Source organism: Leguminivora glycinivorella, chromosome 5, assembly GCF_023078275.1.
Source record: "Leguminivora glycinivorella isolate SPB_JAAS2020 chromosome 5, LegGlyc_1.1, whole genome shotgun sequence".
Taxonomy (NCBI): domain Eukaryota; kingdom Metazoa; phylum Arthropoda; class Insecta; order Lepidoptera; family Tortricidae; genus Leguminivora; species Leguminivora glycinivorella.
In genome coordinates, this window is record NC_062975.1 from 10956878 (window position 1) to 11101056 (window position 144179).

General features: G+C 36.9%; 1 protein-coding gene and 1 long non-coding RNA gene across 2 annotated transcripts; both read right to left on the bottom strand.

Annotated features, from left to right (window-relative positions):
- Window positions 1-31020: 31020 nt before the first annotated feature.
- Window positions 31021-34576, bottom strand: LOC125226347. Its single transcript, XR_007177076.1, has 3 exons — window positions 34531-34576; window positions 33269-33335; window positions 31021-31274 (listed from the first exon to the last, which is right to left on the bottom strand). It is a non-coding gene; the product is annotated as an uncharacterized LOC125226347 (long non-coding RNA).
- A 129-nt stretch (window positions 34577-34705) lies between these two features.
- On the bottom strand, window positions 34706-90997 carry LOC125226506. The gene is made up of 7 exons (XM_048130489.1): window positions 90844-90997; window positions 70191-70421; window positions 53586-53794; window positions 47643-47778; window positions 40017-40150; window positions 39342-39677; window positions 34706-34810 (listed from the first exon to the last, which is right to left on the bottom strand). Exons 2-7 carry the CDS (start codon window positions 70231-70233, stop codon window positions 34706-34708), a joined length of 963 nt encoding a protein of 320 aa, XP_047986446.1. The 5' UTR covers window positions 70234-70421; window positions 90844-90997.
- Window positions 90998-144179: the final 53182 nt, after the last annotated feature.

Here is a 144179-nt window from a genome sequence, read left to right on the forward strand (position 1 = left end):
GGAGCTGGACGCCTCCCCCTTAAGGTAGGTTGTCCTGCTATTTTGTTCAGTCACTAAAGACCCAATAAAGGTAACAATGCAGTATAATGATTTAGATTGTGTATTTGGGGTCATAACCTACTAGCGGTAAGAGCGTGCGACTTTCGATCCAGAGGTCGCGGGTTCGAACCCGGCTCGTACCAATGAGTTTTTCTGACCTTATGTGCGAAATGTCATTTGATATTTGCCTGAATTCCAATAAGGCCTGGTTACCCGTTGGGTTGGAAGGTCAGATGGCAGTCGCTTTCGTAAAAACTAGTGCCTGCGCCAAATCTTGGTATTAGTCGTCAAAGCGGACCCCAGGCTCCCATGAGCCGTGGCAAATGCCGGATAACGCAAGGAGGATGATAATCCTACTTACATCATCGTCATCAGGCCCCGTAGCCGAATGGCATTTCTCCGACGCCAAACGAAAGCGATACGCCGCTGGCTCTGTCGCGCCAATACGCAAGCGCGATAGAGATAGATATCTACTAGCGCTTCGTTTCGTGAGCGTTTCGTGAGCGATTGTGCCATTCGGCTAGCCACCCTGGGATGATAAATTTATTTTATTTTTAATATTTTTAATTTTTATTGACGATTTTTAATGTTTAAATTCTGTTGCTTTTATTGTATTTAATTGTATTCTTTTACTATGGGTTTTACCTGAACTAAAATTTTTGAATTGAATTGAATTGAATTGAAAAACGCTGCTAAATTGCGCCGAGATAAAACTCAGCTGGATAGAACTTTCGTCCAAAAAATCCCCTAAAGGCAAATTTCATTGAAAGCCTTTCTCGGAATACCCATAATATGTTATTATAGTACATTACGATAAAAGTGCGTAAAAAAGGAAGTTCGAAACGAGTGGCGATAAATTAAAACACGACCGAAGGGAGTGTTTTAAATCGACACGAGTTACGAATTTCATTTTTGCACGTGTATCGTACGACGTTTTTCAGTACAGATGAGCCTTCAAAGTTTCGACCTGGCATATAATGAACCACTTCTTGCACTAGTGCGTATAAAAAACACCATCTGTACTGAAAAATATATTATTATAATTATACAAAGATAAATTACATAAACCACAGAACCGGATAATACTCTATTTATTACCAATGCGAAAATTATTTTGAGTGCAAAAAAAGACACAAAATGTAGAATACTGATTGATAACTTAATTACTTTTTTTAATTAATGTAGAGAACCAACAGCTGTCATATTGAACATAAAAGTAAACATTGAAACGAAAGTTACAGTAAGTAATGACATCGGCAATAACATCGGACACAAATAAGGATGCAAAAATATCTGATATACCTACCTAATATTATTGTATCCATAAGAGCGTGTCAGATATTTATGCAGCCTCCTTTTTGTACGATGTTACCTATTGCCGGTGACTGTATACTCAAGGATATTAATTGTTGAGCCATATAGAGGCCACAATAATTTTGATATTTCATAGTTAAGCTATGACGTGTCCAGTATAAAATGAGCTACAAGTGGATCAACAATTAAAGTCTGTGACCGTACCTAAAAATTACGAGATACAAGCCATACAAGTACAAGGTAAAAAGTAGTACTAAGACAAAGTACTGTTTATCATACTCACTGTTAGCTGCCGCCAGTTATGTCGCTTCAGCTACTTAAGAACTTAGCTCCAGCTCTATAGAAGCAGGCTTCACAAACTTCGAGATTTAGTTGCAAGATTAAGACGATACGGTAGAGGTCAATTCTCTATATAAACGCTCTCGACTATTTCCTCCCTGGTTTTTAGGGTTCCGTAGTCAACTAGGAACCCTTATATTTCGCCATGTCTGTCTGTCCGTCCGTCCGTCCGTCCGCGGATAATCTCAGTAACCGTTAGCACTAGAAAGCTGAAATTTGGTACCAATATGTATATCAATCACGCCAACAAAGTGCAAAAATAAAAAGTGTAAAAAAATGTTTTATTAGGGTACCCCCCCTACATGTAAAGTGGGGGCTGATATTTTTTTTCATTCCAACCCCAACGTGTGATATATTGTTGGATAGGTATTTAAAAATGAATACGGGTTTAGATCGTTTTAAGGCTGCTTTCAAAAAAAACGTCAAAAGAATGTAAAATTGATAGTTTTAGTCGGTGAAATACTACACTTTCCGTTATACAATAGATTTATTTAATTCAAGTTCCAGTTAGAGCATCTTATTATCTTGATTTTTATAAGACTGGATTTTTGAAAACTAACTTACTAAATTAATTATGATTTTTTCTCTAATGCACGTTTAGAAAAACGCACGTATAGAGCTGAATCAGTCGATCTTATTTGTAAAATTTGGACAATTTTGAATATTAAAACGGGTAAATTTATAATTCGTATATCCTGTACCACAATCATTTCAGACTAGATTTTTATTTTAAGTTTTTGAAAAAGAGTAAACTAGCCTAAGGCGAATTCAATTTTTTTCAGAAATTACCTAAAATTAAGTGACAATTTCTTTGAAAATCTATATCACATCGAAGTAAGTTTTGTACTAAATTAATCTGCAACGTTTACTTAAATTGCTGTTATGCCTTAGTGATTATAAATTGCTATTATTGATTTTTGCCAATTTTTTGAAAACGAGCCTTCACCGGTACAATTATTACCACTTTTGGACATTTTCTCATATTTTGTTAGATCAAGTAGAAAAAGTCGATATATATTTATAAACTACTCGCAAAGCCCTTTAATTTGATACCACACACGGTATGATCAAGCGCTCGGTTGCGATTTCACTATTTTTAACACGAAAGCCCTCTTAATATTAATATTTTCGGAAATAATCGCTCCTAAAGGAAAAAAAAGTGCGTCCCCCCCTCTAACTTTTGAACCATATGTTTAAAAAATATGAAAAAAATCAAAAGAGTAGAACTTTTTTATAAAGACTTTCTAGGAAAATTGTTTTGAACTTGATAGGTTCAGTAGTTTTTGAGAAAAATACGGAAAACTACGGAACCCTACACTGAGCGTGGCCCGACACGCTCTTGGCCGGTTTTTGAAGATAGAGCAATGATTTTTTCAACACAGATTGTTATTATTTTTATCTGTGTCGGACCGTTTTGATTTTTTTTTTGATATTCTGCTTTTTAAAGACTTTAGAGCCAATCAAAAATTTCCAAAAACGGCCTTTTTCATTGTGGTTCAAATAAAGGTGTGATACTCAAGATTGGTAACAATGAACCAAAAAAGCTAAACGGTCCAACATAGATTATTTCATTGTTATTCAGTTTCTCAAATTTCGTTCCGATTGATTAAGTTTTGAAGGAGGAAAGAATCGAGAGCGGAACCTCGATTTTAAAGATTTTTTGATTTATCTTTTGACTGACTTGTTCTTAATGGACAATTTTTTTTCGATAAATCTAATTAATAACACTTGTATATTTAATTAAAATTCCCAAGTTGAAAGGGGGGCTCCTTTCCATTTTAGCATTTTCGCTATCGTATCCTCTTAACACCTACCTCGCGCTATTATGCAAATGCAAATCTACGTAATCAAATTGAAATCTGAGACCTGGATCTAGGTAAAATCTAAGAAGTGTTTGGTAGGGCAATCACGTAAGTTTGAAACTGTCTGTCTACTTTTGAATGATGTTCGATCCAATACAACCGATGGAATAACCGTGAACAAAAAAGAACAGTAATCGAACATTTTATTTCTGATAGAAACCATTATATAGTTCAACCTTAATAGAGAATGGGTTAAAGTGTGGCGTAGGCGAGAGGCTGGCAACCTGTCACTGCAATGTCACACTTTCGTTTTCTATCGACCCCTTATTTGCCAAAAGTGGCACTGAAACTTGAGTAGTTTCATGTGCTCTGCCTACCCCTTCATGGGATACAGGCGTGATTGTATGTATGTTAATAGAGAAGGGGATACATATTTACCTGACAAAATAGTTTTTTTTTTTTGCTTTATTAAGGGTTATAAATGTGTGGAACTTATCTCGAAACGGGTAACTTCCTGTAAAAATGATCCCAACAACTTCTTAATTTACATATTATATGTGTTAGTCAGTTGCGCGACAATTCAAATTAAATATAGACTACTATTGTAGAGCACCTTCAGGCTGGCGGCAGGAGGTGGTCATTCTAACTCTACAATAATATCGCAATGGACGTGCGAATGATATCGATTAAATTAGGACAGCGATTAAAGCTTGAATTAATATGAGACTGTATTGGCTCTCTGTAAAACTTCATACATATGATGGTACAAGCGAGACGGATCACTTCAACTTTATGGTATCTCAAACATCAAATTGATATTATTTTGTTGCACTGATAGTTACTTTTTTGTATCTTATCCAATCCTTTACAGTATAGTGTCGTAACATTATTATCTGAAAGTTTGAATCGGGCAGAGAATCGTGCGTATCAGCATGAGCGTTTCCATGGCCTTTCATTCCACTTTGACAGCAAAAGAGCTGTAATTAAAATAACAACCTGCGGTTAATTAAAGTGACCGCAGTTCTTTGCCAATGTTCTCGGGAAAAAACCGGGATTTAATTTTCAAGTGGCCTGAAAAATGCTGTTGGATTTACGTTTTGATATTAATATCTTTATAGCTTCGCGGAAGGAACTAAGCTAGTACCTAGATAACGTCCAATTAAGGGACTTGCATAATCGCATTAATGGCGCAGCGAAGTCGATCGCCTTCTTTTGATGCATGAATGGCTACTGCGAGATGATCAAAATAGGTACTTAGATTAAGAATATAAGATTTTCATCACAGAACTATATTTATATACAAGAAATAAATTAATCTGTTTGTATGTGTACCTGTTGTAGGAGCCGTGCCTGGAATATTCTTACTTACCTGCTTGTTATAGGAAATTTGCAATGTCTCTGGCTTTTGAGTGTTCATACTTTTGTGCTGCGTATGCCACCCTAAGATGTATAAGAATTGAGAGAAGGGATGAAAAAATCTGTGCGATGGAAAGCAGGACCCCGTGGCTCAGTAGATCGAAGGTGCGATTCCTGCCGGAGTTATGAATTAAAAAAAATATATATTGTTAAAAATATATAACGAACTTACCATCACTTCCACCGACATTACCTACATCAGATCACATATCTTCCAAACGCCACATGCATGTTGAAATAATCTGCAAATTATACAATAACAACTAACTGCAACAAAAATGTGAGCAAAGACAAACAGTCACGCAAGCTGAGCTCTCGAGCCAATCGAGCACGTTTCTCCAAAGCAGTGTAGTTTTGAAGTCTGCGAGATAACAGCTGCAAGGCGCGGCAACTTCTACTTGAAGTCTCCTCGAGAAACGCTTACAGGCCTCCCCGACGCGTCCGACTTGCGACCCGTGTTCACAATTTTTCTTTAAAATATTTTGCGTCGCTAAATACTGATATTTGGCACGTGTTAAACTGTTATGGAATATTGATGAGTTTTCTTGTAGTTTAAATGATTTATTATTTAAAGGATATCTTCTAAACGTTAATAAGACATGTTTTGTAGACAGTAAACTATTAATCGTAAATTCCTTTGGTAATCCGCGAATTGAACATCCGTGAATTAACATGGATTTCCACAAAGTAACGCCTGATTCCCTCGATTAGTAAACTATTAGTAAATTAAGAGATGTAGTGCGAAAAAGTTTTCCCGTATTTTTATGTAAACATACGAACGAGTCATGCTATTTCAGTCAGTCTCAGTACAATACATACTGACACTGTCTGAACTAGCAGACAAATACGAACGTTTCCGGAAAAATACGAAGGAAAACCTTTTCGCATTACATCTGTGTATATCGAGGAGGATTGAAAATATAACTAACAATAGACACACCAAAATCTGATTACGCCTGCTTGTGTCTCTAGAATTAACATTTTTTTTTCATATAACATTATAATCGTTGACTATTGAATGGGATTGCCAGTCAGTCTTGATCACTTATATTTTTTCACTTTACGTGAGAAATTTAAAACACTAAATGTGACCAAAAAGTCTGTCCATTAATATTACCGGCTGGATTACCTTATATTATTTAGTTTCGAATAATATCAGTTTCTGCGCTACTAGCCCTGCGCGCACCGATTAACGTCATCTTCACAATGTTCAGCAAAGTCCTCCAGCTTAACTCTGAAATAGGCAAATGAATTCGGAACTGAACTATAGAAACCCACTAACGGCGAACAACAGACAGAAAATTTACATATCCGTTCAGTAAACTTATAAGTTATGCCACTGGCAAACAAAATGTCTTCATCCGATGAACTTCGGTATCTGTAAGTAGTTTTACAACTGTATTAAGATTTGAGAATTATGATATGAACATTTAGATATTTCTTAATGAGTAAGAATATCCGTGAACATTTATTAATAAGATCGGCTGTGTCTGCCACATGCAAGCACATCAGAGACAGCAATGGACTTGCAAGCAGTCGTCGTGGCCGTATCGGCCGTGGAGTTATTATTTCATATAATCAAATCATACCATTCATACCCCACTTTTTTACTCATCTGTAAAATTTTCTGCTATTGTTTGCGTTATTACTTTTATGACTTGGCAAATACTAAAGTCATTTTCATGGAAGAATGGACCTTTTTGTATCTTAAAGAAGGGGACTTTGATTTATTCGGGCACGATTATGTCAAAACCAGTGGATACTAAGGACAATATCATAGCGAAAGAGACTCGTATTCTGAAACTTTTTATGCTTTTTGTTTGAGTCAAAAGATAGGTAATGGAACGTTAATTTTCCTTTTACTGACGTTGGCAGTAACAATATATTTCGCAGTAGAATTAGTAACAGTGGAGTGGAAGCTAATTATGTTAGCTATGCAGGTAGACTTTTGCAATTTTAAACAACATATTTGCAAATTTTCCAGGAAGCGACATTCCTAATTCGTGATTTATGCCGTTTACCGGAGCTGCGCTTACGTGAGACAATTTAAATTCTTTCCGAACGAGAAAGTAGGTCAACAATAATGTTTTGAATAGTTGATCCTGGCGAAGTCCGATAGTGTCTGTAAAGGTTAGTCTATTGGGAGGGGGTGAGTAAAGACAGACTGTTTCAATGGGAATAACCCATTTCTCTGCTTATTAGAACCTTCATTAATTAAAAATTTAATTTGAGTTGGCGGTAGTCGGTAATAGTGGTCGTGATTCTGTGCAAGGCGCTCTCGCGAGACTGCCCTTTGTGCGACCCTCGTTAACGTCGCCGTTCAAAGCCATTCACAAAGCGCCCTTCAACTACTCGCAGGTACCTACTTCCTGCGCCCAACCCTTTATTGTTCTTTATCTTTATTAAGTGATAAATAACTTGAGTAGCAGTCGTGGACGTTTTATCCTCAAAGCCGTTACAATTTTGTTGTGTTGATTCTTCTTTTAACTCAACGTGACACGATTGCATTGCTAATTGTGAGCAATGTTAATTAACTTTTTCATTTCTGTCATCTACAATATCTACAGAAATTCAGTATTGGTACAAATCTGGTTTAGCTGGTATGATGTGTACCTATTTAAGCTAAATCCGTAAGTTTTACTGGTATAAAAAGTCTTCTGACATTAAAGTTTCTACAATAGCGTTCGTCCGTTTTCGATTCGATATCGGATGTCGGAAGGACTTCAATGGAAAAAATCCAAGATGGCGCCATGTATGGGTTATCGGTCCTACATCCGATATCAGATCGGATAATATGAAACGGCACTTCGGCGCCATCAAATTTAAAGAGTCGAGGAAAGCCTGACGCAAGCGGTACAAAGTCGGTTCAATAATTTAAAAAATAGGTACCTATGTTCCTCTCTCGAGTTAATCAAATTTACTTGTGTAAAAAAGATAAATTATTCAATATTCGTATTTGCGGTAATTTGGTACATGCACGGGTATATACTTACTTGTTGAGCGGAAACATGAAACTAACCACATGCTACATATTTGCTCACTGATCATTTAGACGTTGTGTATAGTCTCTTTACGTTTGAAAAGCCTAATTATCTCATTTTGAATCATCTTTTATTTAAAACGTAATATAAATAAATAAATTTTATAGGACATTTTTACACAGATTGACTGAGTCCCACGGTAAGCTCAAGAAGGCTTGTGTTGTGGGTTGTGGGTACTCAGACAACGATATATTTAATATACAAATACTTATACAGAGTGGGGCCTGTAACAAAGGCGAAGAATTGAACTATAGGCTATTCTCCTTATACTGATCAACATTTGTTCGGCGACTTTTAAAAATAACTTGTATTTTGATTTTTATCACCCTTGAAAGTTTTTTCTAAGAGGTAATGTATTGCGAATTCTGTTAAGTCTAAAGTGTGACAGACAACGTCAATGATAACAATAATGGCGTACATTGAAGCTAATATTTATTTTGTATGAAAAATTAAAAATTTGACGACATCATAATTTTTAAAAGTCACTGAACAAATGTTGATCAGTATAAGGAGAATAGCCTACAGTTCAATTCTTGGCCTTTGTTACAGGCCCCACTCTGTATACCTACATAGAAAACATCCATGACTGAGGAACAATGTGCTCATCACACAAATAAATGCCCTTACCGGGATTCGAACCCGGGATCGCGGCTTAGCACGCAGGGTCACTACCAGTCATTACATTATAGCTAGTATACATATGGTAAGCTTAGGGTCCTATATATCTATATTTATTAACGGAAAACATACCTGATCGTTGGTACTGGCAACACAATAAAAATGTTATATAGGCAGTTCAAGGAATTTTATCCTTGGATTTTATTTCAAAGTGCCAACTAGTGAACTCCCTCACAAAAGTTAACAGCGCGATTTTGTAGCTCTTTGATGTGAAAAATATTTAATATGTATATTGTTAACATGACAAATACCCGCGGCCTTTGTTTTACAAACACAAGAAGCGACTGTCTAAATTTTCTAGAAAATGAGTCCAACCATTAACTTGTATAAGCGGAACAAACAAGCGAACTCACCTCCGCATTTGCGATATTAGTAGGTAACGGGTAAGGATTTAATATATGTGAAACTAAAATGTCATAACTGTATATGCTGCGAGTGATATTAAAGTTCCATTTTGTTGGAAGTATCTAACAATTCAGTTTGAAACGAAAACGCCCTCGGTATCCGGCGTGGGGCTCTAGCCAATAGTAATAGTTGACGTTTCGTGGAAAACGGTACTCTAACGGCTTTGTCGCACTAATACGGAGGAGCGATATTGAAAGATAACTATTACGAGTATATACGATACAGTTTTAGGGATGGGAAAAGGCTACCCAAGCTACTCAAAACCAGTATCAATGGAGGAAATATGATTCGAGCCCAGCCGAGAAAGATAGATTAACAGAATTTAAAGAAGAATGAGATCGTCCTTTTATTCTTCTTTATAGCCTCCGCCACACATAAAGCGTTTTGATAGCGTAGCATTAGCGGAGCGGAATGCGCGTTGAATACGCTCGCGTTCCGCTCGCAATCCGCGCGCATTCTGCTCGCAATCCGCGCTCGTTAGTTCCCGCCGGCGTCTGCTGGGCGCAACGCCAGCGTTCGTCCGGCGCACCGCTATCATTGCGCTCCGCTAACGCTCCGCCTACGCTCTCAAAACGCGCATGTGTGACCGAGCTTTAAATCCTGTGTGTACCGTCGTACATAGCGACAATGGGTGTAGGTCTCTAAGGCCTGATTTAGACGGCGTCCGAACTCGCATGCGATTTTAGTTACATTGCGGGCTGTTGAGGTTACATAAAATTTTGTACAGCCATCAAATAACGCAATGTAATAAAACTCGTATGCGAGTTCTCGTACCGTCTAAATGGGCCCTAAGTCTAAGGCTCTTGGCTACAGTCCCTGTCTTTGCCTTTTCTCTCTCAGTGCGAGGAAAATTATAATATTTTTATAAAACGCTGTTTGCATCGGTCTCCGAGAACGGAGCTTAGTTTTTGCATCAGGGACGGCGCTTCCTTTGCGGCTTTAATAATAGTGTTCTTAATCTTCCAGAATAACTTCCAACGGCTTTAATGCTTTTAGAGTGTTTAATCCGTTGAAAAGCAAATAGGCAAGAACGATACCTGACATAAGCCGTTTCTTGTGAAACTTATCTACTACATACAGGGTGGGTCGTTCAAATCGGTCAGTATGGGAAAGTCTGAAACTATAAGACATACTAAAATCTGTTCCTAGGAACCGTGTCACCGATATTAAGAAAAAGAAAAACAGCATTCATACATTTGAAAAACAAAACTGCACCAACTTGTTGAATACTGTAACGGTGATCACCGAACATCTACTAAAATGAATTATGTGAAAACAATGCATTTTATTCATTTTAGACATCATGTTTCATAGAGACATTTACAGCTTAGGTCTACACAATCGATAGTTGAAAAGAAAAACGGTAAGTTTATTTTTTCCAAACAACCGGGTTCGATTCCCCAGCTGGGTACAGTATTTTTTTTTCAAATGTATGAATGTAGATTTTCTTTTTATTAAAATCGTTCCTAAGAACAGATCTTCGTATGATTTATAGTTTCAGACTTTCCCATACTGACCTATTTGAATGAGCCACCATGTACGGTCAACCAATCGGAACCTGTAGAACTATGTCATAGTGACCTTATAAATCAGATTGTAAGAAATCTCTTACTGCTTGTCAATTTTGACATGGTTGTTGAGTGGCCTAGTGTTCCAATTGGTTGACTGTACAAGTGTACATAGTTATACGAAAAATAATAGGTCTATTGTTGTTCCGGTTTTGAAAATAATTATGTGCGTGCTTGACAGCAATTTAATGATGTGGATGAAATCTAGATAGAAAACTAGCGGATCAACGTAAGAAAGTCGGTGTAAAAAGCGTTTCTTCTTCATATAGATGTTTTTCATTCAAGTTCTTCAATGAAATAAATACGCGTGTAACGCACGTGTGCTTAAAAAGCCTCATTAAAATTTTATATATGTGCTTGTGCACGGGAAAACGTCCCACTTTGTCGATATGGAGTTACGACTAGTTCCTAATACTACGGAACATAAGCTATCTTTTGGTGTAAAAAACATGGTTTTAGGTGCTATAGTTATTTTTTGAAAATTCTTCAAGTTTGCAAAAGCGAAAAACCGACAATTGAGAAAACGTTGGTTAAAGTATGGGATGGTAAAAAACACACTTGTAGTGTGAAGTTATGGAGTGGTGGGTATCAAATTAATCGTCATACTTTAGGGATTTCGAATAAGTCTAAATCATGCATGTAATCATAGTAGTTTTAATGTTACGGAGACTTAAACATAAAAACAGAACAAAAATATCGCAACGTGAATATGTCTATTTTTTCCAAATTTACAGCACAACATGCAGTTTTATCATTAAAATTATATTTATAAATGTATTCTTATGCCAAAAAAAGTAGAAATAATTCTATGGATGCCCTAAGTTAGTCATTATAATATTAAAAAGTTAATAAAAATATAATTAAATATTATACTATTAAAAAAATACAAATTACCTATGTATATCAATTTATAACATATGATTACCTCAAAACACTCTGATCAAGCATAAAAAATCTGAAAAAAGTCTGAAAACATCAAATATTAAGTACTTTTTTATGCAAATAAGTTTAGTGATTTTCTGTAGGGAGCGTCCCGCTTTGTCGGTTTACTAAACTTTAGTACTTGTTCAATGAAATACATATGTGTGGTATATTAAACACATTTTATCTATGAGATAAAGGTTTGTTATTATTAAAATAATAGTCATTGATACTAATGACGTTTGTTTGATCTATTTTTACGGAATTTGAATTGAATTTATTTTCGACTCAAGTTTAGTTAACCCACTTTGTCGGTCTAGTAGTCCACACGCTGAAAATAGAGTACAAGTATAAAATCAGCTTTTAAATCATAGCTGTCATGTTTTTCGAATTAGAATCCATGAACATGTTTGTGATAATAATATATTTTTAATTAATAAGAGTTTAAAATAAAAGTCTATAATCTATAATAGGTATTAGGTACTAATCATAGGTCATATCGAAATAGAAGAAACATACATTTTTAATAACTGTTTATTATTCTGTATTTATTTTCATGAGATTTTGTGACCAGATCCTATCATAAAGTAGTGTTATTGTCGAGCCACTTTTTGGATTTTTTCATAAAGGACTTAAGAGCCAATAGCGTGTATGGCGCTAAAGACTAACGTGACTTGCCTGTGATTCTTCTTCTTGCCCTAAACCTTATCCCGTCATCTGGGGTCGGCTCTCCTTAACTAACTGACTTGACTATGATAATTGGCCTAAAAGAACTAAGTGTTTTTCACTTTTGCGTTTTCTAATAATATCGCGAAGGTCTACGGGGGACGTAAGTAGATTTATTACAATTATTTACCCCCCTCCCCCTCTCCCCTTCCTCCAACACCCTAGTCAGCAAAAGAAAGCATAGCTCTTACCCCATCCCCATGCTTATACGTAAACATATTACGTAATTTATTTATTTTATTTATTTAACCATCTAATCATCATCTAGACCCCTCCCCCTACCTCCCATGTCATTAAAAATAAGCAAAGCAAAAAAAAACCTACCCCTCTATGCTTACGTGATACTTGACCTTGACGGACCCACAGCTCAGCCCAGAGCCACTAGAATGTAATAAATTATATTTTTGACTGAAGGGATCCATAGAACTATTTCTGTCTTTTTAGCTTCAGAATACTTTTATATTAAAACTGTCAAGGTCACATACATGATTTTGACTAATTTGAAATCCTTCAAGTGTGGGGATTTATTTGATACCCATCACTCCATAACTTCAGAGTACAAGTGTGTTTTTTGCCGTCCCAAAGTATAACAGTTGTCGCTTTTTCACTTTGCAATATTTGAATACATTAAAAAAAAACTACTGGACATACAGACATAATTCTTTCACCACAAGATAGCTTAAGTTTTGTTATATTACAACTTCTCATTGAAAAAGTAAGAAGTTTCCCCTAAAACAGCCACAAGTAGGATATCCACGGTTTCATATGTAACCGACAGAGTGGGACGGTCGACACTAAACTTTGAGGCCCTGAAAAGGTGCTTAAATTTGACATTTATGCACCGGCATCAAAATAATAGCTTTATTAGTCTTATTAATCAGTTTTTTTTTCGGTAAGTTAATCGATTTTCGGTAAGTTTTGCCATATTCACTAAACAGCCCATAGCTCCGTAACTAGAACCGACAAAGTGGGACGTTTTACTAAACTCACTCACATATTTTCCTTATAATATAATTCATTTGCATATTTTTATCGCAATTCCAAATAGGTACACCTCTTCAATAGTTAGGTACTTTACTCGTATTTTGGAATTCACCACATGAAACCTTTTTTAATTTAAAGTACCTACCTATTTTCGATCATTTAGGTACATAAATTATTAAAAAATATTACGATGCGGAGTTTTGACGACACGAAGTAGAAAGTGCTAGAAACCTTCTTGTTCGACGGTAATTTAAAAGACGTCCACCTGCTAGACTGAGTACTGGAGTTTGCTCATTAAAAGTTCGCAAGTTTATTTGAAAAATTGTTCGACACTCTTACATTATATATTCACTTTGTAGTTTTACCGCGCGTAACAAACTGTTAACGCAACTTTTTAAACTTTTGGTTGATGGAACTGTATAAAATATGTAGGTATAGGTATACTGCGAGCGTATAGCCGAATGCACAAACGCTCACGAAACGCTTGTAGATATCTATCTCCATCCCTCTTGCGTATTGGCGCGACAGAGCCGTGGCGTTTCGTTTTCGTTTGGCGTCGCGAAAGGTAGTCTGGCTCTGACTACCTTTCGCGGCATTTCGTTTCGTGTCGCAGAAATGCCATTCGGCTACGGCACCAGTAGAATACAACAACGTATTCTCAGAAATTGTTATTTTGCTTACACATGAAATGGATTTAGATATTTTGTACAATATTATATTCATTTTTTTCTTCACAATACGAATATCTTCATCTGAGATTTTCAGCATATTTTCATTTGGGAATAAGACTTACTAGCTGATATATTATAACTAGCTACGTTTGTTATAACTATGTAATTATGTAACGTAGGGTTAAAATATTCTTTTTTATAATGAGTACGAAATACTTAAAACTTAACTTAGAGTCTCTGAAACTTGCAGAATAACCTATATATATATATATATATATATATTTATATTTAAAATATTAACCACTGTTTATACTGTGCCACTGTTGTCAGTACACTGTGTCATTTAATATTTAAAGCAAAGAAAATATATTTTCCACAATTGCAACACGTTCCTTATTATTGTTTGCAAACAAGTTTTTGTAATATAAATATTCTTTGCAAGCAAAGAAATTAAATTTACCAACAATTTCAACAAACTGCCTTGAAAAGAATTTCATTTGTAGCGCTTTGATAAAACGAACGAGCAATAATAATATTTTATTATGATGTCGGTGCCAGATATAAGTATAAGTGACTATTTTTCCTATCTTAGCAACCGATCATTGATCGACCTAAACCTTTGAATGATTTTTGACGGTTAATAATACGATATACGATACTCGATTCGTAAAATGTTGTCCTGCCATAGTATTTTTCATCACACTCGCACACTAAATTTGCTATTGCACGCAGGCGGAGCGTGAGTTATAGAAAAATCGTACTCCCTAGGGAGTTAAGAAATTTCTAGTACTGTATTTAATTCTTTTTTAGCTCTTTGCATATTTTTTATAATGCAAGTGTGATGAAAAACATTGTGTGTAACTCGGGAAGTATGAATATTACTAACTCGAGTCTTTAAAACGCTCCGGCAAGCCGTCGCGATTTAACTTACTCTCGTTAGTAATATTCAACTTCCTCCCCTTGTTGCACAATGTATTATTATGCAACAGGCGTTTAAAGGAGATCAAAAAAGACGAATGGCGTAGGTAACAATTTCGGCTTCGCCTCAAATTGTTAATAAAGTCGCCACGAGTATTTTTTTACTCAGTTAAACACCGTTTTATACAATACTTTTTCTACGACCATGCACTTAGTTTTCAATAGTTTTTTAGAATATCTTTAGTGAAATTCACACTGTTTCTTGTATTTTGCACTGCCAGCGCAGCTGCCCAAAGCCATCCCCCGCCGGCTTACCGCGCACGCGCGCAGTATCGTTATAGGTCATTTCTCAAAATTTTGCCACCTCCACCTGTCAATACGTTTATGTTAGAACTTTTTTTTTTGTATACAATATCTTCATAAATAAATTACCAATACATATTAAAAGACAGTTTTTACATAGAGGCCTGATGCTTTGAAATCGATTAATTTTATATTAATGAAATAAATAATAATTGTAACTAAGTTTTGTCGTTCACCTTCCGTGTCCCAACCCAACGCGGAGTACTCATGTTTCGAGTTGTTAAAAGTACACAAATTATTAACTTTACTTACCTTTATTGCTGTATTTTATTTGCATATATCCTTAACTTTTAAAACTAGACTATCTGATAATAATATTACACTTATGTTCCAAGTTATTTGGCTTTAAAGTTTGTCCACGGCCGTTTTTGTCGTTGACCTGTCGAGACAAACTCGCAAGCACTGTGCGATCCCTACTCCACCTCTGCCACCCCACCCCGCATGAATCGCAGCCGCCAGTATCGGCCATCACCTGCAAGCAACGGCACGTGCTCACTACGCCTTGATTAGAAAATAGAAAATTTTAATTACCTCGAACGGGAGTTTGTAACGGGTAAGTAGTCGTTATTCTGTCAATCATAATTTCGTTATTGTTTGAGATACTGCATTAACTGTCACATATGTTTCGTATTTTGTAGCTCAGTTTTAGGCACCTAAATATTTAGTTCGTTCGGCAAATACTTTTTGAGTTTTGGCGAAATAACTGGCATTTTGTCGGTCACCTGTGCATCGTTCACCTGGCTAAAATAGGCAAGTGAACGACATTTTTGGACAGGGTGACGACAATAATGATAAATTTACCAATCGTAATAATACTTTTTTACACCTTCAATATTTGTTTTGTGCGTTAAATGAGAAAAGTATTACTGTTATATCGGTTTCGGCTGCATTTCTCAAAGGATTGTTGCTTTTTTGCGGTGTGTGTCCTTCACCTGTGCGATAAAGCCAGGTGAACGACTCAGTGACAGGAAACCGACACGTCGATCACTTGTCATTAAGCCAGATGAACCATTACGAGGGGCGATCAATCGGATCAATAAGTAATGATAATGGGTATTAAAACATAATCTAGAATATGAGTATCCTTATATTTTTATAATTAAAAGTAACTCTTTTGTGATTTATTTACATATTTTAATTTTTTCATTTGTTTTTGCCCCCTTTAAAAAATGAAATCTTAATTATAGTCTAAATACCATGTCAGTAAGCAAGTGCTTGCTTGAAGTGAAGTCACTTCATTATACTTCAGAGTAGCTATTATATTACAATTTTATTTAAAGGTCGGGTATAAAATATTAATGGCCCTTATATTGCCTTCAATATGAGGTATGTCACTTGTAGCTTTAAATACACCAATTAAGCAGCACCCTCGGCAATTTGAGGGTTCGGCCAATTTTTATTTGATTATTTTAACTAACCAATTTTTTTATAAAAAAAAAATATATTCTTCTTTAATACTAACGTAATTTTGTTTCCAATATATATCCTCAATTTTCTGTAAAATCTGTAAAAATGGTGAAATAAAAAAAATTAAAATGTATAAAAAAATAAAAATCATTATATAGCCTATATAGTATAGCCTTCAAGATTTGAGGAGATTTCCCTTTTCAGAAGCCCATCAGAACTGGGTTCTGATAAAAATGGGACCAATCTGTATATATGTACATATGGGCCTGAATAGTCGATATATATATAGTTATGGTGTTTTTTTGACGTGCATAATAAATATTAATTTTTATAAATATAAAATATACATTCAATAAAAACAAAATATTCAAAATCGGTCCAGTAACGACGGAGATATCGAGTAACAAACATAAAAAATAATAATAATAAAATACTGACGAATTGAGAACCCCCTTCCTTGAGATTTGGGAGGCGGTTAAAAACTATTATAATTCTGATGGGCAGGTGAATGACATCCATATCAGGTGAATGACCACCTAACTACAGGTGATCGACTACGGACGCAGGTTAGCGACGCTTGTCGTTAACTTGTCAAATGTGTCATACAAATTTGTACCAATTTGTCGTTAACCTGCTGCTGTTGTCGATAACCTGTGTATATTTATCCTTCACCTGATCATGATGTCGTTCACCTGAATTTTAATCGATCATAACTTCTAAAATAATTAATTGATATCGGTGCCTTTGACATTTTTGAAATGTTTGAGACGCATTCAAACGATACCTACAAAAAAAAAAAATTAAAAATGCGACATTTAAAAAAACACAAATCTTTCACCTGTCGGTGCCAAAATTTTGAGAAATGGCCTATAACACAATGCGTTGCCATAGAGCCAAACAATGCGTTTTCAATTTTTTCGTCACTGCGCACGTGCGCGGGAAGCCGGTGGGCGCTTTCTTTGGAGAATAGACTTTTATGTAGGGTTTTAAAGATCTATGCACGACTCTGTAAATGACGAATTACAGGTCGGGAGTAGAAAAAATATATTTCCTGTCACACTTAGGTAGGTATCCTCTGGCCGTCCACACTTCAAAAACGTGCCAACAAAATGGTAATTTTTGTTTGTCAAAATAAATAAACAAAGTAAAATGAAATCCTTTTAATGGGCCTCTTAGCAGCAAGAAGATAAGTAAACCAATACTGAGTAGGTATAGCACCCTTTATAATTACAAAACGTTTTCGTCTCATCATCTCCATATTTTGTTTTGCTATCATTCGTAGACAGCGCCGATGGAGTGCGCATCAATTTTCTTCAGACCTTGGTATCTTGCGAATGTCACAATCGCCTTCGAAAGCATATCGTAATAGCTAGTTCTCCCTGTCGCTCTCCGATAGTGGTGTGACAGAGATCGACTGCTTTCAGTGGCCACGTAGCGTCAAAGATTCTCACTTCGACTAGGCCGGCAGTTGCGATGAATATTCAGCAGGCTCGATTCACTTAGCGGACTAAGCTTATAAAAGGCCATGTTTCAAGTACTTATCTATTATTTCGAAACCAATTATGTACAGGGTGCGGTTATCACATACGTACTCGCAGCTAATGCAGAGATGAGCGGGTGCGTTAAATTACTCGACACGTCTGTGCCGAATAATTTATGTGTGTAATAATTAGGTGAGTGTGGCACTTGTTGAGAGAAGTCATATTTATAAAAATGTAAAATAAAAGATGATTTTAGGTTACATACATTGCAGATTTAGTGGTCAGTTTAAAGAACTAGTCAGTTATGTATCTACCTACTTAACTATTTATAGGATTTATAGAAACATCGGTCTGCGCAGGGAGTTGTGGAATTTCTAGAACCTTATTTAACTATTTTTAATCTTTTTACCTATCTTTTAAATTGCAATAGGGATGACGACTACATAAAAAAATGACATTCGCGAATTTCTGTTTGGCCCTATGGTTGACTGGTAGAGAATGCCTCAAGGCATTAAGTCCGCCATTTGTACTTTTTTTTTCAATTGTGCAATAAAGTTTAAATAAATAAATAAATTTCTGTTTAGTCCGTCAGTTATATCGTCCAAAATTACTGAACACATATTTTTCGCTTTTTCTAATCAATGAAAAATACAGTGATATAGAGCATCAAAGTTCCGGAGGGGGGCTTATGACGTCACTTCTAAGTAAAAATTGTACCTAGGCGTGACGTCACGCGAAACTTCAACGCACTGTACCGTCGTCATTTTTCGTTTACGAGAAAAAGAAAAAATACGTGTCTAAAATTCTTTGATAATCTAACTGACGGACTAAGTAATAAGTTTTTTTAGTCGTCTCGCGAGTATACCTACGAGTCAACATAATTATTTTAATATTTGACGGAATTTTTCGTTCGAATTGTCCTGAGTTCCTTATCGATAAATTACATATTAATTTATTTATTACAATTTTAGTAGTTGTAAATTTCCAACTGATTAGTAGCCTTTGACAGCAATATTGGTCCAATAGAACTAATAATCTAGCTGAAACAAACGAAACCGTCGCCAAAACAGATACCGATATCTAAGAGAAAATGAGGTGTGGGTGTAAAAAAGATAGCCTTAAGTATATGATTTGAGTGCGAAAGGGAGAGAAGCTAGCCATAATCCTCGCCGACACAACTCACTGGCAGACTTAGGAAATGAAAGCCAGGCGAACCCAAATTCATTAATGTTATCGTGCTCCCCATCCTAACACTGCACAGAGCAACGGGAGCTGCAGATTATTCTTATATAAGAGGCTTTTACCTCGAAATTCGCACGTAAGTTATGGACTTTATAGGAAATTGGATAATATGGTGTAGCATGTGGATTACACTTGTACTGCTTGGTTTTTAACACGTTAGTTGCAGGAAAATATACTTACTGGCGGCTTGTTGTTGTTATGCAGCAGCTGTTATGCATGGAATAGCAGCGGTGACACATACATTCAACTATTTTATCTTAAAAATCTACACTCATTACTTATACTTATAAAAGAACATGTGTCACTTGAAATAAATGTGTGTTTTAAATATATCTTCTAAGCGTAATACTGAACTTAGCATCTCTCTATGCCTGAAGTATGATCATGAAACATTAAAGTTTAAACTTTTAAAGTCAGTTAAAATAGTTACGTTGCGTTTCGATGATTGCTAGCCTCTCGTCTACGTCGCAATTGAACTCATAAATCCTATATCTATATAGTGAGAGGTACAGTATGTACTATGATACAAAAGCGATAGAATTTTTGCGACAGTTTTCCATAGATGACAGACCTGTCGCTGGAAAATTACAATTTCGGGATAAAAGTCATGATGACCGCTATTAAAATCTTAACTGGTAAATACTTACTTACTATACATAATTCTTTATTCAAATATTAATCAACAGCCCAATACATCTGGATTTTGAGCGACTGCCGGCATCAGCAGCGCAGTCCCGTCTAAAATATCGTGTTCCCGTTATCGGCATTAATGAGACCAGGCCCCGTAGCCGAATGGCATTTCTCCGACGCCAAACGAAAGCGATACGCCGCTGGCTCTGTCGCGCCAATACGCAAGCGCGATAGAGATAAATATCTACTATCGCTTCGTTTCGTGAGCGTTTCGTGAGCGATTGTGCCATTCGGCTAGATATCTATCTCTATCGCGCTTGCGTATTGGCGCGACAGAGCCAGCGGCGTATCGCTTTCGTTTGGCGTCGGAGAAATGCCATTCGGCTACGGGGCCTGGCCCAATAGCCGAATAGCATTTATGAGACGCGAAACGAAAACGAAACGCCGCAGAAAGGTAGTCTAGCTCTGTCGCGCCAATACGCAGGAGCGATAGAGATAGATAGCTACGAAAAAGATATTATCGTGAGCGTTTCGTGAGCGTTTGTGCATTCGGCTACGCATACTGAGGGCGTACCGCGAACCACGTTCGGTGCGGTGCCTCCTGTTACTTACGTTACGAATTTACAAGAATGACAGGGTACGTAATTAAATGCACAAATGTTTACGATAATAATATATTGGGGACACCTTAGGTACACAGATCAACTTAGCCCCAAACTAAGCAAAGCCTGTACTATGAGTGCTAAGCGACGATATACATACTTAAATAGATAAATACATACTTATATACATAGAAAATATCCATGACTCAGGAACAAATGTCTGTGCTCATCACACAAATAAATGCCTTTACCGGGATTCGAACCCAGGACCGCGGCTTAGCAGGCAGGGTCACTAACTCACTACCGACTGAGCCAGACCGGTCGTCGGATCGGATAATATCGATATCGTAGCAAGTAGTCGTAGCGTAGTCAGGTAGAGCCAGGTCGCGTTTCGATTGGCAACTGGTCGTCTAAAATAACACGTAAAACTGTGGACTATTTGCTAAACGCAACAGGAGGGGTCAATTCTTCATACAAACGCTCTCGACTATTTCCTCCCTGTGTGCGTAGCCGAATGCACAAACGCTCACGAAACGCTCGCGATAATATCTCTTTCGTAGCTATCTATCTCTATCACTCTTGCATATTGGTGCGACAGAGCCAAACTACATTTCTGCGGCGTTTCGGTGGCGTTTCGCGTTGCAGAAAAACCATTTGGCTACGCCCCCTGTGTACGTGTACGATTTCTATTAGTTTTATCAGTGTTTTATATTTTTATTTTTAAAGACGCTAGAGTCCATTAAAATTTTCCAAAAACGGCCGAGAGCGGAACCTCGTATTTAAAGATTTTTTACGTAATGCTTTTAACTCAGTTGCCCTTAATGGACAATTTTTTTTCTATAAATGTAGTTAATAACACGAGTAGGTATATTTAATTAAAATTCCCAAAATGAAAGAGGGGCTCCTTTCTATTTTAGAATTTTCGCTCCTGTTGCCTCTTAATTCTTTGTATTTGTAACGTTGTTCGTGGTAGTCCCTCTGGCTGGTGAGGAACCATCCAGACAGCCACATTTCCAGTTGAATTAAATTCGTAAACCGGCGCTCCTCACAAAATGTAATAAAGGACTATTAAAATTCTATTAAAAGCCAACTTGCCAACGGCTTGCATTAAAATAATGGAAATGGCTTGAAAAGGAAGTTTGTAAAAATATTAACCTCATTTCTATGCCGCAAAATGTATAATGTAATGTGAATTTTTAATAGTAATTAAAAGTGAGTTTGTTTGTTACCTTTTTTTACAGTTGACGTTTATATGCAGACGCTGTATGCAGCTGAAAGAGATAATTCCTCAGGATATGTTAGCCTTTGTACTATTTAGGGCCAGTTGCATCAACCACATTATTTTGACAGACACATCATCGTCACGCAGCAGACGTCTATGGAACTTATCATATAAGTACAATAAAATTTAACGAACGCTTTAACGGTGACAGACGGTTTGGTGCAACCGCCCCTTAATCGATTATTTCTGTTGTAAGTACCTAATGTTTTTATTGTTAATGATAGAATCAGGTTTTTACTTAAAAAGTCGTAGGTATAATCAACATATTTATTATCCCATCAGAAGCACAGTTCAAAAGGAATCATCAGTAGTAACTAGAGTGATCGCATTAAGTTTCGGTTCGTTAGACGCAGACTGATCCAACTTAGACGTCAGACGTCTCTGTGCAATTAACAGTACTTTACTTCTTTTGTAGCTGTTCGCGTTACAAATAGTGCTTGTATATCTTAAGAATTGCATACAACGCTTCTTATTTCTATGTTTACAAAACGTTCAATCAATAATACCTACCTCAAATAATTGACATAATATACAGACTAGTGTTCAGATTTTGTAAATTCTATCTGGATTAGCTGATAATCTGATCTCCATGTCAAAACATGCAGTCGACTCTTAAACTAAAAACTTTTTTCAAGGATTTTTTTTTTAGATTTTTATGAACATTTTGTCTATTACAAATGTATTGTTGACTAGTGCCTAAGAAACTGAAGAAAAAAAAAACTTAATAAGAAATGCTTAATAATTTTTAAGAAAAAAAAAACCGCCTTCCTTTGGGGTTCTGGTGATAAATACTTTCAAATGTTGGATTATGTTATCAATTCGTCTGTATATTTTTTAATGTTTGTTATTCGATATCTCCGTCATTTCTAAACCAATTTTGAAATCTGGATGATTCTGAAGTACTTACAGATGACAATGATTATCAGAACGGAACTCTAATCAGGGGCGGCTCACTCTTCATCAGCAGTTCCACTGCACCAAATGTCACTGTTCTGGACGTAAGTGCATGCTGTTCTTATAAAAATACCAAAGTCACTATAAGTGTGCCGTTCAGATTTGAGGAGTTCCGTTCTGACCATCATCAGCAATTCCACTGCACCAAATATCACTGTTCTGGACGTAAGTGCATGCTGTTCTTATAAAAATAACAAAGTCACTATAAGTGTGCCGTTCAGATTTGAGGAGTTCCATTCTGACCATCATCAGGAGTTCCACTGCACCAAATGTCACTGTTCCGTACGTAAATGCATGCTGTTCCTTTAAAAACACAAAAATCACCATATGTATGCCTTTCAGATTTGAGGAGTTCCCTCGATTTCTCCAGGATCCCATCATCAGAACTGGGTTCTGAGAAAAATGGGACCAATCTGTATGCATATACATTCAATCAAAAAAAAAATTTCAAAATCGGTCTAGTAACGACGGAGATATCGAGGAACAAACAGACGACTTGATAACCCCTTCCTTTGAGATTTGGAAGGCGGTTAAAAAATAAAATTAAAACAGTCGATTCGATGGAGGAATGTTGCAATTAAATGACAGGAGAAGATTGGCGGCTGACCCAATTAATGTGACACAAAAGCACACTTTGGGTACAGTTTGAAAATTCTTATTCAATAAAAGCAAAAGTGGACTTGCCCCACATCACAGTCAATGCCAATTAAATCTGAAGCGTCTGAAAAATAAATTTTCTCCCATGTTTTCGCTATAGAGTAACGTATGATTTTAAAACGTCAAAAGTCCGTAGAGGCTTCTGGTTACAAACTGTCAACGACACCCAGTGGGGACCTTCACTTAATGTTAATCTTTTGCCCTCAAAGGGCCTTTTTTATATTACGAAATGCAAATAAACAGCCCGCTTGACGGTAATCCGACATAAGCTACGCTTTCACGTGCTCGTTTTAAACTCTTTGCAACGTGACATTACACATACACATCTATTCTTACCTGTGGCGTGATTTAGTCACGTTATTAGCATTTATAATCGTTATATTTATTATTGGGATTTGGGTCAATTTAGTTTGTACCAAATGTAATAGGCTAGTTTCCTACTAGTCAAATCAGCTTCTTTTTAAGAACTGTAAAAACGATTTTCTAATATGGAATTACTATGAAATACTGAGGAGTCACGGTCAATTCATTAACTTTATATCTTTCTCTTTGACTTATTAAATAAAATATGTTTAAACATAACTACTGTTCATAATTTTCTTCTAATTATGTGGCGCTTTATGTCGTGCCCTGCATACAATATTTTATTTTAAGTATATATAGGAAACTAGCCTATTGTTGACCGCGTAGGTACACAGGCGACACGGTTTAACTCGATTTGCTTTTCATATGTCCGGATGTTCTCTTCTACAAGTCACAATTCTCAACCGATTCTCGTGAAATTTTGTAATCGGATTCTATTATTAACCACCTTTTTTATCAATCCAGTTTTGGGAAAATTTGTAATGTGTAAATTGCTTTAAAGGGCTGAAGTGCCAATAGCGTACATGGCGCTTAAGACTCTCGTGATCGAATCATTTAATGACTTTAAGAACCAAGTATTTATTTATTCTTCTTTTGCGTTTTCTAAACATGTCGCAAAAGTATACAGCTCGCAGAACCACTAGTTCTACTTGATTTGATTTAAAACTATATCTGCATAATCTACTTTCTTAACCCTTAAGCATACCAACAAAACCGTAGTTTGTAATGCGTACCTTTCCGGGCATTATGGATATACGGACAACCTGACGTCCCTACATAATATTAGTTAAGGCGGGTCGAGGCGCCGTCGAAATCCTAGTTAATTGCAACCTTACAAATTACGGGTACGTCGGATTAAGAGGATAGGGGAAGATCGGCTGTCCATACAAAGGTTGTCCTGTTTTTCCTCCCTACAGGATCAGCACATGATTGGCGCGAGAGTACGTCGCCGCGAGATAGACTTACCGCTAACCGTCCTTACGTCATTAATACAATTAGAAGAAGACGTGTGATCTATCTCGCGGCGACATATTATCGCGGAAATCATTTTTTACGGGTTTAATTTTACGGATTTTACTAAATTCGATGTATTTTAATATTTTCATTCTTTCCTTATGTTTATTTAATATATTTAACACTTATATAAACATAAAACACAATAAATATCATTACAAATCTTAAACATTAAGAATATGTATATGTATGGAGGGCTTTTAAGGCATAGTGCCTAAGATGCCGTCAAAATTATTGCGTTTTATCATTTTGAATTTTCTTCTATTAGATGTAGGAGCGCATACAATTTATATGAAATCAGTTTTATAGCTCTTTATTTTTTACATTAATTTAAAAAATATTGTATGACTAAAATACCATTGTGTAAACATACTTCCAATGCCCTCAAAACTCAGGGAGGAAAATGAGTACTATGTTTGTATGACAAACTGGCTTCTTACGATCGCCTTCCGTCTTAAGATCTGAAGCACCTTATCAGCCGTAATAAGAATTTACGAGCTTGCCTCACATGACGGCATATTATAATTTGCGCACGTCAACTGAACTAGACAGGCCTTTGATGGGGGGGAGTGTGATGTGTAGTTGAAATTTGGGAAATTTCATAGGTTTCAATTGATGAAATTATATGGCTTAAGCGGGGTTTTTACGCTACATGGGCTTATTGAGGATGGTGGTCTGTATTTATATGAAGCATATACATATAAGCTTTAAATTAATTCATAATACACCTTAATAAGGAGGACCCTTCTGCGAGCAATTACAGGGTGGCTAGCCGAATGGCACAATCGCTCACGAAACGCTCACGAAACGAAGCGCTAGTAGATATCTATCTCTATCGCGCTTGCGTATTGGCGCGACAGAGCCAGCGGCGTATCGCTTTCGTTTGGCGTCGGAGAAATGCCATTCGGCTACGGCGCCAGGCCCCGTAGCCGAATGGCGCCAGGCCCCGTAGCCGAATGGCATTTCTCCGACGCCAAACGAAAGCGATACGCCGCTGGCTCTGTCGCGCCAATACGCAAGCGCGATAGAGATAGATATCTACTAGCGCTTCGTTTCGTGAGCGTTTCGTGAGCGATTGTGCCATTCGGCTAGCCACCCTGGAAATAGTAGAAAGCAAATGTGGTGGTATTCTCTTTATTTGTGTCCTTTTGTTTGTGTTTCCTTTCCTTTTTTATGTTGCCGTGTGGTGACGAGTTAAGAATTTCACCACCCCCTTTCTTCCCGTGGGTGTCGTAGAAGGCGTCTGTGGGATATGGGGTAAATTGTGGCGTAGGCGAAAGGCTGGCAACCTGTCACTGCAATGTCACAGTTTCGTTTTCTTTCAACCCCTTATTTGCCAAGAGTGACACTGTAACTTTAGCAGTTTCATGTGCTCTGCCTACCCCTTTATGGGAAACAGGCGTGATTGTATGTATTGTATTGTTTGTGTTTTTTTTGTGTCGACCGGTCTGGCCTAGCGCGTAGTGGCCCTGCCTGCTAAGCCGCGGTCCCGGGTTCGAATCCCGGTAAGGGCATTTATTTGTGTGATGAACACACAATGAAGATATGAGAATGATGAAAAGTTGACTGTGGGATATGGGTTAAATTGTGGCGTAGGCGAGAGGCTGGCAACCTGTCACTGCAATGTCATAATTTGGATTTCTTTCAACCCCTTTTTGCCAAGAGTGGCACTGAAACTTAGTAGTTCTTGTGCTCTGCCTACCCCTTTATGTTATGGGATACAGGCGTGATTATATGTTGTTATGTTATGAACACAGATATTTGTTCCTGAGTCATGGATGTTTTCTATCTATATAAGTATGTATTTATCTATACAAGTAAGTATATCGTCGCCTAGCTCCCATAGTACAGCTAAGCATAGTAAGCATAGTAGCATAGTAAGTAGGTAAGCTTTGCTTAGTTTGGGGCTAGGTTGATATGTGTAAGGTGTCCCCCAAATATTTATATTTATTTATAACTGTCATATTTCATGAAATCGTAGAAAATAAACGAAGTAGCTTTCAACTTTCTGTGTAACAACCACATTTTTGACGTAAAATGCTTAGATAATACATTTTAATTTAATTGTACTATTTGACGCCCCACTGTTATACATCTTGCTAATACATCGCTAGATTGTAAATGAATAAACATGCCAAGAACATTTTTAGAAAACAGAGTTTAATATATTATTACCTCCAATTTTCTATCTATAAATCTCAAGAGAAAAAGTGATTGATGAGTGCTCATTAACAGTTTCGCGAATTTGTCTATGAAAATCGAGAGTTATTCTGAATCCCAAGATAAATTATGTTTCTTTTTTAATCCCTAAAATGTTCTAAATTTCCAGTTAGATAAGTACTTATATTTTACATACTTTACAAATATTGGTTTTATAAAATTTTGTAAAAAAAGATTGGTGGTTTTTTCCGCACTAGTTTTAGATAGATTTCTTTTAAGTACCTATTCATTTGTCTGCAAAATAGTACATGTCTTCTCAGGTAGAAACGTTCTTCAAAGGGCCATACGTACTGAAAAACTTCCTACTATACTACACGTGCGAAGAGGAAATTCGTAACTCGTGTCCATTATTTGAAGTCGTTTTTTCTATTAATGACTAAGTATTTTGTAAAAGATTGCGAGTTGCTGTTTACTCCCGCTAAAAGTCGTACAAATAAGTTTCTGGTTTGCAGACAACCCGCATGAGTGAAATTCTGTACCGCACGAATCCTAGATAAACATTTCCTATCGGTAGCTCCTACAACTCTCCAAGGATTAAAAATATACGGAAAGACGCTTACCTGGAAAAATACGGACATGTACAATCCAAATGAACGATGTTTTAATGATAACACGTGAGCTATTTCAATGACATCCCTACACCTTACAAAATAAAGTCCTGGGGCCCATTTCTCGAAGCTACAAAGTTACAATTTACAAGTGGTAGTCAATGTCTAATATGACAAGTTGGAAAGAGACTTCCGATTTTTGAATCTCGAACGCACAATTTTTCCATTCGGCAGTCTGTGGAAACGTTGAAATAGTTATTTGTTATACAAGGGGAAGTTGTATTTTAACGCCGAGTGTGGAATTGAAAAACGAGCAAGTGAAAGGATTCTATAGTTGAACCACGAGTGAAGCGAGTGGTTCGAGAATAGAATCCTGAACTTGCGAGTTTTTTAACACACGAGAAGTAAAATACATTTGCACCCGAGTGTAACACAATACTTTTCCCCTCATTATAGCGAGGAAACTACAACGCAAAAAAAATGCGTTTATCATTGCTTCCAGTAGTTCCACAGGTGGTAAATCATCTTTATTACTAGATTTACCTACTTTTATCAATTTTAAAGCAGTTAATTTGACTTTATTCAAGGTCAAATTACTTTACCCACTAGTGGATAAAATGCGTTTTTACCCGCTGGTATTAAAGGACACACGTGTTTCCGAGCTAGTGAGTGAAAAAACTATTTTTTACATTAATTAAAACCCGGCCTCGTATCCCTATCCGGCCTCGCTCGCACGCTCGCTCGGCCGTATATACCCACTTGGCCGGAAATCCTCATTTTCCCGGCCTCTGATGTAATGTACTATTACATGTCATTTTCTTAATTCTAGGTACATATGCTAACAAATATGTATCATAGGTTTATCAGTCGTTTGGTTAACCAACCAGTTGATCAAACATTGCTAAGAACACTCCCAATGATTTTTTTTTTATTTTATGAAATAGGCAGCAAACGAGCAGACGAGCCGCCTGATGGGAACCAGTCATCGCCGCCCATGGACATAAGCAACATCAGGGGAGTCACCTATGCGTTGCCGACCTCTATTCTGCAAGAGCTTAATGTCAAGACTCGCCTCTCTGCTATTATATCTGATTTATAGGCTTCTTTGGCTATTTGGCCAGACAAAATCCTGACATTTGTTTTTAGGGTTCCGTACCAAAAAGGTACAACAGGAACCCTTATGGTGCGACTCTGTCCGTCTGTCCGTCTGTCACATTCCTAAATATCTCGAGAACTACTAATGCTATCAACTTGAAATTTGGAATACTTGTGAACATTGTAAACCTCTACAAATAGAAAGTATAAATTTTTTTAATATATTAATTTTAATCGTAGAAAAAGGCCAAAATGAAAGGGGGGCAAACTGTAAATTTCAAGTTACTAGGTCAAGTGGGGTATCGTTGGAAAGAGCTCAAATTGAACGTAAATAAGCTATTTTTTATAATTTTTTTGTTGTGGAAAAAAAAAGAATTTTGAAGGAAAATGTAAAAAAAAATACCGTTCCCCCCCCCCCTTATCTCCGAAGTTTACCAACGAAAAATTATGAAAATTCAAGTGAACATTGGTTTTATGCTATATATTACAGGAAAAATATAATCGTGTTTGTATTTTGAATACTTTTTTTTTAATTCACAAAAAACTTTTCAGATTTTTACTTTCAATTTACCCACCCTTGCGGATGTATATCGTACTTCAAATTAATACGAGATGTTACGTAAACCATCTTCTGTCCAATCAAGTAAAAACTGTTTAAATCGGTTAACATTATAAAGAATTATCCCTGAAAAACCAGGTCGCGCAAATTAGTTAGCAAATTGACCGGGAGATGGCGCTATACACTATAATACTCATTAGTGCCTATACTTTTGTCTTCTAGTCAAGTCATTAGAGTTATATGAAAATATGAGATTATTTTTACTAGGTAGTTTGAAAGAAAGTTTGTACGGAACCCTCGGTGGGCGAGTCCGACTCGCACTTGGCCGGTTTTTTTTATCATGCAGAAAGGTCTGCGAGCGATACTACATATTTTTAAATTAAAGGAAAAATTTAAAAATTCACACCTCCGGCAGGACTCGAACCTGCGACCTTTGGCCTTGCCGGGGCCATCGCGCTTACCAACTACGCATCGGAGGCCTGCTGGATGTGTGCGAATTTATCCATGCCTTCCATTAATTCTCAACCACCCTAATAACGCCACCCTAAGGCGGTTAAAAAGGCACCCTGTGATAAATTGGTCATGTTTCTGCATATTTCACGAATTGCTTCCTAGCTGGCAGAAAACATGAAAATCGAAAAATAAAGCTGCAATCCTAGGATTCAATTTGACCGTAGCTCACAGAAAGGCAACACATGACAACAGTGTAATAAAGCATTTTGATACATGGGGTTGATTCGCAGTCCTGCCAGCCTAGCCACAGAGACAATTGTTGACGCTTTGTTACGATCCAAAACGCAACTGGCTTTGTCGCGCCAATATGAAAGAGCGACAATGAGAACTAGCTATGATACGCTACAGAGTGTAAGCGATTGTAACCTTGGCTAGATACCCTGTGCAGTTTTTGACAACTATAAATAAATTGTTTTTGATAGGAATGGGGATGAAAAAGTAACATGGTTAAATGATGAAGGCATTTTAAAATCATTTTTTTATTATTTTACGCTGTACATCAACAAGCCTAATACGGCCTCAATTTAGAAAGACGCCCTATGTTTTAAATTGGTTATGTTTCTGCAATGGTGTAATAAAGCATTTTGATATATGTGATTGATTCTGAGTCCTGTGTAGTTTTTGACGACAATATTTTTTTGATAGCAGCAGTTATAAAATAGGAAATTGTTGAAGTGGAGCTCTACGGCAAGGTCGTATCAAACCTGGCCCCGTAACCGAATGGCATTTCTGCGACGCGAAACGAAATCGAAACGCCGCAGAAAGGTAGTCTGGCTCTGTCGCGCCAATACGCAAGAGCGATAGAGATAGATAGCTACGAAAGAGCTGACATTATCGTGAGCGTTTCGTGAGCGTTTGTGCATTCCGCTACGCACACTGAGCGTAATGAGGGATTCAAGTGTTTACACTTACACCCACGACATGATTCGCAAGTAACGCATACTGCTTTTCAAGTCACGTACGAGAAAATTATTACCTGCCAAAAGATAACTTTACCTTAAATTGTTTCTAATAGAACAAAAATCATAGCCTCGAAACAAAAAGTGCCTCTTTGAGCGGGGAAAACCTGTTTTCGAATAGGCGATGTAAAGAATTGGAAACGGTAACGCCGTGGCTTGCGTGGGCGACGGTCGCGCGATGGTCGCGCGACGGCGATGCGACGCATACGAAATCAAACCTTATCGATATGGAAGTATGAGACGTGACGGCGACGGTCGCGCGACCGTCGCCCACGAAGACACGGCGTAAGGAAATCAAAAGCATTTTACAAAACACTTGTTTATTTTACGCTGTAATAACGGTTACTTACCTACATAAAGTTCGTCAAGCAAAACATCACTATTTTCTTAGAAGACATTTCGTTAAAACTATTTATTTACAAGTATAAAATTCACTACAAACTTTCGACTCCCTTTACCTGCTTTGATTTCGATCGTTTAAATGTTTTTTATGCTAACACTGATTTTAGATTTGAAAAATGTAGACAAGTTATAGAATTTAACCCCCTCATCATCGGATAGTCCTGCAACAAAAAATTGTGTTAAGTAGGTACTTATCAAGTTTCCAAGCTTGGAAGGCCGACTTCGTAAGGATACTAACAAAGCATATAAAAAGTTGGGAATTGGTTTAAGAATTTCAAGTTGCTTTTCACTTTTCAAGAGAAAACTATGAAATAGGATTTTAAACTGGAAACAACTAAGTAAGTTGCATAACTAGATAGCTGAAGAAATTAGGATCACACCTTAGAATGAAATGAAGATGTGATTAAGAATGTGCACCGGGGGCCTGAATAACTCGAAAGATTTTAACCACGCATTGTTGATGTAAAAACAAATAATAATTTAGTAATTTTTGGAAAAATATATATTTTTTTTTACGGCACGTATTTAACCGGTCGACAAAATATTAAAATATCGGCAGTTCAAAAAAATTAAAAAGGGCGCTGGCAACTTCGTCCATACAATGAATTTAACTTTTAATGACGTTTACTCTATCGAATCTAAGGCCGACCTTACACAGTCTTATCATCAATCTGTAAAATTCAATTTTATTGACATACAAATAACATTTGGCAGAAAAACCTTACTCAGATCATACTTTGGCATAAATCATCCCGCAGATTTTTATGCTGGCATAATGTTGATTAGCAAAATAATCTTTTAAATTAAGAGTAGATACAACACTATTTTTGTTTGCATAATATTTAGGTGGTATAAACTTGTCCATCTTCTTCCTAATTCTGTTTGATAGCGAGTCATGTGTGTTGGGGATGCAAGATGCAACACTCCTCCTCGCTTCGCTCGTTGTCGTACCCAACGGTGCCTCTGGGACTGTATTTCATTTCCTTTTTGCTATCGTTATTTTGGTTGCAAAGTACCTAAGAATGCCATAATTATGCCATAGCAAAGGACTATTATTCTACAAAAAAATTACCAAATCCTTTTTCTGTTAGGAGAAAATAACCCTGCTCTTTTAATATTATACTATACGATTATCATTGTATTTTTTTATATCACGTCGGTGGCAAACAAGTATACGATCCGCCTGCTGAAAAGCGGTCACCGTAATTATTTTTTTAGTTGCCTTCGCAATTTGAATACTACTTTAAACGATGAGCTAAGTATAATTATTTAGGTGCTAACATCTATATGACTACAAATATTAAAAATCTTACGCTTTACAATATTTAGGTGCCAATTATTATTTTAGTCACCAAAGTATTGTTTAAAGTTCCTCAGGAAAAATTTTGGTCGCTTGAATTTGCTGCCGTTTTTTCAATAATATGATGCTTAATATTTGAGGCTCATATATTTTTTTTGTCGCCACAATATTAATACACAACCAAATTATATTAATGTATGCCCGACTTAACTTCCCGTTTAATATTTTAGTTGCCTGGTTAATTATAATTATGCCTTTTTTACTATTTTTGAATGTATTTTTACATAAAAAGTAAATGTTATTGATAAAACTGGCACTTAAAATGAGTTTTAACGTTTTTTTCTAAAAAACTCATTTTGAAAGGTTTTACTTCTCACTGTTTGACATCTATATCATTCATAATGGCATCAACGCCGTTAAAAAGGCATTCTGTACTGAGTAACAATAAGATTTTTTTTTCAATTGGTAATAACTCTGAAACTAAGCTATATCCAGAAAAGTTTATATATGATGACATTATAGTCTCTAAATGTGGTCAAAAATACACTGTTAAAATCTTCAGGCCCACGGTGTATAAATTCGTTATTTACAAATTTGATCAATATGGGTCAACGTATGGGTTAATTAAAAAAAGATTCTACCTCAACTGCCCTGCGATTACGTTGATCGCTAGAACAAATTACAAAAAGCCGCACCAAATCTTTATTACGCTGCCTTTATCTACCCTTAAATGGACCGGCCGCTAGCTTTTTAGACACGATTTGAACTTTATCTAAATGAGATAAAGTTCGTAATACAAAATGTATTAATAGACCCAATTTAGGGTTATATGGATTAAATAAGTTATATTCTTACCAGTGTCTATATATAAAACAGTTGAGCATCGCTACGACTCCCACGTGCGATGTGGAACGCCGTAGACCTGTGAAAGACAAATAAATATACAATTTTACTTATACATACTAAGTATCCCATTTTTAGGGTTCCGTAGTCAACTAGGAACCCTTATAGTTTCGCCATGTCTGTCTGTCCGTCCGTCCGTCCGTCCGCGGATAATCTCAGTAACCGTAAGCACTAGAAAGCTGAAATTTGGTACCAATATGTATATCAATCACGCCAACAAAGTGCAAAAATAAAAAAATTAAAAAAAATGTTTTATTAGGGTACCCCCCCTACATGTAAAGTGGGGGCTGAGATTTTTTTTCATTCCAACCCCAACGTGTGATATATTGTTGGATAGGTATTTAAAAATGAAAAAGGGTTTACTAAGATCATTTTTTGATAACATTAATAGTTTCGGAAATAATCGCTTGTAAAGGAAAAAAATGTGCGTCCCCCCCCTCTAACTTTTGAACCCTACGTTCAAAAAATATGAAAAAAATCACAATAGTAGAACTTTATAAAAACTTTCTAGGAAAATTGTTTTGAACTTGATAGGTTCAGTAGTTTTTGAGAAAAATACGGAAAACTACGGAACCCTACACTGAGCGTGACCCGACACGCTCTTGGCCGGTTTTTTAAACATACCTCACTTTAAAAATGAGTTGTGAATATATAAGCAAGTATGATTATTTTTGTGATCTGCCGGCCCAACCAACATAACAATCATTAACGATAGACGGAGACCGAAACGCAGCGCGGTCAGGATCTGTCGCGCCAATACGGAAAAGCGGTAGGGATAGTGCGGTAACTGTTTTACCTGAGTTGGAGTACCAGCTGTCCATGACAGGCGCGGTCTGTGGTCTCTCCTCATCCAGTAGCAGCGCATCGCTCATCGCCCATACGGTCCATACAGATAAGCAATAACACTAACGTCACATTCATTAGCAGTGTTACTACGATACCTGAGTTGGAATCCCAGCTGCCCATGACGGGTGCTGTGGCCTCTCCTCATCCCATCCGCATCGCTCATCGCCTACACAGACAGCACATGCCAGTAACGTCATATTAATTATCAGTGTAATCGCTTTACCTAAATTGGAGTCCCTGTTGACCATCACAGGCGCGATCTGTGAACGATCTTCGTCCAGTAAGTGGCAATTACACAACGCAGTATAATTGCCACTGTATGGGCGGACAGCACTTCACTTCCAGTAGCAGTACTATAGCCACGTTACCTGAGTTGGAGTCCCGGCTGCCCATGCCGGGTGCTGTGGCCTCTCCTCATCCCATCCGCATTGCTCATCGCTTATAAAGCACATGACAGTAACGTCATATGTGTAAACTCTTTAACTTAATTGGAGTCCCTGTTGACCAACATAGGCGCGATCGCGCAGTGTAAGCATAAGTACGTTACCTGAGTTGGAGTCTCTGTGGTCTCTCCTCATCCAGTAGTAGTGCGTCGCTCGTCGCCCATACAGACAGCACACGCGCCACACACGTCACGTTCAGCCGACCCTGTTTCAACAAAGTATCAACTGCTTTTTATTTTGTTTTTAAATATGTAATATATGTTACGAGGTGATCTGTGAATATTGATTACGTAAGATGTGTAAATATATATGAAAATATATGCCATCGAATTTATTACCTACATAGTGGTAAGCTACCTACAGATATAAATTCGAACTATGTGTCATTTCTGCAACGTTCTTATTTTAATGAAAAATAATTTCTTTTTATCGGGTTTGATCACTCATTCCCCGAATTCCGTTCTTTCAAAATATATTTCATAACTATTAAACTCGGGGCACAATTCCCTTATATCCTCTACAAATCTTATTGAACCCGATACTTCGCTTCAATATCGACAGCTAGTAATTCCAGCACAAAAATCAAAATACCTCCTCAAAATCATTGTCACTTAATTGTTGCTTAGTTATAGGAGACAAAAAAAAGGTTTCCAAGAAAAACGTGCATGTAAAATTTAATTGACGTTCATATGCGCATTGTAATATGCCTACTTGGAAATAAAATATTTCATTTCATTTCATTATTTATTAAAAAAATCTTTACTTGCTCCAACATCGATAACAGGTTAGCTGTTATGAACTTCTGAATTTACAAACGGAATAGTTTACCGGCATTTTTTGGCAAGCTAAAGGGTACCAGCTACACGTCAGCTACACTAGCTACAGTCACTAGTTAGCCAAAAGGCCCGGCCCGAACGGCTGTCTATTAACGCTTGCAAACCAGAACAACTTTTTACTTTTCTTTGAAAAACACAATTTCGACGGCGGCCACAAAATGGAATTCATTTTCGGAACAGCAGTCGCGGGCAAATTTACACGAGGAGTTGTTTAATATTTGGACTTGAATAGTCAGTAAAGTATAAGTACTGGTCGTTTGAGTAAAATTAATACTCTACGTTTAATAAATTAATTTTCTTTATCTCTAATATTACCTATTGCAATAGGTACTTTAATACTATGAAAGAAGAGGTTTTGTACTAATTGTTCGGGGAGAAGGCCTCATCATCCTCCTTGCGTTATCCTGGTATTTGCCACGGCGCACGGCACGGAGCCTGGGATCCGCTTTGACAACTAATCCCAAGATTTGGCGTATGAACTAGTTTTACGAAAGCGACTGCCATCTGACCTTCCAACCCGAAGGGTAACTAGACCTTATTGGAATTAGTCCGGTTTCCTCACGAGAGAGAAGGCCAAAATCCAAAATCTTTTATGAACTTGTACGTGAATGGCAAGAATGTATATAATGTATAGGTAGCGTTACAAAAATAATTACAGCGCTCTTATCCCTTATTCAATTATGATACGTAGCTAATATAGCATTTTTACTCGAAACATTATGTCACAGAACGTAGAAAAGGTTTACTGTAATCAAAGGAAAAACGCGTTTTATCTTGCGAGACTGGCGGAAAATTAAACTCGTGAAAACCTGTGGGTACATTTTGTGGAACCCTTATTCAATATGGATAAAAGTAACGTTTTATTTCGAAATAGTTTCAAAGCTTATTTTCGGTTGTGCTCGTAAATACTATTTTCATGCTGAATTCCAAGAAAAAGATACACCATATGATATTGAATCTAGCTTTGTAATTCTTCAAGCGTAGCGCAATTTCTGTATTTTTTGTTATGAGTCCCGCCATTGTAAAAGTATGAAGCGGATTGCTCAAATGCAGATTTTATTAGCGTCAAATTAAATTGAATCTCATTAGCCTCTCGCGGTCGCAGAGAGCTATGCGCGGATTGTTAGTGCTTATTATGCGCATTTTTATATTTTCCTCTCCATAATAAGCTTTGACACATTTCGTGTCAAAAAGAATTCAGTTAAAAATAGGAACGCGGGAAAGCTGGATTCGACGAGCGGTGGAATCGATTTCCTGATTGGTACGATTTTGATACTAATTTAATTAGTGTTTACAAAACACAGCTTCATACGATATCCCATATAACCATAATCGGTCGCCGTTCCTACGCAAATCCTCCTATTTTGTGTACACACAGGTCTTCGGGTCTCAATGCTTAGTCGCAGTACGGTCGACGTTTAGTCGCGGCGACCCAAATGGGGACGATTGGTAACAGGCACAAATGGTCACAGAAGTGACAGAAGTGTGCACTACGCGTGCACACATTGTTACCGTTTGGCGACTACTTTCCCAAAATCATTCGTTCATTTCATTCTTTTCAAATGGCGACTGTCAGAGACGTCAAAGTAAAAAAGAAATAAAATCATTTGACATTAAAATGTAATGGCGTAAGAATTTGTTAAAGATAAATATTGTTTGCATTTGTAATGTAATGTGGGCTAATTACCATGGCCAATTAAATTGCTCGAGTGATTTCATAAAATAAGTCTAAATTTATCAACGCGCCATCAATTTACCTCAGTTTAACCAGTAGTAATATTATTGACTACTCGGTGTTTGCGTGTTATGTATATTGATTGGTGAAGTTTTAGTGCTCTGGTGCATATACCATACTGAAATAATAAAAATAATGCCTAGAAAACCAATAAAGTTGTTAAAATATGGATTAAGACGGTAATATTCCATGTAAAAAACAGTCGCCATACGGTCACCAAACGGTCGACAAACGGTCGCAAAATGGTCGCAGCGTACACGCGTGACCGAAAGCAGTGAATATTTATTATATTTTCAAAATGGCTTCTTGTATTAATTTTTTCCAGGTATCCTCAAACTTTATAAACAATTAAATATGCCGTCGTACTCAGTTGCCCTCACTAAAGAAGATTAAAAAAAATTGTAACGTGCGTATCGAGCTGCTGGGTTGTAAAGGATCGGGGATCATATTATTATGGTCTTCTATAGAGCAACTAGTATTTTGCGGCATTTCACAATTGACACTTGTTGAAGTAGTCGTCATTAATATTACTATCAACATTAATTTCAGCGATCTGTACTTCTTTTGTCAAGATTTTTGTATAGATAAGTGTCTACAAATTTGTAATGTTAAAGAGACATAAATAAAACGTAGTAGAGTAAATAATGTGTTTTTTTTTGTAACCCAAACAAAATACTTGTAGATACGAGTGCGAAAAAGAGGAAAATCGATACGAGTAGCGATAAATTAATACACGAACGAAGAGAGTGTTTTAAATCGACACGAGTTGTGAATGTCCTTTTCGCACGTGTATCGTACGACGATTTTCAGTACCTAAATCTAAGCTAAGAGTTTCGACCAGACAAGAAATGAATCATTGCTTGATTTGCTCGCACTACTGCGTTAAAAAAAGCAGCATCTGTACTGAAAAAAACTATCATTGCGCAACAGAAATTCTATTAATTTCACAGTAAATATTCTATTTCATTTGATTCCTACTTTTATTGTGTAAAGCAACACTACACTTCATTTTTATCAATAAGAATTAAAAATTATATATTTAATACATTAAGTAACTATAAAGTGCTTATCTATTTGTATTATCATTCTGCACTTTTCTTTACTTTCCCACATTTCTATAAAATGTCGAAAAGTGCTTAAATGGTCGTCGTCGTTTATTATTATTTAATTCGCTCATATTTAAATGATTCAAAGCAACCAGTCCACAACTTCACAAGACAGTTTGAGAAACCTTCGTATTTCAGATTGTCATTTGCGGATACAGTGGTTTAGGAGCAGTTCGGTAATCAGACCTACACATGTGTGTACAAATTCTGTCAATGTCACTGTCAGAAACCGTTCTGACAGTGACAATGACAGCCACAAATTCGTCCACATGTTGTTACCGTTATGTGTGCAAACGTCGACTAATAAAGTGTCGTTAAAAGTCATTCTGACAGTGACATTGACAGCCACAAATTCGTACACATTTTGTTACCGTAACGAGTGCACACGACGACTACATTTTGTTATTGTATCAATACTGTCGGATTGTTTGCACGACGTTACCACGCGTTATGTCACATTTGACAGTTAGTTACTGATTTGAAGATTTTGCGACTGAAATGGTTGTATGGGATGTAATTTCAAATCCAAATCCAATTGACGATTGTGATTGCCGCTTGTTTTTAATTATAGTCGAATACCAATTAATTTCTATTGTAGACACTCCGGATGTTATAGAAGCTACATAACTTCTTACCTTTATATATGGAGTCATAGATGCTTGTAATTATACTCTTGTAAGAGTAATAATGTTTCACCTACTCAGCATAATTATTTAAAAAACCTGTTAGGTACTTAGCCTGTATAGTTTTATTCATTTAGGTATCCATTTTTTATGTAATCTATTATGTATGTATTTAAATCTTTCAGTATTTTTTCGTCTTTCTAGGTATTGATTGTTCAGGCCTATCACCTTTGATGACCTAATGATTTCTCCCAAAGCTCCAGTAAACAGGTAACAAACAGACTTACAAACTGATACCTACACTTTCGCATTTTAAAGTAGGTAACCAGGTATACATGCTACGGATAACTTTATTAAAGAATTATACAAAATATAAAGAGTAAAATTAAATAAAATTGAACTGTCTAAAATTATTGGAACGGAGTCAAAATTTTACCTTATGAAAATGTGCAGACTGTACTCTCATAACGAGTTGGCTGAACGAACTCGACTTATTAGATTTCTCCTCTTCCACGGTGCTGTTCAATTTGTTGGTTATTTGTTCAGTCCGAGGTTGGCGCGTGGTCTCTGCTTTTCGGTTATCAGTGGGGCCGATCATGTCGATGTTTCCTGGGATGTCTATCACGTTATCGGTGACCGCTTCTTCGTAGCCGGAGATTGCGTCCCACGGGCTGAATATGATTCTGTTAGCATCTTCGAGCGACGCGTCGGTTATCACAGGGTTCCTCCGCAACGAGTATGGGTCGTGCGGCGGAATATCGAGGCCTTTTACCTACGGAAAATAATTCTATTATAAACAGCAGCGAATATTAATGGAGCGTTATTTATCCCAATTTCCGCTTCCACGTAAAGCAAATTGAATGTACAGATACCATGTTAACTGTAAACCAAGGTAAAATTAGGTGTATGTAATCGTGTTCAAACTTTGTTTTCAAATAGATAATACTTTTATAAATTAAAATGGCATTCACATCATTTTCAAGAGTGAATTAAGATAAGCGTAATTGCGTCTCTTTAATGGCCGACATCCTGTATTATACGGCATTTAAAGCTTAATATTCAACCCTTACATTTCACTTTAAAAAATTCTTAGATTTTACGGATGTCTTACCTCTACACCATTAAGGAGCCACGTAATATTAGCGGGCGGGTCTGCGGGCGGCGCCGAACAGTTGGCTCGCAGCATGTCGCCCGCTGAGTACCAGCTCTTCTGCGCTCGGACCCGCGGCCCGGACGGGGGCAGCTCTGTCAAACACAAACGACAGTCACACAATGCTCTGTTGCAAAATCATTGGCCAAATGGCCTATATTATAAGGCCGGATAATATCGCCGGCCAAGTAAGAGTTGTTTTCTGCTCGGACCCGCGGCCCGGACGGGGGCAGCTCTGTCAAACACAAACGACAGTCACACAATGCTCTGTTGCAAAATCATTGGCCAAATGGCCTATATTATAAGGCCGGATAATATCGCCGGCCAAGTAAGAGTTGTTTTCTGCTCGGACCCGCGGCCCGGACGGGGGCAGCTCTGTCAAACACAAACGACAGTCACACAATGCTCTGTTGCAAAATCACTGGCCAAAAGGCCTACATTATAAGGCAGGATAATATCGCCGGCCAAGTAAGAGTTGTTCTCTGCTCGGATCCTCGGCCTGGACGCGGGCAGCACTGTCTAACACCAACGTCAGTTACACAGTGCTGAAAAATCAGCGCTGACCAGAAAGTCCAAAAGACCTGCACTATAACTGTGTGTTTCCGGCTGCTATAAAAATATCAAGCACACATGAGTATGACGGAAAAGCTAATAGGCTAGCGTCAGGTTGCTGAGGCGGTACCGTTTTGGTGGCTACAGACGTGATTATCTTTAAGTACTAGTACTTGTGTTTGTGACCAGCGCCAGCGCTAATTCCAATAGAATTACACATCTTTCCAACGTAAGATTGTTGCTGGACACTAGGCCAAAACGCTATGATGAAACTTCTTTGTTATGTGTTCGTATGTTGTATGATGATATGCAATTAATGAGTGCTTTACCTTTGTTATATTCTGTTATATTCTAAATGCTCCGGCTCTAACACTGTCCGTAGACTGATAGACTTTCCACTACCTTTGCACTATTGTCAAACTATAAATTGCTTCTGTCTGTCCGGGCAATACCAATTACATATCAATAACGGACGGTTGAACCAACAACAATTTGGCAACATATCATGACAGCTATTGGCAGATAGTATCATATAAATAAAACAAATATAGGTACAATTTATGTGAGCATGCCGGCCATTTTAAAGGATTAGATCTAAACGACCAATGCAAGTTCAGCGCACAAATACAAAAGTTACCCAACACACAATGGCTACAGCCGCGGTGAAACCGCAAGCCGCCTCTGTGAGCTTTAATCTTTACGGAACTACTAAAGCCTAATTAAATTACGGGCCCAGCATGCAAGCGGAATAGAATTGTTCGTGTGCCCGGCCAACTGGATCGTATAAACAAAGTTGTGGGCCACTAAGGAAGGAAAAATACTGATCGCAATAAATTACACGAGTTGAGTCCACACCGGCTGGGTTCAGAGCGCGATGTCGGCGTCGACGTTGCATATTCATCTTTCATACGCGCTCGTTCCATTTTAGTTTACCGCAGAATTTTGCAGAGCGCGGTTTAAACGCCGAACAGAGAAAATGGCGCCCGAACTAAAACTCTGCTTGCTTTTGTTTGCCAGCAGCGCCCTCTATTATGACGCAGCGGCGGAACTCGGCGCCGAGCAAAGTTTTAAGTGTTTACATTCCTGTTCTGTCGCTTTTTGCCAATTCTACTTAATGGGAACGCAGGGAGTTCTCAGCACCTCGTTTAATTTGGCCGTCGTGGGTATATTTTAGTGTTTATTTAATCCGTCAAGATTTGCTAAAGCCTTCCTTACTTTATTAGGAAAACAACTGTGTTTTGTTTCGAAAGATGTTTGAGCTTCAAATTATGATAAGACGCGAAGCAAAGCAGCCGGCGCTAATTGTGTAAACACGACACGTTAATTAATTGTTATTTTAGGACAATTATTGCCGCAAATTTTAAATAAGTAGGTGGTTTACTTTATATCATTGTGTATTTCTTCGCGATCGACCTTGAATGTTTTAGGTATAACTTCTTACTCAGTGATGAAAGGGGAATATTCTGAGATAATGTAGTAAGAGACATAATTAGTACGTGGTCCCAGAATCCCTTGAGTTGAGGTGTCGTCGCGGCGGGAACTATATTCAGACGGCACGAGCATGTAATGCTAGATCGTCCTAATTTAAAGTTATATTGCAATTAGAAGCGCGTTTCGAGAAACACGTTCAAGTGTACCACTTCTAAACTTAATTATTCAGTCTAACGCGGTAGTATTATACAGTATGTGACAAATGGGTAATAACGTCATGTCACTGAGGACCGCGGCAGCGGCAGCGTCACGCCGCGCACCTCCCGGGCCTCTACAATAACCGTAAATTAACCAAGATAAACCTTAATCAAACATCCCTTGTGTTCGATTCCCCACATTTATTGCCCAACAATAGTTCTGATTTACGATTTAGGATTGCACGAGGCCGCCGCGGGATCTTCCGTATTATTTATACTTACGATTGTTACTTGCTAATGCCCAGTTTAGTATTGAACAGAGCCGATAACGGCAACTATCGCTGTGGACAGCTACTGTAGCGAATTTAATTTCCTGCCTGCGAAATCAAACGGTTAATCTAATGGCAGATGTAAGTTAGTTACCTAGTCTGTTATCTGTTTCAATAGTTTTGTTAGATCAACTTGCCTAATACATAAACTGCTGCTATCTGCTATTTAGTTTTGCAAGTTTGCCTTGCTTTAAGACTGATTACAACATTAATTGGTTAAGATTTAAATTAATGCTCGTGTTAAGATCCGGATTGCCAATGTTATAAGTTATAATTAGTTATGTGCTTTATACTGCTTTATAAAATAATTTTATTTAGTCGTATGGCAAAGAACAGAAACATTCATAGGTTAAAATTAAGTCCAATCAGTCATTTATTGGCCTCGTCGCTAAGGGTGATCAGGTCTTCTGGAGGTCCATTGGCATAGCGCGACACAGGGCAATCCTCTATTATGTGCTGGATTGTTTGTACAGTATCGCCACAATTGTTGCAAGCCATTGTTGTATAAATAATAAGAGCCACTATTTGCTTGCCTTAGCAATGTAAAACTGGTATCTGTGTAACTTAAATTTTATATATTTTGCTGGCACTAATAGACCGTACGGAAGCGAACGAGATGCAAAGAAAGTAAGTTACCTACACGCTCGCTTATATGCCAATGTGGAACTGGTTCGTAAAAAAAAAGAAATACTTCACAACGTTCACCTCTTTTTTCCGGTTGTGATTAAGAATTCAATCCGCACATATTGCCAAGCTTGCACTTTTGGCGGAGCCTTGCAATATCAAGGCAATAACCCATCGCGAACGTAATCACGTGTTCTGCAGTTAGGTTTATATTGCATTGCCTTTCCGCTCTGTCTGCCTAGCCGAAGTGACGATCGTTGGCGGTAGGTGCCTATCGAAACGCAGTCTAGCTCTGTCCCGCCACTATAAAAGAGCGATAGGATGAACTAGCTACGATACGCTTACGAAGCGTAAGTGATTCCGACGTTGGCTAGGTGCCGTGCACGCCGTCCCATTTAGAGTTGCTCCCAAATTTAAACCCATTTGAACATAATTTAAACACTGTCGAAACGGGATGCAATTTGATAATAAAAGCCTAAATGTTGCGCTCGAGTGACTCTAATTACAATCACCAAGCGTATTGAGGTGATAATAAAATGGAGGTAGAACTTGATTGCCAAATAATGATTGATTGTGGCACTTATGCCGTTATTGCATATTTAGTGAGGAATATAACTGATTGCGTTATTGTCAATGTGAAGGCCTATTATATGCTTATTCGGGCATGGTGCTTTCCCGACAATAGGAATGACAGTACCTACAGTTTGCTACAGTCAAAGACGATCGAGTATATAGAAAATTACTGTCAAAAATGTTTGCACTGAGACGAGATTATCTAAAATGGCATCTTCGTGAGTTTTTGTGAAAATGTGATGGTACGATTATAAACTACCCCTGTATACCTATTGCTAATTTTACAACTTCGCTTAGGCATTGGTCCCACCGCGAGCTAGTAAGCTATGAACTACCGGCTGTAAAAACGAACAAAAGATAATCACTCCCGTGTAAATAAAAGAGACACGGCGATGTTTATAGCTACTCGCCCAGCGGTGAGCTATCAATATCGCCGTGTCTCTTTTATTTACACGGGAGTGATTATCTTTTGTTCGTTTTTACAGCCGGTAGTTCATAGCTTACTAGCTCGCGGTGGGACCAGTGCCTTAAGTATATTGAATTAACACAATTTTGATGTTCCGAACCCTTAACATAACAGCATTCGTGGTCAACAGGTGACTCGTCAACATCGAGATGTGTTGTGAGTTCATTCATCATTCTCGTTGCGTTATTCTGGCTGTCCGCTCACCGCTGTGACTACTAATCTTAAAATTTGGCGTAGGCACTAATTACACTACAATACAATACAGTACGAATACTCTTTATTGCTCACCAATATAACAAGATAACATTAAAAAAATAAGCACATAACTTAATTAACTATGGTAGCCAACAGGCGGTCTTATCGCTAAAGAGCGATCTCTTCCAGACAACCTTTGGGTAGTGGAGACAAGACACAAAAAACAACTGATTTGAGTAGGTGATGCAGTGAGCGATAGAAAACGTCACATAATCTTAATACTAACAAACATACATAAATAGGAAATAAAATAAACCTAAACATACCGTACATATATAAATACTATAACAACACAGCTACGAATGTACATAAATCAAAAGCAATGGCCAATAGCGATAAAGGAAAATGAAACAGGACCATCAATAAATATTATATTATCGAATAGGTAAATAATGTTCTTTTACTTGACTTTTAAAAATGTGAAGAGACTTAGCATGCCTTATGTCAATAGTTAATGAGTTCCACAATACAATCATTTATGTCAATAGGTAATGAGTTCTACATAATTTATTTAGTTTTGTAAATTGATTATACGCGATATAATCCGTTTCCGTAGTTACTTATGAAAACAATATTAACTTTCAAATAGCTAATACTTTTTTAATAAAACGTCCAGTTTCGTGATGTCTATTGGCTTATTGACATGCCTCATGGGAGTCCGCTTGACAAGTAATCCCAGAAATCGGAGTAGTACTTTTTACGAAAGCGACTGCCATCTAATCTTCCAACCCAGGAGGGGAAAAAGGCGTTATTGAGATTATTTCTGTTTTTTACAAGGTTTTCTTCAAATGAAAGCCATTTGCTAAAATATAAAACAATGTTTTGTATATAATATTTTCCTTTAGTTTCAAAATTTGTAGTACGGTCACGGACTTTATAATTATTGATCTACTTCTAGCTCCTTTTATATTGGACATTTCATAGTTAAGCATAGTTAAGCTATGCCGTTCCAGTATAAAATGAGCTAGAAGTGGATCAACAATTAAAGTTCGTGACTGTATCTACAATCGCTCACAGTTACTTCTTCAGCTTTTTCATTAAAAAAATGTTTCGTATTATTTACATAAGCTCATTCAATCACATTGAGTTTTAACCGTAAGGATCACTTTATCAGAAATTCATTTGAAAGGTATGGAAACCCACTAATGATAATACAGTTTCCAATTCAAATCGGAACTGAATCATTTCCTAAAAGCCTCATTAATTCGATGCCCGCTATGACTGCTCAAATTGTACACTTGCACGGGGGAAACCTCTATTAGTACACCCTGAAACCCAGAGGCATTTTTTGTTTTTGAATTTAGAACCTTTTATAAAACCATAGAAGTTCAAAATACAGTTGATATATGTTATGTACTAAATTTGTACGCGGGGTCTGAGGAGGACAGGAGCGTGGGTGAGGTGTGCATGAGAGCCAAAGGCGTGTCTCTTAAGAAAATTCAGCCACGGTCTTCTTAAGACGTAAGTGCAAAATCGCCTTTTCATAGAAAAGTAGATCCTCGTTTTCCTTTCAGGATGCAGTTTGTTGCATATTTTGGATTTTTGGTTGCTTCATTAAAATCTAAAAACTTATAATTTTAAATTCCAAAGATAAAATGAAGACTTAGTGTAAGGATGCTCGGAGCGGACCGTTTAGCGTGAGCGTGCATACATTCTATGCAGCGTCGACTCAGGACACCTGTATGAACTTCAATAGGCTACTAGACTCATATCGAATTGGCACAATAAATGATTGTCTTCTGTAGTATTTGACATAAAAAAGCAATATTTATAGATTTTGGGTATTAAAAGTGTATGATGACTACGTATTTTCGATTACAAAATGTGTGTAATTTTTTATTCATTTTGGCCAACGAAAACGCTGTCATCAGCGATGTAGTGACGTCATCGAATTCGAACCTTACTGCATGTCAAAACAATGCCCAGATAATTCATAGATAAAATTAGCATGACTGTGTTGTTTTCGCCTGATTACGTAAAGTATACTTTAAAAATATTGTTCGCTGGTTTTAAGTCATAATAAAATATGGTAATATTTTATTGGATAGTACTTTATCATATAATACATACATACAATCACGTCTGTTTCCCAGAGGGGTAGGCAGAGATCACGGATTTCCATTTACTACGATCCTGACAAATCACTTTCGCTTCACACAGTTTCATAACGTTTCTCATACACGCTCGTCGGTTTCGAGTACTTCTGACCTGGCCTTTTTGCAATATTTCCCCGATTTGAACAAGAAAAGTTCGCCTAGGTCTTCCACTTCCAACTGACCCTTCCACTCTTTTTTCATATACTTTCTTCGTTACTCTCCTCTCATCCATCCATATAATACTGACTTTAAAAAAGTGTCAAGTAGCCTATTGTTTGACATGCACGCCGAACGCCCCGCCCCGCCACATACACTCCACGTGAACGTGCACTCAGACCTTAAACTATATTCCTATTTTGAATTAGCCAGAATTATTGTAAACAAAGGTGTGGCCGGTGCTATAAAAATTTGCACCATTCGAGGTATTAAAATTAGCGATATTTTACAAGTTTACATATCTTTACATATTTCATTACACAAATAATGACTCTGTTTAAACGAAAATAAATTTCAACACAAAACGTTTTGGTATATTTATTGAAATTAAAAAGCCGTTTTTGTCAGATAGTTTGTTTATTGCACTGGTATCACATCACTGTGTAAAATGTACCTAGGCGACCAAGTAGCGGGCTTCCAAACATTATTTTTCAGCAACTTTCGAGATCTTATGGTAGTGAATTTTAATGGCTAATCAAAACCGTCTTGAAATACGATGGTGCACAATAAGGTGGTTATAAATTTAATTTTTGGTTTTGTAAGTGTTATGACAGGACTTTGTCAATTTTGGACCGATTTTTATTTTGACTTGCATGTCATGGGATCATAACATAATATAACAGTCATCGTATTCGATCGATTCACGATTGAAGTGTGTAATAGAGTAATCGTTAATAACTGGTTAAAAGTTATTTGTTTTTCTATCGGCCCTTACTTTAAGAACCCCTGACGAGCTGCACGTGTTACTTTGACAGTGACAGCAGTTTGTTTACGTTTATTTCGTTCAATTCGTAATAGGAATATAAGTATGTATGTATGAATAAGCGTACTCTCATAATGTTTCTCACCTACTACCCGCATGTAGGAGCTCTTGTAGACGGTATGGAAGTATGGCGCATCGGCGGAGACTTCGCAGCGGTACCGCCCGCTGAGCGCGCGCGTGGCGTCGCGTAGCACCACTTGATGAGCACCCGAGTGGTATACCTGTGAAACATTTTTTTTTTCAAAAACAAATTACACAGTATTACAGTGAGACACTAAGGCACTGTGCAATGCATAAAACAACATACTATATTGTGAAAATGACAATATGTTAATGTTTTAGGGACAGTATCAATCACAGAATTCACAGATTATCAAACACATCAACGTCACGCACCAGACACTTCTGGTGCAACAAATGCCCTTACTGAGATTCGAACCCGGGAAAAAGGGTCACTACGCGCTAGGCCAGATCGTCATGACATACCTAAGTTACGAATTCCCTATTCCCGAAGAGGGAATTCGTAACTTAGGTATGTCGATTTTGACGACCGGTCTGGCCTAGCGCGTAGTGACCCTGCCTGCTAAGCCGCGGTCCCGGGTTCGAATCTCAGTAAGGGCATTTGTTTGTGTGATGAACACAGATATTTGTTCCTGAGTCATGGATGTTTTCTATGTATATAAGTATGTATTTATCTATATAAGTAAGTATATCGTCGCCTAGCACCCATAGTACAAGCTTTAAAATAATCGCTCCTAAAGTAAAAAAAAATGTCCCCCCCTCTAACTTTTAAACCATAAGTTTAAAAAATATGAAAAAATCACAAAAGTAGATCTTTATAAATGAATAAATAAATAATAAATAAATATTGTAGGACATTCTTACACAGATTGACTGAGTCCCAACGGTAAGCTCAAGAAGGCTTGTGTTGCGGGTACTCAGACAACGATATATATAATATAAAAATACTTATATACAAACAAATAGCTGTGCTCATCACACAAATAAATGCCCTTACCGGGATTCGAACCCGGAAAAAAAACTATTAAAATCTATCTTTTATTCTATTATCTAGGAAAATTATTTTGAACTTGATAGGTTGAACAGTTTTTAAAGAAAATACGGGAAACTACGGAACCCTGCACTGAGCGTGGCCGACGCTCTTGGCCGGTTTTTGTTTTTTGCAATTGTGTAACTATCGTACTACATCCTCAATCCCACATCCCAATCCTAACCTCTATTGCAATGTTCTTCATTTCAATTAACACCATTTTCACTCATAATTTCAAAAACGAAACTGGACTTAAACGTGCAACATGTTTACATCTATTTCGTTATTTCAAACATTTTGTTCATGGTCTTTGGCACGTGGCAAACTGGCGAAAATTTATATCGAACATCTTCTACGACCTTTTGCGACCTTATAATGTATTTTGAGATAAAAACTGTACTTTTTTTTAATATATTGCATAAACCCACAGATGTCATATATACCATAGATCAAGCAAACGTATCTACTTAGCGTGTCAAATGAACTCAGTGAAATCCACTAAGTTGTCCGTCTTTACTCGCAGCTTGCAGCTTTCGGGCGTCAATTTTTGTAAGTTGAAGTCAACCAAAACATAAAAAATGCCTCGTTACGTGATATTCAATTGCAACAACACAAAAATTATGAACAATCAAGAGCCTGAGACATATTTAAAATTACAGGCAAGAATCAACTTCAGTACAAAATTTGACACGCTCGGCCCCTATACAAATATATGAATTTGTTTCTTCTATCTAAATTAAGTTCTGTGCATAAACCCGACTGTTATTGATAAAAACGTATGGTATATATTATAAAGGTTTTACTACACAACATTATACATTACGTTATTTTATTATTACTTATATTAAATTAAATTAAATTAAAACAAAATTATTTATTTATTTATTTATTCTCCATAACATAAATAAATAAATAAACAAAATTAAAACTAAACCTTAACTAAATATTCCTAATTATGCTAGTCAAATAGCCCGCCCCGAATCACTCCCGACACAAAAGTACCCATCAAGCTTGCTGCGTTTCCGCACTGAACCGCGATGGATAACCTAACCTATAACCTATTTTGAGATTAATTTTACAAACCTACATAAGTATTTTCGTACATTTATTGTTGAATAAGCCGGTGTTATCCGATTCAAGTTATTGGCACGACCTACAAAAGAACTGGAATTGTTTTACCTTTCTGTTTGATCTGCGAGTTTCCGTTATAGAATATTTTCTTTAGATTTATCTTTCTGAACTCGTAATAAGGTAAATAGATAAGTCTTCTTCCTGTAAGTCATGATAAGAGGCACACAATCTCTCGCAGAGACAGGAAATAGCGCGTTGATACACAAATGACGTGAACTGACGACTTTGTGTTACCATAGTAACGTGCGATGTGAGCTTATTCTGAGAAAAAGATTTACCTACTAGAATACGAGGTTTGCTGAATACATATTCCTGTTATAACATAATATAATATGAAGATACATTCTTGTGATATTGATAAATTGACATTTTTGTTAGGTTATTTTGTACTATAATATAGAAGTTAAGTACAAAACCACTTGCAAAACAATATAAAAACCTATAATTACACACTATAAAAATCCTAATCCAGAGTACCGCCAGTAGCGGGGCCTGAGCCCAAATTGCTGGTGGTCAGAGCTGCAGAGAGAGGAACCGACGGACCATCCGCGCTGTGTCCAAGATCACCGCCTCAACATTACTATAACATTACTTGACTGATTGCGAACTTCCTAGCTTAACAAGTTTCAATTAGGTATTTACCAAGGAATATTTTGACGACCGGTCTGGCGCAGTCGGTAGTGACCCTGCCTGCTACGCCGCGGTCCCGGGTTCGAATCCCGGTAAGGGCATTTATTTGTGTGATGAGCACAGATATTTATTCCACACAGACAATGGATGTTTTCTATGTATATAAGTATTTATATATTATATATATATCGTTGTCTGAGTACCCACAACACAAGCCTTCTTGAGCTTACCGTGGGCCTCAGTCAATCTGTGTAAGAATGTCCTAAAATATTTATTTATTTATTTTATTTTTTATATTATTATGTAAAAAATACAACAGAGACGTTAGACAAAGTGACAATAATTTCAAGTATTACTGTTATATTTTCTGAGTTAATGTTAGTAGCATATTAGAGAGAAAATTTAAAAATAATAATTTGGGTAAAATTTATTTCGTGACTTATATTTTAATTTTGTTACAGAGTAAATAGCTGAGGTTAAAACTGAGGCTAATATAATATCTATACCAGCTTTTAGACTACGCAAGAAAGTTCCCAACTTTGGGGATTATACCAAACTTTGAGACAGAGTTTACGGATCTTACGAACCGAGCAAGAAATATCAGAAATTCAATGCATTCTTAAACATGTGTTAAATTCATTTACATTTAAACGAACGTTACTAAGTGGTTCTGCGAAAGCAACTAAAGCAAGCAAATTGCCAGCTCGCTAGTTGGATACGGATGAATCCAAGTCAGGGTCTAGAGGGGGTGATTAGCTTTAAAATAGTTTAAATACCGCGTAACTAATACCAGAGATTGGACGCTGCTCCAGCGAACTATCCGCTAAGTCGAGAAATGCCGATCAAGGATTCAATTAAGGCTTTGAATGCATTACATATACTTAAAAAGCATTTGATTCCGGTATAAAATGAGTTATAATATTTCGGCCTGTTTAATCCTATTCTAGAGATAGAGTAAGGTCAAATAGTTGTCTCTGATAGAGAGACCAAGCATTCATTTTTCTACTCACACCATTTAAGTAGTCATGTTACTTTGCTTACCTTAGCTGGAGAACGCCTTTTGTTACTATATTGTGTTAAAATAAAATTTTCAATAAATATAAGTTATTTTACTTATGAAACTACAAATTTGTTATTGATATCAACTTGTGTATGCCGCAAGTGCCGTAAGGCCGTGACGTATGAATAACCTAGCATTATTAACGCAATAAGTACGTCTTATCTTCTGGCTCGATGACCTCAATATATCTCTATTTTCCATCTATTAGTTTGCAACCGGGATACATTGGACATCTTGTTGCTACCGCAAAGCTATTTTCTGGTACGCCGCACTATAAAATAAGATAAATTGGACGTAGAAAGTATGGGGCGGTAATACTTTAAAATGTGTTTCATCCTTTATAACGGCCAGACTTCTAGCAAATTTGCTAAATTCGCCTTTTTATTTACAATGACTTGGAGGTAAAGCTTACACAATCAATACTGGCTCTTTATCAAAAACACGACATTATTAACAAACCAGCAGCTACCTAAACGGAATCAAATTATCCGTGTGCTTGACGTGAGTGGCCCCTAGCCACTTCCTTATTAGTGGCATTAACCTTACAGTACCTACCTACTCGTACCTACGCGTAATTCATACACGAGTCAACGGTTCGGCCATTACGGCCTGTGTGCACTTTAGCGTACGCAGCTGGTAGCCGAATAGAGTTAAAAGCTTCGATCCATCTTACGGAAAGTCGTCCACTTTGAGCAACCGCCGAACTAAATCATGCCCGTCCCGCGTTCGAGATCTCTGACCCGATTTCCAAGGGCTGGACTGCGTCACATAACGTCTTAAGCTGAGTATTGTACGCCTTAGATGTGCAGCCGGCGAGCAGTGGACTGTGAGACCGCTGTGTTCGTCTCCCCGGTACCCTCCGCAAATAGCCCGATCTGCTTCACTACAGGGCCGCCGACCGTCATGCATCTCAATATGCAAGCGAGGCGCTCTCAATCGATGCATGTAAGAACTCCGTCACGTGTACCGAGATCGTTTGAACGTTCATTGCTCCATACGCGATTCCGATGCAAAGTTAAAGTATTTGCTCTCCAAAAGGGTTTTTAATGTATTATTTTGGCACAATGTTATATCTCCGCAGTGGCATCGTGCCAACAGCTAAAGGTTTAACGTGCCCACTGCTCCGCGAGATTCTTAAGTGATTTTTTGCATCGCACTCGCCGGCGGCAGTTTAACGAACTAGCAAGATGTCGCAGAACCATTGACCCATATATAATCACGGTTATGATGTTGTTTATCGCGTGCCGTAAGCAAAGCTACTCTAGCACTTTGCAAAAGGCAGTTTGATTTGATTTATGTTAACTTTATTCAAGATTCTTTTAACACTAAGTGTGACTCAGTGTCGTTTTACTCGTGCATATAGTGTTATATCCCCAACGGAGACAAATATGTAGTTACAATACATGGTTTGTGGTACAAGTATGTCTTATGTAAGGTGACATTATAGGTAGGATGTTTTGCATAACGTTTGCAGTAGTAGGTACTACTGTAGCGACATTACTGATCGATGTATCGTTGATGCGAACATAATGTAGCAGTAACGATTCAATAGTAACCCTACTATGGTTCGATTCGAATGACGCTATTAGAGCGTTAACGCTGACGCGACGCAGCGTTATTTGCAGCATCATAAACAATATTGAAATGTCGATTTATTGACTCAAATGGGAATAATTGCGACTGAGTGCGAACTGTGAAGTGCACTCGGTCGTGTTCAATAAACAGTGTAAACACCAACATCATGATTTTTCTAATGAGTAGGTACTTATAGGTCCAATAACTTCTTCATTTGTAATTTTGTCAGAATATGATAATGAGTGAGGATCAAATGGTCAACGCAGATAATGGTGTAGGTATATTCATAGAGTAAATAATGATCACCGTTCAAACATCACACTTGCTACAAAACTCGGTTTCAAAATTTTTTGCTGTTTAAGGTCAGCTGGATGACCAGGGACGACCGGCTTAGTCGGTAGTGATACTATAATAGCTATCCTGCCTGCTAAAACCATGGTCCTGGGTTTGACATCACATATTGGTTCATCAGTCATGGATGATCTCTTTGTATATTAGTATGTAAGTATATGCCTAGCAACCATAGTAAAAAGATTTGCTTTGTTACCTTCTGGATCTAGAGGCAAAGGAGAGACACTTACATCAACGCTGATCCCAGTCTGTGAGAAAACCCTCGTATTTGGCAGCTCCTTGGGTACAAAGCGGAAGAATTCTTGGGCCCCGTGGTACCACTTGACCGTATACAGCTGCTCGCCAGGATCCAGCGTCCAACGGCAGCCTAGCGTGGTGCCGGCGCCAATACCGATGGCTTCTGGCACGCTCAGGTGAATGTCGCGGAGGCATAGCACACCTGGATGGAAAAAGAACAAAACTAAATTATTAATATGAAAAAAAAATCAGTACGCGTAGCCCGGATAAAATGTAATAGCTATAGATTCTTTCGTCCGAAATGCTCCTACTATTTTTAAGATTATAAGAGTCTAATCTAAGGCTGAGTTTAGACCAGCAAGTTATTGCTGCAAGTTTTGAGACAGAAGTATATGCAAGAAAGGGATGCAGATATATGCCACTCACTCTTACCTATAGTTGCGTCTCTAAACTTGCAGCAATAACTTGCTGGTCAAACTCAGCTTAAAAAAAATTGTAAAGAAAACCTCCGACATAGTGGACCGGTTTTTATCAAACATGGCTAAGATCACTCCCGACTAATTCAGCTTTTTAACAAAAAAAAACCTAACCTAAATCAGTTCATCCGTTCGAGAGCTACGATGACACAGAGACAAAAAGACAGGCACGTCAAACTTATTTATAACAGCCCGTTAATTTTACGCAGTGGGTTAAAAATATATTGTAATACATAGTTTGATAATAATTTTAAAATCGGCTAAAGCCATTACCAAATCTGGAGCAGACCTAAAAATTCCGGCACCTAAACCTCAGGCTAAAAAGCCTAATCCCAGTACAAATAAAAATTTAAACTGGAAGCCGGGTCCAGCGCGCAGGCAGCCAGGACCGTCACGAGCGAAGGAGCCTGCGACCTCGACGAGTCATCGGCCCAGGCACACCTCGAGGCCATCGAGCACTACAGGACGAGCTACAGACATCGTTAGCCACGGTAATACCAGGAGGTAGACTAGCTAAATTTTATACTCAATGGCAAATGCTTACAAATGATCCTCTGGTATTATCATATATTATCGAGGGTTATAAAATTCCATTTTTCAAACCAGTTTCTCAATTAGTACCACCAAGTACAAGAAACTACTCCTGTCAAGAAAACCCCGACGCGTATGCAATAAATGCATTTACAGTCTCCTGGTCCAAATATTACTTCTATTGCCTTTCCTCCTTTTAGTATGATATTAAAATCGTTAAGAAAGATTATTAATGATAAAGCCAGAGGCATAATGGTGGTACCACAATGGCCCACGCAACCGTGGTACCCTCTTTTCAAAAGTTTACTGGTTTCAAAACTTTTAGTACTAGAAGCAAATAATAATCTAATTTTATCTGCCACTTCCAGCCGACGGCAGGTGCGCTCACAGACTACCCTGGTGGCCGGAATATTATCCGCGAAGCGATGATAAGAAGAGGTGTCCCACCATCTTCCACACACATACTGTTGGATTCATTATCTAATAACTCATACAAACAGTATGAAGGGTGTTATAAAAAGTGGTTCATTTATTGTATAGAAAATAAATTGAACATTTATGATGTATCAATTCCAGAAATCATAAGATTTTTAACAATAATGTTTAATAACGGTGCCCAATACGGAACATTGAATTCTTATAGATCCGCGCTTTCGTTGATTGCTAATGAAAAACTTTCCGATAATGATGACTTGAAAAGATTTTTTAAAGGAGTGTTTCGTTCTAGACCTCCACTTCCTAAATACACCGAAACCTGGGATCCGTCAGTCGTTTTAGATTATTTGGGAAAATGGTATCCCAATGAAGATTTATCTCAAGAACAGATATCTAAAAAATTAATAACACTTTTGGCTCTCGTAACATCACATAGAGCACAAACACTAGCTAATATTAAAATATGTAACATCGAAAATTGCTCCGATAAAATTAAAATTAAAATCCCAGACCTCATTAAGACGTCGCGAATTGGTTCTACACAACCAGTACTGATCTTGCCCTTTTTTAATGAGAAACCAGAGATTTGCCCGGCAAGAACAATCAACTCTTATTTACAAAAGACTAAAAATATTAGAAATCAGGCGGAATGTCTTTTTATTAGTTTTAAAAAACCTCATAAGCAAGTAGGCACGCAAACATTAAGTAGATGGATTAAAAATGTTTTAACCTTAAGCGGAATTGATACGTCATCGTTCACTGCGCATAGCACTCGGCATGCTGCTGTGAAATGGCATGCGCTCACAATAAATAATGAACTAAAAAAAAGCAATATTCGCTCAGTTCCCCTTATAGATGGTACTCAATTTGTAACAACCGGTAACGACATAGGAGAAGGGAACAACGTATCTTAATAGAATTTAATTAGTCGACCCTTCTAATATTATTGTTGATTTGTTGATCTTCATTATTGGAACACTCGCGAAAGGCAATTCCAGCTGGTTTTAATGGATGTCGTGACATGGCAACACAATAAACACTTAGGTGAATTAAGTAATTAATACCTAAATGATAAAGCGATAAAAAAAAGTTATGTTCTTCCCGTGGGTGTTTCTTCCCGTGGGTGTCGTAGAAGGCGACTATGGGATATGGGTTGAATTGTGGCGTAGGCGAGAGGCTGGCAACCTGTCACTGCAATGTCACAGTTTCGTTTTCTTTCAACCCCTTATATGCCAAGAGTGGCACTGAAACTTCAGTAGTTTCATGTGTTCTGCCTACCCCTTTATGGGATACAGGCGTGATCGTATGTATGTATGTATGATCTGACTGTGTAAGTAAACCTTTGTATGGTTTATTAAGTTTTCTTGTAGGTATTTACGCATCATTTTTTTTTTTTTGTGTTTTTAACCCCCGACGCAAAAACGACGGAGTGTTTGTTACGTGGTTTGTTATAAGTTTGACGTGTCTGTCTGTCTGTTTGTTTGTTTGACTGTGTGTGTCTGTCTGTGGCATTGTAGCTCCCTAACGGCTGATCCGATTATATTTAGTTTTCTTTTTGTTTGAAAGCTGGATTAGTCGGAAGTTTTCTTAGCCATGTTTCATGAAAAGTGGTCCACTATGTCGGTGGTTTTTACAAAAATTTAATTTTGTGGTAATTGCACATTGTAGTCCTTCCTCAGTCACCCGTTGGCCACGAAAGCTATAAAGAGTTCGAAATGCTACGAAGTTTTATACGCGATACAATCCATTTCAATACTCTAATTCAATATATTTATCAAAATCATCATTCGCCTGCCCTTATCCCAGTCATTTGGGGTCGGCGCAGCATGTCTTCCTCTTACATACACATTTCATCATTCACTTACTTTCGTTTCATATCATCTTTCACATAATCCATCCACTTCCTTGGTTTTCCTTTCCCGTTACTTCCTTCGCCATTCATTCGTAATACCTTTCGCATCACATATATTTATCAAAACAAATATTACAACCGACCACTTCACGTCACAAACCGTCAAAAACAATATGCACGCTTACGAAGCATCAAACGAGGTTATACATACAAATATATCGATAGAATTAATTGTTCGAGCCTCGTGAATAGTGTAGTGTTGATTTGTTGATCCATGGTATTGGGACACGGGCGGATAATTGAAATGCTAATAATGTAGGGTACATCGCGTCATTTCGGTTCGGACCATAGATTGTACAAACATCTAGATGACGGGTATGTGACGTCATCACGGCACCGCCTTCCATTACGACAATAGGGTAATTCCATGTAACAGAGTAATGTAAGTGACCAATTATTATTCATGGTGCTAATTTAAATATCAATATATCTAAGGATTAAAAGTAGGCTTATCTAGAGATAAATTAAGACTTCAATTTGCATCATAAATAAAAAAACATGCAATGAAGTGGTCACTTACATTACAGTTACGTGGAATTGCCCAATATGTGACTGGTTAGGTAGCCAGTTGCTCACCAAAAATTCTTTTAATTTTCATAAAGTTGGAGAGAAAAAGCGGTACCACGGTACTGATTGAAGATAAAATAAGGAACAATTCTTTAGAGTTTTGTAGCTAGCAATGATTTTAAAAAGTCTTTATAGATTTATGAAAGTTATTAAAAATTACCCGTTGTAAAATAATATTTATTATTAACATATACTACCCGTCATTATGTCCTAAAAATATGGTTTAGGTTTATAACAGAGACTAACTCATGTTAAAGTGTTAGTTAACCTTAAAAAAAAAGTGGAATCCCCAAAAAAACATATTAAGGTGGTGACAATACGGATGGAATACCATAAGTAATCGAATATCTGTCTCTTTTAAGCCTCCGCCACACATAAAGCGTTTTGATAGCGTAGCGTTAGCGGAGCTCTGCTAACGCTCCGCCTACGCTCCCAAAACGCGCATGTGTGGCTGAGCTTTAAGTATATAGTACGCTAGTGTACAGGATGACATAAGATTATTTAGATTCTGCTTAAAACCTTCTGTCTAAATATTTTTCTATGTCCATGTTTCGAACGCGATCACTCGCCGCTCGGAGATGCGCGTCACGCGCCGCAGACCCTAAACTTTAGTAAACGTTTCGGCTTTTGCGAAGTGAAACGTAGACGTCAGCAAAAGTTTGTTTTGATGGTAGGGATATGAATTTCGTTGCGGTCGGAGGATTTATATGTATGTCGCAGGGAAATGGCCAAAACAGAGATTTCATCAAATCACTAAGGGATATGATCAAATCACGTAGGATGTCAAAATGGCGAATCCATTTTATCACTTCTCTAGAAAATTTCAGTTATTAGACTAAATCCCTGACTCTGTTTAGTGAAATCACAAAATCGACCAATAGACACGCCACGTTTTGTCATTTCACTAGATTTGTTTAGGGATTTGATAAAATCTCTGAACCACGTCAGTAAGTTGACGAAACGAGCTTATAAAGTCAACTAGCTCTATCATTTCGCTAAACAAGTTCAGTGTAAAGACAAAATGTTTTAATAAATATGAAAATAATCTAAAATGAAACATTTTTAGCTTTGTTTCATCACTTATTCTATTTTTTTTCTTATTTATAGAAAACCAAAAACTCTTAAAAACGAATTCAATTTTACCATTTCACTAATCTAGTTAAGGATTCAATCAAATCAAGTGACAAAGGCAAGAGTCTAATAAATCTAATTGGATATATTAGATTCTTGGCTTTGTCATTTCACGAAACCTGTTCAGACATTTGATCAAATCACCAGTTGAGACTTTATCATTTCCCTAAATTTGTTTAGGGAAATGTTAAAACTAGTTGACTTTTTGAGTTCGTTTCGTCAACTCACTGTCGCGGTTCAGGGATTTTATCAAATCCCTAAACAAATCTAGTGAAATGACGAAACGTGGCGTGTCTATTGGCCGATTTTGTGATCTCACTAAACAGAGTCAGGGATTTAGTCAAATGACTGAAATTTTCTAGAGAAATGATGAAATCGATTCGCCATTTTGACATCCTGCGTGATTTGATCAAATCCCTTAGAGATTTGATCAAATCTCTGTTTTGGCCATTTCCCTGCGACATGTATATCAGGCACGAGGCAATATTAATTACTTTAGCCGTGATTTTGTGGAATAGTAATTTCACGGATTAATTTTGCAAATACCTATAACAATCTTCGACAAAAGGTAGGTAAAGTATAAAAAATATTGATGTAAGGTACAGCGGGGCAAATCTCGACTGGGGGGCAATTGTAACTGATCCATTTTTTCCATTATTACACTATGATGTTGAGTTCTACATGTATCCAAACACGCCTACCATATATAACTGGACACTCTACTTAAAAATGCAAACATTGTAAAACATGGAAAAAATGGACCAGTTACATTTGGCCCCCAGTCGAGATTTGCCCCGCTGTACCTTATACATATATCAGCATCCTCCAGGAAATTAGAAATCAGGTATTATTGAAAAGGATGAAAACAGTTATATACATAGTTTATTCTTATTACTTACCTAATATGTAAATAACTCGTCTATAAGTAAATGCTACAGGCTGGAGGAAAGACTGTTATTTTTATTTTCGAATTAAGTATATAATGTACTTGTCTTATGTACAGTAAAATGTTTACATATACATACATACATAATTTTTAAATTTACAATATCTGAGCTAGTGCTGATTAGACAGACACGCAAATGTTAAATAACTATTTAGGTTATTTACTGAAATCTAATAAAAGCATTTCCTATGACCTCCCGCCCAAAAGGCGAGCGGACTGAAAGCACGTACCGTTTCGCACATATAAATTCAGTGAACCTTGTTTTTACCTCACGAATAGAAAACCATTATTGTAAATAAGGTGGAACCTCGCTGTTGATCCGTTAGCCGTCCCGACTAGAATTTCACGTAAGTAATCAAATCCTGGCCTTCATCTGTGGGTACCAAAGGTGGTCGGAATACATAAATCCAGAGATACGTGATCGAATTCAAGATCGACTCGATACACAATCCTGTCGGCATGAACTCATTATACTGTAACCAAATTCAATTTACTGTTCTGACCACATCATATCAAATATTTCATTGCGAGAGCCAGTTTCACGTATGACGAGCATTTATTTGATCGCTATATTATGTGCAAATAAAAATATATGCGCTATTCGAGTTGGGCATATTATCTTTATGAATATGTCCCTCGCGGTAGGTATATGAAGTATCGATATGTTCTGCAGTAAATGTACTGGACATTTGGGTAGGCTTTACATCGTTTTAATGTTTAACAATCAGGCATGTACTCCTATAATATACGTCTACTAAGTACCTATAAGTATGCGTGTAGAAAAAGTAAGAGCGAATCGATTGGCGTGGTATGAACATGTAATGCGAAGGGATGAAAGTCATGTGACGAGAAAGGTAAATTATGAATGAATGGAAGGAAGTAACGAGAGATAAAACCCGAGGACATAGTAGATGGACTGTGTGAGAGATGTATAGATGATATAAAACGAAAGTAAGTTAATGATGAGATGACTGGTGAGAGAGTTGTATGGAATTGGAAGACATGCTGCTCCGACACCAAGTAACTGGGATAAGCGAATCATGATATAGTTACCATTATTTAATTAGGTACGAGGGTCATGCCAAAAGAAATCAGATACTCAAAATTTACATACTTTATTCTTTATTACAGCTATCTATTTTTTCGAAGTATTCACCGTGAACACGTATACACGTTTTCATCCGTCTAAACCACTTAGAAAATACCGATGACCACTCTTCTTTAGACACCTCAGAAATTTCGTAATTATACGCAGCCAACGCATCTTCTTTGTTCTCAAATCGCCTTCCTTTTAATTTTTCTTTAATTTTAGGAAAAAGATAAAAATCACAGGGGGATAGGTCAGGGGAATATGGGGGGTGGGGCAGAATAGTCACGTTTTTTGAGCTGAAATAGTCAAGTGTTCTAGCGGAAGTGTGCGGGGCAGCGTTGTCGTGGTGCCAGAGCAGGCGCCGGGTTCCTGACTTCGGCCGCTTGTCACACCAAGCTGACAGTACTCTTGGGGCACAAACTGTCACATACCATTCTGAATTAACTGTCTTTTGATCTTCTAGCACTATTGTAGCAATATGTCCCGTCTTGCAGAAAAATGAGGCAACCATTTGTTTTTGTGTGCTTCGGGTTCGGCGACATTTTGTTGGCGTCGGCTCATCTTCAAAACACCATACTGTGGACTGTCGCTTTGTTTCAGGATCGTAGTTATATAGCCATGTTTCGTCACCTGTAAGTACATCATATACGTTTTTGTTCTCGCCTGCGTCGAATTTATCTATCATAAATTTGCACCAATCCACGCGACGGTCTTTCTGTAAATCGGTGAGCTTGTGCGGCACCCATCTTGAACAACGCTTATGAAGAGACAGTTTACTATGAATTATAGTTTGCAATGCTGCTGATCCAATGCCCAGTTCACGCTCGAGCTCTACATATGTAATTCGTCGGTTCGCACGAATATTTTTTTCCACAGTCTTTACATTTTCTTCAGTGACTGCGGTTGGCGGCCGTCCGGTCTTCGCCTCATCTTCAAAGCTCTCCCGTCCTCTTTTAAATTCAGCAAACCAATTGAAAACAGTTGCACGTGAACACGCAGACTCTCCAAAAGTCGAGACTAAAAGTTCAAAACACTCTTGAGGTGTTAAACCTTTTTTAAAGTCATAATATATCATAACACGAAAATCACGTCGAGTAAGCTCCATTGTTGCGGAAAATTCCCGCCAAAATTATTTAGAAAAAAAATAATTAAAAAAGGAATCCTAAGAATTTCCAAGTGTTCCATTTTTAAATTTATAAGCAGATAACCTACCTTTACATTGGTGTATAACTGGCCAGTATCAATCAAATGACCATGGAGTATCTAACTTCTTTTGGCATGACCCTCGTATACGTAAAATCACAAATGTACAACATAATTTTTAATTCGATCGTATAATTATTATTGGTTCGGTAGTTTCGAATGAAGACACATTTTGAAGACTTAATTATATTTAATAAAATAAACTTGTTTAGCAAGAAGGAATTGGTGTATGAGTAGTGAGTATCAGTTTGTATGAGAGGTGATTATCTGACCTTCAAAGGTACAGGACAAACTAGACCTTATTGAGTGCTTTTCTTAGTCTTTATTTTGACACCAAAAACCGTTTGATGATATTAAGACTTATTTTTGGACGTAAATTTTGAAAATTCATTGTTACCATATCAAACATATTATAAGTCATATTACGCGTCTCACTGGCGATACAAAGAGGAAACACCGCCAGCGTCATGGGGTCCATGCCGCAGGCCGACCTGTTGAAAGGGGTTTTCTTTTTATAACTGGGGTATTTTTGTAGGTAAGTTTTAGTTTTTTATTTAGTTTTAATTTATAGGTTTAATTTTATTTATAGGTTTAATTTTAGTTTTCTTGTTATTGTTTTAGTTCTTAATAAACAAATATTATTATTATAAGCCACCCGATTTTCGAAATAGAAAGTCATCCGATCTGACCGCTAGACCACTAATGCTCCTTGGCATTTAATTAACCTAATTATTGATTAATTATGTCAACGTTGTTCCCTAGAGTAGGTACATACCTACATATTAACCAAATGCGTATCATAGTGAATTTAATAACATCCATCATAAATTTGTCAGGAATGTTATATAAAGTTAAAGTTGAATTAGGAAACTCTCCAAAATGTATTTGCAAATTAGGGACTCGATAATTGAATTACCTTCGTATGAGTATAATATTCCGAACCATCTTACGTATCTTAATGTCAACAACGAACATCGGAATAGATATGATGTCAAATTAGGAAGCATAATAATAGTCTAAAGAAATAGAACAATGTAGTAGGTCCACAATGATGAAGACAGGTATGTGTGCGAAATAAATACGTATGGAATCCTGAATGAAGTAAATACAATACAATAGGAATAATAGGATACAATACAAATACCCTTTATTGCACGACTCAATATACATAAATACAACAATACAGAGGAAGTTAGCAACATAATATATTAACAACATCTACCTCATACTGGGATCATCATCCTCCTTGCGTTGCCACGGCTCATGGGAGCCTGGGGTCCGCTTTGACAACTAATCCAAAGATTTGGCGTAGGCACTAGTTTTACGAAAGCGACTGCTATCTGACCTTCCAACCCGAAGGGTAACTAGGCCTTATTCGAATTAGTCCAGTTTCCTCACGATGTTTTCTTTCGCCGAAAAGCGACTGGCAAATATCAAATGACATTACGCGCAAAAGTTCCGAAAAACTCATTGGTACGAGCCGGGGTTCGAACCCGCGACCTCCAGATCGAAAGTCGCACGCTCTTACCGCTAAGCCACCAGCGCCTACCTCATACTGGGATACTGTTAAAAATGTAAAGTAACATTTTGACATTTTTATCATAAGCATTTCATATTTTTCTCATCAATCGAGCTTCGATGTTTTATCTGAAGGTTAAAGTCTTGTAAATTAATTCTAAGTTTTACCTTTAAATGGGATACAGAAGTAAAATTGACGCGTAGTCAATAAATCGTACAATGCCAAAAAAAAAAGATTAAATACCTACATTTGACTCTATAAATACAATAATTGCACAAATCAAGTAAATTAAAAGAAACTTGAGAGTTTTGAATGATTCACGGTTATTTTCTTTAGGCTTATATTGGCCGGGATATTGACCGTGATTACCTTTTTGATTCCTTTTTTTTTCGTGAGCTCGACAAAAATCAAAAAGGTAATTACCGTCTATATCCCGGTCAATATAAGTCTAATTAAAATTAACTTTTTATTTAATTAAAGCGCAACATTCGGTTTTAGTGCAGCAAAGTGCAGTCCTACATTAACTAACTGAGTTTTATGTGTCCACTGGCGATGGCAGACACTTTTTATGACCTACTTAGTTAATACTTCAATTTTAAACTCCGACTTTACATTCTATTCATTTACAGTACCGGCCAATTATGTACTTACTTATAACATTCAAGTTTTATCCGTAGAACTTTTTTATACATATTTGTCACTGGTACCTACTCCACTACTTTAGGTAGTCTAGTAGTGGACTATTGAGAAAAAATGGCATCATGTAATGTTTTTTCTTTTTCATAATTGTAGATTGTTATTAACATTTTTTTATTACAGCTGCTTTAGTAATACGCTGTGGATCTTATTGTAAGTCATTGTAATTATTTAATTGCAGTACGAGTATTCACCATGAATATCTACACAAGTACTAGTACGAACATACGTCGCTTAGTCTATAGTGCATTACTTTGCGGGCCGAATTATTTTGTATGGATAAAATGTTGATTGCAGTTTTAAGGAAAAGTTATTTTATTACATTTATTATGTTCTGTTTATATACTCGCCACCATTAAAATATTCGCCCGTAGTAGCTTAACAGATTCTATACATGCTTATTCAAAAAACCACAAATGTGATATGTTTTTGGCTGGTACTACTTGTAATACTTTAGTTTTCGACTCCGACTTCAGATTTTATTCATCTCCCAACCCTTTTTGCAATAAATTCTTCCTAAATAGGTTTATGGGCCGCAGTTCCCGTCTCATCAAAATAACTTCTTCCTTAATATACTTAATTTCCAAACACATTTTTCTCTTTGGCTCCCATTAATGTCGTCATAGAAATAACTCACTAAACTTTTTTCTACTGAGAAGCGATCCGATTGAGGATGTAAAGTCGTGCTCGATAAATAGTACCGATTTGTACGTAAAGTTATTCTATTGAGGAAATGTACCGGTAATTTACAAATAACAAATAAGAAATTGAGCGTAACCTGTGTATCTTATATTTATTGTTTCCTTATTGACTTTAAAATAAATAAAACAGAAGTACCTAAGTATTTTGTAGTCACTTCTATATAACAATTTGGTCTCACACAACTGCTTAATTAGAGAGTGGCACCGAGGTTCATGTGCATTCCTTCCCCATTCGGAATACAAACGTCAGTTTATGTATGCAAGTGTGTATATTACGTGTACGAACTTAGAAAAAAAAACTGATTCAAGCTTTAAAAACTGAAATAGATACCATAAATAAATAAATAAATATACACTCTTACACAGATTGACTGAGTCCCACGGTAAGCTCAAGATGGCTTGTGTTGCAGGTACTCAGACAACGATATATACAATATACACATATTTATATACATAAAAAACATCCATGACCCAGGAACAAATATCTGTGCTCACACTAAAGAAAAAGCCAACATGACGAAGCCACGAATCGTGCCCGGGTCTCCAGCTACCGCGGCTGACGTGCTTACCTCTACACCACCTCGACCGCCGTGGTCGTCGGAAATCTTGACGTGTAAAATGGCTTTACAAATAAATGAGTATGAGTATGAGTATGTATGTTATATCCGATTTCTGAAGGATAAACAAATAATTTAATTTGTTCCTAAGTTCGTTAGTTAAAGCTTTGTTATCTGTTGACATCGTTATAGACTGTGCATCGGCTTTCCTGATGCCAATGAACCGGGACAAGGGACAAGCACGATGACTCATCCCAAATTGACTGAAATCCTATTCCTATGAAATCCAGATGAAGCTTGTGGGAGGTAGAATGTTGCCTTGCGAGCTCCCGACGTATAAACCTATGGCTAGTATCAAACGTACAATACGTCTTGAATGTACCTGCGACAAATATAAGGCCTAGGTTACCTACGATATGATATTATACTTTACTTAGTACAGTCAGCAGCAGAAGTTCCGTAGCGGGCAAGGTGTTCAAAATTAACTTGACACGATCTTATATTTAAGACAATAAGAGCGTGTTAGGTTCATTGTGAACACCTTGCTCACTACGGAACTTCTGCTGCTGACTGTATGACTAAACTTCCCTTTTTTGGTCAACGCGTAATTAATTATGTACAATGATCTAGCATAAAGTAAGTAGTTATTACCAAAAATGCTACCATAATATTCGTCTCCTCAAGTTTTTTCTAAGGTACAGTTGAGTTCGTAAATACATATGTGTACATTTCTTCGCCTTAACTCGTAGCAATAAGGTAAAAAAATGTACCTACACATATTTATGAACTCGACTGTACCATACTTTTATTATTGTCGTATAGCATAGACCGCTGTCTCTACACGGTATTAATAGTTATTTGTTATACAAGGGGGCAAAGTTGTATTTTAACGCCGAGTGTGGAATTGAAAAACGAGCAAGTGAAAGGATTCTATAGTTGAACCACGAGCGAAGCGAGTGGTTCGAGAATAGAATCCTGAACTTGCGAGTTTTTTAACACACGAGAAGTAAAATACATTTTGCACCCGAGTGTAACACAAAACTTTTCCCCTCACTATAGCGAGGAAACTACAACGCAAAAAATGCGTTTATCCCTGCTTCCAGTAGTTCCACAGGTGGTAAATCATCTTTATTACTAGATTCACCTACTTTTATCAATTTTAAAGCAGTTAATTTGACTTTATTCAAGGTCAAATTACTTTACCCACTAGTGGATAAAATGCGTTTTTACCCGTAGGTATTAAAGGACAAAACACGTGTTTCCGAGCTAGTGAGGGGAAAAATATATTTTTTCTAGGTATTTGTTACAATAGGCTACTGTACCCTTTTTTAAAGTCTGTCTTATAATGATTAAGTACTGTCCAATTCACCGAAATAAAATATTACCATATTCTATTATGACTTAAAAACAGCAAAAAAAATATTTAATACTATTACGTAATCAGGTGAAAACAACACAGCCATGTTAGTTCATAGATTATCTATGAATCAGGTAATTCTACTCGAAAACAACATTTTCTGACTTTTTAAGTATCATTATATATATAGCATTAAGTTCAATATGTCAATGATTGTTTTGACATGCAGTAAGGTTCGAATTCGATGATGTCACTACATCGCTGACAGCGTTTTCGGTCGCCAAAATAAATAATATACACATTTTTAATCGAAAATACGTAGTTCTCATACACTTTTCTTTTAATACCCTAAGTCTTTAAATATTGTTTTTTTATGTGAAATATGTATTACAGAAGACAACCACTTTTTGTACCAATTTCGATATAACTCTAGTAGCCTTTTGTAAAATATTAATATTATCACCATCTAGCAAACCAAAGATGTGCGCTTAAATGAGAATAAATGTGTCTTGATGGTTCCGATGTACGTTTTTTTTTATAGAGATTGTTTGTCTTTTTCGGAATGATATCTGTCTTTGCACCTTGCTGACTTGTCGGCGGTACGCGTCCGCACCATGTATAATAAACGAATCGCGTTGCGTGTTCCGCGCCAATAATTCTCCACTCTGGCCGAGAGAGATTGGCACTTTACAGAATTTTGCGAGAACTGCGGCCTCTTCGGGGAATTCCGATAATCAGCTTTACTTAAGGGATTGGATTCGAAAACTCGATTGTATCCGGAGTGATTTTAATAATTCATCACCCTGTACATTCATTCCGTCTTAAAATGAAGGTCCAGTCTTAAAGACATACATTATTTTCTATATCGGTCAATAAAAATATTTATATTTTAATCCGAATATGTCATTCTATTTAGCATAGGGTTGCAAAAAAAACGGTTTTATTTTTTTTGGTTTGAAAAAAAAAAAAAAACAGATTTTTCTGAAGTGTGTTTTTTTCTAAAGTACTAAATCTCAAAAATTGCAAAGCAGTAAATACTTTTATACGGTTTTTAGGGTTCCGTAGTCAACTAGGAACCCTTATAGTTTCGCCATGTCTGTCTGTCCGTCCGTCCGTCCGTCCGTCCGTCCGTCCGTCCGTCCGTCCGTCCGTCCGCGGATAATCTCAGTAACCGTTAGCACTAGAAAGCTGAAATTTGGTACTAATATGTATATCAATCACGCCAACAAAGTGCAAAAATAAAAAATGGAAAAAAATGTTTTATTAGGGTACCCCCCCCTACATGTAAAGTGGGGGCTGATATTTTTTATCATTCCAACCCCAACGTGTGATATATTGTTGGATAGGTATTTAAAAATGAATAAGGGTTTACTAAGATCGTTTTTTGATAATATTAATATTTTCGGAAATAATCGCTCCTAAAGAAAAAAAAAGTGCGTCCCCCCCCTCTAACTTTTGAACCATATGTTTAAAAAACATGAAAAAAATCACAAAAGTAGAACTTTATAAAGACTTTCTAGGAAAATTGTTTTGAACTTGATAGGTTCAGTAGTTTTTGAGAAAAATACGAAAAACTACGGAACCCTACACTGAGCGTGGCCCGACACGCTCTTGGCCGGTTTTTTTGGACTTTGTCAACTACTAAACGAATTTTATTTAATAATTTTAATGTATGGTTTTATAAAACTAACATTTACGAAATCTGTAGTTCTCAGATGTCGCTATTTACTGTTGGTAATACCACAGCCTCTCCACGCTCCACGCCGCATCGGGGATTCCCCAATAAACGTTTATATACTGAATGTGTATCGAATTAAAACGTACGTTATTGTTATTGAAAAGTTACAAATCACGAAAAACCATTATATATTAGTATAGTATTATTTGTTCATATGAAAAAAAAAACATATTTAAAAAAAAAAACAATGATGCTCGGTTTTTCTCATGTATTGTTTTTCAAAATTCTAAAAAAACCCTTTGGTTTTTTTTCTATTGGCAACCCGAGAAATACATTTCTTCGAAAATTACCAGATAATATTAAACGTACTTATCCCTTAACACTGGTTCAGGGAAAGGGTAGGTAGGTTACTGAACAAAGATTTTGTGAATTTCAGTGGTGGATTATACATAAGGCAAAAGCAGCAAAGGCTTGGTGATGTTGTAAGGGGTACACCGAGCGGATGTTGCCCTTGCCCATATCATGGGACACACACAGAGCCAGCACCCGCAAGGGTGCAAAAAATGAACTGGGCTATTGGATGAAAGTGATGCACTAAATATTGGGCTATGGGATAAAAAACCGGACGCCTGCCTATAGTAAAGTAATAAAACGGTATCCAATTTTATTTCTAATGAATTATTATTATTAAGTCAAACTTTATTAATTATGACGTGTTTATAATATCTACTTTATTATTTTTACTTATTTGCTCGCAGGTTTGGAAATAATCAGGGTAAGCAAAGGATTGGATTTTACAACCTTAACTACCGGCCCTTCGCTGACTTAATCTTACAATTGCAAAAAACAAACACATTGTACGATAACGTACCCTTTTAATTTTTTTTTTAATTATTGGTCATTGAAATACATATAATACATAATTGAAAATATTTTGGTTGCTGATTTTGCGAAACCCAATCGTTTGTTTTTAATTCAGAAATTAAACATTGATTTTCAATCCTAGGCCAACCACGATAACCGCATAGATATTAAGCACATATTTTATTACATAGTAATGCGATATTGATTCAACATGTATGCTACGAGTATTACAACATGTATATACAATTTAATGCATAATTAGTAGGCCTGTAACCTATTTTCGGAATACTTAAATCATTTATATTTGTATTGCAATTACATATCGACACTCTTCTACAATTTTGTACTTTTATAGCATAGAATAGAATCGAAAAAACTTTATTTAGGCAGGCAAGTTTGGTCGACCTGTGTGGTGACGGGTTAAGAATTTCACCATCCCCTTTCTTCCTGTGGATGTCGTAGAAGGCGACTATGGGATATGGGTTAAATTGTGGCGTAGGCGAGAGGCTGGCAGCCTGTCACTGCAATGTCACAGTTTCGTTTTCCTTCAACCCCTTATTTGCCAAGAGTGGCACTAAAGCTTTAGTAGTTTTATGTGCTCTGCCTACCCCTTTATGGGATACAGGCGTGATTGTATGTATGTATGTGAGTTTGGTCGCGCGATAAACGATAAAACATCTGGCCGTTCCTATCGCACTTAAAAATAGTGCGGTAGGGATGGCCTGATGTTTTATCATTTATCGCGCGACCATACTTGCCTGCCTGGACGCTTGGAACGAATGGAAGTAACAAAAAACATGTCATAATAATCGCATTAAATGTTTTTTACGCCTTGTTTAAAATTTCACCGTAGAGTGGCGCGAGATTATCTAGGTATAGTTGTTGCAACATTAGTACCCATAGTATGACGACATTAATAAATAGTATGCACTTACTTCCACCAAGCCATAGAAAGACCGCAGCAAAAATGGAAGCCATGATACCGTTGCGTGTGTATTAAGCCGCGCTCACACGTCACGTCATCACCGTCTCGTGGCGCCTTCGCCCCCTCCGATCCTTCTCCATTTTTAATACCACTTTCTCAATATTGGAAAGTTCTCGGGCATCGTAAATATTGCAGCTATTGAGTGAGCTCGAACCTCCGTGTTCTCAGGTGACCATGAGTTCTGAAACAATAAGAGAATTGGAATTTTACGCATGTATGAAATAGCTAAGGGTATATTGTAAGTCTGTAGTTTGTTGCAGTCTTATTTCTAGATTCTATATAAAATTTGGAAATAGATTCTGGAGGGAAAAAGCCGTAAAATCTTAAATTTAATTCATTTACAGTACATTTTAAGACGTTTGCCGCGGGAAATAGTTTGAAAAGATCAATGCTGTACGGGGTATATTTAACCCCGTACATGTATCGAACGGGCAACGTACTTAAGTGAAACAATAAGAAAATCAGAATTCTACGTATATATGTATAAAATAGTTTTATCTAAGTATACTAAGTATATGGCAACGTTGGATGAGATTAGCCCAGGACCGGAAATACCGGGATAAGTGGCGTACACGAAGGGAGGCCTACGCTAACCTTGAGGGAAGAAGCAGTAAAATCTTAAATTTAATGCATTTCCTTTAAGACGAGAGAAGATGGGCCGCGACGCGAGGAAATATCAGTAAAATATAATTATTTACCTATAGGTTACTAGACTCATATCGATTTGGCACAATAAATGATTGTGATCTTCTGTAGTATTTGACACAAATAAAACCATATTTATATATTTTAGGTATTAAAAGTGTATGATGACTACATATTTTCGATAAACAATGTGTGTAATTTTTTATTTATTTTGGCCACCGAAAACGCTTTCAGCGATGTAGTGACGTCATCAAATTCGAACCTTACTGCATGCCAAAACAATCACTGACATATTAAACTTTATGCCTTCATACTTAAGAAGTCAGAAAATGTTGTTTTCGAATAGAATGACCTAATAAACAGATAATCTATAGATTAAAATGACTGTGTTGTTTTCGCATGATTACGTAAAAGTATACTTTAAAAATATTATTTTCTGTTTTTAAGTCATAATAAAATGTGGTAATATTTTATTTCGGTTAATTGGATAGTACTTAATCATATAAGATAGACTTTAAAAAAGGGTCAAGTAGCCTATTGTACCTATTGATACCCTCGTTTTAAAACAACACACTCAACTAACATACGAAGTTAACCTATGAACCAGAAAACAAATAGCTAGCACGGTTAATGCCGCCAAAGAAAAGCGAACTGTTTTCAATGGCAATAAAAGTAAAAAGATCTTTTCATTAAACGTATTGTGGACGTGTAGGATTTATCGCCTCGCGAGACACTCCATTCACGTTGCGTTTTGTTGTCTCGAGATCGATTGGCTCCGAATAAAATACATTCGCCGTTCGCCAATTGAATGGCGTACCCGGGTATTTAGCCAACATCACAATCGCTTACTCTTCGTAAGTGTATCGTATCTCTCTCCCTATCGCTCTTCTGCAGTAGTACGACAGAGTCAGGCTGCGTGTCCATCGTCACGTAGCGTCAACGATTGTCACTTCGGCTTGGCCGGCCGGTGCTGTTTCAGGGAAGCGACACTTTTTCAGCCAGAGAGGACTAATGGGACGCGCTAGCCCCGACTTTCAATAAATGCTCCGCGCTGTCCCCACGCTAATCTATTCCCCCTTCCGAAATTATGTCTGAACTTCCCTTTTTTCAGTGATTTAAAGAAATGCGATTTGAATTTAGATTTACATTGTTTGTTTTGCTTTGGCTGGTCTTACTGCGAATTAAGTCGATGTACTTTTATATGTAAAAGGTTTTATCGTGTATACAGTGCAACCAAAACAGAAAAAAACTTTCTGAACGTTACTTGTGTATACATATATAGTTTGAATAGTTTCATGTAAATTATTCAATTTAAACATTGTTGAGATATTTTTTTATTCTAAATAAATATGTATATTGAAAGATTCTGTATTAACCATTTATTTAGTAACTGTTATTTCTACTCACTGTAATCCATATTTATTTATTTAATTAACATATTTTATTAATAAACCATGTCATGTCTATAAGCTTTTTTCAAGGGTCGTCTCGAATCGTCTTACACGAAGACTTGACGAAGCTCAACCAGTGGAGCAGGCTGGTTTTCGAAGGGGCTATAGCACCATAGACCACATTCATACAGTAAGGCAAGTTATAGAGAAGTCAAATGAGTATAATCAGCCCCTATGCATGGCGTTTGTGGACTATGAGAAGGCTTTTGACTCCGTCGAGATCTGGTCTGTCCTCGAGTCTTTGCTGAGGTGCCAGGTTGACTATCGATATATCGAAGTGCTGAGATCTCTATATAATGCTGCCACTATATCCGTCGTAATCCAGAATGGACAGACTGAGCCAATCCTTCTGCGCCGTGGGGTGAGACAAGGGGATGTTCTATCCCCAAAGTTGTTCTCTGCCGCGTTGGAGGATATGTTCGGAATGCTAGACTGGGCGAGACGTGGCATAAATGTGAATGGCGAGTACATCTCACATTTGCGATTTGCTGATGATATCGTCATCCTGGCTAAAACCCGGCAAGATTTACAGGAAATGGTGCAAAGTCTAGCTGGGTCTTCGCAGCGTATCGGTCTTAGGATGAACTTAGATAAAACCAAGGTTATGTTTAACGAGTACGCTGATCCGGGACCGATCGCAGTTGATGGAATCTCGCTCGAGGTTGTTCTAGAGTATGTCTACCTAGGGCAAACTCTCCAACTAGGTAAGAACAGCTTCGAGAGAGAAGCCAACAGAAGAATTCGGCTGGGCTGGGCAGCATTCCATAAGCTTCGCGGAGTCTTCTCGTCACCCATCCCACAATGTCTCAAGTCGAAGGTCTTCGACCAGTGTGTCCTACCTGTAATGACCTACGGTGCCGAGACGTGGGCACTCACGGCTGGATTGGTCCACCAATTCAGAGTCGCTCAACGAGCTATGGAGAGGGCTATGCTCGGGGTATCTCTGAGGGATCACATCAGAAATGATGTGATCCGTCACAGAACCAAAGTTACCGACATAGCTCACCGGATTAGCAAATTGAAGTGGCAGTGGGCTGGTCACGTTAGTCGCAGGACAGACGGTCGGTGGAGCCGAAAGGTTCTTGAGTGGAGACCGCGACTCGGTAAACGTGGTGCAGGACGCCCTGTGACAAGATGGAGTGACGACATCCGCAAGTTGGCTGGTGTTGGCTGGATGAGATTAGCTGAAGATCGGGAGCAGTGGCGTGCATTAGAAGAGGCCTATGTCCAGCAGTGGACGAGGATAGGCTGATAATGATGATTAATAAACCTACCGACCTACGTACTATGTGAGAGATTGATTTTGATATTCCATATACTTACGTAACTTATATTTTAAATGTAACCATTTGAAAAAATAATCGTGGCATACGAGAGTTTAAATATTGTACATATCATAAAAGTTAATACAAGATTCATATTTCAGTCCTGAGGAGTATATATAGTGAGTACTAAATATTAAAAACATATCTCCGATAGATAAGACAAAGCCGCTGCTTTGGCTTAGCCACATTTACTCTTATTCCACACCGCGTTAGTAATTGGCAACACACGTTGTACTCATTATAGTTTACCGTATTAACGCTACCCGCAATGTGCCAGCAAGTTTCCATTACGGCAAAGTTGTAAGTAAGCACCTGAGCCACCTAGATCCTGCGTTGTGGCGCGGTACAGCAAACACCCGGGTGGGGCGTCCTTGTTTGGCAAGCTGTCTAACTAATTGCCGTTCTAGCATGCTTCGCTCTATCGCGTACCGCCGCAAGTAAAAAGTGACTAACTATTTTAAGACGTTCGCTGCGAAAAATAGCTTAACATGGTCAGTGCGATACGGGGTCCATTCGACCCTGTACATGTATGGTTACTCATCAATTAACCATAAATGTACGTGGTCGAATGAACCCCGTACCTAGAGTGACCTAGTCAAGTTTTTCTCCTTATTTTTTAAACTGTTCAATATCTTAAATATAAGTTATAACTTATACGTTTAATGGAATGTCAATACGCGTGTAATGAAGTAAGTTTACATGCATGTAACGCAGCGAAGCGTTCTTGTTTGGCGAGCTGTCTAACTAATTGGCCAGCCACCAGTAACTCTGGCGATTATGGTTGTAAGTGAAAAGCGATTGTCTTTGTATGTTACAGTCAAGTTCATAAATATTTGTACATTTCTTCACCTTAACTCTATGCATTAAGGTGAAACATCATTCATTATCATATAGATGGGAAGTATAAAGATCCCCAGACAGATGAAGCTTTGGGACAATGTAGAGTTCGTATCGACGTTTAATGTCTGCATATTACCTAGTTCGGCCCGTCGGCCATTTTTTTGCTATAAGGTTTTTTAAACACTAATTATACACATGAGAATGTAATCTAAAACGTGAAATCCTGAGAAATATATGACTACGCGCCATGTTGCGGAATTTCATAACAACTATTTTCTTCATACTATACTGAACTGTCAACCCATACATCAGAATAACAGCGCCCCAGGAGGGCATCAATAGTCATATATTTGTGGTCAGGCTTTAAAAATTCATGGTTTGACGACTGGTCTGGCTCAGTCGGTAGTGACCTGCCTGCTAAGCCGCGGTCCTGGGTTCGAATCCCGGTAAGGGCATTTATTTGTGTGATGAGCACAGATATTTGTTCCTGAGTCATGGATGTTTTCTATGTATATATAAGTATGTATTTATCTATTTAAGTATTGCATATCGTCGCTTAGCACCCATAGCACCCATAGCACCCATTGCTTAGTTTGGGGCTAAGTTGATCTGTGTAAGGTGTCCCCAATATTTATTTATTTATTTATGGTAGAAGCTCTATCCGCTTATCACTTGCGCCACCGCCTCGGGACCCAGCTTGCTGCATTTGAAAGTTGTGTGAAGGAGTTAACAGATCCCAAACAGGTGCTCCCTCGATCGCTACGTATGGCAACTGTAGTATTCTGCATTTAGTTGTGTAGCTACCATGAGTAAAAATACTTTTCTCGAAAACGTAAGCGTCACAAAAATTATTATTGCGTCGGTAGTGACACTGCCTGCTAAGCCGCGGTCCTGGGTTAAAATTGTTTGTGTGATGAGCACAGATATTTGTTCCTGAGTCATGGATGTTTTCTATATATATATAAGTATGTATTTATCTATTTAAGTATGTATATCGTCGCTTAGCACTCATAGTACAAGCCTTGCTTAGTTTGGGGCTAAGCTGTCCCCAATTATTTTTTATCGTCAGGAAAATGCTAAGGAAGTAAAAAACGCCTTGAAGCGATTACTTCCTGGTAATGCAAATGTCACTCATTTTATTAAAAGAAAACGGGACTTATTCGCGTAAGACTTACGTTTATGCTGCCAATATACCTTAAATCTGTAGCATGGACACATAAGTTTGCAAATAAACTAAAAAATATCCTGCTAGACCAGTGCCTAATACTCAGTTTAAAGAACTTTATTTCCCAAAAGAAAATTTACATTTTCACTTAATGAGAATAACGTTATACTAATACTAAGAATATATCAGTATTTCATTGCGAGCACCTAATTAATGTTGTGACATGATTTAAATTTAATTTTAGCTGTAATGTGATTTGAATTGAATTATGTATTGGTATAAATAGTAGATATAAATATAATCATGTCTGATCTAAGTGTGAAATCTTGTGACCTGTATAATTATAATCTTGAAATTTATTTACCTGTTGCTCTAGTTTATATATTTTTAACATGTACAAATTGTCTTATATTGTCTATTTTATGTCCTTAATTTCAAACACAATCATGTATTGTTTAATGAAATAAATACATGAAAATGAAATGAAATGAAATATATTTGGCCCGACGACATTACGTCTGTGGTCACAGGCAAACCTCGAGTAAGCGTAAGTCTGATGCGATTACACCAGTAAGTGATGAGCTGCTTTGGAGGGGCGCGTGGCGGATTTAGCGAGTAGTTTTTAGTTTAGGTTTGTAGTAGCCTTAATTATAACTGTATATTTGAGTACGTTAACAGTTTTTTTTAATATGGCTTTATCCATACTATGAGTTTGGAATGATTCACGGTTATTTTCATTAGACTTATATTGACCGGGATAATAAATAAATCAGGATCTAAATCGCAGTCAATATGTCTTATCCATATTACTATAAAATAATTATTACAAACTAATATTATATCGTCTTAGAGCACATTGATTGTAAGAGACCGCCGACCGATTATCCGTATCCCTCTAACGATACCCATATTATCCGTATCCGTATCCGTATCTCTATCTCTATCTCTATCGCTATCGCTATCGCTATCGCTATCGCTATCGCTATCGCTATCGCTATCGCTATCGCTATCGCTATCCCTATCGCTATCCCTATCGCTATCCCTATCGCTATCCCTATCGCTATCCCTATCGCTATCCCTATCGCTATCCCTATCGCTATCCCTATTCCTTATTAAGATAACACTTTAAGTTCTCGCGCTTTGTACACATATTTAAAGTCACATACAGGTCGAACGCGATTAATTAACATTATTTTTACCTTTTTTCCCAACGTTTCAGCCAGGTTGCACTGGCCGTGGTCGCGGAAGACTGACGTCCCAGCAAAATGTCACCGGAGATGTAAACAACACAAAACTACCCGATACTTAATTTATATAAATGTTCGGGGTAGACAAATAAATATAATCTACCCGCTTTTAGTTAATGTTTATTTCCCACCGCACGACACACAAAAAAAAAGAAAAACGGTAAAAAAAATGTTAATTAATCGCGTTCGACCTTATCAAGATGTTTAATGATTTCTTATCAAGTGCTAAAATATAAAGTTTATTGGTTTTATCTTTTAAAATTAAGAAATCCCATACAAACATTCAACCTCTTTTTCAACCCCTTCATCCCTTTTTTTCGAAATAAAAAGTAGTCTATGTTCTGTCTCAGGGTCTAAAGATTGTCTGTTTCAAATTTCATCAAAATCGGTTGCGTGGTTTAAGCGGGAAAGCGTAACAGACAGACAGACAGACAGACAGACAGACAGACAGACAGACAGAGTTACTTTCGCATTTATAATATTAGTATGGATATGGATTAGTATGGATTAGTATGGATGGATAGTATGGAAGTATGGATGGATGGGAAAGTGTGTGTCTGTTTGTTTGTCCGTATTTCACGGCAAAACGGAGCGACAAATTGACGTGATTTCTTAAGTCGAGATAGTTGAAGGGATAGAGAGTGACATAGGCTACTTTTTGTCTCTTTCTAATGCGAGCGAAGCCGCGGGAAAATCTAGTTTTCTATATTCTTTCATTTTAGTTTGTAAAATGTTTGTACGTATAAACATTTTACAAACTAAATGAAAGTACGGATCCCTCTCAGGGTGAATACCACCTAGAGAGCGATCCATAGGTACAAACAAATTTAATTGTAGGTATTAAGTTATTATTATAATGTAAATGTATTTTGTTGTTCATAATACATTTCATTTGTTATCAGAACTAAAAACATATTCCAATATTTTCTCGCCATCGAGTAACGTTTTAAAACTCGTTGTAGCCCCCGTTTGAAAGTTGTGTGCTTCGATCGCAACGTATGGCGGCCATAGTATTCTAAACTTCGCCAGTCGCCACTTTGCAGATCGCTCACGTACTCGGTGCAGGCAAAGATGTTTCTACATTGTCTTGTGTAACTTTATTTGTTACGTAACTACGTGTAATGTGAGTTATTGTTGGTTACATTTTACGAGAACCTGTCTTATAAATAAATACATACAGATAATTTTATTACGCGCGCTTGTATCTTATTAACCTAACCACTATATTTAAATTTTGAAAAAACCCAACCGCGGGATAGTAGAACGATTTTCATAAAACATGGCTAAAAACACTCCCGACTAACTCAGCTTCCAGACAAAAAAAACTAAATCTAAATCGGTTCATCCGTTCGGGAGCTACGATGCCACAGACAGACACACACACAGACAGACAGACAAACAGACAGACTGACAGACAGACAAACAGACAGGCAGACAGACAGACACGTCAAACTTATAACACCCCGTCGTTTTTGCGTCGGGGGTTAAAAAGGGTAGGCAGTGCGCAGCGCACATGGAACTATTCAAGTTTCAGTGCTACTCTTGGCCCTTAAGGGGCGCTTTCCTCCTCCTCTTCCAAAAGATATTCACATTTTTAACTAACACCTTCATCATAGTGGAATATATTTTACTAAAAATAAAAAAGACCTTACGGATTCAGTCGCCCGTAAACTTCGTGGGGACTGAACCCAAGTTTTAAGGTACTTCTATAAACAGGCTATTAAAAGTAACTATATATGCATATCGTCACTACTTTTAAAAAAACTTGTATCTTCGTCTGTCAATGAAAAGAAAATTGTAGTAAGTATGTATGGAATGCATATAGACTTACTACGTTTTAACTTTGAGGAGCAGCGTGAGATACGAGATATTTTAAAAGTAGTGACGACATGGTATCAAAAATGATATTATACTAATAGAAGAAGATTGAAATACACGTCAATTTTAAAGTTTGAGTGTGACAAAGTCTCCTATTGACGTCAATCTAATGTATAGTTGTGTCATTTTGATGGTATTATTTTTAGTACCACATGCATCTAAGGGTTATAAAACTTATAAATATATCGTTTGATAGCTAAATGTCAAACTAGAAGCATTTTCAAATTCGCTGCCCCTGACCAATCCTAACAATGTTTCAATTTAACTTGGCTTCATTCTCAAATACAAGTAATTCAATATTTGCGTCAATTCCAGTTCGGACGCGAGCCGCAAACAGTTCACAACTTACTCGTTACCTGCCCGTTACTGCACTCTACTGCAGGATTTACTTGGATCGATCGTATTTCCGATGTACGACTAAGAAATGTTATGTAGGAAGGAAATGTTACGGAATCTACCTCAAGTACAATACAATACAATACAAATATTCTTTATTGTTCACCAATATAACAAGATTACATCAAATAATTTTAATTAACTATGGTAGACAACAGGCGGTCTTATCGCTAAAGAGCGATCTCTTCCAGACAACCTTTGGGTAGTGGAGACAAGACACAAAAAACCGGCCAAGAGCGTGTCGGGCCACGCTCAGTGTAGGGTTCCGTAGTTTTCCGTATTTTTCTCAAAAACTACTGAACCTATCAAGTTCAAAACAATTTTCCTAGAAAGTCTTTATAAAGTTCTACTTTTGTGAATTTTTTCATATTTTTTAAACATGTGGTTCAAAAGTTAGAGGGGGGGGGACGCTCTTTTTTTTCCTTTAGGAGCGATTATTTCCGAAAATATTAATATTATGAAAAAACGATCTTAGTAAACCCTTATTCATTTTTAAATACCTATCCAACAATATATCACACGTTGGGGTTGGAATGAAAAAAAATATCAGCCCCCACTTTACATGTAAGGGGGGTACCCTAATAAAACATTTTTTTCCATTTTTATTTTTGCACTTTGTTGGCGTGATTGATATACATATTGTTACCAAATTTCAGCTTTCTAGTGCTAACGGTTACTGAGATTATCCGCGGACGGACGGACGGACGGACGGACAGACAGACATGGCGAAACTATAAGGGTTCCTAGTTGACTACGGAACCCTAAAAACAACTGATTTGAGTAGGTGATGCAGTGAGTGATAGAAAACGTCAAATAATTTTAATACTAATAAACATACATAAATAGGAATTAAAATAAACCTAAATATACCGTACATATATAAATACTATAACAACATAGCTACACAGCACATAGAAGTACGTGGAGAATGTGAACAAATATCGCAGTAACACAAAACTATGACCCTTCTACGGCAAAATGAAACAAGATACTTTGCATTAGTGATGTGCAAGTTGCGGAAACTTTCCAAAAAATCTTAAATTTCTTGGAAAATTCACGTAACTTTCACGATAAACAAAGGGAATTTAAATTAATGATATGGAAAGTTTCCATCCATACAATTGTCCATAGTATACAAAGTATGGGAATTTTCCGAATTTTTCCTATGTGAACATTTCAGAATTTTGGAAACTTTCCGTCGGCAGATTTAGTACTTTGCATTCTTTGAATTACGAATATCTTAGAATTGTTAATTAAGGCCGGTTGCATAGACCACAGTTAGCAGACACATCAACGTCACGTAGCAGAAGTCTATGAAATTGCCATACAAGAAATTTTGCGAACGCTTAATTCGGTAACAGACGGTTTTTTGCAATCGACCCTAAAAAATGTTATTACTAAACTTAGTGTCCAAAATCAAAACAAACATTCAGTTCAAACATATTTATTTCTCTAAAATTACAAATTACTTAAGCGAGAAACAAACAACATTTTAGTAATTACATAAAATTACAAGTAAGCCATAAGCGAGCAAAACATGAAAACATGAAGCAGATATCGCTGTACCTGAGTAATAAATTATGTTTATAATTAAAATATTTTTTAAAACCACTTGCCATCAAAAACAACAGCCCACATTGTAGGTACCTATGGTTGAACTTCAATAAAAAATTGTAAGAACTTATATTTTTACTACTTTGTAGGCATGATTGACTTAAATATTCATAATAAGGGGCAGATTCATTATCTAGCACTAATGTTCACGGAAAAGCTTTGGATAAACTGTTGGACATGGCGAAACTAAGTCAACTACGAACCCTGATAAATAGTAAAAAGTAGCAAGGAAAATATTAAAACGTTTCTTATGGCAACGACTTAGGTCGAGACGTTGTTATATCTAAAAATCCTTACACCTAACACGAACCTGTCTTACAGTCAGTATACAAGCTTTAAAAGGGCTTTTTAAGAGATCGTGGAGAGAGCTTGAGAGAACGGACTATAACTAAATGTCTAAAACAATTCAGTGTATGTATATTTACTGCTTACGTCCGACTTTATCCGAAAACGGACCCCCTGAAATCTCACTGACTTTAAATGTAAACTAAACCGTTACATCGACGTTTATTGATTAGTCTTATTAAATCGTTCGGCAAGGGCACATGTTGTCACGTGTCAAAGGCAGAGCAATGGCTCCCAACGCTGACCCCTCTCCCCCGTCGATACGTCACCGACACTTGACACTTTATTTTATCACCCACTCGTTCACACTTCAACGGACCGTCTGCGAAATTGCAGACAATATCTCAAGATTTAAAAGATAGAACATGCGACCGTTTAAAAGGATCGTAACAATATTTTTACGGTGATGCTGAGGAAGATTAGATATATTTAAAGCATCTCCGACTGGCTGCCGGCGTACAAGGTTCATTTGCTTGCCGGTTTCCTAACTTTCCTATTTATACTACTGGAAAAAAGGTTGAGCAACGTAACAAAAAAAGTAAAAATAGGTACGAAACAAGTTTTATTGCAAGTGTTTTGTTGTGATTACAGCCAAATTCATATTTCCGGATGACGTTAAAAAATCCGAGAAGCGACAACGTGCCGTACTTGGGCATTTTCAGAATTTGGAACCCCCCAATTAGCGTAAGTTGTTAACAAAAAATAACCCGCTGTCAATTTTGTGACGACAATTAAGCATAAAATCTGTCTAAAAATGTACTTTTTTCACATTCTGAATGTAGATTATCGCTTAAAGTTTATGTTATTAACACAAAAACAATATTTTTATAGAAATTTCATGCTTAATTATCGTCACAAAACTGAAAGTGTGTTAATTTTTGTTAACAATTTACGTTAATTGGGGGGTCCCAAATTCTGAAAATGCCGACTTGTACTATTATTATATTCTGTGGTCGTACTTTCTTAATTCATTCCTATACATGCGAGTCACGGTCATACTTACCTATAAATACTCACGAGTTTTTACAATCGGTAGAGTAGATAGAATTAGATAAATAACTGTATCAAACTGTAGTTAAAGATTGGATTCCATCTAATATGGAAACCAGGGCAACGATAAAATTAATACAGTATGTATATGTAACACATAAGTATTAATGTGGCTTGTTAATATTTTAAAACTTGGGGTAAGACGGCTTAGACGGCCTGTTTAATTATTTTTGGTTTTTTGTGTCTAAAAAACAATTATTTGCAATAAACAGTATTTCGTTATATTCTAACTTTTATTAATTAGTTAGAATATGCAAAAAAATACTTTCAATTTGTAGATGTTTACAATGTTTATAACTGTTTTAAATTTCAAATCAATAGCATTAGTAGTTCTCGAGATATTTAGTAATGTGACAGGCGGACACACAGACGGACAGAGTCGCACCATAAGGATTCCTTTTGTACCTTTTTGGTACGGAACCCTAAAAAGTGTTTATACTAACTCATGTTTTTCATATCTGAAAGATTACAAAAATAGTGTACAATAACAATGATAAACAATTATTCTTACCGTTTATCTATCAAACATTCCAGCCATTCGATTATGGCAAAAGCGAGAAACATGTACATTGAATAGAAAACTTCAAGTTACACGGTGCACCATATGTCCGTTGTCAGCAATTCGACGGATAACTTTATTTTATTACAAGTTTGCGTAACTCGAGCTTCTTGACATGTCCCGCGAAACTTTGTGACATGTTAGACACGTCCCGGGAGTAAATTCGACTCCTGTTAACAAAGGGAAATGTACTGTGTAAGGACGGTTAGTTACTCCTGATATTCTTTACGTGTCTCGGGGTGCTGCCGGGTTAGACGAACTGACAATCGTTGACGCTACCTGGCGATCGAATCACAGTCTAGCTCTGTCGCACCACTACAAAGAGCGACAGGGAGAAGGAATCGTAAGCGAATATGACGTTGACTAGGTTGTAGTATCCCCGCTAAGACGAGCCCAGCGAAGCGCAATCGTACTACATAAATGGATCAACATTTGTGATGTTTTAAACGAATTACTTCCCTGTAGTATTTACTAATGCTGCCATTTTGTTGCTCCATCGATGAACTTAGTCTATGGGGCTAAACTGATGTAATTATGTTATCTCATTTTTATACCGCATTTTTTAAGCCAAAAGAATGAAATATTGTAACTAATTACACATCGACCACAGCGTAGGTAATTCTATATACGCTGGGGAAACCTTTATAAACATCCCACATAGCCCGTATTTCGACACTATGATCGGTGGGTAAAAAGTACTATTTTCTATTATCCCTTACAATTTTTTACATTTTGCTTATACTTATCGCAAACGTAATCTTCAAGCAAGCAAACAACGATCGTCTTAGAGCACATTGATTGTAAGAGACCGCCGACCGATTATCCGTATCCCGCTAACGATACCCATATTATCCGTATCCGTATCCATATCGCTATCGCTATCGCTATCCCTATCGCCTTCCCTATCGCTATCCCTATCGCTATCCCTATCCCTATCCCTATCCCTATCCCTATCCCTTATCAAGATGTTTAATGGTATAACACTTTAAGTTCTCGCGCTTTGTACACATATTGAAAGTCACATACAGGTCGAACGCGATTAATTAACATTATTTTTACCTTTTTTCCCAACGTTTCGGCCTGGTTGCACTGGCCGTGGTCGCGGAAGACTGAAGAAATTATTTAGGCCAATTTTGAGAATTTTATTTACTAAATATGTTTGTAAATACAAAATAAATTGTATTGATGAAATTGTCATTTTAAAACAAATCATTTACTTTTTATCCCTAAAGTCTCCTTTTTTTAAACTCTCAATAAGCATATTTAGACTAGATTATTTAAGTGGCAACATTGTCACAAAAAAAGCAATTTGTATTAAGTATTTAAGCAGCAATATAAACTATCAAGGATGTGTAGTGTCCACGATGCGCGAAAAACAATGTAATAATCTAGACTCGCATAGTACTATAAAATGCACAGAACATTTCAAAGAGATTAATAAATGTATCTAATATAAGTATTCCAATATTGGATAACATAGGGAAAAGTAGTTTATTGAATTCTATGATATTACAAATCGTATGTAGATCGAGGGGAAAATAATATTCTTAGTAAGAGCTTCACATTTCAATATCAAATAGAGCAAAACTCTTTCCTTTTGCATATAATATAATATGTATATAGCTAGATGTATAATTTTATTTAATCTTAATGCATTTCATTGCAGTAACGGACCAATATGCATTTATTACCTATCAAAATCTCAGTCACCTAAGATGCCTCTTGTAGGTTACCCAAATGGATTTAAGTGCGGCTAAAACTGTCATAATATGCCATTTGCCTCCAAGGATCAGTAATATTTTCTAGACACTTATTGTCTCAGAAATCCCAATACATTGTAAGTAGCTTCATGTTAGTTGCATTTCGTGTTAGATATTGTCTGTTTAATTCTTTCGTCATCAATCATCATTAGCCTTATCACATATACCGTAGTTCTAAAATACGGACGCCATTTGAAACATTTTCGAAGTCAAAGTCAAACAGTATGATGTCATAATATATTGAATATAGATATTTTCCCCTCACTTGCTAAACACGTTTTGTCCTTTAAACCAGCGGGTAAAAACGCATTTTATTCACTAGTGTAATTTGAGTAAAGTCAAATTGACTGCTTTAAAATTGATAAAAGTAAAATAAAGATGATTTACTACCTGCGGTCAAAGTCCAACAGTATAGTGAGGGGAAAAGTTTTGTCATAATATACTTTTCGAAAATATTTGCCCCCTTGATATTTTATACTTACTGTCACGTCCTTACTGAGTTCATTTTAATCGAACGTTAACTACGTTGATTTTAAATATTAATAATGTAATTTTTAGTAAATTTTATCATAATCTTCCATAATAGTACTATAAAAAATACTATTAAGATAAAATTAACTTCCCTAGATATATACCTATCCTCCTAAGGCCCAGCCATACAAATGAAAAATCCAGAATTTGCCACTGAAAAATTATCCAGGGAATAGAGTTGATTTTGGTTTTGTTTGAAAATTTAACGAAACAAAACAAATGCGACTCTGTTCCAATTGAATATGATTTAATATTGTCTTCGGTTACCGCGATAGTTACTCATGAAATAAAACTATGGAAACGGATTAAATCGCGTATAATGAATTTAAAATACATCCCGACGTTTCGAACTCTTTACAGCGTTCGTGGTCAACGGGTGACTGAGGAAAAATTAAAATGTGTGTGTGTATGTGTGTGGTCATGGTTCGTTAATATTTCTTGTAAGTGGGTAGCTTTTGCACATTTTAATTTTTCCTCAGTCACCCGTTGACCACGAACGCTGTAAAGAGTTCGAAACGTCGGGATGTATTTTAAATTCATTATACGCGATTTAATCCGTTTCCATAGTTTTATTTCATGAATATGATTTTTTAAATTTCATCGAACTGAATAAGTACTACAAAGTACTACAGGTAGGACCTTGGCCCTTAGGAGGCTATAACATACAACGTTATTAATACAATAGGATATGATAAAATGTATTAATAACAATATCATTTAAAATTCTCAGTAACGATGTCACAGTAAGAAAGATAGATAGATAGAATACTCTTTATTGGCACACCTCAGAAAAGGATACAGAAAAAAGATACAGTGGAGACAAAATAAATGATTATAAATAGAGGCAGACAACAGGCGGTCTTATCGCTAAAGAGCGAACTCTAGCTGCTAGACAACCTAAGTAAGTATGAATATTTCTATTTAATATGACATCATACTGTTGGACTTTGACTTTGACTTCAAAAATGTTTCATACATATGGCGACTCCACGGATTTTAGAACCACGGTATGCAATAAAAAGTCCTTAGGACTTTCTATCGAATACCTAGTCATCATCTAGATACGAAAGTAGCTTAAGGACATATGTGATTTGATATTCTCAACTAGGTAATACTGTCATATGCGATTCTGGGGGGAATCGCATATGACAGTATTACCTAGGATCTGCAGCATATTCTCGTGACAATAAAAATAAATTAAGCAGCTACATGTGATATTATAATTTCTTTTAAGCACTGTTACATAATTTTACCCGATAGCTACACAACTATCTTTAAGAGACAGATGACTTGAGATAAACCGTGATATCCTCTACTAATGCCGTCATATGCGATTCCCCCCAAGGATCGGTAACATTTTCTCGTCAGTTATCATTGCCTCTGAATTGCCGCGCGGAGACTCCAGGGAGCGTGACAATGGTGGCGGGACTCGAGTGCCGCTTTGTATGTAAAGTAATCTATTATTTCTATTCGGATGTCAATCTAAATGTAATTGTGACAGTTGCTGTTTTCGCTGGCGTTTTCATATTTGTTTTTGCAGTAAGAGTAAATAAAGTATACACGGAAAAAAATCATGACTAGTATTTTTCTCAGAATTTAGAGCTTTCAATGAAAGTTTCCATACCTCTATTGGGTAGGTAAAGTTTTTTTTAAGATAGGCAATATTATCTGATAGAATATGTTATATATATATATATATATATTTTAAGTAACCGAAATGACGTTTGTGAAATTTAATAACAGATGAGGTGACAATACCTTTGCGCGTGCTGAATTGTAAGAAATAAAAAAAAAAACAATGACAGCTAAGTGACATTGACAGTTGACATCGCTTTTTCTAATAAATAAATTATCCGTACTAATATTATAAATGGGAAAGTGTGTGTGTCTGTTTGTTTGTCCGTCTTTCATGGCAAAATGGAGCGACGAATTGACTTGATTTTTTAAGCGGAGATAATTGTAGGGATGGAGAGTGACATAGGCTACTTATTGTCTCTTTCTAACCCCCCGATTTCCTAAATAGGGGGGTGGAAATTTGTATGGATCATTCTGCACTTTTCGAATTTAACGCGAGCGAAGCCGCGGGCAGTAGCTAGTAAAGTATACAAGGAAAAGAAAAAGATCATGTCTAGAATTTTTCTCGGAATTTAGAGATTTCAATGAACGTCACAACTTCTATTGGTTGTCGTGGTATTTAAAAACATAACTTTTTTTGTATCTCTTTAAAAACACCTCTACACGAAAATATTTAGCATGGTTAATTAATTACTGACATAGTTTCTTATTAAACGCGATAATTCAAAGTGACTAGACTGGATATTTCCGTTTACTTTTCAACTTAGATTATAATAATATTAACAATAACGGAGTAACTACGGAGAAAGCGCAGCACCACCTCTCGACACCCCTGAGCCACTCACGCCGGTGTTGCGCCTGGCCGTCTTTATGATGGCAAATCAGGTGCCCATCTACCGAGTGGCGAGTGACCACCTGCCTCGATAAGGGTCCCCCCACATCTAAAATCGCCGTCAATAGAGTCACCACCATGCACAATTTTATTACTTTAAAGGTTGAGGAACATAATGTGATATGAATTGATTAAATAACACATGATATCTGATGAGTTAGAATCCTACAAGGTTTGTTTACATTGTTCACATTCTATTGACGGCGACTCTCGCGAGCGTCGCGTCGGGCCAACTGTATGGGCAAAGCTGTATGGACGCGACATCGACGCGGCGTCTTTTTCCATACAGTTGGCCCGACGCGACGCTCGCGAGACGCTAGATGTGGGGGGACCCTAACTTGTGCCAACAATGTTATGGCAGGTGTCCGATTTCTTTGCAATAGCCCAGTTTTTTTTTACCGAAACTTAAACCGTAGTTAGACCTCTAAATAAATACTCTATCCATATTATCTACAATAGCTTCCAATGCCTGTTGACACCGGTTCACGGGTATCTATTCATATACCTGTGAATGGGTTCCAGCTGGCGTTCTACATGACATCAAAGCTCTCCAAACGGCCTCTACGTTTTGGACTGGGCTCGAAAACCCGAGAGTTTTAAACGGAGATACATATATATAATAATATTCTTTATTGTGCACCATACAGCAAAAAATATACATAAAAGATGGATCACGCTTAATAACTAGGTCTTTACTTATCTGTTGATGGTTACGATAATTTGCTGTCAAATATTAATTGAGACTGGCGAGGTCAGGATAAATTGAGTAACTAGACTCAAGAGCAAAAACAGTGAATTTCGTATGTAAGTTCTAAAATTTACTCACGTTGGCTGGATATAGATTAAGAAGAAAATAAAAATGACTTGTTGGTAGCAGATAAATTTAGATACCGTTTTAATATCCCACTACAGAATGATCTTTAAATTGTAAATATTAACCACATTATCCGATTAAGCTCTCTTAAACTTTATCCCGGCAAGTTTTATATAAATCTGTTGTTACATAATAAATTACTATTACTACGACTCAACCATTTAATTGAAATCACTATTCAAATGAGAATTAATGAGCTTTTATTCATTAATTACTAATTAATAATTCCTACTTACTAACAACCTTGAGCGTACTAGTCACGTGACTTGAGTACAGTTTAAAAAATGGAATTTTATGAGTTATCCATACTAATATTATAAATGGGAAAGTGTGTATCTGTTTGTTTGTCCATCTTTCACGGCAAAACGGAGCGACGAATTGTCGTGATATTTTAAGTGGAGATAGTTGAAGGGATGGAGAGTGACGTAGGCTACTTTTTGTCTCTTTCTAACGCGAGCGCAGCCGCGAGCAAAAGCTAGTTAATATAAATGTGTTATAAAATAAATAAATGCGGGAATAGGTTTTAGGTAGAGCTTAAACCAAAATCATTTTCATAAGGTACTACAAAAACTAGTTTTATAATAAAAGAAACGCAAAAAAACAGATTCTGGAAACCTTAAACATGCATATTTTGATTTCCATTTTACCATATTTTTATCCATACTAATATTATAAATGGGAAAGTGTGTGTGTCTGTTTGTTTGTCCGTCTTTCACGGCCAAACGGAGCGACGGATTGACGTGATTTTTTAAGTGGAGATAGTTGAAGCGATGGAGAGTGACATCTAAGGCTACTTTTTGTTTCTTTCTAACGCATGCGAAGCCGTGGGCAAAAGCTAGTAAATAATAAAAACAAACCTTTTTCTCTTGACCCTATTTTTGCCAACAAAGTTTTTCAGGTAACAATACAATTTTCCTGATACGAAATGATTCAGGAAGTACTTATACAACTTTACGGAATAATGATTTCTTGGAATAATATTTTTGTACTCATACTAGCTTTTGCCCGCGGCTTCGCTCGCATTAGAAAGAGACAAAAAGTAGCCTATGTCACTCTCCATCCCTTCAACTATCTCCACTTAAAAAATCACGTCAATTTGTCGCTCCGTTTTGCCGTGAAAGACGAACAAACAGACACACACACTTTCCCATTTATAATATTAGTACAGTGGTACAGTGGAGGCGTAACTACCGAATCTGGAGCCGACATCTAGTGGGTTGTGTATTCACATTTCCTCATACAGTACCGGTCAATAATATATCACATTTGTGATTTTTTTGTATGAGCGTCTATAGAGTAGGCGACGTGTTGCTTATTTCATTAGTACTGTACAAACCTATGATGAAAGTAATGAAAATTCGTGAATAACACTACAACACAGCGAATAGTACCATAAATTAAAAATAACAAGATCATACCATCCCATACATTAAAATGCGACCGCCTACGAACGCGCTTACATGGCCACACATAGATGGCGCCAACAAAAAAAATGTCTTGTAGCTTTCGATTATAGTGTAGATGGCGTTAAGTGTCACTTTTGACATAGATTTACGGCTCGGAATTGACTTTTAATGCCAATCTACAAATAATCAGTGGCAACAAGGCATTTTTTGTGGCGCCATCTATGTATGGTGGAGTGTAAGCGCGTTCGTAGGCGGTCGCATTTTAATGTATGGGATGGTATGATCTTGTTATATTTAATTTATGGTATTGCTTATTTTATTACATATTACTTCTGTACAAACCTATGATGAATGTAATGAAAAATCGTGAATAACACTACAACACAGCGAATAGTACTCAAAAACTATTTTTTTATGAAATAGGCAACAAACGAGCAGGCGAGACGCCTGATGGGAAGCAGTCATCGCCGCCCACAGCAACATCAGGGGTGTCACTTATGCGTTGCCGACCTTTGAGAACTCTAAATACCTGCTTCTTGAAGAACCCCAAAACTGAAACCTGCTATTAAACAAATACCACACATTTCATGCCTTAAAAAACCATTTCATGGGGCCATTTTTTTATAAAGGCTTACTACAAGAAACCACTTACAAATATTTAAAAATAGTTCTTCTGAAAAAGAATGAATGTGTTTATTATTGGTCCATACTGAATTATGTTTTCTTCAATAATTAGCCTCACAAAACGTGTTGGTTCCGTTTTTTCTATAGGATAGGAGGCAAACGAGCAGACAGGTTGCCTGATGGTAAGCGATCACTGCCGCTGAACAAATTCGTGAATGTTTGATTTTTATTTAGGAACAATTTTTTGATATATTTTTGTTATTTGTCTCCTTCATTTCTACGTCATTATTTCTTAATTGGTTTTTTGCAAGTCTGAATTATTTTTTTGTTATTTGCAGCATGAGAAAAAACTAAACTAACAATAGAAAAACGTAACTAGGACCATCTACAAAATATTTAATTTAATAAATTATTTCCAAAACATACCTTTCAATTTACGTGCATCCAATGAAAAAAAAAATCAGAGTCCAACACAAAAATGTAATATTCAATACCACTTGAATAAAGTCCGGTATGAACCACCGCGAAACTTGTGATCGTAGCGGCCACGGCGCCGTAGACACGCCTACGTCGTAGCGGACCGGCGCGGTCGGGTGTCTACGAGCAACTGAGCGCAACGCTCGCTCGCGGTGCAAGCCCGACCCACCATTATTTACTCCTTCCTGCACCCAATACTCACTCTTAATTGCTCATGCATTTCAAATGCGTACCATAAAATATTACCCACCTCACGCACACATATAAGTTTTCACTTACTGAAAATCATTTTTACCGGACCACCTACATACTGTATCAAACCTAACGGGCTATTTATTTTTTATTTCGGATACAGACACAATTTAAAATGCCGTGTTTGCTCCCCTTTGATCGCCATACATTAAAAAGGGTTTAGCTTTCACGTTAAACCGAAATTTACGGTACGTTTTACGTACAAAGCTTTACCGTCGAACAATATAGTGGGTACACTGGGTACGTAATTATTTGGTACTAGACAAATAAAAATAGAGAAACGGAATAAATAATGCTTCACATTTTCTTTGAGTGAAGCTGAACCACATGAAAAATAATATCCCATTATGATATTAAAGTAAATCCCAAAGCCACCGGTGGCTTTATGAAAGAATTTTATAATAAAGAGAAGAAAATTATTCAATTTTCCTTGAAAACAAAGATGGAGCCGAAAGAAATTCCGTTCCCACCTGGGGCTCGGGCTAGTCGAATTTATTAGCATTCAAATGATTTATAACTAGCGAGCAGCAGCTGAATATTTTCTGATTCGTCTTAAATTAAATTCTTCCATTCCTTTGACTGGATTTCATTAAGGGTAACGAAATGCCGAGAGATGAAAAAGAGATAATCTGATGGCGTGATGCGTGCGCGGCGCGCTTGCCCGAGCAGTGCGTATCCGATGCACAAACGCTCACGATAATATCTCTTTCTTAGCTATCTATCTCTATCGCTCTTGCATATTGGAGCGACAGAGTCAGACTACATTTCTGCGGCGCTTCGGTGGCGTTTCGCGACGCAGAAATGCCATTCGACTACGGGGCCAGTGCGGAAGGAGCAGTAGGTTTACCACGGGTTGGCATTTTACATAGCGATTGAACCCGATCGCATTCGATATCTATCGGACATTATAATCCGTGCGAGTGAGATAACCACTTACTCCCGAATTGATACCGTTACATGGATTAAGATAAATTTGCCTAGCTGAAGTCCGTTTTTAACCCCCGGCGCAAAAACGACGGGGTGTTATAAGTTTGACGTGTCTGTCTGTCTGTGGCATCGTAGCTCCCGAACGGATGAACCGATTTAGATTTAGTTTTTTTGTCTGAAAGCTGAGTTCATCGGGAGTGTTCTTAGCCATGTTTCATGAAAATCGGTCCACTATGTCGCGGTCGGGGAAACCGGGCTTTTTTTCGCTATCAAAATGTTCGGCTACGCTTCTATTTCGGGTTCTTGGTAGCGAAAGTGTTAATGTTGTGGTTACGTTAGTTCTTATTTGTTTTGATAATAGTTATTTGTTGGGGCAAAGTTGTATTTTAACGCCGAGTGTGGAATTGAAAAACGAGCAAGTGAAAGGATTCTATAGTTGAACCACGAGCGAAGCGAGTGGTTCGAGAATAGAATCTTGAACTTGCAAATTTTTTAACACACGAGAAGTAAAATACATTCGCACCCGAGTGTAACACAAAACTTTTCCCCTCACTATAGCGAGGAAACTACAACGCAAAAAATGCGTTTATCACTGCTTCCAGTAGTTCCACAGGTGGTAAATCATCTTTATTACTAGATTCACCTACTTTTATCAACTTTAAAGCAGTTAATTTGACTTTATTCAAGGTCAAATTACTTTACCCACTAGTGGATAAAATGCATTTTTACCCGCTGGTATTAAAGGACAAAACACGTGTTTCCGAGCTAGTGAGGGGAAAATACTATTTACTTAAACTCTACAATTACCTACATGCATAATCTTTAATCTTTATTCCCTAAAGAGGTAGGCAAAGTACATAAAACTGCTCATTTCATTCCAGTGCCACTGAAAGGGTTGAAAGAAAATAAAATTGTGATATTTTAGTGATTGATTGCTAGCCCATCGCCCGTAGCACAATAGGCTAGTTTCCTATACTTAAAATAAAACATTTTATGCAGTGCACGAAATAAAGCACCACATAATTAAAAGAAAAACATGGACAGTATTTATGTTTAAACATAATTTCTAATTAATAAGTCAAAGAGAAAGACAAAGTAAATTAATTGACCGTGACGTCACTCCTCAGTATTTCATAGTAATTCCATATTAGCAAATCGTTTTGACAGTTCTTAAAAAGAAGCTGATTTGACTAGTAGGAAACTAGCCTATGGACCTATATATCAAAAAAAATTTTTTTCAAAGATATCCACCCTACTTTTTTTGGATTTGGATTTTTTTATGTGGTTTCCACTCAGAATCGCGAGCTCTTTCAATCCTAATAGGAGAAAAAAAGTGTCCCAAGGTATTTCCTCATTCCGTTACCATTTTTTCGTACATTTTGCACGGCGGTAACGGAATGGAAGGTATGAAAAATGAATTTTTTTTATACTATACTACGTCGCCATGTGATTGCAAAATGTATACCTAGTATACGGTCCGCCTTAAGTGTAATTGTATACGAATTGGGTCACCGTAACCTACTAATGTAATGAATTAACAACTCAAACAGGAATGGAAAAGGGATTTATTTTAAAAAACTAATATTTTTATATTTTTTTCATAAAATGTAAAAAATACCCATGTTAAAAAAAGTTGTGTGGACAACTTTGAAAAAAATGGCCCTCCTTACAACCCGTGGGAGGAAAAGAGGTGGTAAAATTATTCCTCCGTCACCACACGGGAATCGTCATTACTCGGAAACACTACAGTTCTCGTAACAGAACATAACTTTTGTGCTTATTTTTTATTTATAAGTGCAAATACTACACACAAAAAAGTACAAAAGGATTTAATGATTACATGATACTCTGTAGCTTTCAATTCTCCGTATTATTTTCATGCCATCACTAATTCCTGCTTCCTAGAAAATCTCGAACGGGCAGCCGAGCCAACACCGCACTGCACACATTGTTTCCTAGTAAATATGTAGCGAAACATCCCCCACGCTTGTAACCAAGGACGATGTATACCGGGACTGGCAAAGCCCATACAAAACGTGTACCCTTGAAATGTATGGACCTTTTAGCCATAAAACTAGATGGCGCTGTTTCGCAGCCTGGAAGGTGCAAAATCATATCTTCCCAAATATTCTTGCGTGTTTTTATTTTTTATAAGAAAAAAATGACAATTTCTCTTTAGAGGTCTTTTCGTTAAAAAGCGCTTGTTGTCTGCCTCTGTTTATAATTGTTATTGTGAAGGTTGATTGAATATGCAATTATGGACTCATGCTTGACTAAGTTTTAAGTTTGGAAGCTCAGATTGTTCATGTACAGACTTCGAGACTTCAAACAACCACTCTTTTGACAGGACTTGATAAGAAAACATGTTTTTGTAATTAATATAAATAAATAACGTTTCGGTAATCCGAAGTGACTTCCTATTGTTCAGTCAAGTGTAAAAATATGGGTGTACACATCTTACTCAAAAATATGTCCTATAGCATCTTAGTCCGGTGTAATAAGAGCGTAGTACCATATTTATGAGACGATTATTTCGATACGTATTTTTGCACTTGACTGTTCATTCCACGGACCTCCTATAGGATTCCAATAATAATCATTGTTTTGTCTCTGCTGTATATTTTGCTGCGATGTGCCAATAAAGAGTATTCTATCTACGAGTATGACATATTTCTTTATTTTAATATCATGATATCACGTGAGTACACATTTTGAAAAATGAAAGCAACATCTGAGGCATCATCAGGGTAGTTATGATAGTATTTATGTATGTATGCATGTTAACACTTTGTTGTACATAAGACAAGTTAGGACATAGAAATACAGTATAGTTATGGTGTACAAAGGCGAACTTATCGCTATAAGGGCTCTTCCAGTCAACCTTTGAGCGAATTGAGAGGAAAATAATAAGAGGAGGAGGATTTAATAGGTGGCGCTAAAAATTTGAGGTACGACTCTTAGTATGAAGATTGTCAATCCATACTAATATTATAAATGGGAAAGTGTGTTTATCCGTCCTTCACGGCAAAACGTAGCGACGGATTGTCGTGATTTTTTGAGTGAAGATAGTTGAAGAGATGAAGAGTGACATAGGCTACTTTTTGTCTCTTTCTAACGCGAGCAAAGCCGCGGGCAAAAGCTAGTCCTATATAAATCATCCTTGCTTGTGACTAAGTAGGTTGATCCGGAGTGTTCAGCGCTTTACGTGCCGTCCCCACTTGTTCGCTTTCCCCTTTTAACTCTTCCTTAAGGGCTTTGTATACTTTGAATATTTAATTACGGTAAGCATGTTTAACGTGGTCGTAAGATGTGCAATTACTGTGGTTTTTCTATTCACTAACGGCCCAGCCACGACATTGGTCTAAGCGCGACAGCGGTGAGCGGCAGCCATACGTGCGAATGAAAAGTCCATCGCTGTGTCTCACCAGGGGCGGCTCACTCCGCGATCCTTTCGCCGCGCTACAAGTACATGCCGGCAATAGAATTCAATGTCGTCTGCACGCGTGCGGTCTGTTTGTTAATGTAGGTAAGAATTTAGAATGGCGGCGTTTTGTGAACATCAAAGGAGTGAGCCTTCTGTACTTGTACTATTATATATTCTGTGGTCTCACTCCAATGTATGGCCGCCGCTCACCGCTGTCGCGCTTAGACCAATGCCGTGGCTCAGCTGTAAGAAACATCCTCACTTTCTCGACACGTGGCAAACCAGGAACAAACGGGCCTCGCTCGTTTTTGCCCAGAATGTGCAAGTTGTGGAATGAACTAAGCTCCTCCTGTTCCCTTTGCGCTATGACATGGGGTTTTTCAAGAAGCAGGTATTTAGGGTTCTCAGAGGTCGGCAACGTATAAGTGACTCCCCTGATGTTGCTTACGTCCATGGGTGGTGATGACTGCTTCCCATCAGGCGGCTCGTCTGTCGTGTGCTACCTATACCATTAAAAAAACCATTCGACTGTCGAATGAGATGTCGCTTTCAATCTTAAGTCATTGTCGGTTGACTAAAAAAATAATAACCCCACAGCCCACAGCTGACACGGCCACGGCGACTGCTTTCAAGTCCGGTGCTGTCTCTGGTGTGCTTGCAAGGGGTTGTTTGTCTGTTACGTAGCGGTAATTCACTAGCGCGGGAAAATAGCGCCGTATCATAATATAATGTGTCCGTCAGGATGGCGTGAGAGATGTCTGAATCGTCACAACATTTGCACCAAATAACTGTACCTAAACTGTACTAAACTGTACCTATAGCGAAGAAAACTGTACCTCAAGCAATCACGCATTAAATAGATAGTTACATAGACACGCCATTCTGACGTCAAGTTGGCGCGCATAGCCGTGTATCGCCCCAACGTGTGGGAACTATGTTCTGGATCATATATCAATAAACTGTACCTAAACTGTACTTCATAAAACTGCCACACGTGATATCGGTCAAATCAACAACAAAAAATTTTACTGCTCATTTGTATGTTTTGCCTATCAATTTGCAACAGGCGCTTGTTTTCTCGTAATACATGTAATTAATAAATGCACATAAATTATTCAATACTTCTGCCTTAGTGCGTTTTCACATTATCCGATCCGATATCGGATGTCGGAAGGATTTCAATAGAAAAAATCCAAGATGGTGCCTGTAATGTATGGGATAACGGTCCGACATCCGATATCAGATCGGATAATGTGAAAACGTACTAAGGCAGAAGTAATGAATAATTAATGTGCATTTATTATATGTATTACGGGAAAACAAGCGCCTGTTGCAAATTGGTAGGCAAAACATACAAATGAGCAATAGAATTTTTTGTTGTTGATTTGACCGATATCACGTGTGATTTAAATATTATTATTGGCAGTTTTATGAAGTACAGTTTAAGTACAGTTTATTGGTATATGATCCAGAACATAGTTTCCACACGTTGGGGCGATACACGGCTATGCGCGCCAACCTGACGTCAGAATGACGTGTCTATGTAACTATCTATTTAATGCGTGATTGCTTGAGGTACAGTTTTCTTCGCTATAGGTACAGTTTAGTACAGTTTAGGTACAGTTATTTGGTGCAAATATTGTGACGATTCAGACATCTCTCACGCCATCCTGACGGACACAATATGTAATCACCTTTAAATGAACAATTATTACTTATATGAGTATAGAGACATATTCATGTAATGTATGTACATATGTTTTCCGAGCAAATATTGGTTTCCCTGATATTGTAGGTAGGTAGTATGTATAATCGAAATTGTTTAACAGCTAGGTAGCAATACATGTATACGATGAGGGCCTACATTGAATCATGAACTTAACGAGAGACTATAATTGTATCCTGAAAGAGAGATTGGGCGTAGCGAGTGTTGTGTCGCCAGAGGTGGTAACTATTTTGCTACAATTATCACACTTACTACTACTGTGGCATACCTATTATCTTGAAAAGCATAATCAATATTGTTACAATTCCAATCTCTCACCTGTAAGAGTAATTGTTTAATGCCAGTTCGAGTACAGACGAGTTGTAGTGAAGAAGTCTTGAATTATTTGGTTGTTATTATGTTTGTTATAAACGGATAAAGTAAAAGTGTTGGTACAAGTAATAGTTTTCATCATCAACCTAGTAATATCCCTAATACACCAAAATACAGAGTGGGGCCTGTAACAAAGGCGAAGAATTGAACTGTAGGCTATTCTCCTTATACTGATCAACATTTGTTCAGTGACTTTTAAAAATTATGAAGTCTTTAAATTTTTAATTTTTCATATAAAATAAATGTTAGCTTCAATGTACGCCATTATTGTTGTCATTGACGTTGTCTGTCACACTTTAGACTTAACAGATTTCGCAATACATTACCTCTTAGCAAAAACTTTCAAGGGTGATAAAAATCAAAATACAAGTTATTTTAAAAAGTCGCCAAACAAATGTTGATTAGTATAAGGAGAATAGCCTAGAGTTCAATTTTTCGCCTTTGTTACAGGCCCCACTCTGTATATCCCAGCAGTAATTTAGTAACGCAAGTGGCAAGCTGGCCTTAATATGCATGAATAATGCACTTGCACAATAACTGGCGGCAGTCGCGCAGTGTGATGGGCCCTTAACCGCCTACTAATTGTATAACTGCACCGTCGCTAATTTCATATTAAAAGTTTCCCTTCTGATATTTTATGACAAACAGAATTTGTCGCAAACTTTCTCTTAATTATGTAGATTTTTAACACGTGTTTCACTTGTTAGTGTATGGACTGAAAGTATAAATAGACTATTTTAAGTTAGATTTTTATTCACCTGAGGACAGTATTATTTATGTACGGTCGAGTTCACAAACATGTTTGCAAGCCAACATGCCTCTCTCTCTCTCTCTCTCTCAGCATTGTTATTCCCATCTGATTTTGGGGTCTGCTTTTCCTGTCCTTTCCTTCCAATTCGCACGATCGGACGTGTCGTCGACTGAAACGTAGCAGTCTCAAGTCAACATGATAGATATATAGATAGATAGAATACTCTTTATTGGCACACCTCAGCAAAAGATACAGAAAAAAGATACAGTGGAGACAAAACAAATGATTATAAATAGAGGCAGACAGCAGGCGGTCTTATCGCTAAAGAGCGATCTCTACCAGACAACCTTTGGGTAGCGTGGATTTGGGTACCATATTTACACGTCTCTATGACAAATGACAATAATTATCGTCGTGTAAACATGATTTTAATTATTAACTTTCAATGTATTTATGAGTATTTGAAAAGGGAAAACTGCGAGCTAAACAAAAATTAATTCGCAAAATTTCTACCATTAGTTAATAGATTTAAACTTGTTCCGTAGCTATGCAGAAAACGACCCAATACCATTATTAGGGTTTCATACCAAAAAGGTACAAAAGGAACCCTTTATGCTGTGCGATTCTCTCTGTCTGTACCTGTGCCTGTGTGTGTAAATTTCTCTGTGTATTCATTGGAATGTGATGTGTTTGTGTGTTGAAGCAGAATAGGCTAATTGCCTCCTAATCAAATCAGCTTCTTTTTAAGAACTATCAAAACGAATTTGAACGACTTGCTAAATATGGAATCAATATGAAATCGAATTGAGTGACGTCACTATCAATTCAGTTACTTTATATATTTCTACCTGACTTATTAAATAGAAATTGGATTTAAAATCTGATGCTTTATTTCGTGCATAGTATAAAAATATTTTATTTTAAGAACAGTCAAGTTCCATATTGTGCCTGTGGCACAGTATAATAAAAAGTACTATCGTACAGTATGGCCACTCTCGCTCCCCGCTGAAAGTGCCGCCCACCCCCTCTCGGTTACCTCACAGTTACCGCCTGTCAAAAACGCGAACAGTCGACCTGTCATATTTCACTCATACAAGCATAATACGCGTTCACCTACACGAGCTTAGACTGTGTGCTAGGAACGCGCGTCTTTCATATATTTGATCGTCAGTGTCCGGGGTTTGGTCAGGGCATTCCACTCCTTGGCGGTTGGCAAAAGAAATGATGATGCGAAATATACCTACTGTAAGTCTTTAGAATGTTGCTTCAGCATAGGAAAAATGTAATGATGTAAATGGAAATGTTTGGACTGACTCCACGAGACAGGTCTAGCCTAATGCGGTGGTCAAAGGTAACACACACACATGTAAAACTTTAATAATAAATGTTTAGTGGGCGTTTTCCAAAATAAATCTCGAAAATCGAATTTCTCCTGATCTGGACGTGTCTGGGCACATTCTTCTCAGAATCACGAGCTGTTTCGATCCTGACGATAAAAAATGTGTCCTAATTTTGTTTCCCTTTTCAGCAATATAATTAAGAAAATATAGATACTAGAGAACCTTAATTACGAAATAAAACTTTATAAAATCTCAATTCATCAACAAAATCTTGGTAACAAAATAGGAATTAATAAAAACAAATTTAACTTTTCCCTTAATTTTTGTACAAAGTTGACGGGAATTGCTGTTTTACGTCACGATTTTAGTATGAACTTACGTGCGTGACGTATTGGAAACTCGAATTTTGTATGGAAGATTTGGGACACATTTGTTATACAGATACGGAAGAGTGATACAGATAGCTAAGATAATAATATTATCAAGCGTTTTTGCATTTGGCTAGGTACCCTGGAGAGCCAGCAATTTTCTCAATGTTGACTGGTCGCACCGTTTCATGCGTTATTAAAATATTTATCGAGCGAGCATAGAACAAAAGGAACCTTGTGTTCGTGGTCCTTCATTAAAGCCGGCTATTCGTTGACTTCGTTAACTATAGAAACCGCCGCGCGGTGACGGCGGTAATAGTGGCGACATGCGGTTGTTAAAAACCCCTCGCTCGCAGTAATATGGGAACACACAATTTCAACAACGTTATAAATAGATCAAATATAAACAAATTGTATGAACATGCTTACTAAAACATTATATCGTTATATATGTATAAAGAAATACAAAGCCACAACCACTCGAACAATAGGTATAATTCAAGTCAGTACAGTAACAGCTGTGAGTAAAAGTAATTAATTACCATTAGGTCCCAACTAAATAAATAGACCTTAGTGTAATGAGTGTCCAAATCGAAAATTTGTTGGGGAGGCCCTAGATCTTCACTCACCTGATGCTAACACTGCCCAATGGGTGAAAAGTTTGATATAGTATTGTAATCAATAACAGTATCATAAGCGACTCGATAAATAAATAACCTGAAATAAATGATTCAATTGAATTTATCTGCACCGTGGCGACTTAAAATAGAACAAATAAACATATTTGTAGATAATTTTATTGGTCGACTCTAACTATTCTATAAATAAACATATTTATCCTGTACCTACTCGTGTGTACAAATTGGAATATCCTCTTATTGTATTTACTTGTGCGAGACGAGGTAGCCTCGGGCCTCAGGTTTGCAGTACCTAATCCTATAAGATTTTTATATCAGTATTGTTGAAAATGTGACGTTGTTACCAAGCATCAATAATACACATACATACATACACATACATATAATCACGCCTGTATTCCATAAAGGGGTAGACAGAGCACATGAACTACTACGTTTACGTTTCAATGCCACTCTTGGCAAAAAGGGGTTGAAAAAAATCCAAATTGTGACATTGCAGTGATAGTTTGCCAGCCTCTCGCCTACGCCACAATTTAACCTATATTATATATCCGACGGTCGACTTCTACGACAGTTACGACACCCACGGGAAGAAAGGAGGTGGTGAAATTTTTAACCCGTCATCACACGGGCAACAATAATGTGTTGATAAAATAAATAATAAATAAATATTATAGGACATTCTTACACAGATTAACTGAGTCCCACGGTAAGCTCAAGAAGGCTTGTGTTGTGGCACTCATACAACGATATATACCTACATAATTTATAATATAAAATATACTCCAAAATATTTTCTTACATGTCATGATCATATATTTACAGATCGCTTGATGAAATATCTTCTAAAGTAGTTACTTAAAAGGTATTTACTTCCTACTGGTTAGGATTGATCAATGGAATCAGGCGTTACTTTGTGGAAATCCATGTAGAAGGAATGCAAAGGAATGTTCTAGATTTGGATTAACTAGTAGGATTAGTTAGTAGTGTATTTTGGGTATTCTAGCAAGCATTACCTTTTCATTTTCTAAACTTACGTTTATGTATAAATAGTCAATATCTATGAACACCTTAATAAGGTTTTGCAACAGCCCTTTTTAGTAGACTTTAGTAGAAACTAAAATGGCCAAATTGACCTGAAATAAAGTATTATTATTATTATACAACGTGTTTTACTTAACACTAAAAACCTGAAAACTGTTTGTTCAAAATCGAGAGTGGAAACGATTGAGCTATATCTTGATGGGGGTAATATATATTTTTTTTAATTTGTATTATTAGTTATTTTTTACGTGCCCATTCTACAAATTCGTAATACAACATTGTGCATATTGCATTGCTAGAGGTTGTATACCTTTTTCAGTATTTAGGGGTCTTAATAATGGCTGGTTACTTGGACGATTATTTTTTCCGCTACGAGTTTGACGTTGTTTGTCAGTTTAATTTTAAAGTTTATCATAAGTCATAACAAATTGAACTCGTACCTAATTACAACCTTGTCACTTTGAATGTTGGGTATAAATTTGCTTACTGCGTCACCTGTTCAATTTGAAGTTTACTGTGACAAAGCTTGCTTTACAGTGACATAGTTGTCTATTGGTAAACCTTATGTCGTTGCAGTAACGTACACAAATAAATAGTTTAGGTTTATGAAATAGCTAGCAATTTATTTTATTGGGTGTAGAGTTAAAAGTCGAGTAGAGCTGTACAGAAAATTAAAAATTCAATTTAAAAAAATAATAATCATCAGATTAAAATATGAATATTCTAGATACGTTTAGAAAAATATAAATCAGTTGGGGTGTCTGAGGTTTTAAGTGATACCGGAAACACGATGTATAAGTAAAAGAAAATATTACTTTCTTATTCTTAATTTTGATCGAACTGTAATGTAATAACGAAATTTCAAAAGTATCTACTTTTGCTATTTCTTTAAATGTGAAAACTAAAAATGATACTACATACATAGTAAGGTACAACGGGGTTTCGACTGGGGGACAAATGCAACTAGTCCAGTTTTTCCATGTATTACAATGTTTGCATTAATAATTAGAATGTCCACTGGTTATATGGCACGCGTGTTCAGTGGATTCATGTGGAGCTCAACTTAATGGTGTAATAATGGAAAAAATGAATGGATCAGTTACAATTGCCCCCCAGTCGGAATTTGTCCCGCTGTACCTCATAACTCATAGAATAATTGCGTCTAAGCTATTTGTTTTGAGAGAAAGTTTGAAAACTAATCTAACATTGTTTGCAAACTTCAAGTATCTCGCCGAGTTTCATTTTATTAATTTAAGGTTATTAGAAAATACATCGAAAGTTAGTAATATGATTTTGAGCAACCACGACACATTATTGAACAATGTTAGTATTTATTAATTTGTGCTGAATTATGTTTTCGTATTACACGTTTCATCTACTTCGTTGTACTTAATAATCGCCGTATGATACGATAATAATTATTTGATTTATGTACAAGGGGACAAAGTTGTTGTTTAACTGCACGTGCCAATATTGATATCAGAGCAAGCGAAAGATTCCAATATGAAACCGCAAGCGTAGCGAGTTGTCCAAAAAGTGGAATCTATAGCGTTGCGAGGGTGTCAAGGCACGAAGGTTAAACAAACTTTGCCACCGAGTGAAACACAAAATTTTTCACCACACCAACACGAACAAAATACTGACTATAAAATATCAAACTAAATCAAATCCATCAGTCTATTCAATATTTATGATTCAAAATCATCATTTATAGGTAAATTGTACCAGCCAACTAAAGACATCAAGTTAAAATTTGTATGAAATTACTTTGCACCCTTGTGGATACAATGCAATTTTGCTATCAGTTTTCGAATAGCAAATTAAGCCTTTATCAGTTGGTGTGATGAAAAGGTAGTATATTTTAATTCACCAGTTGTCTTCTAGGTATAGCAAGACGTATTTTTCTGGCATTATGCTTGTAAACTTTTAAATGTAAAAGCAGCGGCCCGCCCCAAATTTCTATCGAGCGAAGTGTTATAATAAGACCATCAATCCATTTAGTAACTTCAAGAGATAGAGAGACTAATGTATGTAGTATGTACGATGTATCGTACCATGAAGAAAACGCACTTTTCAAAAGTTCTACCTACTGCACGTCAAATTACTACTGCATTAAATTACTTCAATACCACTGAAAATAAATTAGGTACCATACAAACTTCAGACACCCTTTATTCTTAGTAATTTATTGTACTTATAATAAGCGCCAAGTATAATATTCAACTACATGCTGAATCCATTAAAACTGTTCGATGTGTTTGTTCCGCTAGCACTTTTTACTGGAAACTGTTCGAACATTTTATTAAATAAAATCCTGTGAGAACTCGTTTTAACATGTCAAAACTGTGGTAGTATAAAGTTCGAACTTCGTGAACATTGACTTGAATTGCTTTATTTAGAACTACCTTTACTGCGCATATATAGGAGCGGTAAAATAAATATTAACGTTGGTACATTGACTTATTGCTTTATAGACGTGGCATACTATGAATTTTATTTATGTATGGATGTAGCTTCAGACTCCCTATTACGTGCAGACACCAAACCATGTTACGTCAAACGTGGCATGGCGGAGTGACATGAAATAGAAGCTAATTGCCTGCACCGTATCGTGGGCGATGCGAGGATGTCATCGTGTGTTGCCGTCCTAATTACCCCGTGGTGCGCTTTACGAATATGAGAACCAAGAAAAACTGTGGATAACGCATGCGTATGCAGGTAGCGCATATGAGTTAACTAAAACAATATTCAACAATATATCAGGGAAAACAGTTGCACAAAACATATCCTACGCTATTTAGTCAAAAGAATGGATAGAAAGACAGTTAGGACCATTCAATTTCAATTTAGTATTACTAGCATTATCTATTTGACGACCGGTCTGGCCTAGCGCGTAGTGACCCTGCCTGTTACGCCACGGTCCCGGGTTCGAATCCCGGTAAGGGCATTTATTTGTGTGATGAGCGCAGATATTTGTTCCTGAGTCAAGGATGTTTTCTACGTATATAAGTATTTGTATGCATATTATATATATCATTGTCTGCGTACCCACAACACAAGCCTTCTTGATCTTACCGTGGGGCTTAGTCAATCTGTGTAAGAATGTCTTATTTTTTTTATTATCTATTCGCGGATCAGGTAAGTAATTTTCTTGATTTTGATTAACATGGATTTCGGCAAAAAAGTCTGATCCCATCGAACAAATAAATCCAATGTGTAATATTTATCAGTAAAATATTACCCGTGCTACTGGGACCAGGTCAGAACTTAACAAAGAAATATTATGAAAACGTGATGGAATGTTTGCCATTTCCCGTGGGAAGTAAAAATTACGTTCGCCGAAGTTAACCGGGAAGAAAATCTACAGAGCAACAACGCGTTAAACAATCGGTGCTGGGGAAATCGGTTTGGGGAAACTTGTATACATTTTTATTTATTTACATATGTGTATACTCTATAATGTTGTATGCCTTTTTTTGTACATATACATATATACTGGTTGAATATATGATCTTCTGTCATACACGATGTTATACATTTTGTTTGATTTGAAGATTCATTTTAAACATTCGTAAAATTATTATATAATAGATAGGTACCTCATAAAAAATATTAAATAATTATTATACATTAATACAATTTAATTGACGAGTCAAAATTATATACCTACATAAAAATATATATTCACCACAAAGAATCTCTTAAGCTATAAAAAGTATCTGAGTAATCCGAGATATTTTTTTTTTTATACTACGTCGGTGGCAAACAAGTGTACGGTCCGACTGATGGAAAGCGGTCACCGTAACCTTTGTCAAACAGTGTCACATGCGCGTTGCCACCCATTAGAAACTTGTTCACTCCCTTTATATTTGTGGTACATACGTTTTTTATCTGTCCTGTCGTAGACATAGACTGTATTTACATTTCTCGTAAACAATATCTTACTGAACAAAATATATTTAAATCCAACGTCAAAACGACACAACGTCTACGAGGAGATAACTATGAATATCCGCATTGCAATACGTACCTTTAATAAGCAAAATAATAACTGCGCGATATACGTACCTATTCGCATTCTCGTTCTGTTTGCTTCGGCAGTACACACTACACAATAAATTTAATGTAAGTAAATATTAAACATACTGCATAATAATAATTTACTCTCTGGTTACTGATTGATGAGACACGAGAATGAATTGCAGCAGTAGCAATTCTCTCTATCTTTCCTTCGTTTATCTTCACATTGAAAGTACTGAACCGATTTTGATGAATTTTGGTACAGAAAAAGCTTGACATTCAGCGGAAACTGTTACTACCACATATTGTTAAAATACTTTTTTCTTATGAGAAAATATCACTAATTTATTTTCTCATACTTTAGCCTCAAAAGTTACCAATTTAATTAAAAAATCAAGTTCCCTATAGTTTCGTTGAATCTGTCCGTTCATTCGCCGCTCCAATTTTTACTTGCGTGTTTGGCCTAATGAGGCTGGGGCATAGACAAGCGGCCGGAATGCCGATCTGCGGCCTCGACGCAGCCGTAACGAGCTTCCCACTGTACCCGACTGACGAACACTGCTATAGCAAACACATGATGGGCACGACAGTACCTTCACGAGATACACTCCCCATCCTTTTCGAACTGTATTAATTAGAGAAGGATGCTTAGTCTGTTTTGCGGGCGAGATACAATCGCGTCCATCAAGTGTTTCTGCCGCTCTTCCTAACGTTTTGCTGCACACAAACAACACTTGCTAACATTTTTCTGATGGCTACACTTGTTTGGAAACTGGAAACAAAACAAGTTTTAAGTTACGCGGATGCGCTGGGAATAAAGGGGCGTTCTATTTCTATGTTAATTGTTTATGTAGTTTGGTGTGCAAGTAAGTGTGAACACAGGATTGTAGAATACATCTTTGAACAATGTTCACATAATTTTGAAAGGCTATTAACGACATGTGACCAAAATAAAATAATATGAAAATATATTTTCACCACACCAACTGGTAAAGGCTTACTTTGCTATTCAAAAACGGGTCCATATCGGGTCGCATATATTTTTTTGTAATATCTTCTATGCGCATAACAACTTACGGTATCATCATCAATGTGCAGACATATAGGAAATCATATTATTTTTTGTCATACTTCTTTTGCTCTAATAATTAGTGTCATACTTAATACATGTCATATACTCCTTATTCATACAAACTTAGATTATAATAATCAAATGTCATAATACTAACTGTCAGCACACTTATCAGGTTTGATAATTTGTTTTATACATAACGATTTTTAGCATATTTATTATCAGCCATAATAGTTCACTATAACCCCTTGAAACATTTTAATGTTTTTGTTTTAATTAAGTACAATTTATTACGCATAATATTACTTCAATTATGAATTTTTCTAAAATTTTACAATTTGTAAATTGTTTGTTTGGTCACAGTTCTAACCTAACCTAAACCTAATTTAAAAGCGACTCGTTGTTGTGTAGGGTCGCAGTTCTAACCTAACTTAAACCTACTCTATATGCCGTTTGTTTTTGTATGATCACAGTTCTAACCTAACCCAAACCTACTCTGTAAGCCGTTTGTTTCTGTGTGGTCACAGTTCTAACCTAACCTAAACCTACCCTGTAATACGTTTGCTTATGTGTAAATCAAAGGTCTAACCTAACCTAAACCTACTCTGTAAACTGTTTGTTTTTGTGTGCGGTCACAGTTCTAACCTAACCTAAACCTACCCTTTAATACGTTTGCTTATGTGTAAATCCCAGGTCTAACCTAACCTAAACCTACTCTGTAAACTGTTTGTTTTGGTGTGTGGTCACAGTTCTAACATAACCTAAACATAATATAAAATCCATTCGTTGTTGTGTAGGTCACAGTTCTAACCTAACCTAAACCTACTCAGTAAGCCGTTTATTTCTGTGTGATCACAGTTCTAACCTAACCTAAACCTACTATGTAAGCTGGTCGTTTTTGTGTGTGGTCACAGTTCTAACCTAACCCAAACCTACTCTATAAGACGTTTGTTTCTGTGTGGTCACAATTCTAACCTAACCTAAACCTACCCTGTAATACGTTTGCTTCTGTGTAAATCACAGGTCTAACCTATCCTAAACCTACTCTGTAAACTGTTTGTTTGTCGATGAAATTGTCGTCGTCGCACCTAACTGGGCTATGTCATATGAGATTCGTGTTACTTATTAGTACATTAAATTCGAGCCTAAACAGAGTTATAAATGGAACGTATTATGATTTTTAAATATATGACTTCTTTTTTGTATACAATATTAATACTATGCATAGTAATACGTCGAAATAAAGACAATTATGCTCAGCAAACTTATGACTTAAAATTTAATAAACATAAAAAATATTGCAATAAAAAATATGACATAACACAGCTATGACGTAAAACAGCTATGTTCAAAAATTATTCTGACTTCCAAGTTTTATGACATACATACATACATACATACAATCACGCCTGTATCCCATGAAGGGGTAGGCAGAGCACATAAAACTACTCAAGTTTCAGTGCCACTCTTGGCAAATAAGGGGTCGATAGAAAACGAAAGTGCGACATTGCAGTGACAGGTTGCCAGCCTCTCGCCTACGCCACACTTTAACCCATATCCCACAGTCGCCTTCTACGACACCCACGGGAAGAAAGGGGGTGGTGAAATTCTTAACCCGATTCTTAATTCTTAATTCTTTTATGACATACAATGTTATGTAAATAGAGCTCTGACAAGTGAAAATATGACAATAGTTTATAGGCCACCAGAATGTAACCCTTCGAAAACAGATAGCAAGATTGCATTTTATCCACAAGAGTGCAACGTAGTTTCATACAAATTTTAACTTGATGTCTTGAGCTGGCTGGTATAAATTTACGTGTAAATGATGAGTATTTTGTTCGTGTTGGTGTGGTGAAAAATTTGTGTTTCACTCGGTGGCAAAGTTTGTTTAAAAAACCCTCGCAACGCTCAAGATTCCACTTTTTGAATTGGAATCTATTGGAATCTTTCGCTTGCTCGGGTATCAATATTGGCAGGTGCGGTTAAACAACAACTTTGCCCCCTTGTAAAACAAATAACTATTGTTGAAGCAATAAATATGGTAGATTTTCAATTCTATAAATATTTAATAATATGTTATCCTCGGCTACAACGATCGTAAAAGTGAAGTAAAAAACGACTTTATAATAACTTGACTTTATAATTTACAAAAGTTCCTAATCTGTTTTTATAGTTTATTGAATTAAACTGAAATACCTCTATAATAAAATCTAAATCATCTCTAAAACGACGTACCTATTTAAAAAGGTAGATATCACGTTCACGATGAAATTTATAAATTTAATTAACAAGGGTGAAACATTGTTCCTCAATTCATCTGAAATATAAAACCAGAGTACCTACCTACCTATAAAAAACAACTCCGTTAAAACCGTCCAAAATGCATCAACATGTCACATTATTCTGCAAATCACTCCCCGCTCTTAAAAATCCAATCTCCTGTTTCCGTACAGGTTTATGACCTGTCAATCAATTTATTTTAAGGGTCCACCCTCACCTAATTTGTTTGAGAACGGATTCCTGATCGGAAAAAGGTATGTATGGGCTGGTAGATTTCCATTAATGACTTGATGTCAGTTACAGAGACATGTGTAGCCCTATCGCGTAAATATTGTGCAAAACAAAGTGCGTTTTGTGATATTCTGTTAGAACCATTGAACTACTATGTACTACGTACTAGAAATGACAACTCGAACATATTCTGTGCGCCGACCGGCAGCGGCGGCAGCGCGAGGCGCATGCGCGTGAAGCGAACCGTGTCATAGAGTAAGACTTGACCACCTAGACGCGACACTTTTAGTGTAGACCTTTGTTTTATACTTTGTGTGTGAAATACTAAGTAGTTTACTTTTAGCACTATTATACATTGTGTTATATTTAATTTCTACTTTGTGAAATAAAAATAAGTAATTGTTTTTTTCAATAATTTTAATTTCCTTTGAATAAAATTAGTTTTGTAAGTTTCTGTCGCTCAGAATAATAATCGCGCCATTCACCTTGTTTTACCTCCCTTAAACACCGGTTGCATTAAATACTATTTCAGTTTTGGTGTCACTATTTTTCGTCAATAATGAGAATTATAATTCAGAAATAATTCAAAATCATGCTTATTGTATAATATTATCGACTAAAATTCGTATTAGAACCGTGTAATATTCAAAACTATAAATTGAAATAAATATTTTTATATTATATATTGAAAACAGAATATGATCACATTTATTACACTTATTACCTACATGTCATGTCTGCGCGATTCATCTATGATTCCAGTTGTCAAAATGGCGGCCATAGCATCGCGTTTAAGGAGCCCGTCCCTTCATTATAATAATTACTTAAATTAAGTTAGATCAAAATAGCTTGTCTACTAACCGATGAAATGTGACACCGTCACTTTTATTAGATTTTCTCGTATGGCTTCAACAGTATCTTATAGCACAGGAAGGCATTTTTTCATTTTATTTGTGTGCAGTCAGAGACAACCTCCTCCCACCACGCGCAGAGACTGACTGAGGCAACATAAGTCCACTGGACTTATGTTCGTGGCGCAAACTTTTTGTTCGCCGTGTCCTCTCTAGTACATTATACCTCAATGGTTAGAACCTTAGAACACTCATAATTTATAAAACATGTCAAAGTAGGTACCTACGCGTTTAAAGTGCCGAAAAACCCAGGTAAAAAGCTAAATATTTTCGTATGGCTTTATAAAATGTGAAATCACCGTAATCACAGTAATAAATTACTTTTTAGGCGGTAATTTCAGCTTTTACAAAACCCGGCGAAGTTAGGTACTTATACTAGGCAAACAGAAGGATCTTTACTGTACCTATTTTACCCCTAGTTAATTTCAATTGTTACATATACGTCTCACTGGCTTAATTGGCAATTATTTGTGAAGTTTCTCCAGAAAACAACCTTTTAAAAAAGTCAGAAAAAACTTGATATCGTCTATGGTACATTAACCGTGGTACTAAGTACGCACTGTGGCATAAGCACCAGTAATTTGCGTTCCAAGAGCCATTGTGTCGCCGCTTGCTTTCAGGTTCGAGTAGAAATCGATGATTGTCTACTTACCCGACTGAAATGCTTAATGGACGTCGATAAACATTCAGCGGAAGCAATAAAAGTAATAACTCGGTGCGGAATGAGGTCCTTGCTGAGTTTTCGAGAGCCTAACATACCGAGTTTTTCAAACAAGTTTGTAGTATTTAGGTACAAGTAGATTTACTTACTAATTAGCATATCAAATACACTTATACATAGGTTACACGCAAATTTTTGTCAGTTTCATCGTCTGCGTGGAATTAGCACCTCAAAAAAAAGGCAATAATAAAAAAATCTAACATATCTTGCCTTAATTACCTCACATTCGGGTTAGAAGTGACACAGATTTTACTCTCTAAAGAATTAAAAGGGATGATTTCCTGAATAAAAATTATCGTCTGTCCGTTTGCAGGACTCAACGGACTCTGTACAAAATTTCAACTATACATTATTATCGTAGTTTGTAATATAAGGTATGTATAATATTAATTTATACATAAATATTTCTTTATTTTTTTTTCATGGTATCTTATTAAATGCCTTATGTCATCAAACATACATACCCACATACTAACTGTAATGTCTGGGGTGAAAATCAATTTCTACCTTAAAAGACTTAGACAAAATTACCATCTACGTAAAGGGCAATTTTAATGTGTAGGTATTATTTATTAGGTACTAATTTAGATATTGGTTTTTCATAAATAAATAAATACTTACACTTATATAATTTCACCATTTTGTCATTCTCTCGCTTTTAACATTTTCAACACACAGGCTTAATTGCGTCTGGTTTCAAATAAATTATTATTGTTTAATTATCATCGAATTGTCAGTATTTACCGGCCCATCAATCCTCTGAACACAACACCTTCAAAATAAAATGCATTTGCGACTGCCATTTTGAAATGAAAGGCGAACGAACGCGTGAAATCGCTTCATAATAATGAAAGTTTTTAACGAGCATTGGATTCAATAAAAGCAGAAAACAATGGCATGTGTGGGCGCGTATTGTGGTCCCTTTGTTTGCGGCCACACTCATTATGATTTCCATACTAACAATGTCTAATGAGTTGCAAATATGTTTAAATATTTTTAATAGTTATATCAGGACTTATTCATATTTTGGTAGTTTTTAGCCTCTAGGCCGTATTAAAATATAAATGATTTTGAAGACAATGTGCTAGACTGTAAGTAGATTTTAGATAACTAATAACTATCTTATTAACGCCTCGTGTCAAAATATCGTGCGTTCCAACCTCGGATATGCCTTGAAGTGCATCCGGATCCGTGCCCGCAGCATACGATGGGTTAATAATCAGTTTCCTAGTTAAACTTATTAGGCTAGTGATTACTTCAGAGTGCAGATTCCAAACCACTTTTTGTCATCACGACAGTACATATGCCATTATTAGTAATTCTTAGGAAGTCAATTTTTTAATTACTTACCCAATGCAAGGACTTGTTTACTATTCTAACATACACAAATAAACAGCCTGGGACAACAATAGTATATATAATTATTTGTCATTACGTGATTTACGTACCTATGAAAATTTAATACGAATGTAAAACTTCTTATCAGTCTTCTGAAATATGAAGAAATTGCAACGAATTGGCCGAGCAGTGCGGAATATTCAACAAAAAGATATAAAGCGTCAAACAGACGTGGTCTCCCGCATCGCACTTGCATGCCCCCCTCTGAACTGTAAGGAAGGTTCGCGAAGGGGGCAGGGGAGATCTTATTAGAGTAGAGTTTCATAGGTGAAATTCGGGAGGTCATCGAGGCAGTACTGGCACTCCCAGCATAGAAGCATCGCATGGCAGCGGAAATAATGACTGCCGCTCTGTAATTGGAACGGTCCGTGCACACGGACTTTCGACTCACCGTCTCGGCTCTAGACTATTTTTCTTCATCCACTTTAAATTCAATTACAGCGATGAAATCTGGCTTTTTTGAAGTGTTATTGAGGTCGTTTTCTAGATTTAGTTTGGTCCGAAAATTTTAATTCACTCTGAAAGATCTTTCATGTCTGTTTAAGTACGCCATGTGGTCAAATAATCACTGTATTTTTAAATTGATAGGTACTACTTAAAAGACTTTTAATTTAATATTGTAGACACATACCATCTCAACTACTGGACGGAGCATTCAAGCCAACAATCAATAAATATTTTACTGTTTTTAAACGCTTCGCAATGCGTTGTCTGGGTAGTCCGTGGCTGTAGACTACATACATGTATTAGCGGTAAAGCGATAACAAGATCTGCACGGTAACAAGTCGATGAATGTTTATTACTGGAACACTCCCGCTGGATTACCTAATGCAAGAGGCAAACGCGAACAACCTGCCGATGCAGGGTCAGCGCCGTCCGGCACAGGAAATAATGACGTCCGGAGCTACCTCTGTAATTGAAACATACCGGCCCGGGCACAAGTAAATTACCGCTTGGAAAACGATTTCGCAAAACGGAAATCTAGTTACACGCGCTCCAAAATAACTTCCAACAAACCATCTCGCGAGACGAGATACGAGATACTTGGTGACGCATGGTTAAACAATAAAATCTAAGAATGTAGCGCTTGTTTGCCTGCTTTCAGAAACTGGCGCTTATCCTGATACGTCCTGGGTACCTGGAATGTTTTTTTTACGCTAACTTAAAGGCAAAATTAGTTTAACGTGTAAAGTAAAAAATATGAATCAATTATACCTAAGTAATAATTAAGGTGTGTGTTCAAAATTTAGACACACTACACAAAGACATCTATCTAGGTACCTAATCATTGTAGACAATTTAGAAGTTTGAATTGTCAAGTGATTAATGAAACGATTTTCTTTCGCTATTAAAATTGATTAAACGGACGGCAGCGGATTTTGTGAACCTACAATGTGTCGTCTTAAAACGACATAACGTAGTTAAATATCATACTCGTTATTCAGTATCGCCTTCCTCGAAACTTTGTCAGGTTATTCTCAAAGGAGAATTGTACTTTGTTTAGTTCAATTCAATTTGTCAGTTGGAAAATAAACTGATTTTGTTGCAAACTGAAATTGAGAAAATACTCGTACACTGAAACTTCCTCGAACCGGCGCGAGGTGAAATACTTTTTGAGTGACATTACACTTTAAGGGGCTACCCGGGGTTTTCATCGATTTTTGACATGTTTTGAGTTATACCTTCTAAATTTGCACTACAAATAGAATTATAAGGCAAACGGCTATGGGTTCTTGAGTATTTTTTTCATCACAATCTGCCATTAAAAAATAACTTATTTTTTTTAATGACTTTAAACACTGTCTAACAAAACACTTTATTCGTAACTTGATTTCGATGAAGGATCTCACATGTTGTATGAAATTGACATGTTTAGGTTTACCTTTACATTTTTTTAAATGCATATACAATTTTAAAGTAATTAAGACAAAAGTTATGGCCAAAAAACAGTTTTGGACCTAACATTGTTCATCTTTTATGCCAAATATCACAGAAACTATGAGCTGACGAGTAATTATGGGAGATTATTTTGCTTATAGTCGATGCTGTTAATATGACATGCATGCTTTATAGGTAGAAACTATCATTAGAACCTATAATTGGCCTCCTGTTTCTACTTTGATTGCTAATGTACCTAAATTGCTAATGTGCTATTGGATTTCCAATTAATAAATAATAATAATATCAATGGCTTCCAATCGAAGGTCATTGACGTAGGGAATCCCCTTAAATAATGAATCGGACTCGTAGTCGAATCGGATATTTACATGTCGATATGTTAAGCCAAAGAGCATTCAATAAGCTTTTGGCGCTTTTAAGTGGAGTTTAAATACAGTGTGTAAAATTTGCACTTGTATTTCCGTATCAAATATTTATTTATGTTGTTGTTCATGTCTAAATTAAGTAAATAAAATTTAATACAACATATTTTACATGTATCCAAAAACATTTGAAGGATGAGTTGATACATAAGTTTCCTACATTTATGGTTGACTATTAGAATTTTTTTTGGTATGAATGTACGGTACTGTTATTCTTTTATGCAATAGATATGTATCTAAACAGATATTTCCCATGAAGCTATACTGCATAATTATGTTCCATATTGTTTTAAATGGTTTTAATGTTCATACCTAATAATTCCTATCTATCTACATGGTCGTAAAGTAATCGCGCTGTGCGTAAGACCGTTATAAAGCAATAGTTCACATATGTTACTCGATAATCCCCTCATGGGACCCGTCCATTGTAACTCTACATTAAATTTAACTATATAATTCTGACACACTAATACCGAAATCGTACCACACAGATAGTATTTTGTCAGCGAATTTAGAGGTTTGACCACTTCTTGCTCTTGCGAGTTGAATCTCATAAAATCCGTTATTGTCTAAGTATCCTCCTATTTACTTCGTTAATCGTACATATGCCTATTAAAGTATGTTTTATGCACTCGAGAATTAATTGGGTATCATTCGGGTCCTGTCAATAGGAATCTTAGAGAACTTTATTAAATTACTAGCTTTTGCCCGCGGCTTCGTTCGCGTTAGAAAGAGACAAAAAGTAGCCTATGTCACTCTCCATCCTTTCAACTATCTCCACTACAAAAATCACGTCAATTCGTCGCTCCGTTTTGCCGTGAAAGACAAACAAACAGACACACACACTTTCCCATTTATAATATTAGTATGGATATTAGTTTGCCTTCGAACTAGCTAACAATAATACTACTATCCATGTGATACCTGGCCCCGTAGCCGAATGGCATTTCTCCGACGCCAAACGAAAGCGATACGCCGCTGGCTCTGTCGCGCCAATACGCAAGCGCGATAGAGATAGATATCTACTAGCGCTTCGTTTCGTGAGCGTTTCGTGAGCGATTGTGCCATTCGGCTAGCCACCCTGATTGGAACGATATTTACCCCAATATGATAGGTATTATGTTTGCGGGACGGACTGAACTGGAAATATAATATAATATTCAACCAACCAATTAGTAAATTAAAATCGCAAACCATAGGTAAATCATAAATCGCGCACCGGAGTAAATAAATAAAACCCCACACGCTCCCAACCGACCAATACCAAACGGAATTCAAGTAAATCATAAATTCTTTTGTTAGCAGGTACATTCGAGGAAACTACTAAACCGATTTCTTTCACGACACAAAGCTTCCTTCTAGAATTTATAGCGGGTGTTCCGCGACACCGGGCTAAAATGCAAAGCGTGTCATGTACAAGATACAGTCAGTTATTGCTGAATAACGCATATTCCTTGTTTGACCGGCTTCTTGCGAGTCTGCAGCTGCTTTGTTGGACACTTCGTTTTTAAAGGCGGACATATTCTTTTGTTGTAAATAAAATGGGATATGTATCAGTGATATCTACTTACTTATGTCAATGTTGTTACATTGTCGGTATATGTTACGTAGATATACCTACGTTATTTAGAAATACACTTCTTTAAACATGGGTTTTAAGTTATTTAGTATTCATATTCATATTCTTTATTTGTATTAATCATACATTGTCATGGTTTCATACATTCATAGTACTTAGGTATTAAACAATAATAATTAGTATAAGTAGGTATGTCAGAAATGTGTACAGTAAAATATAAAAATAAAATGTAAGGATAAAATTTAAAAATAAAATTACCTACATTACCTACATTTACGAAACACAAATGAAACCCTAGGACATCCAGGCAGCTGATTCAGATTCAGATAATTTATTCATAAAAGTAAAATATTTATACGTCAATTATAATAAATAGTATACATGCAGAGCATTGTTAATTAATTAGGTACATTATTCATAATAATCATAATTGTAACTTCAAATGATTTACTTAGCAAACTGTGCTTAAGTTAAGTTATTCTTATATTTACTGCATTAAGTGTTAATACACTTTACATTTTGTTGGTACATCTTTAAATTAATTAGGTACTAAATTACATATTTGATGTGTTAGGGCCACAGTACGTTAGCTACAGATACTTACAAGTTAATCGCTACGATCGAATCGCTACTGTTAATGTCTTTAATGATACCTCCATGATATGATATGAGAAAGTTATGCCATTAACAGACTTTATATTACTTTAAAAACTTCTAAGAAAGACACCTAAATAGTAATTTACTTAACGTATTGAACTTTCGGACCCGCTGAATATAATTAATAGTTATGCTCTTAATTTACATTAGCACTTAATTGTCTACGCATAGATACAAATGCATTTTTAAACTCACTTATAATACTGGAAGTTTTTGGGCAGACTATAAAGACTATCCTCACTTGCATTAAGGTCCATTAAAGTTCCCAACAAACGTGTGATCGCGAGAGAAGCGTCTCGAGTCGCACCTGATCCCTCAAAGCCTGAACCAGCTAGACAGTCGCCTAGCCGACATGACAATCCTTGACGCTACGTGGCGTTCGAAACGCAGTCTGACTCTGTCGCGCCACTACAGAAGAGGGATAGGGAGAGCTTTACAATACCCTTACGAAGCGTAAGCGGTTGTAACATTAGCAGGGGCGTTACCCTGCTCACAAATTGATGAACCACTGGGGTATTCCGTGAGTTGTTCCGTACAAACTGTACACTCGCATTTTATTTCGTACATCAAATGTGCCAGAAAAAATATTTTAAGATTTAGAAAACATCGAACCATGGCGTAAACTTTCTTGGCAGTTTCCCAAAGTATATTCGATGATCCTCATTTCGATAGTTGTTTAACCATTTAACCGCCGTAGTCCGAGTAATCAGACATCCAGCTATTTAACCGACGTCTGATAAATAACACATTTTTTTGTATATCGTCGTAAAAATCCAAAGCGGTTAAAAGCTCACATGATAAAAACTATTGAGAGCTTATAAAAGCCCTACCAGAAATCACGCGCCATGTTCTGAATTTCATTGGAACTATTTCCTTCACAGGCCACAAAACTTAAAGACGTGGAGGAAATTGGACACAGAAAGTGGAAATGGGCTGGGCACATTGCCAGGATGGACCATAGTCGCTGGGCGAGACGAACTATGGTGTGGAAGCCCTTACACCCGCGGTCGTGGCAAGCCCCCCCTTAGATGGAGAGATGACATCTGCAAACTAGCTGGCGATAACTGGATGCAGATGGCATTGGCAATGGACCGACAAGCGTGGAGGAATGGAGAGGAGGCCTATGTCCGAAGACGGGCGCTTTAAAGGCTGCTATAAATAGATAGAGATTTTCTTCACACTATACTGAACTACGGGTTAAGAATTTCACCACCCCCTTTCTTCCCGTGGGTGTCGTAGAAGTCGACAGTGGGATACGGGTTAAATTGTGACGTAGGCGAGAGGCTGGCAACCTGTCACTGCTATGTCCCAATTTTCGTTTTCTTTCAACCCCTTTTTGCCAAGAGTGGCACTGAAACTTGAGTAGTTCATGTGCTCTACCCCTTTATGGGATACAGGCGTGATTGTATGTATGTATGTATACTGAACTGTCACCGCATACATCAGAATAACGGCGCCCTCTTGACAATAGTCATATATTTCTGGCCAGGTTTTACGCCAAGTTTCAAATACTAAATTCTGTAACCCATCCCTCCTGACGGTAAATTTGAATTACCCATTATTATTAGCACCTCAAAACGGCGCTTATTTCCAGCCGATTATACCCGAGGCAAAGTCGTAATTGCGAACAGTCATATATCACCGGAACTTTGTGAAATATCTGATAAAACTTCAGACTGTATGATAATTATGACAGAACGGAATCGCCGAATGGCTGCATGCAGTATTCCCATTAGCTTTGATACGGCAATCTGATTGTGTTGTCATTGGGTTTCATAAGGGTCGGCTTTTTAACTTTAGCGCTCTGGTAGTGCAGGAGTTTTAGGTGACTCTTTGTTACGCAATATTCTAGACTTCAGTTAATGTTTAACATAGTTTTAAATGTTTTTTTAATTTCCAAAGTGCAAAGTTATGTGCACTTACCCCCTTATTCATAAACGTTCACTAAAGTTATCAAGCCGATAAAGTTCGACTGTCCCTTCCCGTCTTACTGGTGTGAAAGAAAGGGACAAACCGACTTTATCGGCTTATAACTTTAGTGAACGTTTATGAATAAGGGCTTAGTATTGAAGTCTCATTAACTACCTAAACTAACTAACAATTTTGGAGCATTCTGTTTCAGTGATCCAAAGTAACTATGTTCAAAGTGAATCTTGGCCTCCGAAATAAGAGATCGTCACCTGTCCCAATCCAGGTGCCGCCGAATGGCATTTCTGCGACGCGAAACGAAAACGAAACGCCGCGAAAGGTAGTCTGGCTCTGTCATGCCAATACGCAAGAGCGATAGAGATAGATATCTACGAGCGTTTGTGCTATTCGGCTACGTACCCTGTGCACTTGTGCAGCCTCCTGCCAGTCACTGACATGACAGCTTCAACTTCGTCTCATTAACATTAAATAGGTAGATGATATTAGCTAGCTTCGTTCTTATTTCGTTTATATGTATAGTACTCGTATAACGTGTTAATGTATAATACATACATTCTAAAGCATGAAATCATGTATGCTCAGTCCACTGCAGAAAAAATGGCATCTTCTGCATAAAAGTTTACATGCTATGTAAATAGTTTTGCGGACTTCGTTGTCGTTCGTTGACTACACGTAGCTATGTTTTATGCAGTCGAAACCACTCGCATATGCGTGCGATGCTTATCAGCCTGCACAATCAAGGCTCTTGTTCATGCTTAAATGTCACCATTTTACATACATTAATGCAATCATCGAAAATATCGTCACGGAAATTTATAGTTTATGAATATCCCCATTGTTGCTTTAAACCATTTTTCAATGACGTTCATGGCGTTCTTATTTGAATAAGCATGATCTATGATAGTTATAAACAACCAACGATTATTCATGAATATAACCGTCATGTCACACAGGAATTAACTCTGTTAGCTCGTAAACATGTCCTGACGTTGATTTATCGTATTAATTCCTCGACTCCTGGTGGCCCTAATTGCCTAATACTGGCAAATTCTGGGACTAGAATCTAAAACTACCAACAGAATTCAAAATGTTTACGGGGCAGAAAAATGTGCTATTAAATTCCACGTTCTAAATGGGCATATATCTACTTAATATAAAAGAATACCGGCCATTTATTTGAGCTTAGGTAAGCATCTTATGCAACCTCGAAAACGCGCATACTTATTTAATTTAGTATGCAAAAAAGTAACTGAATTTCTAATTTCTGGCCCAAAATACGGTTTTTTTTTATTATTATTTATCCCACCTGAGTCAATAGGTACATGTACCTGTCGCCTGAAATTAATGAGCAACATCAATCGAACGGTTTCAGTTACTAGAAATTTATTTACCGTTACACACTCAGAGTAAAAAATCCGCAAAACAAAATCGATTGCATTAACCCTCCAGAGGGAAATACCATACATCAACGTCAGCCACGCGGCGAAGCTAAGAAGTGATTTCCAAAAGAAAACCCGAACGCTCCGGAATTTTAAACGATTTCAAGTCCTTGTAACATTCCGTTCCAGGGCTCGCGACGGCCCCTGGCCTATCGATATAAAGTTGCCCCAGGACAACCTAGTATTATTTGATCTGTGGGACAACGTAATTACGCAACTACTAGCCCTAATTCTTCGAGACCAAAACAATCAGTAAAACAGAAAAGATAAAAGCATTGTCGCCTTGAAGCGTTTACGTTTTTGCCGAGGGTCCCTCGTAAAACTTTATTAGCCGCATTAAGGTCGTGGTTGAATCCTGTTTATGTAATCGCCTCGGGGGACCTTTAGCAGGAAAAATATTAAGTGAAAAAAGAACACATAACGCCAGTAGTAAGATTATAGTATATATCTGGCGCTGCTTTAGCGCTTCGGACTTTCACCGGGTGTGAAGGCAGGTGGACCGAAAAGGGTTTCTTATCTGAAATACCCGTACGTACCTAGTTAGTGGGCTCGGAGACCGACGAAATAAATGTTTACCTTCCGCAATGTTCGGGTAATAAGAACCACATTCTGTTACTCGAAATATTTTGCGGCTCTCCGAGGTCCAAATTATTTTATCACACTTATGTAATATATGGGTAACATAAGTAGGTATAGCCTGTCTACCAAATTTTGGCAGTAGCAATGTACATCAAACTAAAGTATGGTATCCCTATGAAACGAACAAAAAACAGCAATGTACGTCGAACAGCGACAGATATTTTTTTTTTCAAGGGCTCCCTCCTTCCTTACGAATTAGATAATGTATTAAATAGGGACGGATATGTGCTAGTTATTTCTCTTTTTGGTAGGTTGGAGATTTCCACAGATAAGAGACAAATGACACGCGAATTTCCACCGATTTTCAAAACTAGTGTTGCTAGCCCGCGATTTTTCAAATTTGCCGCCTTTTTCTAGTGACAAGATTTGGTTGACGGTCTATAGTTTCAGTGGACATAAAATATATTTGGGATTAGAAAGAAGACTAACATTTTACTATTGTACCATTCATTAGTGCTGCGTTGTATCACAAACTCTGTCAAATCGTATCCTATATTATTTCCTGGTGTTGTAGTTTCTTCAAGGAACGGAGCTATTTTTTCACAAGGTTCAATCAGTAGCGGAATTTGATTTTGTAGGGATTTGTGCTATTTTGAAAGAAGTAGTAAAAACAAAGTAAAACATCAAATGAAATCAAATCCATTCAACTTATTAAAAATTTACCTATGATTCATAAACATCATTTAAAGGTAAAATTCTATAAGCCAACTTAGGACAAAAAGTTCAAAATTGTATTAAATTACTCGTCACTTTCGTTTATAAAATTCAACTTCCTCATCAGTTTTACAATAATCAAGAAAGCGTTTCCAGTTGGTGTGTTAAAAAGTTCTTTGCATATTTTTAGTCACAGAATCCGAGAATGGACCTTTTCTTTTCTTTTTAACCCCCGACGCAAAAACGACGGGGTGTTATAAGTTTGTGTGTCTGTCTGTCTGTTTGTCTGTTTGTCTGCCTGTCTATCTGTATGTGTGTGTGTTTGTCTGTGGAATCGTAGCTCCCGAACGGATGAACCGATTTAGATTTAGTTTTTTTTTGTCTGAAAGCTGAGTTAGTATGTCGCGGTCGGGGTTTTTTTCAAAATTTTAATTTTGTGGTTAGGTTATACTATCTCCATCTCCAGTTTGGTCCACACATTTTATATTCAAATGAAGCAGTTTACATTTTTTTATTTATTTCAAATACCTTGTATCCGTCTCGGACAAATTTATTACTTAAGTACTCAATTCTAATCTCATTACAACATCGTACTGGTAACCCGGCAGCCTGTATCACGGCGACACTGACGAGTGATCCGTCACTGCTGCGTCTTACGAGACAGCGGCGGCTTACACGGATTCGGGGAGCAACCGGCACGTCGCGTCGCGCTGACTGATGGCTCGCCAGAATATACTGTGAGGCTTGTATGCCCCGATTCTGTTTTAAACCGAGACTAATCAATCTAATGAAAGTAGGGTACGTAGCTTGAAATTGTGAGGCGTATTTTCTTTTAGATATGCTATTGAATTAAAATACATTGATAAAACAACTGCTAAAAAAAACAGTCTAACTATGGGTCTATTTTAAACAAACAACGTTGTTTAAAAGAAATATTACTTATTCTCAATTTTCCGTCTTTTCAATAGTTTAATTTGCATTTTAACGATCCTAATTTAGAAAAATTACAGATTATGTTTTTGAGAAATTACATATTTAATCTGGCTGTCCCAAGTATTTAAAAAATGTTTAGAAATTTGTACACGTCGAACAAAGTATATTGCAAGTTTTTTGGGACATAAAGCGAAAACAGGCAACACTAAATATGTTGACGCTTTGCTAGCTCAATACTAATCCCATTACAACATCGTAATACAGCCTGTATCACGGCGACACTGACGAATAATCCGTCACTGCTGCGTCTTACGAGACAGCGGCGGCTTACATGGATTCGGGGAGCAACCGGCACGTCGCGCTGACTGATGGCTCGCCAGAATATGCCGTGACGCCTGCATGCCCCGATTCTGTTTTAAACCGAGCCGAGAATAATCAATCTAATGAATCTGGGGGTGCGTGGTTTGAGATCACATCAGGCTTATTGTTTTTTTTAATGGACTATTGAATTGACGGACACTGGTAACAAATCATTTTAATTATAGACTTTAAACTTCCGTGAGATATAATTCTAATATTTAAATATACAATACAATAAAATACTCTTTATTGCACACCTCACATAGTTTACAAGTAATACACAAGAAACAAAACAAATTAAACAAAGGTAACAACAGGCGGTCTTATCGCTTAAGAGCGGTCTCTTCCAGACAACCTTTGGGTACTGGAGTTAATATAATCATAATATATGGTAGGTGGCTCTAAGAAATATGAGAAGTAGAATTTAAATACAACCAAACAACACAAAACACTCATTCAAATAGACATACATAAATAAGTATAACCCTAAACATACATAAACATACACACATAAATACATATACAAAAAGGTTTATATTCATAAAGAATCAAACAACAGTGTCATTCATAAAATCTAAGGAAGGGAAAGATAGTATTCTTTAAGGTTAATATACCTAATCTCGATGGGCGATATGTTTCGAGTCATATGGAGACCCACCATCAGGCATGAGCACTAGCGGTGCGGGGGCTAGAGTCAGCCCACGATAAGCTTGCATCAATTTTGATAGCCCTGCCTCTGTAAGGGTTAAGTAAACGTCATAATTTCATCGAAGTTTGACGTTTAAAATAACAGATGCACCCGTGAGCCTGTCAAGTGTTGCAAACTTACCTTGGGTTGACTTTAGACTCCGAGCACTCATGACTCGAAAGAGCGTTATAACATTTCGGCGTCGGGCGAAATTAGGTATTTTACCCGCCGCGCGAGCCCAATATGCCGACCCTTTCTAGCACGTCTTATCACTCGCTCGCACTACAATAATGGACAAAACAATCTTGATCCTTTCTATGGAATTTTGATAACAACCACAATCTACTATCTCGATATAAACTTTTGGTTTCTAATAAACATTATTTTGTACGAAAATACGAGAATATAGCGCGAAATAATATCAATTATGTTAAAATTTATTTAAAAAATTAAAGTAATAATTATAAAAGTAGATCCCATCCCAAATATTTGCTTTTGTTATATGATAAGTATTAGAGTAAAGTATATATTAATATGATGATAAAATAAGACAAATACAATTCTAATTACTTCAAGATGGTGCTCAGGGTCTGATGATGGAGCCAGATGGTGGTCACCAATACCAATGAACAATATGACTATACAACTTCGTGGTTTACATGTCATTCTAGCATTTTCACTTTCACATTTCAAGTGCATATACCACGAGTATAGGTTTTCGGGTGTGCTGATTTAAAAATTAATGACCGATTTGGAATCTGACATTGCTGACTGTCACTTTGACACAAAAGTCATCATGGGTGTCGTAAAATAGGTTTTAGGGGTGCTGATTCCAAAATTAATGACCAATGTGGAATCTGACATTGCTGACTGTCACTTTGACACAAAAGTCGTCATGGGTGTCGTCAAATAGAATTGCGGGGGTGCTGATTCCAAAATTAATGAACAATGTGGAATCTGACATTGCTGACTGTCACTTTGACACAAAAGTCGTCATGGGTGTCGTAAAATTGGTTTTAGGGGTGCTGATTCCAAAATTAATGACCAATGTGGAATCTGACATTGCTGACTGTCACTTTGACACAAAAGTCGTCATGGGTGTCGTCAAATAGGTTTGCGGGGGTGCTGATTCCAAAATTAATGAACAATGTGGAATCTGACATTGCTGACTGTCACTTTGACACAAAAGTCGTCATGGGTGTCGTAAAATAGGTTTTAGGGGGTGCTGATTCCAAAATTAATGACCAATGTGGAATCTGACATTGCTGACTGTCACTTTGACACAAAAGTCGTCATGGGTGTCGTCAAATAGGTTTGCGGGGGTGCTGATTCCAAAATTAATGAACAATGTGGAATCTGACATTGCTGACTGTCACTTTGACACAAAAGTCGTCATGAGTGTCGTAAAATTGGTTTTAGGGGGTGCTGATTCCAAAATTAATGACCAATGTGGAATCTGACATTGCTGACTGTCACTTTGACACAAAAGTCGTCATGGGTGTCGTCAAATAGGTTTGCGGGGTGCTGATTCCAAAATTAATGAACAATGTGGAATCTGACATTGCTGACTGTCACTTTGACACAAAAGTCGTCATGGGTGTCGTAAAATTGGTTTTAGGGGGTGCTGATTCCAAAAATAATGACCAATGTGGAATCTAACATTGCTGACTGCCACTTTGACACAAAAGTCATCATGGGTGTCGTAAAATAGGATTTAGGGGTGCTGATTCCAAAAATAATGACCAATGTGGAATCTAACATTGCTGACTGTCACTTTGACACAAAAGTCATCATGGGTGTCGTCAAATAGGTTTCCGGAGGTGCTGATTTGAAAATTAATGACCGATTTGGAATCTTGACATTGCTGACTGTCACTTTGACACAAAAGTCGTCATGGGTGTCGTCAAAAAGGTTTCCGGGGTGCTGATTCCAAAATTAACGACTATTTTGGAATCTCACAGTGCTAATTGTCATTTTGACACAAAAGGAATCATGGGTGTAGTCAAATAGTTTTTAGGGGGTACTGATTCCAAAATTAATGAAATGATTTAAAAAGTAATGACCGATTTGGAACCTGACATTGCACAGTACCCCTGGAAACCTATTTGACGACACCCATAACGACTTTTATGTCAAAGTGACAGTCAGCAATGTCAGATTCCAAATTGATCATTAATATTGAGATCAGTACCCATGAAAACCTATTTGAAGACACCCATGATCACTTTTGTGTCAAAGTGACAGTCAACAGTGTCAGATTCCAAATTGGTCATTAGTTTTCAAACACCTCCGGATACCTATTTGACGACACCCATGACGACTTTTGTGTCAAAGTGACAGTCAGCAATGTCAGATTCCAAATTGATCACTAATTTTGGAATCAGCACCCCCTAAAACCTATTTTACGACACCCATGACGACTTTTGTGTCAAAGTGACAGTCAGAAATGTCAGATTGAACATTGGTCATTAATTTTGGAATCAGCACCCCCTAAAACTTATTTTACGACACCCATGACGACTTTTGTGTCAGAGTGACAGTCAGCAATGTCAGATTGAACATTGGTCATTAATTTTGGAATCAGCACCCCCTAAAACCTATTTTACGACACCCATGACGACTTTTGTGTCAAAGTGACCGTCAGCAATGTCAGATTCCAAATTGGTCATTAATTTTGGAATCAGCACCCCCCTAAAACCTATTTTACGACACCCATGACGACTTTTGTGTCAAAGTGACAGTCAGCAATGTCAGATTGATCATTGGTCATTAATTTTGGAATCAGCACTTCCTAAAACCTATTTTACGACACCCATGACGACTTTTGTGTCAAAGTGACAGTCAGCAATGTCAGATTCCACATTGGTCATTAATTTTGGAATCAGCACCCCCTAAAACCTATTTTACGACACCCATGACGACTTTTGTGTCAAAGTGACAGTCAGCAATGTCAGATTCCAAATTGGTCATTCATTTTGTAATCAGCACCCCCTAAAACCTATTTTACGACACCCATGACGACTTTTGTGTCAGAGTGACAGTCAGCCATGTCAGATTGAACATTGGTCATTAATTTTGGAATCAGCACCCCCTAAAACCTATTTTACGACACCCATGACGACTTTTGTGTCAAAGTGACAGTCAGCAATGTCAGATTCCACATTGGTCACTAATTTTGGAATCAGCACCCCCTAAAACCTATTTTACGACACCCCTGACGACTTTTGTGTCAAAGTGACAGTCAGAAATGTCAGATTGAACATTGGTCATTAATTTTGGAATCAGCACCCCCTAAAACCTATTTTACGACACCCATGACGACTTTTGTGTCAGAGTGACAGTCAGCAATGTCAGATTGAACATTGGTCATTAATTTTGGAATCAGCACCCCCTAAAACCTATTTTACGACACCCATGACGACTTTTGTGTCAAAGTGACAGTCAGCAATGTCAGATTCCAAATTGGTCATTAATTTTGGAATCAGCACCCCCTAAAACCTATTTTACGACACCCATGACGACTTTTGTGTCAGAGTGACAGTCAGCAATGTCAGATTGAACATTGGTCATTAATTTTGGAATCAGCACCCCCTAAAACATATTTTACGACACCCATGACGACTTTTGTGTCAAAGTCACAGTCAGCAATGTCAGATTCCACATTGGTCATTAATTTTGGAATCAGCACCCCTAAAACCTATTTTACGACACCCATGATGACTTTTGTGTCAAAGTGACAGTCATCTGAGGTACTACATATTCGTAATCTGAAAGTAATCAAGTCAATAATTTCAGTTATTTTGAATCGACTATGATTCCGAATTATTGGTAATAGTAATGATTGTATAGATGATTAGTGATTCCTTTACATGTAATGGTAATTTACCGTTTCACTTGATTACATTACAAGTAATCTGACACCCAGTAGTGTCAGATTACAAAGTAAAATCAAGTAATCGTGTAATCCGGAATCGATTACGATTTCCCCATCTCTGGGTTTAGTTATATGGTTCATTGGTACTGGTGACCACCATCTTGCTCCATCATCAGACCCTGAGTACCACCTCTTGTCAAAGGTCTTGTTGAGACGAACCCAACGAGCCTAAACACGAAGTCGTTTACTTACATGGTTCACTGGTACTGGTGACCACCTTCTGGCTCCATCATCAGATCCCGAGTACCATCTTGATGTGTCTTATCATCTTGACCGTATTGTAATTTTCACATTTTTATCATCACAACGTTGTAATACTTTAACATTCAAACATAACAAAGTATTACAAAAGCAAATATTTACGGGTCTAGGATCAAATTCGTTGGTCGCTGTTTACACACACACAATGCGAGGATAGCCCGTGTAGAAACAAGGCGTCCGACCCACACAACAATAAATATTCTCGACGTTTGCGATGAAAACTCGGAGACCAAAGCGACATACGTCTCACCTGCTCGAGCTCCGGCGCGGCACTGAAATCGCAGGCGTCCGTCGCCGGTAAAATAGCGACAGGAAGGCTAGTTTTCAAAAAATTGGCAAAAAATCATGATAAAATATTATAACGACAAATGGATAACAGCAGTTTAAGCACATTGTGCAGATTATTTATATACTAAAATAACTTCGATAACATGTAGATTTTCGGAGAAATGATCACTTGTTTCGATGTATTTTCAAGACAAAATTGAGTTCGTTTTACTTTCAATTTCTCAATTTCAAAGGATTAAATGATAAATATTGTTTAATGGGCCTTAAGTACAAGATATTTGGAACTTAAATTTACCTCATTTATGAGAGTGATCTTATCAATTTGTACATAATAAGAGCTCCGAATTCTGTGCTTCACGCGGTTTTTCCTAAACGAGCATCAGAAAAACAATCATTACTAATTGAAAAAGCTTTTTTTTTCATATGTTTTTTATTTAACCGACAGTTAATAAGATGTTCTAACTGAAACAAGTACTTTCACTGTCTTTTAGTATGAGTAAAGTGTACAATTTTGTCGATAAATATTGTGCATTTTACAATATATCACCTTTTTTTGTCATAGCGCTCTTAAAGTGAATACAACACCAACGAACACCTAAGTTATTTAACTAAAAAGTTTGTCTTTTATTCCTTGGTGCACAGTGACATACCATAATTAATATAAAGTTATATATTACTCAGTATTGAGTGTTATATACTCGTATAAGTGTATAAGATATTGTATATAAATCTCTAGGTTTCGACAGGTTAATTAATTCACCTAACATATTCAAAGTGACCGTGATCGATCCCATAAGAAAGGAGAGTGTAGGTATATCAAGAGATTATGTGCATATTTGTCAAAACAAGGTTTTCTTTGTGATAAAATACTTGAAGTGTGCAGTGAGCGGATGTAAAAATGTTTACATTCGGCAAACACTCGCTTTCAAAACAGCAAAGCTGCCGCCTGAATCTGAACGGCTTTGGCTGCGCTTTTTCGAGTTTCGCAAAATATCAATAGGTAGGTATGACGCTGGCTAGATTGCAGTTTGCTCTGGCGATATCATAACGATTTTCTTGCAGTAGGTATTTTAGGGAATTCCGATAAACTAGTTACTTACATACAAGCGATATTGTGTGTATTGTAACATGCATTTACATGTAAAGAATCTGATTTTGATCGTCTTTGGCCGCGCTTGAGTTTCGCAAAATATGTAGTTTTTAGTTTCGCATAATAGGTACCTATGGCGCTGGCTAGATTACAATGACATTCACACAATAGTAAACAATAAATATGTAGGTATACCATATGTACATTATAAAACATCTAAGGGTCACTTGCACCACCGAAAATGGCGGGTTAACCCGAGGTTTTTTTGCGTAGGTAAGTTAAGTATTTATTAGTAGTAACATTTTGTTTGAGAAATAAATGTCTTAAACCATAATAGTAGGTAGAGTTTTTTGATCTGAAGTTATAATAAGACAGATATTTCGTAAATTAATTTCTGCTATGATGTTTGTGGGTGTCATTGTACCTAGCCAAATGCGGAATCCCACTGATATCCATTAGATTTAGATTTTTGCTTAGCTACACATATCCTATTTTCCAGTTATCCCACGGAATTTAAGAGATAGGCGAATGTACGTAGGGATAATAATAATCATATAGTGTATCACTTTCAACTTGAAAATTCACAATAATTAAAAACTAAAGTAAACCTTCGCCCGTAACTTCTCTTCGATCTACACTAACACCTAGATTTGAGCCGTTAAAGTGAAACTCGGTAAGAATTTAAAGAATGTCATAACATACCTGAAACGCCTTTAACTCAGCGTGGCGTCGCGATGCGACTGCTAAAGTTGGATCTGAGAAGTTTTAATTGCTACTGAACGCCAATTCCGGTAGGCGGCCGCTACCAAGAGCCCTACCATGAGCTATTGACGTTAAAAGTGGTTTATACAGGAACATTATTTTCCCTGCAATATGTCGACGGCAACTACTTACCTTTGTGTTTTTGAACAGTCGCTGGCAATAACGTAGCACAAAAAGAAGGTCGCAGAAATATCTAACACGTTCTCATTTCTAAAGCCTCAGAATGTATCATATGTTTATTTATGCATCCTTTTTATATGACGTTATTACCAGTTACTGGACTACATAACTATTGCAGTGAAAATATTTCCCGTTTAGAAGCTCCTTTAGAATACGTTAAGCAATACGGATAAGTGTGTCATAAGGGGAAGTGTATCTGGCCTTCACATTTCTTTTTTTTTTACTCATAGTCCCATGTCTTTTTACGAGTTAATTCTTTTGCAAGTACTCACGGTTAGTAGTATACGTATGTATATCTCAATAAACACAAAACTTATCATTGGTTTAAATAGGCTAAATGTGAAATCCATTATGACACGTCACGGAATATAAGTAGTAATTTTTGGTTATAACACAGAATATATATATAATAGTTGGTTATACATAGTAGGTAATTTGTGGGCGCTTTCACTTTCTTCACAATAAATTTCATACTTCAAAAAATGTTATTGCCATAATAACTTACTAACTAATACATATAAGTACTTAACTAAACTTATAACTAACTTAATTGTGAGGCAATAAGGTCTCAGTCTCAGCATGTGCTGGGCCGAAAGCATGGCGCTGGTTTTCGGACAGAGCCTTTAAAGTTGTGTCGGTCCCAAACAAACAAGTTTACAAATTTTTGGTGGTGCTTTACAAAATAAAATAGTACTTCCTAATGTAATAATAATGGGTAGTACTTGGCTTACGAGATAACCGCCATGTGGGATGTTGATTTGACGATCATTGTCCCGATAGTCGTTTCAGCGAAACATCTTAAGAGACTCTCGCTAGGTGGCTGGATCAAGGGTCAGATGCAGAAGGCGGTGATCTTGGACACGGCGCGGATAGTCCGACGGTTCCTCTCTCTGCAGAAAAGATAAATAAATGGGTAGTAAAAATGAAAAAGTTAATTAAATGTAAATAACGAATAGTAAGTAAAGTGCCAGATATGCGTGCGTGCGTGCAAAATAATAGTTATTTGTTATACAAGGGTGCAAAGTTGTATTTTAACGTCGAGTGTGGAATTGAAAAACGAGCAAGTGAAAGGATTCTATAGTTGAACCACGAGCGAAGCGAGTGTAACACAAAACTTTTCCCCTCACTATAGCGAGGAAAGTACAACGCAAAGAACGTGTTTCTCACTGCTTCCAGTAGTTCCACAGGTGGTAAATCATCTTCATCACTAGATTCAATCACTTTTATCAATTTTAAAGCAGAAAATTTGACTATATTCAAGGTCAAAATACTTTATCCACTAGTGTATAAAATGCGTTTTTACCCGCTGATATTAAAGGACAAAACACGTGTTTTTGAGCTTTTGAGGGGAAAATGTAATTTTTCGTGAGAACTCGTAGTAAAGGCTCAGTTTATTCGTATCGTGAATATTTTATACTTTACTCTTCCTTGTTTCGAACATGAAAACAACGGGCTTTAGGCTGAGGATGCGGATGGGGGTGGGATTTGCGGTTACTTAGATTGAATTCTAAATAAAATATAGCAAAATTCTTGGAAAAAGTGTCGACTAACGAAAATTAAGCCCTTTTACTAATAAAACTTTCATTAATTTACTAGTTACAACCATGTTAGAGCGTTTTCGCACTATCCGATCCGATATCGGGTGTCAAAGGCAAAAATGGTGCCTTTAATATATATGTAATCGGTCCTACAGTCGATATCGGATCGGATAATGTGAAAACGCACTTAAATTATGTGTACCCAGGTACATATCTTGCAGACAAACATATTAGAAAGAAAATGTACCAAACTTTATTTATTGATAGTGAATAAAAACGAGCTGCCTAACCTGCCTACGCTTTACCCACTCTAGGAAAGCTGCAGAATCATTGGCATTTTATCTTCTCGTCAAACAATATTTAACATTGCAGCATATCATGTTAGATATTAAGTACATAGATATCGTAAACTAACTAGGAAGATCGTTCTACGGCCGTAATGGATATCGATCAATAGGTAACCAAATATTAGTATCGTATAATTTATAACATGTACGTATCTATACCTATTAAGCTTCAAGTATAATTCGTAACAGTGCAGTGACTGCATATGTATGCATAGCTATAATAAAGGTATGAATATTATGGTATCTGGTATTACATCGGTATTTCGATAGCAAACATTTTTTGTTTTTCTAGTCGAATATAGCCATATATTGATTTAGACTAACACGATTTGCACTCATAATTTTAGAACAAAACGGGACTTAATCGCGTAAACACTTACATTTATATTAGGCCCGACGTGGCCAGTCTACCCGTGACCACGAACATAATGTGATGTTCGAAACGTCGGGCCTAATATAAATGTAAGTGTTTACGCGATTAAGTCCCGTTTTGTTCTAAAATTATGAATATAGCCATTTTTGTGTCTTAACTTCTAACCATAAAGGTATCGTTTTAGCTTTCTGACAGCAACTTCATCTATGAGTGTGAATTTTAGTCTTCTGAAATAAGTGAGTGAAATAACACTTATCAGCTTATCACCAAGCAAATCAAATTACAATGAATTGACTTTTAGAAACTTTTTCTTACATATAAATATTGATTTGAAAGAGACGGCACTACGATGTTGCTGCTATTTAATTTCTACTCGTAGCTGTATAAATATTTAATTGTAATAATTTATCTTGAGTTATCAAAACAGAACCAAAGAAAATTAAGAATCTTCTCCCCATAACCCACACAACATTCCTACCACGTCAGTCACCGATATTCGATTTGTATCGAGAGTTCGTTAACTGGTCGACTCTGCGATTACCCTGAGGCGCAGAATCCGTAATTATCTGTATCCAACATTACATACTAAGCATAAGAGTCCTCGTGTTCTAAGGATGGATAAATGCACCTACTGCATCAACTCTGAAAATATCCACGAACATGCCGGTATACATAAGTCTATAATTCGTTCTTAAATAATTTTATTAAAAAAGAAAATGTCGTATTATATTTGTAAACTCTTTTATTTGATACCACCCACGGTATGATCAAACGCTCGGTTGCGATTTCACTGATTTTCACACGAAAGCCCTCTTAAATAATTTTATTAAAATACGTATTCTCTTCCATTGTATTCTAATGAGTTCCTTAACTGAATAGAATCTCACTGTTACCTACCCCTAACCTCTATAAATCTTACATCAAATATTCCACCATGCATTCGTTATTTCAAACGAAAATGTACGAACCCTGTTTTCCAACGTAGCAATGTTTTCGCACCAATGGAAAACTAACAAAAGCATTTCCCTGTCAAAAATCCTGGACAAACACGATTTTTGTCAACGCCCCCTCCGAAAATCTCGTATGAATGGAACCCTAACAAAATAATTTCCTTAACAAAGCACCATAGACAGAGTGAAGTGACGTCGACAAGAGGCACACGAGCTATAATGCTCATACGGTGTGGTCGTAAAATTTTATAGCTGGCTTCGGTGCGGATGGATCCGACCCGCGGGACTCCCCTGGCGTGCTCGACATACTTATCTAACCGTGATTAATTTGTTTTATCGGCAAACGCTACAATGACTTTATTTCACTTGAATGGGTTGAATTAAACAATGATAAAAAGCGGAAGATGGTGGAAGTTCAATCATTCGGTTTGGATACCGGACCAATTTTAGGCAATAAAAATAAGAAGTATTTTATTCCTAAATTTAAAGAATATTATTAAACAATAATTAAAGTACAGTAAAAAATATATCGACACTACTTTGAAAAAATATTATTAAACAAAACGCAGTAAGTCTAAATGCGTTCCACACCTACTTAATACAATTTTCTATTCATTGACAGATGAAGATACAAGTTTTTTTTTAAGTAGTGACGATATAAATATTTATGCCAATTTTGTATTTGATAAGTGAAATTCACTTTAAAAGTGGTTTATATCTGAAAAATATTTGCCCATTGTAAAATAAATCAATTCAATAAATGATTAAGATTTTTATTTCAAAGTACCTACAATTATAGACACTCATCCGGAAAATCAAATAAGTCGTCCTTGCTGCAGCCAGCGCGTAAGCGATTTTCATAAAATACCTTATAATCCCTGACAAGAGCAGAAATCGGGATTAATTCTCACGACATCAAAATCTAATATAGAGCACAAAACCCCTCAAGAAAGCTCGCTGCAGATTTTAATAACTAAAATTCCGTGTAAGCGACGGCGATAGGAGCTCCCGCTGTCACTAGGGCGCACCTCAAGTCAAGCGTGGCTTGTGAGATATTTTTGCAATATTAAGAATCATGGCCTTTTTGGCATTTATAAATTAATTTGAATTTTCTTGGATGGACAGTACCCGTACACAGCGGGGCAAATCTCGACTAGGGGGCAAATGTAACTGGTCCATTTTCTCCATGTTTTACGATATTTGTATATAGAGTGTCCACCGGTTATATATGGTAGGCGTGTTCAGTGGATACATGTAGAACTCAACATCATAGTGTAATAATGGAAAAAATGGATTAGTTATAATTGTCCCCCAGTCGAGATTTGTCCCGCTGTACCTTACTTTAAAAAAGGCAGCTGATACAGACAGATGTATTATATGTAGGTTCACAAACATACACACAAGGCAAATATTAAAAACTGATCTTCGAGACTAGATTTTCCTATCGTATACAATTAAATCGTTAGTTTTGTAGTGTTTAAGAAACTCACTAAATCGTAACTTTCTAAATTCAAAGGAGTTAAAATATAAAAATATATAAAATGCAAGTATTATTTAATTGAAAATTCACAAAATAAACCAATAACAATTAAGTAATAAATTACTCAGTTTAATTAATAATGAAACTTCCAAAAGAACACCCATGGAGATGTTATTGCAAAGAGACGTGTTAACAATGGAAAATATGATAGCAATTTTACTACAATATCAACGCGTCACGCTCAGGAAGGATATAAGTTTAAATGAAACTTTATAATTGGTATTATTTTACCTACGGAATACCAAACGGAAGTTATGTCATTTGTACATATTAAAAAATATGTTTATTTATAAGAGTATTAAATAGAAATAATAAAGTTACGCAGATTGACATATCTAAGGCACTTTTGTAGGTATATATTTAAGTAAAGTTACACTACATATGTACATACATATAACTCGGCGTAGCGTCGAAACTGTCAAGCCTATTGATAAACAAAGTACGGAGTGCATAGTTTTTCCTTTTTATCTCGACTTAGGCCCACTTTTTTGTATAAGTGGGGAAATGCTTTACGCATACCGTCCCGGCGCGGGGACGGGCCGGGACGGTTATGGTCCAAGAGCTGGCAGGATTTTGGAGTAGGTCCTTGAGGCAACCTGGAAAGGTGCTCAGATGCTTCTCTGATCATAGCCAACATCAGGTCTGCAAGTCTGGCAGCTGGGGAGCGGGGCTTTATCGAGCTATGAATTTTTAAAGATTTAATTTTTTGAGGCCCAAAAAAGGTGTTTGAGGCAACCTGGAATTATTAAAAAGTGAAAATAGAGTTCCTCAGAAGTCGCATAGTATTTATGCCAGATCATTTGGCCGGGTCCTTCACCGTGCCAGAACGGTACAAAGTGGTAAAAAAAATAATTCCAAAAAAGGTTCTTGAGGCAGTCTGTCATTTTTACCAGTGAAAGATGAGGGTCTAAATAGCCATGGAAAAATAATGCCATGACATGAGGTGGGGTCCGTACCCTGCCATTCGATCTTGAAAGTCAATTTTTTAGTTTTTCGTAAATAACTCGTAAACGGTGGCCCACAGAAAAAAAATATGTTAAACAGAAAATATCTACATAAAATTTCCTACAAGAAAGGTTATTTACGTTTTTTCGATAGGATCAATATATAAATGGATAATTTAGTAAGAAAGTTTTTTTTAATCGATTACATGCTCCGTTTTTCGTCAATACCTCCTAAACGGTGGCCCACAGCAAAAAATTATGTTAAACAGAAAATATCTACATAAAATTTCCTATAAGAAAGGTTATATAACTTTTTTCGCTAGGATCAATTTTTTTGTTGGAAAGTATTTTTAAATAGATATTTGGGCCGTTTTTTGTTGATAACTCAAAAACGGTGGCTCACAGCCAAAAATAATGTTAGACAGAATTAATCTACATAATATTTCCTACAAGAAAGGTTTTATACGTTTTTTCGCTAGAATCAATATTTTAGTTGAAAAGTATTTTTAAATACATTTCATGGGCAGTTTTTTGTTAATAACTCGAAATCGGTGGTCCACAGCCAAAAATAATGTTAAACAGAATTAATCTACATTATATTTCCCACAAGAAAGGTACTATAACATTTTTCGCTAGAATCAATATTTTAGTTGGAAAGTATTTTTAAATAGATTACATGGGCCGTTTTTTGTTAATAACTCGAAATCGGTGGCTCACAGCCAAAACTAATGTTACACAAAATTAATCTATATAATATTTCATACAAGAAGGGTTCTATAACATTTTTCGCTAGAATCAATATTTTAGTTGGAAATTATTTTTAAATAAATTTCATGGGCCGTTTTTTGTTAATAACTCGAAATCGGTGGCTCACAGCCAAATTAATGTTACACAGAATTAATTTTCATAATATTTCCTACAAGAAAGGTTCTATAACATTTTTCGCTAGGATCAATATTTTAGTTGGGAAGTATTTTTAAATAGATTTCATGGGCCGTTTTTTGTAAATACCTCCTAAAAGGTGGCCTACAGCTAAATAAAATGTTCACGAGAAAAAAATCTACATAAGATTTCCTACAAGAAAGGTTCTAAGTATACGTTTTTTCGCTAGAATCAATATTTTAGTTGGAAAGTATTTTAAAATGGGCCGCTTTTTGTTGATAACTCAAAAACGGTGGCTCACAGCAAAAAATAACGATATACAGAATTAATCGTCATAATATTTCCTACAAGAAAGGTTCTATAAGATTTTTCGCTAGGATCAATATTTTAGTTGGAAAATATTTTTAAATAGATTTCATTAGCCGTTTTTTGTAAATACCTCGTAAATGGGCCAGCTAAATAAAATGTTCACGAGAATAAAATCTACATAAAATTTCCTTTAAGAAAGGTTCTATACGTTTTATCGCTAGGATCAATATTTTAGTTGGAAAGTACATATTTTGAAATAGATTACATGGGCCGCTTTTTGTTAATAACATCAAAAACGGTGCCCCATTACCAGAAATAATATTAAACAGAAATAATCTATATAATATTTGCTACAAGAAACGTTATGTAAGATTTTTCGTTAGGATCAATATTTTAGTAGGACAGTATTTTAAATAGATTACACGAGCCGTTTTCTGCAAATAACTCGAAAACGGTGGTCCACAGCTAAATCAATCTTCAACGGGAATAACAAACATAAAATTTGCTACAATAAAAGTTTTGTACGTTTTTTCGCTAGGATCAATAATATTTAAATAAATTTATTTATTTATTTACACAAAGAAAATTACACAGTATGACAGTATACAAAACTAAAGCACCGTGAATTTTAAATAAACATTACAACAAGTAACACAAAATTAAATATTAAATAAACAGCAAAATCAAAACATGACGCTCGTATAGTCCGGTCTACTGCCACGAACCATATCTGTTTTTTTGATTACATGTTGGAAAAGATGGACTCGTACCACCAAGTAGATGCGATATACTTCGATTTCAAAAAGGCATTCGACTTGGTCGACAATGACGTACTACTGCAGAAATTTGCAGCACTCGGTTTCACCCCAAAGCTCTTGTCGTTTTTTGCTAATTACTTGAAAGATCGTAGCCAATACGTGCAAATGTCGAACTTCCGGTCTAGAAAATATTATACGCGTTCGGGAGTTAGCCAGGGGAGCAACTTGGGTCCGACACAGTTTCTTATTATGGTAAACGACCTTTGCAGTAGTATTGTTGGGGTGCATTTTCTCCTCTTTGCTGACGATCTCAAGTTAATGTTGCCAATAGATAGTTCCTTGGACTGCGACTTTCTCCAGCAGATGGTGGATACAGTGTCACGGTGGAGCGCTAAGAACAAGCTGGAGCTTAACGCTAAGAAATGTAAAGCCATCACATTTACTAGGTCAAAAAACCCGATCACAGCGAGCTACCATCTTTCTGGCGTTCCGCTGGAGCACGTTTCCGCCATCCAAGATCTTGGTATTGGGTTGGATACTAAGCTCAACAACACATCACATCACATCATAAGCATTTGCAAGAAGGCTAACAAGACGTTAGATTTTATCATGAGAACAGCCGCACAATTCAGTGACGTGAAAATTGCCCTACTATTGTATAATGCGTATGTCAGAAGCAAATTAGAGTATAATGCGATATAAACGCGTATAAACGCCCATCTGCTCGCAAGAATATCAACATTAGGTGCCACGTCTAAAAACTCATTCACTATTTGCAGTGCACGAACTAGCGGTTACTTGCGGCAAAACACGGTTCGAGCGGCCGGCACCGACAGTAGGGGGTGCCTACATTCACGAAAAGCATATTTCGTCACAGAGAGAACAAATAGACGGACCAGCTGGGATACTAAAACCGGGCAATCTGACTCCCCCTTCAAAATACCACATGCAACAGACATCAGCACGACATTACGCCTAACTTCTAACGAGAAGAAACCCAACGTCCCCAAAAGGAATTTTGTTGCGTACATTTTTTTATAAAAGAAACGCAAAAATGTTTTTTGGACCTTTTCGAGCAGCAGGATGTAGGGCGCTTCATGGGGATTCCAAACGGCTGAGGCTGTCTCAAGCTTACTTCTCACCAGGGCAGTATAAAGAAGCTTTATGTCCCTGATATTGTCAAATTCTTTGGCGTTGCGGACAACAAACCCAAGCCTGCGGTAACAGTCTGCAGCAAGCATTGTCATGTCCTCATGAAAGTTAAGGTGGGAATCTAAAACATAACCGCACAGTTGTCAACATTGAACTGAAGTTTCAGAAGTTTGTTTACAAGACTCAATTCATAAACCCGATCAATATCACTTTGTAAAGATTGTAAGTCAGAATCTTCCTGGACCCTGTAAATTAGTTTCAGGTCGTCAGCATAGAGTAGGCATTGCGTATGCTTAGGCACCAAGGCCAGATCATTGACCATAACACCAAAGAGCAGAGGACCCAGAATAGAGCCCTGACTGACCCCGGAACGGGTGGGGTAGGCACTCGACACAAAGCATCCGTGCTGCACATATTGCCGTCTATCACGTAGATAACTAGCAAAAACTCAAAGCAGTTTAGGCGAGAAACCAATGCTGCATAATTTGCTTAAGAGTACGTCGATCAAAAAGGCTTTTTTGAAATCAAAGTACAGCACGTCCACCTGCATCCCTCTATCTAAGTAGCGCGAAACGGAATCAACCAAGGTTAAGAGGCCTTATTCCTAAAGAAGAGCGTTTTTTGCAAAATGTAACATTTTTCATTCAAAACTATAATGAAACTATACTTAAGTGATTATTAAAAAACTGATAATGTTTCTAAAATAACATATCTTAAGCTAGTTAATCATAATATAATATTTTAAAATATGTCTTTTTATACTTAAAACAAATCAGTTTTTTCGGTAGACGTTTTCAAATTTCGTAGTGGGATTACTCGTTTAGAATCGTGATTGTGCTGTTAAATATGTTATTTGGGGTAATAAATGATCACAAATCACAATCCTATTTGTTATATCCAGCACGGGAAGCATGGTCGCGCGCTCGCGCGATAGACGAAAAAATATCAGGCCGTCCGGATATCGCACTTACAAATAGTGCGATGGACGGCCTGCTATTTTATCGTCTATCGCGCGACCATGCTCCCCGTGCTGTACGAGGTAATCATAGTTTGACATTTTAAGATTTATTTGAAATGGTGGATAAATAACCTTCCGTATCTTCCCCATTTTTTCGATAAAAAGAGGTTTACATTATGTATTTTTCCTGCGATTCCTGCATTTATTGTAACTCTTAAATAATATTATCCTAAACTAGAACTTCTTGTTGACATAAATAAATAATAAAAATAAAAAGCCTTTTATTTCTTGAATTTTTTACAAGTTTTCTTATCTGCTAATTTGTATTAATGTAAGTTACTATTAAATTATTCAAGAACCCCGTTTTCACAGGTGAAGGCCTCCTCCAAAGCCTTCCATGTATCTCTATCCTTGGCCACTTGTATCCAATTTGGCCCGGCAGTTTTGGTGATGTCGTGTTGCCATAAGCACCTAAAATTCGAATAAAATACACTGTTGATACGGGCCCGCTCAGTCTACGCCGAGCGCTCGTAGACAACGGACTTGCGTTCGATCGTCCGGCGCTCCTTGCTTTCGTAAGTAGCTATTAGATAGTTCCGAGAAATGCTGTATACTGCGACTTAACAAATCTTGATCCCGTGGGTGGCAAACAGGCATACGGTCTTATATATAGCTGCAACCCCACTGATTTCTAACCTCTCCCTAACTATATCTGGAGAACGGCTAAACCGATTTCGACGGTCGAAGTGTCTTTGTATAGAGGGAGCGGGGAGACGTGTGGGAAAAATATGGAATCTGGTCTGCGACTCTTGGGTCAAAAAATGTTGGACGGCCTGGCTAAACGGGAGGAGATATTGGGGGGGTGCTTGACCAAATGTCATAGAGGACCTTGGGTAGTTTTTGAAGCCGCCATTTTTTTTTTTCAAAATGGCCGACTTTTTTTTTGTCGATTTTTCAAGTTTATCCTAGAGTGCTCAGATTTTGGTCATAGAATCTCTCTAGGGTCTAGATTGAAATGCTACAAATGTGAAAAAAATTTCCACTTTTTTTGTATGGCAACTTTTAAACCGTAAGAGATAGCCGGGGGGTGCTCGATCAAATGTCATACAGGAGCCCGAGTAGAAAAAAGTTGCATCAAAAAATTCAAAATGGCCGACTTTTTTTTTCAAGTTGGTCCGAGCGCGCTGAAATTTTGCATGCGGAGAGGTATGGGCCCCTAGAATACAAATGTCAAATTTTTTTATCGAAAATCCAAGATGGCCGCCGTTATGGCAAAATAAATTTTTCTAGTATTTTCGCGAACCCGAAGGGCGAGCTTCAGGGTGGGAGGCCGAAGGCCGACCCCGCGGAGGGCCGCAGGAACGGAGCTCACCTTTAGGCTCCCACCCGGGCCAAATCCAAGTAATTTCACTGCGGGCATAAAGTGCTCCCATACAATTTCCTTACAAAAGTGTCTTAAACAAGCGTAACCGGCGGGCCGAAGGCCCGACGGTGGAGCTTCGGAGCCGAGCGAAGGCCGAAGGCCGAGCTCCGCGTAGGGCCTAAGGCCCGGAGCGTCCCTGATCGACTCGCCGGCGGTCCGGGAAGTTGGAAAAATACTTTCCAACTAAAATATTGATCCTAGCGAAAAATATTATAGAATCTTTCTTGTAGGAAATATTATGAAGATTAATTCTGTGAAACATTAGTTTTGGCTGTAAGCCACCGATTTCGAGTTATTAACAAAAAACGGCCCATGAAATCTATTCAAAAATACTTTCCAACTAAAATATTGATCCTAGCGAAAAATCTTATAGAATCTTTCTTGTAGAAAATATTATGTAAATTAATTCTGTCTAACATTATTTTTGACTGTGAGCCATCGTTTTTGAGTTATCAACAAAAAACGGCTCAAATATTTATTTAAAAATACTTTCCAACTAAAAAATTGATCCTAGCGAAAAAAGTTATATAACCTTTCTTATAGGAAATTTTATGTAGATATTTTCTGTTTAACATAATTTTTTGCTGTGGGCCACCGTTTACGAGGTATTGACGAAAAACGGAGCATGTAATCGATTAAAAAAAACTTTCTTACTAAATTATCCGTTTATATATTGATCCTATCGAAAAAACGTACATAACCTTTCTTGTAGGAAATTTTATGTAGATATTTTCTGTTTAACATATTTTTTTGCTGTGGGCCACCGTTTACGAGTTATTTACGAAAAACTAAAAAAATGACTTTCAAGATCGAATGGCAGGGTACGGACCCCACCTCATGTCATGGCATTATTTTTCCATGGCTATTTAGACCCTCATCTTTCACTGGTAAAAATGACAGACTGCCTCAAGAACCTTTTTTGGAATTATTTTTTTTACCACTTTGTACCGTTCTGGCACGGTGAAGGACCCGGCCAAATGATCTGGCATAAATACTATGCGACTTCTGAGGAACTCTATTTTCACTTTTTAATAATTCCAGGTTGCCTCAAACACCTTTTTTGGGCCTCAAAAAATTAAATCTTTAAAAATTCATAGCTCGATAAAGCCCCGCTCCCCAGCTGCCAGACTTGCAGACCTGATGTTGGCTATGATCAGAGAAGCATCTGAGCACCTTTCCAGGTTGCCTCAAGGACCTACTCCAAAATCCTGCCAGCTCTCCGTCTATATGTTCCACCTTTGTGCTGTAGCGGTGGCCTGCAGGAACGCTTACGCTTCACTACTGCAGCACCACCAGCACCGATCCGCATCGCGGATCTCCGCCTCCGGAGGCACCTGTTTGCCTCGCCCTTTTCAGGGCCGTTGTTACGGCCGTCACCTCGGGACCTCAGATTGTACGGATGGCAGGCGTCCCCCGGCCTGTCATCATGTCATCATATCATCATGTCATCATATCTTTCGATACTAGATAAGTATCTAGTATCGAAAGATATGCAAACATACATACAACAACAAACATACATGTAAATTAGTTCTTCTCAAAACACACGCCTTGGCTGATTTTCACTAACATCTTTGTTTTCACAAAGATCTAACTACAAATCTGTGGGCACAGTTTCTTAGTAGGTAAGTTCTTTATTTACGTTTCTAAAATCGCCTCAAGCAATGTCGCCCCACACTTTTCTCTCCGAATACTACCCCGGTCGAGGGTACTCTGCAAAAATTGGCTCGGCGTTACGTTAAGCCGGTTACTGCGATCAGTGCTCGCTGTACCATAGGTGTATTCAATGTAGGTACATACAAGTATTGGGTAGTTGAATTTAGTTGAGCTTAAAGATAGGCAGAGATTGGAGTAAAGAAGATTGAGCTCAGTAATGTGCGATGGGAAAGCAGTGGAAAAGGCATACGTCCAGCAGTGGGCTGAAAGTGGCTGATTTTTAATAGATGAAGTTGTAAGTTTTTTACATCTTATGCCCAACGATGATACTTACATGAGAGTTCATTTTTACATGGAGCAGCTGTGATGTTAAGTAAATGTTTGTAGTTTTTTTTTAAAGTACAGTAATTTAGAAATCTCGGTCGAAACCTTAGGTGGATAACGTGGAAAATGTTTGTAGCTTTTTTAACCACTGTGGATCTGAACGTATACTTATTAAATCAATTTCTTTAAAAAAAATATAATAGGTAGGTACCTACTACAAAAAAATTAGACATTCAAATTTTGTTCTTAATAATTTTATTTTATTTTTATTTTGTTTTATATCAAATACGTTACATAGTACGACAGTAAAATCCAAAGCACTGAGTAACTAAAAATACATAAAAGTATTTAAAAAAACACATAAAAGTAAGAAAAAATAACATAACTAGAGATTAACTAGGTTTAGATAATTTCCGATTCTAAAGCGACTTGAAAGGATTGTCATGGGAATCATCATTCGGCAAGCTCAGTATAGGGTGCTCGATACCATAATGTTTATTTTCTTATAAAGGCAACAAAGATTTTATCAAAAAACAGGCCTTTTAAATTAACATCGGAATGCTTAAATTTCCAAGTGACCACATGAATAAGCACAAAACTTCCGATAGTCCTCGGGAAGCTGAGTCACACTGCGATCAAAGACATATGTAACTCCGTATAGACGGATAAAGTCTAAGAAAAAAACGTACCTCAAAGCCCTAGAGAAAAAGGTACGGTGGCCTAGATGGCGTAACACCTTTGGGGAACGCTCGGCTAGATGGCGCTAATATTAATATTTGACATTTTAACACATATCAATAAGCTAAGAATATGGGCAAAATTGTCAAAACTGATGTTCAAAAGTTAGCCTGTGTCGAGAGATGGCAGTCTATGCACTGTGATTACACATTTTACTTTGACAGTAACTCTCTATAAAACTCGATCCTCTTTGCCGCGATG

Coding starts and splice junctions, on each gene's coding strand:
- LOC125226506 (XM_048130489.1), bottom strand. CDS start 70,233: ATGGCTTCCATTTTTGCTGCGGTCTTTCTATGGCTTGGTGGAA. Junction 39,678..40,016: donor GGCTCCTTAATGGTGTAGAG/GTAAGACATCCG, acceptor TATTTTCCGTAG/GTAAAAGGCCTCGATATTCC. Junction 34,811..39,341: donor AGTCTGCACATTTTCATAAG/GTAAAATTTTGA, acceptor TTGTTGAAACAG/GGTCGGCTGAACGTGACGTG.